At 40.2% G+C, this 115,682-nt stretch overlaps 2 protein-coding genes and 2 long non-coding RNA genes across 5 annotated transcripts in view; all 4 read right to left on the reverse strand.

Moving 5' to 3' along the window:
- Positions 1–17,135, reverse strand: part of LOC146555724 (uncharacterized) — a 21,219-nt gene extending 4,084 nt beyond the window's left edge. For both annotated transcript variants that reach the window (XR_014889186.1, XM_085251951.1), the window contains exons 1-17: positions 16,999–17,135; positions 15,853–16,055; positions 15,663–15,767; positions 14,383–14,478; positions 10,492–10,602; positions 9,678–9,801; positions 8,544–9,000; positions 6,752–6,819; positions 6,419–6,662; positions 6,147–6,313; positions 3,736–3,958; positions 3,498–3,646; positions 1,869–1,960; positions 1,567–1,724; positions 1,347–1,492; positions 159–411; positions 1–70 (exon numbers count right to left, since the gene is read on the reverse strand). The exon at positions 1–70 is cut by the window's left edge and continues 46 nt beyond it. Coding sequence is in view for 1 of the 2 variants with exons in the window: in XM_085251951.1 (XP_085108077.1) it covers positions 1–70; positions 159–411; positions 1,347–1,492; positions 1,567–1,724; positions 1,869–1,960; positions 3,498–3,646; positions 3,736–3,958; positions 6,147–6,313; positions 6,419–6,662; positions 6,752–6,819; positions 8,544–9,000; positions 9,678–9,801; positions 10,492–10,602; positions 14,383–14,478; positions 15,663–15,767; positions 15,853–16,055; positions 16,999–17,038 (2,706 nt within the window). In the remaining variant the exon portion in view is untranslated. The remainder of the gene's footprint in view (positions 71–158; positions 412–1,346; positions 1,493–1,566; positions 1,725–1,868; positions 1,961–3,497; positions 3,647–3,735; positions 3,959–6,146; positions 6,314–6,418; positions 6,663–6,751; positions 6,820–8,543; positions 9,001–9,677; positions 9,802–10,491; positions 10,603–14,382; positions 14,479–15,662; positions 15,768–15,852; positions 16,056–16,998) is intronic.
- Positions 17,136–22,818: 5,683 nt separating this feature from the next.
- LOC146555725 (uncharacterized) lies at positions 22,819–24,051 on the reverse strand. Its single transcript, XM_085250785.1, has 4 exons — positions 23,972–24,051; positions 23,520–23,597; positions 23,265–23,394; positions 22,819–23,118 (listed from the first exon to the last, which is right to left on the reverse strand). Exons 1-4 carry the CDS (start codon positions 24,032–24,034, stop codon positions 23,027–23,029), a joined length of 363 nt encoding a protein of 120 aa, XP_085106911.1. The 5' UTR covers positions 24,035–24,051; the 3' UTR covers positions 22,819–23,026.
- A 1,789-nt stretch (positions 24,052–25,840) lies between these two features.
- On the reverse strand, positions 25,841–27,865 carry LOC146555726 (uncharacterized). The gene is made up of 3 exons (XR_014889219.1): positions 27,432–27,865; positions 26,418–26,798; positions 25,841–26,221 (listed from the first exon to the last, which is right to left on the reverse strand). It is a non-coding gene; the product is annotated as an uncharacterized LOC146555726 (long non-coding RNA).
- Positions 27,866–42,995: 15,130 nt separating this feature from the next.
- Positions 42,996–102,548, reverse strand: LOC146555727 (uncharacterized). The gene is made up of 3 exons (XR_014889254.1): positions 102,373–102,548; positions 90,719–90,789; positions 42,996–48,371 (listed from the first exon to the last, which is right to left on the reverse strand). It is a non-coding gene; the product is annotated as an uncharacterized LOC146555727 (long non-coding RNA).
- Positions 102,549–115,682: the final 13,134 nt, after the last annotated feature.

Here is a 115,682-nt window from a genome sequence, read left to right on the forward strand (position 1 = left end):
AGAAACCGCTTCCTGTCCCAGTATTTGTTCCAGTTGGCTGTAGAACTTGTAATCAACTTTTCTTCCAGATCTAGCGGGAATGAAAACGGCAGTTACGGAGGCATCACTCAGAGAGAGCGATACAAAAACAGGTAAACCGATGGAAAGACTGAGCTCACTTCTTCCTTTCGTAGCACTGTCGAAAGTTGTTCCTCAGAGACTTCACCTTCCAGCGGCACTGCTCCGAGGATTTCGAAAAACCGAGGTCCTGCATTCTTTCGGAAATGTCTGCGTAAACGTGGCCGTTGTGGACGAAACCCCTCAGGGCCTTCTGGAGATCTTCTTCACCCCAGATATCGACAAGTACCAGGGTCTCCTCGTCTGTCCAAGAGCTGGTTGCTGGCTTTTCAGCTGACATGTTGATTTCTGGGTCTTGTGATTGAGACACAGAAATTTAACATGAGTATAAAACATCCAAAATGGGAAAAATGGGATTAGGAATACTTTTTTAACTGTGTTGAATTCATTTTTACTTTCACTTCACTTTAGTCTAAAGTCATCATAATCATCCGCACATACAGTACATGGCTTAAATTATGTAGTTACTGAAAGCATTTGGGGCTCACTATTTTTTGAGGCCAATTAGCATGGGTCTAGTATTACATAGGGACCTCTGGTGATTTGTTATACACTAATTGGATTGAAGAAGTTGTTATTGATCTTACCCCTGTGTGAATCCAGCAGTTTTGTTCTGTGTAAAATAAAAACTCCGACACAAACTGAACACAAAGGTTCTGTGATGATAGTGGCTGCATGCTAATCAGTATTTAAGTGATTTTTGCGCAATTTTTTTGTTGCTTATTTCATTCTCAAGAGTTATTTAGGCGTTTATGGAGATTTCTGGGCGCATATTCAGCAGGCTTATGTTCTATGCAGTCTGGAGAAAGACAAAGGAGAAAACAGGTGGAGAACAAGGAGCCTGCAGTGCAAAAACTGAGCCTGCAGTGCATGAGGTGTTTACGCTTTCCTTTACTTTCTCACATGCAGCATGCAGGAGTAGATACTCTGTGTCAGACAAGCTCTGGTTTCTGGAAATTTTATGTTTTGCTAAGGCGAGGGTGTCATCTGTGTGTGCAGGAGGTAGGAGACATGATTCACACTCACTTGCAGTGTATTGAAAAGGCATTCGCCTGCAAGATTCTCACATCACATGGACTTTGTACCAGGAACTTGGCAAATTAAAGCCCATTCATAATAGATATGAATAGGTCTTAAGAAGTTCAGAGCTGTGGTGCATGAAAAAGCATTAAAACAATCTTCCATTCTGAGTTAACATTAAGGGGGTGGGTAGAAGACAGAAATTTTACCTCTTTCTGTTACCGATTCACTGTTGGAGTCTTCTGATATTTCGATGGAGTCTGTTACCATGGTAGACGACGTTGATGGCTGCTTATCCAAAATTTGTTCCAGCAGATCATAGAATTTAAAGTCGACTCTGTCAGTCCCAGATGAGCTAGAGGCAGAAAGACAGGTGCGTTAAAACAAAGTCACTCCAACGGTGCGGGACTCCAGATGTGCAGTTTTTACCTCATGTTTTCCCGACACTGGCGATAGTTCCCCTTCAGACGTTTGATCCTCGTGTGGCACTGCTCGGGGCTGCGGGAGTAGCCGTTAGCGGCAAGCTTCTCTGAAATTTCAGTGAAAATGTGACCGTTGTGTGGGTAGCGTCTAAGGCACTGCTGGACCTGAAGGAAGGTAGAATTCCGTGTAAAAGTAGTAAAGTGAAGTAATACAGAATGAAGCAGCAATAAAGTGAGATTATCAGGAAATTTATGGACATTTCCGAAAGATTTTTTGGGGAGTGCATGGATTGTGACATTGTGCTTTACCTGTGGGTCTCCCCAGATCTCCAGAAGGATGATCGTCTCTTTGTCTGACCAAGGGACTTTCCTCCTGTCCTCCTGAATTTCCACAGCAGACTCTGAAGAGGCAGAAATAAAAGAGGAAACACATCAATACACAATCCCTTATTTCACTTTTTTTTTTTAGATAACTACAATACCGTACAAAAGTCTTGAGCTACCTCTCATTTCTTTACATTTTGCTCAGAAGATTGGAACAGCGATTTATTGAAATGTGAAAATATAAATTGAAATACACCATAGAAGCCACGAGCTTCTTTATTCTTCATGACTTTCAGATACTGTTCATCTGATGATAGTTTTTACATTCACCACTTCTTTTGTCCTTCACTTGTCCTCTTTCCTCATTTTTTAAAAAGAAAACACTGCAAACCATGCAAAGTTTTCAGCAAAAGGCTCTTTGAGAATCACCTTGTAGGTGCAAAAATACTACTTTATATCTGTCAAACTATCTTATGGCATTTTTGGCATTTTTCATAGAATCAACTAAAAAAAAAAAAAAAGGTAACAAATGATATCTTTTGCAACACACTGCTAGTAACAAAGTGCCCAAAGATATCCTTCATTTTTTATTATATTTATTCTTTTGCCAAGTTGTCTGTTATGTGTTAATACTGTACTGGTTCATCCTGCAAGAAGATAGATGTTGTCTTATGCTTGAATGATTCGTAGGTCTGAGTTAAGTATCTTTCATTTCTCTGAAAACAATAAGATACAAGAACTGCATTAAAAATGAGTGAAAAAGCTTCTATGCTCAAAGAAAAACTATGAAAGACCTTGAGAACTATAGCTTAAGAACACTTGGAATATAAGGAAATGATGAGTGGCTCAAGGCTTGGGCACAGCACTGTGCTTTACATCGATTCTGCTGCCATGTACTCTACTGATGGATTATGTGAAAGAAAAGGTTACATTATGTTATAGTGAGATGATTATGATCTGAAGGCAGATATCCATTCTGTATATCTCAGTCAGTTAGTTATAAACACAAAAGTTTATGCTGTTAAATATAATTTCTGGTTTTCAAATTGAACCACAAATAAAGAAAACAGTTATTAAATACAACAAACTGACAACAGAAATAATAATAAATATACACAAAGTCATGGAAGAAGTGTGGGTGCAAAATTTAGAAAAACAAGCATTCACTTCTAACTTTAGATATCTGTTACATGTCCACAGCGCCCCCCAGAGGGCAAAATCAGAAAGTACAAAAACAAATGGTGATTTTTATAATGTGGAGCTTTGCTCATGTATCTTGTACTTCCCTACATTTAACTGCCTCGACGTAGTACTTCATCTGGCTCATGATCACAATTGTAATGTGGGAAACAGAGAAAGAAAGTTCCAAGTTTTGCTGTCATTGCTTGGCAGTACTGCACAAACAAATGAGAAATCCAGGAGGCTCACAAACAGTGAAATCCACTACAAATGAATCAGCAGGAGCTCATTGGCTCTTTGCCCAAAAGGAGCAATGAGCTCAATAGATTCCTTGTCAGCTGATGTCTCGACCAAGCAATAGCCAATCAGTGCAAACAAATTGGGAAGCAGGCTGTTTATCTAAACGGTCCTCCTGAGCAGAGAAACTGAGCTTACCCATGTCTGGATGAGTGTAGGCAGGAAAGTTGCGTTCTTCGGGCTCTCCTGGTATTTCTTCCAGCTGTGGAACTGAAGGGAAGTCTTTCACTAGAATTCTTCCCAGCTCGTTGTAAAACTTGCACCGAACTTGCTCCTGTCCTTTCAGGCTACAGTGCAGGGACAACAAAAGAGCAGAGATATTAGGTTTACAAATCGAAAACTTTTCTTTTACTCTTTCCACTCCGAGCACACATACTTGTTTTGGTAGCACTGCCTGAAGTTCGATTTCAGCCTTTTTAACCTCGTCTGGCACTGCTCTGGCGTCCGGGAGAAACCCTGTGTGGCCATTTTGTTGGATATGATGGAAAAAATGTGCCCGGTTCTGTGCATTCCCCTCAGCTCCTGCTGCATCTTATCTTCACCCCATGTGTTGATCAGGGCCAAGGTCTCCAAGTCTGTCCAGGGAACGCTTCTCGTTCCTAAAATAACAAATCACAGAATTTTGTCAGAAGTATTAATTCCATTTTGAGCAAAACAATACTGTGTCCAAAAAAATGGACACATCTCTACGTATGATGTGGACAAAAAGTACTGGACCACCTCCACATTGCACCTGCAGGGGCTAACCATTTATGGAAACCCAAGCCATGAAGCTCCCATACACAGTTCCTGTGCTGATGTTAATGGACTATGCAGACATTAAGTTAGCAGAGTATGGGCGACTATTACGGACTCAGCACTCAACAACCCCACTCTGTTACCTCACATGCTCTGCCACTTTGTGGTTGATTTGCTACTGTTAATAAATGCTTTCACTTTGAAATAATACCACTAATAGCTGAGTGTGGAATATCTAGGAGGGAAGAAATTTCAACAAAGGCAACAGAGGCATCCTATTACACCATCACGCTCGAATTACGTAATATTAACCGACTCTGGTTATTTATGGAAACCCAAGCCGTCCCCTTCCTTACTCCCCATGCTGCTGCCATCCTTGTCCATAGTCTTATTGCGTCCTGTATCGATTACTTCCTAATTTGGTCTCCCTATAAGGTCCCTTCATAAACTCCAACTTCTTCAAAATTCTGCAGCTCGGGTCATAACTCGCACTCCGTCAAGAGCTCATATTACCCCAGTTCTTCAGCAGCTTCACTGGTTACCCATAGACATCAGGATAAATCTTACTTGTGTATCCATAAATCTCCTCCTTCCTATTTGTGTGACCTGCTTCAGATCACCACTGTTTCCCACCCTCTCAGATCCTCATCTGCTATTCATCTTACTGTCCCGTCTGCACGTCTTATCAACAAAGCTTACATACACAACACAGACATCACATGGGGAGACAGGTCGGAGACCGGTAGTATTACGGAAAAACACTGAAATGTACAACACAATGAGCAAGTCACAAAGAGCACACAAATGTCCACATCACAATATCACGAAGCACGTGACAAGCAGCAGGGGTGAGAAGTAAGCCGATGCAGACACAGCCATCCTGCCCTGCCGCTATTTTTCCAGCGCTGGGCCCAGACCCGCCGTCCGACTCGACCTTGGAGATAAGCGTACGAGGGCGTTTGGAATGAAGAGTCTAAACACAGTTTGTTATCAGGGGAGAAACTGTTTGTTACATTCAGCTCCAGCCTTGAGACCACAGCTGGCGCCGATATGGTAGCCGCATGAAATAATGGTGGAGTTCTTGCTTTAGTGCGAACCACTGCATGACAATTTTACAGTCGGTCTAATGTCCATTACCGGTTCCTCACTATTCCCGTTGGAGAGCCGTGAGCCTCTCCGCGATGTTGTCGGAGTACTCACAGCACCCGCAAGCTTCTCCAAGTTAAACTTAAGTACAAGCTCCAACATCGTTGCAATCAACATAGCGGGCAGCCTTGTGGGGATTTGAACAGCTGTTTCCGCTTTCTTTATTCTTCGATAAGCCAGGGCCAAGCCAGCGCCGATCAGCAAGAACCCTGTTGTCATGGTTCCAAAAAGGTAGATATCTTCAATGGGCTCTCCTGAATCCAGGCTTCTCGTCGAGAAGAGGTTGTCAATTCCATTCAGGGACCAGTTGATCAAATCCATAATTCCTCTTTTAGGTTTTAGAGAACAGACTGTGAGACTCTTCCAGGGTAGAGGGAGAGAAGCAGACAAGACTAGACAGAAACATGAGAAAGCCAAGCAGGAAAGATAAGGGAAGGGAGAGGGAGAAAGTCTGACCGCCTTCGTCAAGAGCCAGAGAAGTGAACTCATTTTATGTATTTTATGACTATTGCTCCATTTATTAATTTTGTTCTTTTGTAAGGTGACCTTGGGTTTCTTGAAGGCGCCCTTGAGTAAAATGTATTATTATTATTATTATTATTATTATTGAATTCTTTGAGCTCTTTAGATCAACCCACTCTTTCACAAATGTTTGCAATGGCAGCCTGCACGGCTTTGTGCATGATTTTATACGACTGTAGCAATGAGACTTAAACATCTGGATTCAAAGACTGGACGGACAAACAGCATTACGAGTCAGAGGGAAAATAGTAAATTCTGTAATCCTTAGCATTTCTTTCAGATGCAAAATTGTATGAAGCCTTAAAAGACAGAAAAGCTTTTAATGTCACTAACAATTGTGCTGCAAGAGTTAAACTTAAGTACAAATATGTGACCTCCTACCAATTTCCAGGTGGCCCGTTTGTCCGACAAACTGCAAGTCATCATCACCGTCTCGGGACTCGTCTTCATCGATAATTTCCTCAACGTCGTAGGTGATCTCAGGAACGGCCAAGGAAGCCGATGAGCCGAGGACCTGATCCAGCTGTGTGTAAAATTTATGCTCCAGCCTGGAGTTCCCTCCGGCGACAGATCAGGGAGAAAACAACAGGATCAGTGAACATATCTGACAAACGTCAGCGAGAGCTTCAAAATCTGTGTCGTTAAATGCCCACTTGTTCTGACGGAAGCACTTCTTCAGTCGTTTGATCCTCGTCTGGCACTGCTCCACTGTCCTCATGTAGCCCCTCTCTGCCATCTTTTGTGCAATTTGGGTGAATATGTGGCGGTTTTTCAAGCAGCCCTTCAGAGCTCGCTGCACGGAGTCCTTCCCCCAGATGTCGAGAAGATGGAGCGTCTCCTCATCCGACCAGGGAACTTTTGTGTCCGTTACAACTGGAAAAGAGCCCTCCTGAGAGTCTGAAATGAAACACGAAGACTCAGTTAAAGCAATGCTTAGAAATACAAAACCAAATATTAGATTGAGACCATGTATAAACTGCACACACCTGTATAATCTCCCCATATGGAGATGAGAGGAGATTCACCTGAATTCTCATCATCCACTGAGGACTCCCTGCAAAGGTTAAAAAACTACAATTGGAGTTGCTCGCTTACAAACCGTTTTCTCATCAAATGTAATTATTTATTTAACGCTGTTCTAACTGAAATACAGGAGTGTGTAAAAAATGAATTGCACTCTATGATCAACCACCATTACCAACAACACCGTGTGACTTTATCAATGTTTCACATTACTGTGGAGGAATTTTGGCCCATTTTTTTATAGCTTTGCTGCAATTCATTCATTTATGCACAGCTTTCTGTGAAAAGAAATGAAACAAAAAACATGCCTAAAACGTTTTCCACTAATAAATAATCTTCCTCACTTTAGATCGATGGCTTCAAATTGTTTGGAAATTGCTTTATTACCCTTTGCAGATTGACAGCTAGCTGCTATTCTTCTCTAAGATCACTGCTGATGATCAGTTATTTAAGTGCATTTGATGAGCAGCAACTGGATGCTACTGACCCAAGCAAGTGGTAAAGGTGTACAGTGCTCCCTCGCTATAACGCGGTTCACCTTTCACGGCCTCGCTGTTGCGTGGATTTTTTCTGTGCAAATTTTTTTTACGGCACATTGTGTTCCGCGTCCTGATCGGCTGTAGACCACTGTCTCCTAGAGGCACTGTCTCCTGTACAGTACAGAATGTGTTCAGGTTGTCAAATGTACATAAATCTTCGATCGCTAGCAGTGTGACTCTGAAGTGCTGTACTGTTTGTTTGTAAGTTTTCTCCCCAACAAGCACAACAATGTCGACGAAACGTTTTGCACCGTCAAAGGCACCTGCGGTTGCACCCAAAACGCAGAGGAAGATGCTAACCATCGCACAAAAAGTTGGACTTCTGGACATCCTAAAGGAAGGTAGAAGTTTTCGGACCATAAAGGCACACCAAATTATAAGGAGCATTAAGCGAAACAAAACAGTCAGATAAACTTTACTCAACTCATTCTTCTTGCTTCCTCTACTTCCGTAACATTGATCCATTAATGTTGAATTCTCTGGCAGCTGCTCTATTCCCATGTTCTGGCCCTGAAAACAGGGTTTGATCTTTGGTTTCATTTTATAATACTGAACTTATTTTTCCACGAAGGTTTGAACTTTGAGAGTGTTTAAACAAGAGAGAAAGAGAGAAAATGTTCATGCCTGTCTGAGAAAAGCGTATAAAGTGTGTAGTGAGGGGCTTTACAGCTTTAAAAGATCTATAATAATTGGAAAAAATAAAGTTGGCCCCTTCATGGACTTCACCTAACGCTGGTTATTTTTAGAACGCAACTACCGCGATAAACAAGGGATCACTGTACTTTTTTTACACACTGCTTATTCTTCTAGTTTGGCTCTTTTTTTTTGTTAAATAAATAATGACTCTGTGAAATATGTCACGCCTTGTTGTTCATCTGAGGTTGTATTTCCATAATTTTAAGTCCTGCTAAGGACCAGATGATTTTTATAAACAAACCTCGTGAATGAGAGAACCTGTACTTTCTATTTCGCATGACTCTATATTAGCATTCACGCTCTCTGCAGTGTAGACATCTGCTGAAAATTTAATAGGAAATCATTTACGTCCTGGGGAGAGATTTCAGTCTGAACCAAACATTAAAGGCGGACCAGTAGACCTACATCCTAGCACGACTTTGATCAAACAGATAAAGTTATGGACAGACGCAAACATGTGATGTCGACCGTTTGTTAGCAACAAATGAATAAAACATATATTAACATATGGAAACCTTACAAGAAAGCTGAAGTCTCCTGCTGCTTTGTGGGAATGTCCACACCTCCGCTCAGCTTCCTCTTCCTGAGAATGCGAGCTGCCCTCAAGCTTTGGTTGTTCTCACTGGCTTCTGAATCCGTGTCTGCAGTCTCGTTGGATGTAGTGAGGTCTATGGTTTCGTCGCATGGCAGTGTGCTAATTATGTTTTGTACTTTCCTCTCCTGAGAAATGTTTCCAGCTCTAGCCTGCAGCTGCCAACTGCCAGAGTCCCTCGTCTCCCTCGGTCCTTGCCTGATCGGCTCAGAGCTCCTCCTTGACTTCTCCGTGCTGCTTGCGTTGACGGGAGCGCTGAGGAGTCCTTTGTGGTCGGAGTCTTTGAGAGCAGGTGAGCAGGAGGCTGTTTCCATGACAGTTTTGGTCCCAGGAGGCAGTGACAGGGAGGTGAGGATGCAGTCATCCATGGGTAATAATCTGGGATCTACAATTGAGCGATTAGACTGTTATTAAAGCTCTGGTTCAACTTAAACACAAATAAAACAGCTGTCAGACATGTCCAAACTCCAACTGAAATAAACATAAACAGGCTGTCTAGGCATTTCTTTGTGATCTCTTTTTGCTCTACTTTTCTCTCCTGGCTTTCCCTCCCCAACAGCTGATGGCGACAGATGGCTGTCCTCTCAGGGCCTGGTTCTGCCGGAGGTTTCTTCCTGTTGAAGAGACGTTTTTTCTCTCCATTGTTGTCAAATGCTTGCTCACAAAGGGACTGGATGTCTGTCTATAATAGTGTAAAGCCTTTACCGCAGACTCTAAAGCGCCTTGAGAATAACTACGTCTTGCATAAATAAAACTGAATGACACAAACTCCAGTGAGCTTTTTTTTTTTATGACAAGGCTTTGGGATTCATAATTTAGGAAGTATGGGGAATTAAGTAGCAAAATTAATGGAGAGAAAAACATAGCACTCCTGTGACAACAACACAACAAGAGTTCAAAGTAAGCATGAATATTTTACCTGCAAATAACATTTTCAATTTATGAATCTCAGAACGCCCTCGCGCCACATTTCCAGTGCCGCTGAGCTACGAGCCTTTCTCTCGACACATTTCAGGACACGGTGAAGTGCAATTATCTCCCACCAGTGCGTGCCCGCAGTACCTTTCTCTTTAAAATGGCCGAGGTTTCTGTGGTGTTCAAGTACAGCCTTCATGTCCTCTGGGGGGAAAAGGGTTTGCAAACAGTCGTCTAGGAATGACGGAGTGTCTCTGAGCAAGGCGGCCAACTGAAAGAAAAATCAAGGTATTATTTTTGGTAATTCTGCAATTATTTATTATATTAGTTAAATTAATTGTTTATACAGCCAAAATGATCTATATCATAGAATTAAATAAAGAATTTAAATTCATTTGAAGAGACTTAATGCTAGAATATGTGATCCATGTAATTAAATATAGTTGATGTGAACACGTGTATTTCTAATACTCTGGACTGCTTCTAATTTAGCTTTGCTCTAGTGTTTCTCTCTAGTGGCTCAGTACTAAAAAGGGAATGAGCCTTTTGGGAGGCCCTGGTGAGCGTGCACCCTGTTAACCCTCCTTTCTCCACAGCGGTACAGACAGCTGAGCCCCAGCTGAGTCTTTGTGCTCCAGTCAGCCTTTGATGGCTGTTCAGTTTGGAAACGTGCCAGTGGAGACAGATAAGGTGCACTGTGTTAATATGATGCACAACTACAACAGGTTTTAAAAAAAAAAGAAGAAACAAGCAAAACTAATCAACAATAAATTCACATGTTCACGTGTTGCTGTCTCCACAGTAGCGCTAAATGTCTCTTAATGTAATTCCAATCTGGACATGTTAACATTTATACAGTTAAGCGGGACAGACAAAACAGAGCTGAAGTGTCATGTAACAATCATTATCAGGCAACAGGCTAGTGATGCCTGGCACGGACGAGCACAAAGATACACAGCACCTGTGTGAAGTCTGGGACGGGCAGCAGCTCCTCCAGTCTGGATATGAACTCCCACACCAGCATCTCTAGTGCTGCGTCGTACTTTGAGCCAAAATATACCGGGAAGATTTCCTGCAAGTGAGAAAGAAAGGCACAGAATGATTAAGAGCCTAAGTCACCAATAGACGGACCACAGAAAAAAGTGGATGGATAGACTACACATTTTCATTATTTTTTAATTGAAACTTCTCAAAAACTTTTTTTTGGTGTAATTTTTCAATGCAAACTCAATTGATTGATAATACTTTATTCATCCCGAGGGAAATTGGGTTAAGGCTGCCAGCCGTGCCAGCTCCATCTTACCCTTCCGACCATACATACATTACACAAACATCACATGGGGTAGACAGGCCAGAGAGATATAACAATGGAAAATGCACAACACGAGCAAAGACAAGGAGAAAAAAATAACTCCCCCCAGACTGAGCTCCAACGGGGAGATCAGTTTAAGAACAGAAAAAAACATCTCAGCACATGAATCAGCACATCTCACAACATAGAAGACATAAGCTTCGAAGGCGTTTGGAGGGGGGGGTGAGTGCAGGGTCCCTTCACCCAGTTAGGCAAAAGTCAACAGTCCTCGGTCGACGCGAGTGGCCTTGAATGAGGAGGGAGAAAGTCACAACACGGTCTTGTTATCTAAGGGAGAATTGTTATTCCTGTCAGTTTTTGCCTTGAGCATCCAGCTGGCGCCAGGGGGCCGCATGAGATGAAGATGGTAGCTGTTTTGGTTAGTGCAAACAAACTGCTTCCAATTTTACAGTTGTCTAACGTCCGTCACTGGTCACAGGTTTTCGTTGGAGAGCTGCGAGCCTCTCCACGATGTTATCCATCCATACCGAGATGTTATCCAGTTTGCTCATAGAGCATGAGCGTTTACGACAGCCGTGAGCCTCTCCGAGATGTTGTCAGATGTTGTCGGTCGGTCTCAGTACTCACAGCACCCGCAAGCGTCTCCAAGATGTCATCCGTGCTGCATCTGAGCCCATTCTGAGAAGCCACAGCTCGCTCCATCGTTCCAATCAACATAGCGGGCAGCCTTGTGGGGATTTGAACAGCCGTTTCAGCTTTCTTTATTCTTTGATAAGCCAGGGCCAAGCCAGCGCCGATCAGCAAGAACCCTGTTATCATGGTTCCGGAAAGGTGTCTTCAATGTCTTGTCACGGGCTCTCCCGAACTCAGGCTTCTCGTCGAGAGGAGGGTGTCAATTGCATTTAGGGACCAGTTGATCAAATCCATAATTCTTCTTTAGGTTTTTAGAGAACAAGTCTGGGAGACTCTCTTAGGGTTAGAGAATAAGCGAGACTATACAAAAGACATGAGAAGCCAAGCAGGAAAGATAAGGGAGAAAGTGTGACTGCCTCCGTCCAGAGCCAAGAAGCTCTTGCCACCAAATTGTAAACTATATACAGATACTGTTACAAATATTAGGTTACTTCAAAATATATTGCATTTAGTTATAATGAATTTATTCAACTTTGTTTGAGGAACTTTTCTCTAACTGGACTTCCTTAAATTTTAACTGAATGCCCTTGGTTAAGAGAGGTACAGCTATAAAGGGGTGCTGTCAGGAAACATTAGGACTGTTCGATATAAAGATATATATCGGATGACGATATAAAAACGTCTATGTTTCATTTTAGCTATTGTTTGTTTCGTGGTGTCACAAAATAAACTGTTTACGACAGTATTTTTTCATCGTCTTGATGGTCACTGTAGTGGCTATATTCATTTCTTAAAGTTCTCTCTTTCTCTTATATTTTATATAACCACACTATGGACGGACAAGCGCATGTTTTTATGAGTTGTGGTTAGCAACAATGACGGTAACAGCATCGCGTGTCCGCTTGTTCATGTTCCACATAAACCTTTCACAATAAAGCTCAAGATCCTGTTGAGACTTTTCAAAATAAACAGAATCACGTGAAAGATGCAGATTATTTACGGATCAGAAGTAAAAAAGAGCCGCCAGGTGCTAAAAAATAAACCTTAGACTCAAACGTTAGAACAGGCTTTTCCCTGCACCAAACTTAGAGCTGTCTTCTTATTTATCATCTGTGCCTTATGTTATAGAGACCCGTAATTAAAGCACCTCCTAATGCATATACAGCCTCATCTCTTTCGTGGATTTCACGTGCTGACATGTCTAACATCAGTCAACTTCACAGTTGTACCACATCCCAAAGGTGTCTGGGGAGGCCACTGAACTCACTGTGATGTCTCATAAAGCCACTTTAAGGCCACTTTTACTTGAAGTAGCCATTGGAAAATGTAAAGTTGTTGCCGCCTCCATCTCATGGTGATATTTAAACCATGATTAACCTTTTAAAACCCCAGGGACTTTCTGAGGCTCCTGCTTGAAAATTTCATGCCCAAAATGATTCGATTAGTTCTCTACAATTACAAAATCTGTGTAAACCATCTTGATATGAAAATAAAGCTTACACTTGTGAGAATTACTCTTAGGTGTAACCATCACAGCAAATGCCATTGTGTCAAAGGTACTGAGGATTGAACAAAGCAAAATATGAAGAAGTCTTTCCTGGACTCCTTTTTTGTGTCTCTTATAGCACATAACCCCTGTGAAAATCTGCTGCAGTAGACCAAAAACTAAAGAAAGCCATGAATCAGCATTTAGACAAAGATGGACGCTGCTGAAGTGACACAGAGCAAAGTCACTTCAGAGGTTTTATTGGAAGCATAGCTAAGCTTTTGGCAATTTGGCACCATCTACGAAAGCTTAAATTTCTTAGGTGTTGAATAGCAGAAATTAGGCTTTTATTATCAGAGGTCTTTTCTGCAAAACAAAGCAATAAAAACACGGACAGCCGCAAAGTACGCAGAGTGGTGTGTATTGCATCTGTGTGTAAATAAGTGAATAAGACAAAATAGCGATGGGAAGCTGCTCTTGAAGCACACTGGGAGATGGAAGTGTGCGGCAGGAGCGGTTTTATCGTGGTGGAATTTTTAGAAGCAAGGGAGCAAAGGTAATTGTGTGTTTAGTTTAGTGTGGTAAATTTTGTTTGGAGTGTGATGAAACTTGGAGTTTTGGAATCTGTGAGTTCTGCGCTTTCAGCAGAGACGTTGCTTGTCCGCGTACATGCTGGCAGGTGACTCGACACTTTGCGTTTACATCTTTTCGTGCTATCTTTGATTGTTTGTCGTTTGAGCTGTGTTTGGCAGTCATAGAAATAATTTTGGGAGCTTTTAGCTGAGATTCTGAAGTTTCTGTCGATACCACACATGTCTATATTTAAACAACAGACCAGGCGGCACAGCCTGTGAAACCAGATGTTCCGCCTGTGTCACCAGGAATTAGAGTTCAACAAGTTAAAGGACCAAAAATATCTGGGTGCTGGTGAGTAATCTAGAACCAGTACTATACATTTCTGATCAAGAAAGCCACAAAAGCCACAAACTGAGAGGCATCATAACAGCTTCATACCAGCAATGGTGTCCTAATGGTTCAAAAGAGGCAAAAATGTGCCAAGAAACCATCCCCATATGACTACACCGCTACCAGCAGCCTTTACAGTTGACACACTTTTGATGCCAAATTGTAACTCTACCATCTGTGTGCCTCAGCAGAAACCAAGACACATCAGACCAGGCTACACCCTCCCCCACCCCCAATCTTCAGCAGCTCAGTTTTGGTGAGCCCACTTCAGCCTCACGTTTCTGGTGTTGGCTGACAAAAGTGAATCCTCATTTAGTCTTTTGATACTGTACTCCATCTACCCTCAAGGTCGGGCATGATGTGAATTCTGAGATGACTCTGAGAGTGTTATCAGAGTTACTGAAGTCTTCCTGAAAGCTTGAATGTGTCTGGTTTGTCTCTGCAAGATGTCTCACCTGGAAAAAATATTTTCTTTCAGAGGGATCCTCCAGTAACGAATGCACCAGCTCCACAAAGTTCACCTCCGATTCCTCCACGTGGTTGATGGTGACCTGATATAAACACACACACGAAAAAAAAGAGGAATATATTCTTACAGCTCATGAAAATCAGAAGTCCAGTGTCTCAAATAGTTAAAATATTTCCTAAAATAAATCTCAAAACTATTTCCTGTGGATTTAAACACTAAGTAGGCTCCTAGTCGAGGTTCCTTTACCACATCAGTGGCACTGCTGAGGTGACACTGAAGCCCAGGTTGCTTTGAAAGTAGCCTTCAGTTCATCTTTGGGTGTTATTGGGTTGGGTGTTTCTCACCTTCCTCTTCCTCTAATAGATTAGCCAAGTTATCTGGCCAATCAAGTACAGGAATAACATAGTTTGCAAACCATGTAATAGTCACAGTAGGCAGTGGTAAGTCCTGCTGAAAAAGTAGATTGGCATGAGCTTCACAGCAGGTGAACGCAGACGTGCTGTAACATCACCAACCACCACCAACACCAGCAGATGAATTGGCACCCTGATATCCTCACAGGCAGCAGGAACTTCACACGGCACTTCAAACATTTTAGATTAGTGACTCCACTCTTTCCTCTAAGATCTTGATTTCCAGATGAAATGCCCGGAAATAATACTGAAACCAACCCCAGTCCGCTCCTTCCTCAAATTCTTTGAATCAACTTTTACTGACAATCCTCTCAAAGCTGCGCCCTGTTGTCCAAGCACAGTTTCCCACCGCACTATTCCCTTCCAGCAAACTTTCAGTTAATGTGCTTCGATACAGAACTCTGAGAACAGGCAGCCTTTTCAGCAGTGACCTTCTGTGGATTAACCTCCTTGTGAAGGGTGTCGATGATCATCATCTGGACAACTGTCAAGTCAGCAGGTTGAACTGGTATTTATACCATTTCAGTATCAATTTAATCAATTCTTTTAAAATGTGGCCATAATTATCTAAACAAACACAAAGAAAGGCCTTAATTATTTTACTACGTATAATGAATCTTGAATATATGAAAGTTCTTTTTTAAATTAAATAGCACCCCCCCCCAAATGTTTAAATGACACTATATATTTTTAAGATGTACTAGTATAATAACTCACTCTAGTTTTACTTAATGAGAACCCCCCCCCCAAACAAAACAAGGAGGACTTCTTCACTGCATAGCAGGTATGTGCTAAGTCAACCTAGCGCTCAGCTTTTACACAGCTGTGCATTTTCCTGCTAAAGTTCACTTACGTGGTGATCCTTGGCAGTACTGACAGGGGCTTTTATTCTGTCCAGATGTGGCTGAATGATCTGCATATCCACTGGATGCTCCCCTCGACACAGCTCCAGAACCAGCTGGTTATACACAAAAATCAGATATTTTTAAATGACTACAGCTTTAGCTTCCTCTCAGTATGACCAAAACGTAAACACTACTGACCCTGGCCCTGAGTCCCAGGATGAGCTGAGCCCTCTGACTGTAGCTCATCAGCTCTGGGACCAGCTCCGTCACCATGGTAACAAACTCTTCCAGCATCCCGTAGTGATCCACAAGTCCCTGCTGCACAACTTGCCACACTCCAGCTGATAAAAGCTGCAAGGGTGGGGCCAGGAGCCGAAGATAACGGAGGGGAAGGTCATTACCTGAAGAGTAGGAGAGAAGAAGCAAAACCACAACAGAGACAAATGTCTTATTGTTTTGTTACAGGCCTACAACACCGTGTGTCCTACAGCAGCAGCGATTTATATCAAGCTGGCTTCACACTTTGTGAGAACTTCTTAGGTAATCAGCAAGCAGGTCAAGCTTTACAGAAAATTTTAGAAAGGTTTTTCATTCATTTTCTTATCTGAATGTCCGCCTCGCAATGATGTTTCGCTCCTAACTTTCAAGAAAGTCACTAAATCACCTCTGTTATGTTGGATTTCTTTGTGATGTGAGCCTGTCTGCCTGAAAAGAGGATGTAATTTAAGTAAATACGCTAAGAAAGACAAAAAACAAAATCAAAACAAAAGGGAAACTACCTCAGAATAAGTGCAAACAAGCTGCGACAGCCTTTCTTTGAGGATCCTGAGTGAACAGCATCCACCTGACGGCTGACGCTTTATATGCTGGCACAGGATGCATAAGTTAATTTGACGTGTAGTGGCAAAGTGCTGCGTAAAATAATGACATGACAGCGCTGCTCCGAGGTGCACTGACAGCGGCATCCATCAAACTCCCCCACAAACTCACAACACGGATTACACGACTTATTGCTGACCTTTTTAATGCAGGATGCACAAGCTATTGGATTTCTGGCAGAGGTAATACGGCTAGTAAGTAGAAATAATGCTCTGATAGCACAGATGTTTAGCCCAAACCACTGACGGAGTGAAGGAAAACAACCATCACTTTCTAATGAGATCAACTGTGGATTAAGTGAGTCCTTCTCCAAATACTGCAGGAATATCAACAGAGAACAGAAGCAGGCAATCGCCGTTATCGTTGAGGTCACTGTAAAAATCATTGTTACCAACACAAAGATCGGGGATCATATAAGATAAGATACCGTGATTTTTTCCCCCCTGTTTATTCTGATACACGCACCTCGGTTGCTTCCACTTTCAGTTCCGCGTTTTATTTCCATTTCGCAGCTGACAGAAAAAAAATGGCCAGTTGTCCCCCTCGGGTTGTAGCTATCGGGAAAAAAATGTATGTATAAAGCCTAATGAATGAATTCTGCAAATGTTTGATTAATAAAATGACCATCTGCGATCGCCAAGCAGCAAAATACGAGCGCAGTGTTGTTGGAGGTATGAATGTTCTCTAGGTTTTACTCGGTACTGGGAGGAAAAGGCAGAACAAAGGTTTCTGGTCTCATCCGCCTCAGTCCAGATCACGGCAAGCCCTCTTTCCTGGTTGGTTGATGAAGACCGGATCGACCAGGAAATTTTGATTTCATAACACTAGATGGCGCCAGACCGCCATCAGGTCCGACCAGGTTTTCCTCTGGCTCAGTGTTGTGTTTGTTTCTATGGAGGGATGCTGTCAGGGCCGTAACCGGAGCGTAGACTTTACTGAGGCCCGCAATTTCTACTGCTGGATAGCATGTAAGCCTATTCGCCTATAACTGATCACATGGCTGATCACAGTTTCATGCTCATCTCTGCCTGTTTGAACAACTCTGCTCCACGTTTCCTTTCTCTGATTTCAGATCAGCTGCACTGACTTCTCATATTCTTCAAGCTGCTGGACGCCTTGCAGTTTGCTTACCAGGAGAAGGTGGGTGTGGAAGATGCCGTTCCTTTTGTGCTGCACATCTGGTGCTGTGAGGATCAGGTGTTTTCTATTTCAACAATATCCAACCACTCCTAGAGACAAACTAACTGAGATGGAGTGGACCCAGACCTCTTCTGAAACAGTGACCAGCACAGGACACAGTGTGCTCTCCTGCCTCTTTCACCTTGTACTCTTCAGACCTCAAATACAAATCACAGTCATGGAGAAGGTTCAGATGGGCAAAGAAATGTCATGGTCCATGGTTGATCACACCTCTTAGTATCTTTATCTTTAGTTTCTTTCAGTTAATGTTTTTATTCTGTTTAGTTTCTTGCTATTTCCTTAGTCTTTCCTCCGTGCCCATCTGTGTCAAGCTTGTATGTTTAGCTTTCAGTTTTACTTTCTCTGGTCTCATTTACCCTGTCTACTTTTATTGGCTCTGTGCATTGTTTCTCAGCTCTGATCACTTCCAGTTCAGTAGTTATTCTTTGTCAGTGTCAGTGTTTTTCTGCCAGTTAGTTTTCTGTCTGTTTTCCTGCTCTTTTGTTACCCTTCGGACAGTTTCTTCGTTTGGGGATCCTCTTTCACAACTCATGATAAGCATCCCTGGACCATCACGCTACAACCACCATGTTTGATTGTTGGTGTAATGTTCCTTTAACCTCCTAAGACCCGAACTCTTCCACTGCATGCATTTTTAATTTCTCTTTGATATTTGGTCACATTGGGGCCTGATGAATGTAAAAACAAAGAATTACCAGATTTTTTTTTAAAACTTATTTTTGTTTTTAAGAAAAATGAGAGCCACAAATGAGGATATTCGTTTAAAATTTTGATAGAACAGTAGCACTATAATGTCCTCGTAAGTGGATATCAGGCCCTTGTAGAGCAAAACTGAGTATTTAGGTCATTTATTATTTAGGTTATTTATTTAATCAGGTCCTAGGAGGTTATTGAAATGCTGTGTTAGTTTTATGTAACAGGACTCAAAAGTTCCAAAAAGTTCAACTTTTGTCTCGTCGTTCCACAGGTTATTTTCGCAAACGTCTTGGGGCTCATCAGGAAGTCTTTTAGCAAATATGAGATCAGCCTCTGTGTTCTTTTTGATCAGAAGTGTCTTCTCTTCAGCTACCTCTCCTCCTTCAGAATTACAGCATCCACTTCTGGCTGCTTTGTTTGAACATTAAGAGAATTGACACAAAGTCAAAACAAAGCTGGGAGCTAGCCAGAAGCTGTACACAAACAGTACCAGACCTGCAGTGCTGGAGCAAATCTGCCTCTTTTAATAATAAAGTTACTTATGTCCTTTATTCATATTAAATCTACATGTGACTTTTTCCATCACCAGGATCTCTTCAACCAGCAACCCAAGTCTATAGCTCAGTGTTTCAGTCCTTAGCAAGTTTTTAGTTACATTTTTCTTTGCCTCTGCCAGAGGATTCTTAAACAGGTCTTTTGGATGCACATGTCCTTGCACACGATCGTGAAATCGTATAACTAAATATTCCACTCTTGAACTTTATCTGTTTACTTTTAATTTGAGATCTTACAAAATACTCAACCTGGTTCTTTCAGCTAAATTGCATCAGTTTCAGTGATTGCAGTGCCTTGTTGCAGACAGGGCAATGTTGCATTGATATCATACTGCATCTCTTCTGGGATTTCTTCTTCCAGCCACCGTTCCCATTTTATTTGTTTACATATAAAGTCGAATATTCTCTAGAGTCTATCAAACTACAGTACATAGTAGACACAACTCTGGGAACTGCCTATGATAAGATAATGCACATGTCTTTATAATAGGATGTATTTTATCCTCATTTCTCTTGTATCTGTATCTGTAAATATCTAAAGAAATCCTGGTTTGTAAGATCATATGTGATTTTTATATCTTGAAAACTCTGCCTTTGACCCTTTTTAGTAAGTGTACACATGGCGGTAATACCTTTTCCCACAAACTGTTTAAAGCTGGCGTCAAACATCCCCGGTTTGAATTCATCTTCATGGGTGATCCATCTTAGAGGTCCAAGTCCTTATCCCAATTACAACTGCTTTAGAACTGAATACCATTTATCTAAAGTAAACATTATTATTAGAGGCTTTATAGTCTCGGGCCTCAGTCTCACCAGTACTGGCATGGATCTGTTTTTTTAAGGGCTTGAGTATCTTTCCTCAAAGCAACATCAGTAATATAACACTAATCAGAATCAGCATACTTTATTAATCCCTAGGGGAATTATATAGGTTACAGTTGCTCCTGTACCTTAATATTAACAAAAACAGACGAAACTATTTAACAATACAATATGTTAAGATATAAGGAACAGCACAATATATACAAATCACCAAATAATAAATATCCAGGTTTGACAGATGTGATTATAAATAAAAAAAATTGACAGCAGCATTACCGAGTAAGAAAGAGTGTGTGCAAAAAGGATGCAACTATTTCAGTGTTTACAGTGTTTAGATGGAGGAGTTTTTAGTAATCTCAGTCTCTCACTGAACGTGCTCCTGTAGCTAGCCAGCATGTCATGGAGTGTGTGGGAGGTATTATCCAACATTGTCTTTATCTTGGACAACATTCACTTCTCCGACACCACCTTAAGAGAGTCCAGCTCCATACCCAAAACATTACTGGCCTTGCGGATCAGTTTATCGTGTCTGTATAGACATACAGAGTCCTTATCCCAATTACTGTAGAGACATACAGACTCAGACTCAACATACAGACATGCATGATAGACAAGTTGTTGTAGTTGAGCTTGAAAATCCTCTTATATTTGGAAGTACCATCCATCATTTTCTTCCTATTATCCGGGGCGGGGTCATGGGGTTTGCAGCCTAAGCAGAGAAGCCCAAACCTCCCTATCCCCAGCCACCTCCTCTAGCCACCGTCGACCTCTGAGATGCTCCTCATGTAATCTCTCCAGAGTGTCTTTGGTCTGCCCCGAGGCCTCTTCCCGGTCAGACATGCCCAGAACATCTCACCCAGGCTCAGAAGTACCATTAGATCTTTATTTTTAGGTAGTTGTAGTATAGTGTGACAGATGGTCTCTTTCTATCCCATATACATCTAGAAATGAGCTTATCCCATCTATAGAAATTGAATTGGTGTTATATCTGCTGGCACTGATTAAAATAGACATAGTAATAAATAACTAGAAATAAATTAACAAACAAAGAAACAATAGTAGATGTGGCATATATCCAACTTTGTTACAGTTAATTCTAACATTTAATCCGAAAGGGTGGTTAAACCATCGTTCAAAGTCTTTTCTTATGTTGGTATCAATATAGTCATGATTGCTTTGGTATAGTTTTGACAGATTTCTTTTTTTTAGTTACATTCATTTATTTGAGAGCTTTATCTTCTTTTGATCTGTTAAAGGGCTGGGTACTTGCTAAATATATCTAATATTTGGATCAACTGAGTACAGGGGTAAAGAAATCATAACACTGTCTATGAACGAGCTAATGGTGTGTATTTGATTGTTATCTGTTATTCCAGTTATGAGTTTACTTTGCTGGATCATTTGGGCAAGTTGTTCAATATCCAGAGAAACAGCGAAGGACTGAGACAACAGGCCCATCTAATCCCCTCTCTACTACAAAGCTCTTTATAAAGGATCCTTTGACTTTTATGCTGGCTGTGGGTTTGTTACAGAGAGACCTAATGCACCGAATTGATTTTAATCTCGCCTGCTTTCAAGCATAGAGACACAGGAATATCGACTGAAGATGGTTCGCATCACATTGACACCTACCCCAGCCTTCCAGAAGCCACAGTTATTTCAGGCTGGAGAAATGATCCTCATGAGATGTAATGAATTGGTGAAGTGCAATTATTGTTGCAGAAAAGAAGAACAATAAAAACTCACTGGATGCTTGTTCCTGGACTTCAAGCAGAGCTTGGGTTTAAGACCTTCATAAAGAGGTGCCAGTGAGCAAGCGGCCACATACTACAGGGCTGGCCTTTTACTGCAAGCTCACCTCGCCTTCCTGTCTCTCTTTGCTTTCACTATTCAATGAAGGCAAAAATGCCCCCCAAAATAATATAAAAGATCATCATCGCACAGCATTTCCCACAAGGGAGCCTACGGTCAGTAATAAAGCTCAATCAAAGCGAATCTTCTGTCTTCATATAGTTTCTAAAACTGACTGCAGACAGAATCTTGGGACTGATAAAGCACTACATGTCTGACATAGACTGGACAAAAAGGACCTGTATTGTGCATAATCTATCATTTAGGATGACCGCCCAAATGAACGTGTTTTATAATGAAGAGTTGTGTATTTCTGAAATTTTAGAAAGTAATATTTTACTTGTGTTGAAACATCATGTTGTATTTAAAGAAATTGCCTTTTGGAAATAAAGTTCCATCACCCAATCCTCAGTGGAAACTTTCAAACTAAAGTCTTAAAAATACACAATTGTTCAGGATGAGAGTTGTATGGAGGTGCACCTGAATCCTTGTTTCAAACAAATGTGTTGATGAATAGTAGATAAGCTTCAGTTAATATCCTGGTCAAGCTATAAGAGCTGTTGTCGAGTACACTGTGAAGACTCACATCTGTAGGTGCCTGCTTGACCTTACTTGGTTAAGCAAGCACCCACAGATGCAGAGACCAGGCTTTGAACCTGCCCCAAATCCATTTTAAGCGTGTTTTCCCCTGGTCTGTGTCTCGGCTTACCAGCATTCTCTCCACTGTCCTATCAAAATAAAGACTAAAAAGCTCAAAACACATATTAACATATACATAGGCAAGTGATTTAGGTGTATCATGTTTAATATGCATTTAAAAACGCATTTCTGTAGTGATTTTTTAATTCTTTTGTTTTTCCATCTACTGCACCATCATCAGCATTAAATGATGCTCGCTGACTTGTTACAGTGGACCGGATGGAAACTTTTAATGCAGAAAACAACAGACTAGGCATCACAACAGAGGCTGGTAAAAACATTAGGAAACTAAGCTTTCTTTCATTCCATTAATTCCATAAAAATGCAAATATTACATCTTTCTAGTGCATTTATCAAGTGACGACCATTCTCACAGCACCAACAGCTCATATATAAGTGTTTGGGTGACAGGACAGTCTAACTCAAAATTCCTTATGTCCATGAATTAGGACATGGGCACCTTAATTTGGGTCATCCAGAACACCCGTTTACAGTAACGTGCAATATTAGCACACAAATTCAACACAGGACAGCACAGGAAAAATCCACATTTTAATGCACTATATGTCCAAATGCAAATTATTATTTTTAAGCATCAAAACTTGTCCTGACACTCAAATGAACCATATCTGTAGCAAACTGCGTCTCCAAAAGCTCCCACAGCCACTTTGCTAGATGTTCTTGTGGACTTTGAGATGTATTTTCAGGTTGGATTTCTGAGCAAACGTCTTGTGACATGTTACACAGCTGTGAGGCTTCTCTCCTGTGTGCATAAACATGTGTTTTTTCAGTCCTGTACAACTACTGAACATTTTGTCGCATTGTGAGTCAGGGTTTTTTTTAAATAACTGAACAGCATTTGCATTAAAGTACACCTCTTTTCTTCTTTTTCATTACCCCGCAGCATACCTGAGACACTTGGCACTGGGCACAACTCTTCCAGTCGATAGAAGAACTCCCAATGACTGATCTCGAAGTAGCATTTGAATGAGATCCACCAATGGTGACTTTGAAATCTCCACCTCTTCATCTTGTTACTCTCACAAAGCCAAAAGGTATATTTACATACAATAAACAGTAATATCAGCATCTAAATTTGACAGCAAAATCACTTTTATAGTGCAAAACATGTCAAACTAAGATGCTTAGTACACTGCATCTTACTTCTGCATCCGCGTGGTTTGTTGTATTCTGCTGGAAACTGTCACCATCATTCGTCTTCTTCACTATTTCAAGAATGAGCTGAAAGACATAAATTGGTACATTTATACTCGAGTCTTTACTTTACCCAATACTGGTGACTCACCGGCCTGCAGCTGAACTATAGTCAAAATTAAATACACACTGGCTTAAAGTGATTAACTAATTGCGCTTCCTGAAGTTACCAACAAGCTGCTGTAGGTTTGCCTTGAAGGATTAATTTAGAACTTTTCAAGGCTAAATAAATGAATTAAATGCATTTATTTGGTTTGGTCCTTCTTCATTCTGACCAAATGCTGTAAAATGTACCCAAAACAATTATAGATGCTCCTCAAAAATGTAATAGTACTTTTTTAAGATATAAAAAGAAAAGCCACAGATGCACACAATGAGTTCTGATAACCACAGTCACTCACCTGGGCCCTCAGTCCAAGGATCAGCTGAGTCTTACGTTTGTAGCCCAGGAGGTCTGGGATCATCTCTGACACCAGTGAGATGAATTTGGACAGTTTTCATACTCCCCTACTTTTCTCTCCTGAGCAACCTGCCACATACACTCTGACATCAGCCTGAAAGGCGGAACCAAGAGGTTCAGGGAGGACAGGGGAAGACGGAAATCTGACAAACACCACATTATCACCTTACAGCACTATACTGAGAGTTCTGCAATAATGAATACTGCGATTTATCACCTTTTTTTCCAACTGCAAATTATGCCCTCAAAACTTGGTCAATATGCATTTTATCCAATAAGATAATGTTTTCTTACTTTAATCATTACGCTGCAAAATGATAAGATAAGATAACCTTTATTAGTCCCACACGTGGGAAATTTGTTGGGTTAGGCTGCTGACCTTTGCCAGCGCCATCTTACCCTTCCGACCATACATACATACATTACTACATCACATGGGGAAGACAGGTCAGAGAAGTATAACAATGGAAAATGCACAACATGAGGAAAGACGAGGAGAAAATAATTACTCCCCCCCCCCAGACTGAGCTCCAACAGGGTGTAGGTCTGTGTCAGTGTACATGCATATTTGTGTTGGCAAAAGTCAACAGTCTTCGGTCGATGCGCGTGGCCTTGAATGAGGAGGGAGAAAGTCACAACACAGTCTTCTTATCTAAGGGAGAATTGTTATTCCCATCAGCTTTTGCCTTGAGCATCCAGCTGGCGCCAGAGGGCCGCATGAGATGAAGATGATAGCTGTTTTGGTTAGTGCGAACAAACTGCATCCAATTTTACTCTTGGTCTAATGTCCGTCACTGGTCACCAGGTCTCTCAATTCCTGTTGTTCTTCTTCAAGATGTTATCCATATAGCAGAGCCACGAGCTTCTCCATGATCTTATCCATGTTGCGTTCAAAAACACAGTCTGAGTACTCACAGCCCTGCCCATCGCCTATCATGTTGGCCAGCCTTGTGGGATTTTGAACAGCTGTAGCCGCTTCTTGTTCTTTGATAAGCCAGGTCCAAGCTCCAATCAGCCAGAACTCTGTTATCGTGGTTCCGAATTGGTAGATGTCGTTCAATGTCCTCCATCGAGAGTGTCGCCACTGACCATCGAGTATCCAGCAGCAAACGTCTCTGAGGGACAATCAGGGTGTCAGTTGCATTAAGGGGCCAGTTGATCAAATTCATAATTCTTCTTTAGGTTTTTAGAGAACAAGTCTGGGAGACTCTCTTAGAATCAGAATCAGAAGGGTTAGAGAATAAGCGAGACTATACAAAAGACATGAGATGCCAAGCAGGAAAGATAAGGGAGAGGGAGAAAGTGCGACGCCTCCATCAAGAGCCAAACATAACCAACACTGTCATAAATTCTTGACATCAGCAGTTAAATGGAATGAAATCGGCGACTCAGTATTGGGTGATTTTTCAGTTCCGACGATTTAATCCAAGTTTGCTCGGCTAACGCTATCCTAGGATATTGGTGCACTTGTGCTCTTTTCACTGTATTTCCACAGTATTCTAATTTATTTAATGAAATATTGATATCTGGTGTCCCTGTATTGATACAATATTGCAAATTAACACAATACGATGGCTGTATTGATATGCCACAAAAATTTCACCATGTAGTGGCACAGATTTGTAGAAGCTTCTTCCCACATGTTAAACCACACAGACGCAGCTATACAAACATGTTCCACTTATGGTGCAAGAGCTCAATTGTGACCACGCTTTTAAATGTTTATGGACACTGCAGTTGTTACTGTCAGCACAGTCTGTGTGTCAAAAGCTACATCAGAGTTGCCCTTGTTCATTGCACACAGGCCTCGAGGGAGAATTCAGCCGAGACAGAAATGGTAAGATAAATTCATGAAATAATAACAATACAAAATATATATTTATATCCTTATTTATCAAATTACATGAGCAGAACCAGCAATGTTGAAGCTCATTAATACTACAGTTCAAACAAATGCACCCCTTGGACCTTTGGCCTTCTTAATAATCTTCTTAATCTCCTGGAGATTGTTTTGAATAAAATCCTCAGTGGCTGTGGATGAGGATTTTTTCACGACAGTTGTTGATGCTGAGAAGGAGGGATTGAGTGGAGATGGCAACCCCTCTGTAGGCAATGCTGTTGAGCAGTGCGGTGAATCGCTGAGATCAACAGTTTTCTGGAGCAGGGTGACTGTATTGCTGCCTTCCTCTTCCTGCAACAAATAAGAGCTTGTTATAATTTCATGTACATTTGCACATCAGATGTAAAAGAAAATGTTCTTAAACCACCGATCTTTTCAGGTCAGCTATTCATTGAATGCTTGTTCAGCATCCTCATCAATAAGGGTCTCAGTGGAAGGGTGTATGTGTGTTTGCATATTGCTCAACGCTTTGGTACTAATACGGTACCTTCAAAGATAATTGACATTGCCTCTTCTGCAGACTTGGCATTTAACTCCCAGTGGCTCACAAAGTCGGAGAGCCAGCCCATCAAGGAATATATATGGGGAGCAGAAGCAAGGTTGCACAGTTTCTTCTCTTCAGCTGCAGCCTCTTCCTCATCTTCACGAATTTGTCTCTTAAAGATTTCCACTTTATCCAACAAACACTTTCACTCACTCCCAAATTCTTTGCAATTTCCCTCCACAAATTGCTGTCCTTTTCCACGTCTCTATTATGTGTTAAGGACCCATCGTAAAGACACGGGCAACGTTGCACCTCTTCACACAATCTCATAACGTCTATTTGAATTTTTGCAGGTTGGGTTAAAGACATCCTCTGAATTTCTGCCTATAATGAAGACAAAAGAAAGAAAAAGACATTAAACAAACAACCTAAAGGTTTCTCACATGACATCACATGCACTCAGGAGCTGTGTGCCATTTTGACACAACCACTCCATTCCCCGACTGCCTTTTTTGCTAGCGCACATCTTCTTCACAGGATCCACAGGAATCATTTTTTCAGTTGAACCATACATTGAATTTTAAAAGGTCATTTCTTTAGCTTTGGGCACAAATGACCAAATTCCTTTTTCTGTCCAGGTTCCTAGAAACAATGATTTTATTTTGGAAAGAATATTTATTATTCCAAAGAGGTCTATTAGGCAAAGTAGTGCAATCACTTGCAACACAATGCTTATTTCTGTGAGTTAAAAATGATAACAGAATTTTTATTTTTCGCAAATACACAACAATGGCTGTATAAATTACACGTTTCACATTAGTGGGTGGGTCGCTGTCAGAAGTCGCTGTGCACGTGCAGTTGCCAGTCACACGCGCTCCTTCTTCTTTAAATACAAGACGACGGAGGTGAGAAACACGACAAAAGCCCGTTTTTGTTTTTTCTTTGTGTTTTTTTTATGTAAACCTAAGTCCTTTAATAATATTATTAAAAACGTCAGTAAAGCTGCGTTCAATTTACCTCGAATGTCCGAGGTGGGAGTGTCATTGCTCAAGGTGAGCGCGTTCCAGTAGTAAAATCAGAAAAGCAAAGAAAATGAGTATTTCTTTTGCACCATAGCAAATTAGAACCATTCGTACATCGCTTGTAATACAGTACAGTGCTTTGTTTGTCGCACTTAAAAACAAAGCCCACCAGCCATGACAGCGACTCTAACAACAGTGATGTGTTCGAGGAACCGCATTCCGCCTTTTTCCTGGCTCGGATAAAACGGTTCCACAAGCTTGTTTGCGATTTCTCGCCACGATAACAAGCGTTAATCCGTTTGTTCTTGTAAAACTCATGATCGTACAGGTTGGGATAAAGGGCAACCTGCTCAGCCAACTACTTGTCAAAGCCATTGTGTGATGGTCCCGTTTGGGAATTTGTTATTACTCGTTCGTCGAGATTTTTCCTCTTTGGGATGAACTCTGGCAGTAGGTTTCTTTTCCGGTTTAACGCGGCGTCTTTTACCAATCAGCGTTCGACCTGGGCATAGCGTCATCCAAGTCGAGCGACTGTAGGGGAGGACGACAGGTAAGTATTAAAATTTTATTAACGTTTTTAATGTCTTTCTTCATTGTTACCGTCGTTCTCTCATTGTTTGTTGGGTTACTTAATTATTTATTCTTCTTCTTCTTCTTCTTCTTCTTCTTTTTTTTTAATTTTACGGCATTTTTCTCTTTCCCCTATATGTTTGTGTATTTGTACATATACATACCATAATTTATTTACATAGCACTTTAAAAAACAACACATGGCCGACCAAAGTGCTGTACAGCAGAAATACGAGAGAATACAAGAATTCTTGTATTATTACAAGCATAATAAATACAATAAATAAATAATAATACTTTTGTCTTAATTCAGGGGCGATTCTAGGTTTCAAACTTTGGGGGGGCTCAGCCCCCAGTCATAATGTCATGCATGTAGTAGTTGTATTTAATATTAATCAAATGTGCTGTCTGCAAATGGAATCATCCCTTTTCAAATTTGCAAACCTCTATTCCATTGGACTATTGAATACCTTCTGTCTAAGAATAATTCAGTGTGAATAATCAGAGATTTCAATACACCCGTTTTAGGGTGGAGCCTTTTATTGCCAAACCCAAGGCAAAGGCTCAGTCATTAAAGAAGTCCAAGAACTCCCCAAAAGTTGGGGATTTACTTACCTGGATGACTGAGCATCAAGAAGTTAAAGAACTATTTGTGGCAAAGCACATCATTTCAGTCTCAGTCTTCAGTTAACCACATAGAGGCAGTCCTCCAAATCATCATGCACTTAAAGTAGCATTATTCAGTATAAACACTGAAAAATCATAGACAAAGGAAACTAGTAATAGAGTTGTTTTATTATGTTTTTAAACTTAAAATACAAATCCTCCTTTTGTTATGTAGTCTCAGCACAGAACATCATGTACGATAATTTCAAGAGTGGAGAATAGATTTGTAGTCCATCACATTAATGTAGTGGCAGTTATCATTTTCAGCCATGTTTAGAATGATATGAATCCTGCAAAATGCTATTAGTATCAATATACTCTGTTTATGCTTTGTTTACCAGCATTTTTACAGTGTGCTACTGGAAAGACAGCAAAACATCCATGAAATACCATGGCTCAGTGTCTGAGTGTCTAAATGAGTCTCACAGTCCTCCCCAACCCCCCAGAAATGACCTCTGACAAGAAAACCCAATTCCTGCTATTCAACACTGAAGAAATGTCAACATTCACAAATTCTGCCAAATTGCAAAACACTAATAAAACCTCTGTAACTTTGTGAAAAACACAAAAGTCCAAAGAGTCGTGCTGACAAATTTGTTTCTTTGTCACAGCAGCTTTTTCTTTATCATGTAGACAAATAGATAAATATATAACTGCTTTACGCTTGAGATCAAAGTAGGCTGTATGTGGCTGTCGATGTAAAATGAGTTTGACACCCTTTCTTTACCCTGGAACAGTAGGGAATACTGACATTAATGTTCCCTTCCTCCCAGATGGAGTTAAAAAAATCATGTGTCTTTGGGAATGAACAATCTCCTCAGTCTGGAGCAGGAAAATGACATCAGCGTTTCTCTGAAGCTGCTCCTCTGTCTGGAGATGATGCTGTGGAGTGAGTGTAGTGGATTGACAGGAGTCTGCTTAGCACCCATCACGCTGCCACAATTGTCAGTCTATCCAGCTCCATACCAACAACAAAGCTTGCCTTCCTCTGCATTTTTCCAGATGTGAAACACTTCTTTATGCTTCCGCCCCCAGGCTCCACCCGGAGACCCTAAAGTCCACCATTAACTCCTTGGTTTTGCTGCTGTTAAGATGGAATTGTCTGGATTCACACCATTCAACAAAGCCTGCGATCAGTTTTCTGTACTCCTCGTCCTGTCCACTCCTGATACAGCCCACGACTGCAGTAGTGTCAGTGACCTTCTGCTTGTGACAGCACTCCGAGTTGTATATGAAGTCTGATTTGTACAGGGTGAGCAGGAACAGAGAAAGCACAGTCCCCTGCGGCACTCACACGTTACTGACCATAGTCACCCACCCATACTGAGGTCTGCCCACAGCGAAAAGCAAACAACAGTTTGAAAGCAAACAACTATTCGTAATCACTGATAAATTAGGTTTTTTGTGTCTGGCATTTATGTTTTGGGGTTTGGTATCCAAACTTTTCAGTACCACTGCTGAGGTTTAGCTAGGTTTTGCAGTTTATGCATTATTACAACTGGAAATATAAAAGTAAAGACTGACAGCAGACAAGATGAATCTGCACCATCAAACTCAGGTGTGGGACTGTGGGCTGTCACCTCTGACTTCCTCTACCAGAGAAGAAGCTGATGCAATTTAAAGTGCCAAGTCATCCAAATTATCAAAGCTGACTGGATACTGGAGGCTTCTTATATTTCCATTTTCCCCTGGGCAGCTCAAGACGATGGTTTGTTTGTAAGGCATCTTATATTGAGGAAAGTGGTAATAAAAATGTGGTATTGTTTCTTTTTTAATTTCGCAGGCAGGTAAGCAAGCGACCGGAGTTTATGCTAGCTGGTAAAGCAGCTTACACACTGGGCATATTGCCAGTCAGTTATGAGGATAATGCAGACAACTACACACTCAAACCCACACTTATGGCCTACTTAGAACCACCAACTGAAAACACACACACACACACACACACACACACACACACACACACACACACACACACACACACACACACACACACACACAGGCGGTGTTACCGAACTGAAATGACTGGTATTATTGAATGTGCAGGTCATCAGCCAGGTCCCCTGCACTGAAACGTCACACTAGTAATCCCTCTTTAAATAACACCAGTCTTTATGAAGCTTTCGGTCACTGATCAAATGGTAAATGGCCTGTATTTGTATAGCGCTTTACTAGTCCCTAAGGACCCCAAAGCGCTTTACACATCCAGTCATCCACCCATTCACATACTGGTTATGGCAAGCTACATGGTAGCCACAGCCACCCTGACAGAGGCGAGGCTGCCGAACACTGGCACCACCTGGCCCTCTGACCACCACCAGTAAGCAACGGGTGAAGTGGGGGTCGAACCAGCAGCCTTCCGATTACAAGGCAAACTCCCAACTCTTGAGTCAATGTGAAGCTAAACTGGTGAAATTGGACTAAATGAAATTTAAAGTGAGTTTTGGATCCATGTTGCAGATAGTGTGATGTCAGTATGATACTGAACACTTAAATATGTCCATGTATTGAAATGCAATACAATAGATAAAGCTGAGCCTTTGAATCTTTGTACTTTCTATACAACAGATCTGGAAATTTAAGTTTGAAATGATCAACATGAGTCTTGCTGGACTGAGTTAATATCAAATATCCACAGGTAACCTATCTTCTCTGTTTGATCCATACTTCTAATCATATTTTTTTGTTGTCATTTACTTTTTGTCCTTTCCAGTTTACAGAATGAATAATCTTATTTTGGGCAAATTACAAGTGAGTGGTCAGCAAATTAAATTACTCTTTCCAGTGTTTTTAAGATAAACCTCACAAATAGGGGCATATTCATATTCATATTCAACTGAATTAAAATGTAGGCTCTATTTTTCTATATGATGCTCCATTACAAACAGTTTATTCATTCATCAATTTTCATCCCTGCTTCTATCCAAAAACAACGATTGGACGTGAAGCCAAGCAGTCGTCGTTATTACTGTATCTTCCACTACAATCTCATGTGCACGTGTACAGCTTTTACCACCAGAGGGAGACACATACCTTTTTATATCACAACTAAATGCGGACAAAACACAGATAAAGGGGCCTGTAAGAAATTCACTTCCCTAATGGCATTCCTCCCAGGAAACAGAACTCAATCATTTTTAACAGGCACTCATAAATTTCAATGAGTTTTTAATTAGGAGGAGCTCAGAGTAATTGTCTCCCAGGCAGTTTTAACAGGAGGAAGATCATGCTGACAGATTGACAGAGTCTGTGTGGCAGATTGCTGCAAATCACCTAATTATGAGAAGAAGTCAAACTTTCAGCTTTTGATCATGATTATTTTGGCTTTATTGGATAATTTCACCATCAACAGAGAAAGGAAGGGCTGCCGAGTGTCTGCATCAGAGAATCATGTGTGACGAAAGTCTCAGACTCATCTTCAGGGCACTGTAAATTTGTTTTTCTTGCCTTTTGTTCAGTTGTTTGTTAAAAAAACGCACAGTCAGAAACTTATATATGTTTAAAACTCAAAGGTTTGTTGAGTATTATACTATTTTTTTGTTAATGTTGCTTGCATATGATCTAAAAACCTTCCCCCGGGCCATGATTAAAATCATAGAAACCCTTGCTGAATTTTTCCATAAATAAGCTGAATTTCCTGCTGAGAAGTCTTTGAAATGACATCTGCGAAAAATCCAAAATCTATGAATATGGAAATATTATCAAATGAAAAATTTGAATTCTTAAATACTTCACTGAAATAGCCCCATTCCCAGCACTTTGTAGTTTGGATTTTAGTTTCCCAAGTTGTCCACTTAAGCAGTATCGGTCCAAATTTAGTTGAGAAAAATGGTGCTTACAGGTAAATGCTCCGGTTTTGGGTGAGCTGGATTTGAAAACAAGGTGAACCAATGTTTTCTTTTGCAGAGTTACTCAGCCACGAGAAGTAACGTCACACATTTTTGAGTGGATTTGAACATTAATTAGAATTCATTATGCAGATGTTCTGCAGGCTCAAGCCCAATTTCTGTTTTACTTATAATTGGAAGAGCAGTTTTAGTTGTACCTCTAAGATTAAAAAAAAAAATCCCACAGGTTTCCAGCATCACCTGTGTTCATTATGTCTGTATGGTAGGTCACAGACATTATTATGCTTGCGGCCTACCCTGTATATCCTAGTGCTCAAATATATAGTGACCAGATTCTCTTTGGACTCAAGCATCAGAGCTGTTTTAAGATATTGTGTGTGTTCTGATTTCTTTGTGTTTGATTAGAATTATTTATTTTGCTTCGATGACTATACTCTCCTTTCAAGCCTGGTCACAAAGATTTGGCTTTAGGAGTTGACATTTGTTTGGACAATATCTGTGAACTTCTATATTTAGGATATTTTGTTGTTCACGTCTATAAGAGTGAAAGAAAAATAACAGGCTATATTTCCAGGATCGAAATAAGACGCTTTTAGAGTCACTGCAGCTAGAGAAAGCACAACAAAATTAGCTGTGTACAGTTAAAAATCACATTTCACACACTCAGACTTGCTAACAATGCACACAGATAGCAATTAGACATCCTCACATGCTTGTGGAATCATGCCAAATAATATGCATTTACACTCATTTGTAGAGGCAATATGCGAGTAATTGTGTCTACAAATCATCCACTCATTCACAGAGGGGTGAGTTCCAGCTTTCTGGATGCATCTGACTTCACGGGTGGAGTGTGTCCTGAAGATGTCCTCCAGTGTGAGTACATCCGATGATTTTTTATAAGTTGCTTATGACTTTCTGGACACTTTTCCTTTCAGCCTTTGTACTGTAGTGTATGGTTGTATGTTAGAACACTTTCATTAGTGCAGTGATAAAAGGTCTTGAACAGCTCTGTGGACACATTGGTCTTCCTAAGTGTCTTTAGTTAATAGAGCTGCTGTTGGGTCTTCTTTATCAGAGCAGTGGATTTGGCTGTCTGTGTGTGGTCCAAAAATGTAATAGCAGAAGATCCTCTCCTCTATCCCTGTCTTTGAAAATTAGTCAAGAGAGGAACCTCCTATCCATTTCTTTTTACAGATCTAGAGATGATCTTTTAATTCTTCAAAAAGAATTAGACTTCTGTATTTTTGTGGCAAAAACACTGACATGTAATTCTTCTTTAGCCAAGTGGTTTTAAGAGTCTGTCATTTTGATATGAATATAAATTAGATGAAAATCCTTAGTGAACTTTTGTATGACCATTATGAAGATTGAGTAAGAAGCCAGTTAGCTTATCTTAGATCGTATATGTGGAAAAGGCCGCCCTGTCTCTGTTCAAAGTATAGACTATATAAAAAAGATGGACAGAGCCTCCAGGTTTGCAATATGAAACCAATGCAGAAGTACTTTAAACCTGCATTTCTTCTAATGGACGTAAGGGGGAGTCTTCCCCGATTTCAAAAACAAGTGCAATAGTAAAAGACTCTATAAATGCTTTCCAAATGATTAAACAGCTCAAACCCCAGACATGCAGACGTGCAAACCAGTTGGCTACTGCCTGGTAACCACTGGTCGCTAGGGAAAAGTGAAAACTCAACCAGCTGTGAATGATTGCTGGAGGTTGTTTGCCGTTGCTAGGTAAAATTGGTTACAAAGAGGCCTGCAGTATATGGTGTATGGGGCTGCTGAAAACCTCCTTCCGAGAGCAGATTGCCTCATTTGCATGGAAGGTGTCTGTAAACAGAGTGAAAGGCAAAAATGAAAACAGAGAATGTTCACCTTCAAAGTAAAAGTCGGTCCTTTTTGAAATATGTTGGCTTCAGCAATAATTCAAACTTTTAATTTGAAGGAGAACATTCTCCACTTCCAGTTTGAGTTTCCCTTTCTGACCTTTCACTGCATTGCTGGCTTGTTAGTGAGTGTTGCAGACAAGCTTGCAACCAAAACAATCACAAGTAGGTTTTTGCAGCAGCACCCCCTTTAAATCTGATGCTGCATTCCAAACACCTCAGAAGTTAAAAATCACGTTGGAAAAACAGGAATTAGTTTTGGTTCTTAGCGAGGTAGAGCCATTAATGTATCGCTATCAATACAGCATAATTCTTAAAAGCACCGCTGCACCACATTCATGGACAGAGCTTGGTCAGTGCTCTGCATATGGCTTATTCAGTGAGTCACAAATACACAAATGTAACAGTACAGATGAACAGTCTTACAATTTTACTGCTGCCACCATGGCTTGTTAATTCAGGGTTGGTGGGGCTGTTCTGGTTCTCTGGGTAGCAAGTTAACATGGCCTTCCAAATTAAAATTCTGACTGGTACTTGAAAATGCTGACTTAATCTGGAGCGTAGCATGATTTCACCCAGCAACAGCCAGCAACCTCCAACACCCATTTGGGGAAGACACATTCTTCCTTAGCATTTAGAGGTTGCCAGGGGATTACTGACTGTGTGACTGAGACCTAAATTACAAAATTATGTTTTATATCAGGGTTTCTGTTTGGGTGTAGCCAACGACAAATGAGTTGTAGGAGATCACTGTAGGCTTGAGTGTTAGGACTAGCTTGTTCTTGTCTTTATGTTAGAAAATAAATGACTTCTGGATCCAGATGCATGCTGGCATCAACCCTTGGATGATAAACTAGGCCTTCAAGAATATTACTAAAACAAGATAACCTTGGACCGAAAAAAATATGGATAACAGGCTGCCAAGTACATTTGCTTGACTGAATTGCTGCTAATACAGCAGGGAGATGAATAACATTGAGGTGCACTAAAGCGGACAGTGTAATAACAGTAATCACTTTGTGGGGTTCAATTACAGCAGTAAAACAAAGGTCACTGACATCTCTTTTCAGGACTCATGGATATTAGGAAGTATTTACTGTTGGTAGATAATTTAGTGAGATAACCCTGAAGGACTGTAGCTGGTGGCTGTGCAGGGACATCCAGAGGTATTTTGTATGTGTGCGAGCACATGAGCTTTGACTTGGCAGGAGACACTGGACAGGTGGATGCTCAGCCAGCCAAAGTCCCATTACTTGCTCAGGGGGCAGCAAGTGTGTATGTCCCTGAGTGTGTGTGTGCGTGCATGCATGTGGTAATTACTTTTTCTCTCTATGTGTGTCTGTTTGTGTGTGTGTGCAGACAGAGTGATTAGAGATGGGTGGCGGGTGGAGGGCTTGTCAGAAGTTATCTTCCCATCTCATCTCATCATAGGCAGTCTGGCGGATTCCCTCGATGGCTCAACAGCCCGACGCCGCAGTGCTGCTGTCAATCGGGCCGTCAACGCCTGCAGAAATCGATGCCAATCTCCCTCGGTTTCTATTTTTAACCGAGGCTTAGCACCCAGGCCTTTGATAAGGATGCTGCCTTCTTTTGGCTCTCCTCCTCACCTCGGATGAGCAGCCCCACTTCCGACCTCGTTCTCGTCCCCTGCTGATGAGGGGTGATAAGAAACAGACAAGATAGAGCGAAATGCACACACCGACCTGACACTCTGAAAGAGCCTTTCATGATGGAGAAAATGATTATTGTTAGCACAGTTATTGATAATCAGGCTGTAATAATGCAATGTGTGGGAGAGGCATGATTGCATTTAAATTGTTACCTTTATCAACTAAAGTTAGCCACAGGTAGTACCGCTGCTACTGATGGATCTGCTACAACCTTAAAGAAAAAAACCTTTTCATCTTTTATTGGAAAATATACAGGACAGGAAAGAAACCTGATTAAAATTATACCTCATACAGAGATGAATCAGCCTAAGTGCAACAATAAAGAGCATGAATTAAATGAAAATTAAAGAGCTCCAGATTTTTTGATGAAGTGGTATTAGACATGTTTTAACTGTTTCAGAAAAAGGAAAGCTTAACATTTGCATTCATGAGTCTCTAGGCAGAATCCATTTGTATATATGGATAATGTAATATGATGGAAAGCTCCAGAACACACTGAATGGATCTTAAAAGGAGCCAGCTTTGCTAAATGTACTATAACAGTGTATTTTGAATATGCTGTCTCTTTATTGAGGAATTTGGTGATGCATTATGCTACATGAGTTCAGACTTCCTTGAGTTTTCAGGATCACGTCTTTGCTATTTGACAATGATGCTGCCCTCCTGGCTTTAAGTGGTACTTCCAGCTTTCACTGAGGCGTTTGGATCAGAGTGTGAAGCAGTGAGGATGTGAATTAGCACCTCCATGTCTGAAGCTACAATTCTCACCCGAAAAAGGGTGGCGTGCCAACTCTGGGTGCTTGACAGAAGAGGTGAAAAGAGAGCTGAGCGTAAAAGGGAAAAACTATTGATTTACCGGTCAATCAATGTTCCTACACTCACCTGCGCTCAAAGGCTGTTAGTATAGTGATAGAAAATAAATGTTGTGATTACACGAGATACATGGAACCTTAAGAGCTTCCGCTGATAAGTGTCGGCGCCCGGCCTTTTTTGCTAACTGTGAGGATCATTAAAAAAGAGCCAGCTATGACTGACTTGGATACCTCGTGAACGAGGTGCTTCAGGCATATCTTACTTGGTTGGACACCCCGGGGCAGAACCTGGACATGCTTGGGAGACTATGTCTCCTGGCTGGCATGGATGGTGGTTGGTGGTTGTTTACATATGTATTCGTAGAAATGACAAATAAAATGGAAGTTGTTTGTTTCAGGGTAACCATAACCTCATCCACTGATTTTAGGAAAGATTGCCTGATAGGCAAAACAACTGTCTCAGGGTCTCAGACTTTATACTGTAACACTCAGTGGAAATGTCTTGGAGAAGTGACCTAATTATAATATTAATATTTTAAATAAATGCCCTTACACAGTGCTTGGACATCAGAAAACCTAGGAAGAGCCTGTGATCCAGTAAATTAATGTAGCTGCTATCAGTATACTCTGTATTCAGTTGGAACTGGAGGTTTAAGAAGGACATTTTTGACCTCCAACAATATTATATTTTGTTTATAACCTTTATTATATATAAAAATTTTACTGTCTTTAATGTTTGATTCTGTTTGTCTTGCTTCTAGTGGTGGATGTCAGCCAGCTGAGGTTGCTCCTTATGCTCAAATGACCCACATCTATTCACTTCTTGCACTGCTGATATTGCTGTCTTTCACACGCTACTGTTAGTTCATTTTTCAGTTTTTCTTTCATTTCAAGTAATCTCATTCTAGAGAGCAAACACGTTTAGTTTAATCTTGGCTTCTTTTGGCACTCACAGCTTGGTTATGGTACTGGCAAATGTTTTGTGGGCCAGATGATGTCCAAATGTCACCACACCTGACATCTGGCCCATATAAGGTGGAACTGTGGCTGAGTCGAGGCAGCCAGACTCTCCCCAGGTTGCTGCCATCAGTCAAAGCCAAATGCTGTCAATAGAAAACTGCACATGTGGACTACACGCTGTATGGGCCAGATGCTCGGGGTTACTGTCTTTGAGCCAGTTTGTAATAAATCTGATGTAAACTTATATAATATTGAACTATTTGCCATAAATACGCACCATTAATTATTATACAACCTTCACGTCTCATGTTTTTGAATGGTCATAGCAGAAGAGGCACAACAAGGTTTTGTATCCCAGGCGTCCACTACCTCTATTAAAAAAGGAAAAACCCTGCTTGAAGTTTAAGTGCCTTGTGGAATCTATGCCAACAAGGACCAAGGATGTGGAGGTGTTTAATGCTGAGTATTTTCCCCCTTTACTACACTATATATCTATATATACACTGGAGTAGCATACCCTAGTGTCAGCAACTCAAAACTCTTATTAAGAACAGAACAAGACAGAATGTACCACCTGTCTACTGTTTCTCCTCCTCCTACACTGCTCAAACTTGTGTTGTGTGTGTTTTGTAGCCGGCTGGGGATCTCCTCCCCTCTGTGGACTTGGAGGTACTTTGTCACAGCTCATTGTAGGAACTCCTGGAAAATTAATTCCCCCCTCAAGAGTTTGACTTCAGATGTTGCACATTAATAATCACTATTGCCTCGCAAGAGTCTACGTCGACAGCAATCATGTGCTGACAAGAGGGAAGTTGTGCTGGGAGTTGTTGGAAATGTATCATGGATTAATCGTATCTGGCACAATGGTAATGCTGAGGAATGAAAAGTGTTTGCGGTTTTTAAATCAATATCTCGCATTAATTCAGAGGACTGGTTTCAGAAGCGGAGGATGTTGTTGCTTTGATGATATCCAGAGTTTCTCTACACTTCATCTTACTAATTTGGCCATAACTTATGATTATGTTGAGATCCCTTTCATGGTTTTAATTAGAACAAAAATACAACATGCACCTAATTAGTGCAAGTTGGGTTAGATGTTTTAAAAGCCTCTTTCTTTTTGATGCAAAAACAGCAGCAGCAGTGTGTAGGCAAGGCAGCTTGCTGGTTCGACAGAGCCTTATGTAACCGAGAGGTCACAGGTTTGACCCTCACCACAACAAGTGTGCGCTAACAGCTGTGCGCTTTTGCATTGTGCCCTTGAGCAAAGTAACCTCGCCTCTCCTGAAGTCATGTTAAAAAAGAATTATTGAAATGCAGTAAACAACGTTGTGTTTTAAATGTAAAACAGGAAGGAATTGAATTTAAAGCTTCAGTTATTCACTTTTTGTTGAAAATCTGTTGTAGAATTTCTTTTTGTGCATGCCCCATTTTGCTCTGAAGTTGTTGGCAAAACTCTATTCAAACATTTTCCCTCTAATTGGGTGTTTTTGTGGATGCAGGATTAATCAGCCGCGGGGTATTTAATGTTGTTTGGGCAGCTGAGAGGTAATACAGCCAAGCCATTAACATATCATTAAAGAGTCCTAAGCACTGTAATTGCAGCCAGAACGCTGACGCTACACTCTCATTAAGTGGACTCTAAGAGGAGACGTCTCGTTGTGATGGGTTTTAGTGAGATGTTGGGGAAAAAATCTGTGTAACTCAGCATGCTGCTGTCACAATGAGAAGTCCAGTGAGCAAAGATTGTTTCCAAAATGGCATGCAGGCTGATGAAAGGCACCCAACTTTCACCAATCGGCTGCTACAAACAGGTTTTTAGCCATTTTAGCTGCATGACTCCATGTATTGCAATGCTGGTCCTCTGGTCAGTCCATCGCTTGAGTCCAGGTGGAAACACCGCATAAAACTGTCAGTGTTTCAAACACGATGAAACCCACTGACTGATAATTCACTAGCTGAAATGAAAACACATCAAATCACCATAAAACCAAGTAGAATACTCAAAGGACTACAGCCAAGTCGGTGATCGACTCCAGCCTGACGAAAAAGAACAAATATTTCGTGTTCATGGACACAAATTGCAAAATTTTTTTTAATGTCAGTGAATTAGAAAGCGATGTATCTCAAAAGGAAGTATAGGCTATTTCTTGTGTAGAGAAAATGGAAAGGTGTGACCAAGGCAACCAAGAAACAGAGCTTTTAAAGCACCAACATCTACCATGAAAAGCGTCATTATACACAATTATACCGTCACCATTTGACCATACTTTCCTTTTTTTGTCTTTTATGTATATGTACATGAATTGGTATATACAAGAGCTGAAAGAACAGGAATTTATGTTCGGGACAGGAAACAATGTGTTAAAGGAACGTGAAAAGCAAGACTGTAAATTTCACCACAGTTTTGTAAACTAATCATTTCAGTCTGTACTAAACTGTGTACTATTTGTTTGTAAATGTACAATATCTCATGAACAAATCTAGGAGAATTAATAACTTTAACTAAGTACCAAATTTCCAGTTTATAAACTGAGCAATCCTTACCTTTGAAAATACTATCTTGCTGTTTTCTCCTGTCCTTTCTTTGCTCTTTCTTACATCTTGATCCATGTCTGACTGCATTTATCACGACTTAAGCATTTTTTAATCCCTGGATTTACAGCATCTGTGTCTTGGTCACTGGGTCTTGGTTGCAGGGTTTTGAGTTGTGTAGTTGCTTGAATCGTTTTGATTTTGAGTATATAACTTATACCAGCATTTCCTGGTTAGTTTCTTATATATTTATATTTTGAGGTTTTAGTTTTACATCTAGTTCTGTTCATGGTTATTTTCTGGGTCATAACAAGTTTTTGAGTTCCTGCGTAATTCTGCCTCCCTCGTGTTTCTGTGTCTTGTTACTTTTAATTTAGGTAATCTTTTGTCTCTTGTGTTTAGTTTTACTTCCTTTTGAGACATTATGTTAGCTGTGTTTCCACCCGTTTGCCATTTTTATCGATATCTGCTGTGTGTTTATATTATCAGAGTTTCCCTCTTTTCATTGTCGCATCATCCTCCATGGTTGTGTCCTTCATGAACGTGTTACAGCAATGTGAAAGACAAAAGTATGTATTGAGGGTATAAATGCGCTATTTTCTTAATGCTGGTCAAGTATCTCCATGCCTTCCAATGGAGTCGCATTAAATGCCTACCTAATGGCTACAGCAGAGGAAAAATTAACTCTTTGCAGTATTATCTATTAAACTGTCTATTAGATTTGGTTACTCATTAAGCGATGTGCTGGAATTCTATTCTGAATCATGCTCATAGCAAAATGAGCAAACAGTAGCTCTATTTGTCGGTGTGATTGCACTTATACACCCAAAACTACGGCGCTATGTGGTATAAGTATATAAAATTGAACAGTAGATGACTTTGTATCTGTAAAGGGATGCAAACATTTTTATTTAGAAGGCTCATTATATTCATGAGGATACCTCCTTGTAACACCATTACTACCATTAGTCTTGAAAGAATCATTTCTACTATGTTGGGAGTTTTTTTCTCATGTGGCCGTCACATTTTGAAAACTGTGGATACCTGCAGAAAGTGACAGACAGTGCAACACTTGCTCTTTTCATGAAACTCTTTAAAATCTGCTGAATTTGAGTCTCTTCAGATCTCCTCCCTCACTGAGTCCACCTGCTAAACCCAATGAGCTCATGTCAGTGAACATGAGGAGACATGTCGCTTGAGGATTTAAAGCCAATTAAACAAAAAGATTATGCAAAAGTTTATTAATTAAAAAAAATCTGATGGGTTTTATTCATAAGCTCATAGACTCAATACTTGAAATGTGCAATTCACTTGTATTTTTATTTTTATTCCTATTTATTCTATTTATCCCCTTCGTATATTTTATTTATATTGTCTCTGTATTTATATATATGTGTGTGTGTATAACTCTGTAACTTCTGTCGGTGCTGTGCTTTTTTGGAAATCGAATTTCCCAGAGGAACCCACCCGAGGGATTAATAAAGTTCTATCTTATCTTATCTTAAGCCATTTTATTCTCGGATCTAAACGCTATGACAAAATGTCATATTTTGCTCCTGTGCATAAAACTGTGGGATTCTAAAAACTTGTTCGATAATGTTGACACATCCTCAGTATCTATACTTTGCAGGACTCATCTGTGTCAATATTTGACAGACTTTCTGCTTTAATTACAGATTCCCTTTTGTGCACTCTCCCAAATTTCGGGGATTATCCAATTACTGCTTGCGTGCCGACAAACAAGGGGGCCTCTTTGCCTTTCACTAATTGGAATGAGGAGTGGTGCCAGTGCTCAAAGGGAAGGCCTATCACTGAGAATTATTGAATAGTGAAGGAGTAAAAGGGGTGGGGGTGGGGGGGGAAGAGAGAAGGATGTGTGGTCCGCCTTGGGCTGCTTGTGGATTTCCTCTGATTTCATCAGAAAAAAGATGGCTGAGGCGATTCCCCCAGACAACAGCCAGCTGGTGTGTGTAGGCGAGCTTTGCAGCCCAAAATCTCTGAGAAAAGAAAATGAAAGAATCACGCTGTGCCTCTGCAATTCATCCTCTGCATCAGAGTTACCCCTAAACAATCTTTCAGCTCGCCTGCTGTTAGACAACTTTGTGTGATAACATGGTGCAGCAAAAATGACATCTTTATTTTTTTTAAATGCGGTTGTGGTGTTATACATATATATGGCAATTTTGTGCCTTAAAGCAGCTTTAACATACTCTGTTAAACAACACAAGCAATTATGGCAGTGATATGCTGATTAAATGGCACTTACTGGCTCTTTATTGAGCATTTCCATACCTCATATCTATCATTAAACCAATTATTGAAGCATATGTACAGTTAAATGTGCTACTAATGTGCTCCTGATTACTACAGCTCATTGTTGGGCAATTGTGGACTTAAAGCAGTCTTGAGTCAAGCTTTTAGCGAATCCAGTAAGAAATTAGGAGTTAAATCATCCCATCTTAATAGAAAAGAGCTCTCCAGCAGCTTGACACACGAAGGATCTAATGCGTGTTTGTGTGTAGATTTGGGCTGAGATTGTGCACAATTTGCAAAACAACACAGAAAAACAAAAAGAGCACGACAGACAAATGAAACGAGAGATATGCGGCAGGTTGAACTGGCGTGATTCATAATTTATTGAGCAGCACTGAGGTTACAACAGGGAACAAATGAAGCACAGAACACAAAAGAGCATTATTTATTACAGGAAAATCAAAGTGTAGCCTGAGGGGGGTGTTGATAAAGTAGAACAACACTCGTACATAGCACCTACTGTACACAAACGCACTATATTATTGCAGCTGTCAGATGAAAACCCCATTATGCTGTTGTGGATGATTTTCATGTTTTTACCTGAAACTGGGGATTATGTGACCTTGTATAGGACATATGAAAGCGTTTGCATAATTTAAAGTAAAATGCACGGCTGTCACAATGAAAATTAGGCTGTGCCGTCTTATTTCTCTGATCATTTTGACATTTTTGGAAAGCTGGGGTCTGCACGGCAGCGCAGTCGTAACTGAGCATTGCAGGAAAAGACATACACACCCTTAGGCGAAACAAAGAATGGCAGCAATCTATTCAAACACAACTTCCCCTGCATGTGCCAGTGGTGTTTTAAATAATGCAGACTCTTTCCCATAGATGCCAGGATGGTTGATTCCCACCTTTACATTCCCATGGCCCCCCGCTGGTCTAGGATCAAATCCTCTCTCACCCCCCCAGTCTCCCCTCTACTATTCTCTCAAGCCTCCTCATGTCTCTCTAAAGTCAGAGAAAAAGCCAATGTAGGAGTGGGAACCTGAAAAATAAATTACACTGATAGAAACTTCCCAACCCACCCACTGAATATTAGATCACAACAACGTACAGTCTTAAATAAATCATTAAACCTCTGCAGACCTCCTCTATTACAATTTCATCTTGAATAATTATCGGCCCCTTTATTGGTGCTGGAGTAATGTCACACAGTTGCAAGCGTCTGCCAAAATCTTGTAATATCGTGGGATTAATAATTCATTATTTTTTGGGGTTCGCAGCAACAACCCATTTGGGTTTTATTCAGATTCTGTCCAGGGGGGAGACTGAATGAGAACAGCTCATTGCACAGCAAATACAAACAGAAGGTTGACATTTAAACCCAAGCCCCCACAGCACCCTACTGGACCCAGCAGCAGGATAATTTGAATTTCTTGCTTAATTGGTTGACACTGAGTTCAGCTCAGGCAGAAAGTTACCGCTGATAAATGCCATTATTAGCCATTTTGAGCTGGTGAAAATTTGGACCTAATTTGTGAGCAGACAAGGGGTTCACACTGAGCTGAGTCACTGTTTTCATGCTGGTGCTTAAGAGTTTAAAGGGGTTCGATTTAAAGAAATACACCCTCACAAAGAGAGGTGGGCTCTGATACAATGTATCAGAATGTGTTTGTTCGTGGTGAAAACTCCTTATCAAGTGCAGATCAAGTTTTCAAGCATGCTACCTATGTCAAACTACAGATGGTGATGTCATTGAGTCCAGACTTGAGTTTCATTCATGGTTTATGGTTCTCAGATGGAGAATCCTAACATTGGGAGTCTTATTACTTCTCCTCCGGTGCCGTAAATTACTTAACTTTTATGGTTTTTCGAAATATGCTTCAACTTCTACATGATGGATGGGAATTTTGGTGTAGACGTTTGAGACCCCCTCGAGCTGAACTGTAATTACTTTGGTGATCCTCTGATTTCTCATTTAGCTCCATTACTTAGTCAAGAGCAAACTTTTTTTTAAAAAATACTTTGGCTCTTGAGCTTCAAAACGAATGACATTCTCATCTCAGTACCATTTACCTGTTAATTACCAAATGTCAGGACGAGCTAAAATAAAGATGAACCAACTAAGAAAATGTTTTTTTTTTAATTAAAGGGAACTGGATTTATTAAAAACAAAAGAAACATACAAAAAAAAAAAGAGAAATTGTTTTACCCGTAATTGCCAATAATTTTAAAAGAGACAACTGCTATAAATTCTAAAATCTCAGTCTGTCACAACCTTCGGCAGATAGTTGTGACTAAGGGTTTGGGTTAACTTTTACACAAGCGGAAAATCCTTCTAAGGACATATAAAAGGATTTAAAACATCAGTCCAAAGAGGAAAGATAATAGCAAGTTATTTTCAAACCTTATGGCCTTGTTTCATTAGATCATATTATTTTTAAAAATGTGTTTTACTTGAGTTTTAAAGTAACCTATGAATCTATAGTCAAAAGTTCTTTATTAATCTAAGAAGAAGAAAACAAATGTAGAAAAATGTGTTTGATTGTGGAAGGATTATGTAGAATGAATCAAAAGTATTTTCATTTAACTCAAGTTTAACCTAGAGGATTAAATAATATAAAACTTTAAAAGTTAGGAATATTACATTTATTATATTTACTATAATCCCATCTATTTTAATTATATATAAGGCACCTTCATGACTGATGAGGGAGTTACAGCCCACACAGATGCAGTTTTAATTAGTACAGTAATAATATAATTGAACTTTTTTTTGCTTTGTTAGGTTCGGTTTTGGGTATTGACTTTTTGTGTATTTAAAGGTTATTTCACTTACGTCAATAAAAATCACTATAACAACTTTAAATGTTCTTTGCCAAAGTACAACTTCACAGCCTCACAGTTTTACTTGGATGGCAATAAACTATTTTAAACTGAAGCCTTTTTCAATTAGAAGTTAAATTAATTTACGTGTATATAGTGCCAACTCACACCTTCCTCTCATGGCACTTTATACCATTAAGTAAAATGCAAATCATGTTAGACCTGATGTAAAACGTATTTAGATACAGCAGCCTGTAACAGCTTTTCGTGTACAGCATTTATTTGCATTCAAAGGAGAAAACAGACTACATCACGTACGTTACCAAAGAATATTGATGACCTACCTCTGCACATTGTTTCACTTATTTTTCCATCCTCATCTCTATTTCGAGAACTCGGCACAATGACCCCAGGGCATAGGAATGCAGGAATGAGTTTGAAATTCAGGGCACATGTCAGCATGCAGGTGGGAAAAGTAGGTCTGTTCACAACCAAAGATTGACTCGTCAGCCCTTACTTGCTGAGCGTTCTGCTTAATTGTTTGCAATTAGCTGTTTAATTTTCGATTTTCCCCCCACTAAAACTTTTATCCAGAGTGGTAAACACTCTCGGCAGGGATCATCCTTGTTCTATTTATAATGTGTGTGTACATTCTTGATAATAGGCAGGACATTGATGTGAACATGGCAGCTGTCATATCCACAGGAAGCTCGCTGCATGTGTTGGCCAGCGTGTTGAGCACTCGCCGCGTGTTTAGTGGCTTCTACTCCTACATGAACCCATCTACCATCACGTAGGAATAAAAAGCCATAAGACACAACAGCAATCTCACAGGAGGAAGGAGAAAGAAGGAAGGAAGGAGGGAAGCGTATTAAAAAGGAACTTCACGTAGCCAAAAAAGGAGATAGGTTGTTCTCTCAGCTGGAAAGACGAGGAAAAGGAGGAAAAGTGATTTACAAGTGGATAAAACACAGGGAGGGTGGGCGAGGAGAAAGTTAATTTTGCAAAGGGATGATACAAGGAAAGCAACAAGGAGTCATTTAGAAGGCAGAGGTAATCCACAGTTGATAGGTATTCAGAAGGCCATGCTCTCTGTTTGTCTTTCTTTCTGTTTGATTATGTGCTTCTGTGTGCAGCAGATGACTATGTACTGCAGGCATTACTAGATTCAGAAATTCCTCTGTGTGTAAACTATATTTGATATGCTGGAAGCTGCTCTGATGAACCTAACCAAACTCCATCTGCTCTGCTTCCAAATGCACACATTTTTCTCCAGGCAGCCGCACATGGTTTAATGTGTATTTCAAATGAAAGCCTGTGTTTCTTTAGACGTTTCACAAATAGATATCTGCTTTTTAAAACTAGACATGCTCCTATTAATATCCACTTCACAGTCTCTGTTCGCAGCCCTCTTGCAGTAGAAAACCACTCTCCCTTGGTTGCAAAAGGGGTTACAGTACGAGTGTATGCATGCACAAGTCAGGCAGATAAATATGTATGACTCCACGGCGGTGGGTTTCCTGCTTTGTATGCTAATGATCTTATTCAAGTTTAATAATGCAACGTAGGTGCACTGAGGGTAGGGTGGTGGAGGAGGGCTGACGAACTGAGGAAGGACCTCGTGGATGATCCGCGAGGAGCGAGAAAACTGATTAAATTTTTTCTTAATAATCCGTAGAAAGACTTGGCTTTCTATGGAAACCACAAAGACTGCATTTGATAATCGAGACTACAATGTATGTGATTTGACATTTTTTTTAAAGGCCAGTAATGGTGCTGTTCAAATTAGTGAAAAAAATTCAATTGATTGCAAGGATTCATATGCAGGCTTCTATATGCTGGTTAGATGTTTTGCAACCAAAGGAATCAAAGTGTAAGTGAATTATCTATAGACTGTATATAAAAGATGGATGTGACTACTGTGACACTGCTTGTTTTTATATGAAATCCCATTTGGAAATATTGAGGCGAGTATTTTGTTCGTCAGGGCAGCGATAGCTAAGTAGGTAGAGCGGTGGCCCCATGATCAGAAGGTAAGGGGTTCTAATCCACTGAACGGCTACCTTGAGGTGCCCCTGAGCAAGGTACCGTCCCTACACACTGCTCCCCGGTTGCTAGATTGGTGGCTGCTCACTGCTTCACTGAGTGGGTTAAATGCAGAGATGAATTTCCCCACGGGGATCAATAAAGTATACATTCTTATTATCTTGGCTTTTTGAAACCAAAAGTTGAACTTAAAAACTTACCTTGCTTAATTTGATGTCTGTTTCACTTTGAACCACAATTTACAATGTGAACATCATGCTGAATGAAATAAGGGTTGAAGTTGGGGTTAAGCCACCAGGAAAACATTTACTGAGGTCATAGAGCTAGTGACAAGTAGGCTCATTTGTCTATGAGTTTTTTATCTTCTTATACAGTCTTTGACTAAAAGAGTGTTATCCAGGGAATTCAAGCTAAAATCTATTATTTATTTAATGTATTGAAGGTGAACTGACTGCCTTTCTTTTGTTCTAATTTATATTTTTACTTCATTTCATTTCATGTTATTCCCTTATCATTTAAAATATGGTGTTTCATCAAATTACCCCACTTTAAAAACTTTCTCATGCCAACCAGCAAAAACACTAAAATGCATCACTCACGTAACATGAAGTTGTTAATAGTTTCATAGGTATATTACAGGTTTATGTGGTTAATATTCTTTTATCTTCAATCGCAGTCTTGCAGCAGATGACAGCGATGGAAAAGATTTTCATTAGCAAAACAAAGGGAAGTATGACGAGCGTCTGTGTTGGTGTACGTGTGTGGAACCATATGTGATTCCCTGCGTCTTTCATCTACACTCAGATGAAGGTAGACGTCAGTGCTCATTCGCAGGTCTCTGCATGAAATCCTGAAGGACCCTGGCACAGAAACAGAAGAGAAAGAAGAAGAGTGGAGATGAGAGGTGCGCTCAAACAAGAACTCATCCTGAACAGTGAAATCCTTATTAATGCACTGCAGCTGCATTAATAAGTTTGGTCTTTTAATAAGTCAATTGTAAGGCTTTAATTATTAAATTAGAGATCATTATGAGTAGCTGCAATGAAAAATGTGCACCCTAGAAGAAGTTTTATGAGTTGTGCGTGTGTGCTTTCAGCTGCCAGTCTGAAAAAGCTGTAAATCTTTAAAAAGTGCTTCTCCCTGAGAAAGAGCTAAAACTGTGATTTTACAGACCCACCGACACAAACAGGCATTAACCACAAACCAATTATGCCAAGTAGGAACCTCTTGGTGATGACTTGTGCAGTTTACAGTGCCTAATGAAAAGTTAATAGCAAGCACACACACGTCGACGTTTCTGCACCTGCTAACACCTCCACTGAAGTAAAAAGTGGGAGATTTCAACAAGGCATAAAGCGTATCGATAAAACTTTATGTTTTGCTCAAAAGTTTCGAGCGCCTACATGTTTTGTTCATACATGTCTGCGAGGACTGACCATCCCGACGGCCAAAAATAAACGGCTTACTTTTAATTTATCATCTAAAAGGCGAGGAGAATTGTTTAGGATAACTCTTCACACAATGAGCTGTGACATCTTCATTGAAAAATGATTGATTGGTCTGCCAGGGAGAGGAGCTGTTTGAGAGACAGATCAGTCAAACAGTCAAGCTGTAAAAGCCCAATAATATGATGAATGGTCTATTTATCCAACAGATGAGGGGAGACTTGCATAAAGATTAAACGTGTGGTTTTTGAACGTGTCCTGGTCACAGAATAGATAAAAATTTGAATAATATGTCTGTGTTCTCTGTCAGGGAGCAAGTTGGAAATAAATTTAAGTTGCGAGTGATTTTCAGCTTTGAATAATGCAGCTTGGCTCATTCATCACTTCGGATTGTCTTGCAGCAAGAGAAAAATGGATTTATCGATTATGATGCATGCATTTCACACCTGTGTGGATTTCCACCTGCGCAAATCCCACAAACTCGATCCGCTGAGGATCTGAAAGTTGACGGAAAAAGTGTGGTTCTCTCTGATTAATTTCCCCTTCCTATTTCCCCGTGCGCAAAGAAAGTTTCAGCCACATTATCATTACGGCATAACCATTATTAGTCGTAACATTATTCTCCTTCGCCGGAGGCCATTGCATCTATATGCTCGTGTATCATAAATGGACCATTTAACATGCACAAACTGTATCTAAAGTCGAGCCACTAATCACTTAACTAAACAATGTCTCTGAGGATCGGGAGCAAGTGTTGATAGAGTGACCCAATTTTTTTTATACGTGGCATTTATAATTGATGTGCAATAGATGTAGCAGCCTCAGATCTGATAAGGGCTTGGCTCTGATGGATCTCCAGATAGGCTTTCGTGGGGGGAACAGATGTAGAGTCGTGCATCAGAGAGGGATGAGGGTTGCCTGTGATCGTTTCCACCCTGCAGCGAACAAAATAGCCCTCATATATCCCTGTAATCTACATTAGCGCCAGAGCACAAGCCAGGAGACAGCACAGAGGGGGATGAGTAATGGGGCTACCGCTGATTTGGCAGGGCTATATTACACCTCAAAACTGAGGCATGCCCAACTGGCAAGAATATGAAATGAGGATGTCATAAATGAACACCATCCCTCCATTGATTGATATTCTTCAATCCGTATTGTATGCTTTTAGTAGGCAACAGGCAGGTATTGACTTTTTTTGGTGAAATCTACAAGACTTTGAGTGTTGTTATTTTATTTTACTGCCTTATTTCTATTGATTGACATGTTTCATCACGTATTCTGTTTCTGTCCAGAAACCAGTAGGTTGTGAGATGACTAATGACCTCACAATGCTTTGGCAACTTCTGCCGGTATGAAAATTGCAAAACTTGAGCCACAAGTAACTCTCTAACTGGCGAGGGTATGAGCACGAGCCCAGAGCCAGAGGAAGAAATGAATGTTCCTGTCCAGCAGCCACAGTGGAGTGTACATGGTGAAAAAAAAAATCATCCAAAATAGTGTATTGCACTCCACACCCAGAGGGGGAAGGCAATTAGTTACATCTACTTTGTGTCTCTCATTTTACTGCTTATTCTGAAGCAGCCTTTAGAGAAGAGAATTAAGCAGTGAAGTTATTTCCAACTGAATATTTTTAATCATGGGAGTAAATTTTGCAAGACAAGAAAGCCTAGCTGTAACCCAAATAGCAGAAATCTTTTCATCGCATCTCAAACAGAGCTAAAACCTAACAAGTGAGGATATAAAATGAGAGCATAACAAACACCATCCCCAACACAGCGCCTGGCATTAAAGCCTTGTAATGGCTTGTAACAGGATATGCTCACTTGGTATCTGAAATTAAAGCGTAGATATTACATCCCTTGAGGCCAATCAAGTAATTCTGTGTATATTCTGCTGGGAAGCTAATGCACTACGAACTGTTTGTTTGTGGGCTCAGTCTTAGTTGGTTCTCTGCGAATGAATTTAGTTTAATTTCCTCTTATAATTTATGCTTTCTTGCATTGATAAAGTCTGGTGCATTCCTTTTTCTATTTACAATTAAAATATCTCATAAGCAAAACACACAGCTCAAGGAAAAGAGCTCAGCATCTACAGTCTGCTAATGTTGTTATTTTTGCTTCACTTTGAACAGAAATTTGATTAGCAGGAGGAGACAGATAGCGCGCCGCAACATGACAAATGATGCGAAAACTTTACTTCTTCATCAGATAAAGCCGAATCATTTAATCAACACTGGTGCAGGGAAACATCAGCATATGGTGGTATTAAATTTACATCTTGGTTGATGTGTGGTGCAGCCGCCACACATCAACCCATCAGCCTCTACAGGATATGCACGCAAGCTTCTGCTGCGTGGCTTTTCATTATGCGAACGACAAAGCAGCAAAAAAAAAAAAAAAAACTCCAAAAAAATGGAATCTGTGAAAAGATGAGAATAAGACGAAAAATGCAAGCAATAAAAGCTAAAGTTGTCCCTGAGATAATGAGCAATTGTGTTCGTTTAATCCTTTCTTGCGCCTTTTATATTTTGTGATGACGACTTTCATTAGAGAGCTTGCTTTCACAACAGGCGAGCCTTTTTCGGCTTTATATAAACCAACTAAAGGTCCAGATCAGGTCATTAGGAGAGCGGGACTTTCATTAGATTATCGTTAAAGTGTGCATGTGTGAAATTCCCTCGTTAGTGACCTTTATACTACAGCTAATAGCCTCTAAGTTTCTGCTGGAGCTGTTTTTTTCCACTGCAGGGGCATTAGAAGATTGCTTTTTCCATTTCACATGTTTCTACGATAAAAAGTGCTTGTGGAAGCATTTTGGAAGCGAGTAGAAGATTAGCTTTTTGCTCCCTGCAACATCCGGCTGACCTGAGAAGTTGAAAGGTGTTGGTGTTTTCTGTTGATATGTGTTGCACTGCTTTGGAGGATGCCGATTAATGAGAGTATATAGGAAAAAATGAAATGAATAAAGACCCCCAGGATAAAAGATAAGGTTAGAATGCAGTGTGTTGTGCTTTTATTACTCAAAAATAAAACGTAGCGCGGACACTAAGCTTCAGGGAAAAGTCGACTAATCTGATTTTCACCAATTTATTCCGGCTATAAGAACATGCTAATATTTTAGGCTATTAGTGTAATTGTTTTAACTTTGGTTTGATACATCAAAATGCTATACTAAGCACAAGCTTTTGAGATAGCTGTTACATTGTAGCATTGGTAAAATGCTTTTGTCAAAGCCGAGGCAGGATTCACCTGGGTCCTATCTTAAAGGATGACCTAGCACATCAGTGTGTGAAGGGGGTAAAAAATAACACTGCTTAACCAAACAGATACTTCTAAAACTTCAATATATTGGGGAAGACGTGCAGAATATTTTGTAAAATTTTATGGTAAGTAAACTTTAGATCTGTCTTAAAGCATGACCAACTACTGAGCTCAGCCATATTTAGCCCGGAAGATTTAATGAATAAGCTCATTTTTCTTAATCAGCATCACAGCATTTGATTTTTTGTTCTCCATATTTCTCTGTTTGGTTTTTGGAATTTTTGTATTATTTAGTTTTTAGTATTTCTGCTATGTTGCTTAGTTGTTTAAACATTTTATGTAATTTAATAGGTTTTTATAGCTGGAAGCCCTTCGAACCTCTATATGTGATATTTGGCTGTACAAATAAACTGAACTGAATGAATTTTGAAAGGAGAAAATTTCTATTCTGGTCAACAGTAAGCTCCTGGCAACCAATTGTTTAGTCCTTTTCACAGACAGAAAATAGAAAACCCTGCAGAAAACATTTAAAACTGAGTCAATTTTAAATAGGAAAAGTTAAACAGTGGTTAAAAAAATATTTCCCATGCAACCGCTAATCAAATGTTGCTGAGTTCTGCAGCACTTTGTACCGTGCACAATGTTGCAAACACTGACATTAGTTTGCAGAGTTTGGCTAACTTTAGCAGTGCTAGCAGCAGTAGCCGTTTCCATGTCCTGGTGAACTATGGTTACTCCTGGCCTCTGTCTCTTGGTTCTTGCCATTTTACTCTGACAAAGCCGGAATACAGCTGCTCCATTTTTACCCCCTTCTTCTTTTTTTATACTAATGCACTGGAAAAACAGCAGTGGCTAGCATGGCTGTCATCCGTTTCCTTTCCACCTATTCATAAATGGTGGGAGACCCATTTTTCAGGGCTACACCCTGGGCAGCAGCATTGCATCATTTGTGAACAGAAAGAAGTCATTGTGCATTATTAAAATAAGAGTAATATGTTCAACCAACTAGTGTTTCTGATGCTAACTGCTTGAGAATTTTTTGTGGTGTGGTAGCTTTAGTTTAAAATCCATTAATGTGCATGCACCCCAGGTAGCAGGCTTCAAGTGGAATTCAAGGAGGTGTAACAGTAAGGACTGCTCCGGCATCGTTTCTCCATATTTGCAAGTATAATCAATGCTTAACATTTAAAGTGACAGTGACACTCATCAGTGCACAGCCATTCTAAAAAAAAAAAAATCTGAATCTTATTCTAAAAGTAATTTGTTAATGACAAGTTATTAAGACGTGATGAATGATCTTCTGATTTGTTAGATTTGTTAACGTTGACACTACAATCCAGTGCCTACCCCAAAACGTTGTGGGATTGGCTCACAAAACCCTGCAATACATATCTTATGCACAAATGGGTTCATTTGAACTTTGATTTGGTCTACTTCTACTTCTTATTTATTTATTGTCTACTACATGCTATGTTCTCTAATCCTTTTAATAGCTAATTATTATGTTTAATGACCACATTCAATCTTTTTTAGCGAACATTTTCCAATGGTTATGATTTCATTTTAAAATTTTAGCTGCTAGAAATACTTTTAGCTAACTTTAACTGTTCATTAGTAACTTAGTAAGCTATTTTAAAAGCATGTTTAGCTAACAGTTTCATTAGTTTACTGTTAACTTACAAAATCAAAAGTTAAATGTATTCTTTTACAATTTTTCATACTATCAGTTAACTGTGAACTATTCCTCATACTCTTGAGCTATTTTAATGTTTTTTTTAAAAAACTTTCTTATTATTAATTTCTTTTTAAATTATTTATTTTGACCGCTCATTATGCATCATTTTAACTTAATGGTTAACTTTTCTTCTCAAAAATGCACAGCTCTACTAAAGTCTTGAGTTAAATTATAAGATTAGTCAAGCTAATTTTTCTATGTACACCCTAGGTGTTGCAAAATTACCCCCCAGTCTACACCAGTGATTGGAAATCACCACTGTAGTCTACCTCACATCCGTCAGTGCTGCATTACATGGAGCCACACGTGTTTAAACTCTGTTTAGCTCACTTTAAAAAATACATTTGTGCAGTTTTTTTTGCAAATCATGCACACACAGTATACTGTATACTTGATGTTTATGTGGAGCGACTAAATGAAGAAATTATTAATAGCCTAAAAATCAAAACCGTCCTCCCAAATATGCAACAAATCACCCTTATCTACTCTGTCGCTCCTCTTTCTTTCTCTGCTCCCTCCCCGTTTTCATTACTCACTGAAGGTTTTCTCCCTCCCGTTGACTCTGAAGTGAGAACATTTTCATGAAGGCAATAAAACGCTCATCAGCAAAGGCCTGAAATGATTTTTTAATATGACGACATTTTAATGAGGACTGAAGGAGATGGCTGGTTTGGCTGATGGCAGCACCTCTTTATCAATGAGTGGCAGGGAAGAACTAATGGCACTAAAACAGGCAAGCTGCCTCGCCTCCCTCTCTCTCTCTCTCTCTTTGTGTCTTTATGTCTCTCTCTCACACACAACACATACTTTATATTCTTTATTTGCAGGAGCTAAATTAAATTTCAAGCAGTAGAAAGATACGAAACCATTTTTTCCTCCAGCAGGATAGTTATTACTTTCCCGGGGATGCTGTATAAAACCATATTTGACCTTTTTTAGACAGTTACACACAGACTCTCCACTCTCCATCTCACTTTTCGCCCAAGTAAGTGTTTACGTGTTAGGCCATTGATTGAAACTTAATCTGAGGACTGCACAGTTTAGCTGCTTGAGAAAACCTGTCAGATGTGAGCGCCGAGATTGATTGTGCTGACAAAAGGTCGTGTTATTGGACTGGAGAGGTTATGATGAAATTACAGATACAGCCCCAGACAGGGTTCAGCATTTGAAGTACACAAGTCCCAGGAAGTCCACATCTATCAGCTGAAGGAAAAAAAAAAATGCTGTCTGTACAGTCTCACATGCACTGAGATTCAGAGTTTATAAAACTGCTTTCATGCTTTCATGTTCAATGGAAATTACACAGCCTTTGTAAAAATGACCCAAACCTCAACACCACAATACCGCTGAGACGTGTTGTAAATTAATGTCACAAAAGGTGGAACCACATATATCACTGCCAAGATGTGCTAAATTACTGTCAGAATGCATTTTGAGTATGACTTTTACTTGAAGCCTTAAACCTAATAAGTTGTCGCGCGAGGATAGAAGTCGGTGCTTTGAAACTATAGTAAAGCTATGATAAGCAGCAAATTAATGTCAGAACAGTGTCACTCACAAAGATGCTTTGCTCATTACATGCTGCTTTATAACAGTATGCGATGTAAAGTGCTTACCAGCGTACATTACACCACTACACCACTTCATATTTTTTTAATGAGACTTCCACTTTATGATCTTACTCCAGCTAGTGGCCAGACTTGGCTGACTTTACCATCCAAGGTCAGGACGAGAGCGCTTTGTGGAGGAGAGCCCCCTGCCCACCAGACGCTAAACAAAACCGCTTTCCCTGCCTCCTTCCTCTTATGCCACACAAGGTCGTCTCATGCTGGCTACGCCTCCGCAATTAGCATGCAGCCTGTGGCGTGGCCTGTCTGGTGGCGAACACGCAAGCATGGCGCTCTGCTCTCCTAATGAGATGCCAGTCAGTGAGGGTGCCTGCGGGACTGTGAAAGTAAAATACTTATATGTGTAAAAAGAATAAAAAAAAATAAGTTAGAAAACCCTCCTGGGGTGTTAGTGCACCATCTCGTGGGTGGTAGAGGAGGCACAGTGGCCTGGACAGGCAAGTAATTTTACATAACACATATTATTTAGTGGAGGCTGCGCCTTAAATTGCAGAACTCTATTCATGAAGGCAATTGTAGTCACCTTGGGTAACTCCCAAAAAAGGTTTTGTTGTACCAACCTTTGCTTTGCTAAAGCTTTTGTAACACAGGATTATTGGAGGAGTAAACCAGTTTCAGGTACAAATGCCAAACTGAAGTCCCACTAAATACTTTTCTTTATGTGAAATCTTAACAATAACAAAGCCTGATCTCTTGATTTATATATTATATATTAAGATACAGGTTTGAGCTTTGGCATTGACAATCAGACAATAAGATTTATACACAATCCAAAACTAAAGTGATTCAGTTTCACTAAATCTGTAAATATAGACCAGAGTCAAACACACCCTGGTCTACAGCCAATTTCCCCCTTTTATAACAGGTTCTTCCACTCACCAGTTTAAATTTTAGTGAGACAAGAAGTCATGGATATTTAGGAGCAGAGATGCATTTGACTGCCAGCTGCCAGCTATACCGAGTCACTACTGAACTGGACCTCTCAGCCACAATTGTGATGTTGGTGCTTTCTGGTTCACTTTTAATACAATTATCTGACAGTTAACCTCAGTTGCGATTATCTCTGCAACTATCTAGTACTGCTGTTTTATTTATGTGCTATGTGTCACTAATTTCCAGATGTGTTCATCTATGCATTCATGTCTTCATCTCTTCTGAATATGGCCCCCTCCAACAAAGACCAAGCTGGCGAAGCGCAGTATAGTCTGTCTCTATAATAAAATCAAGACTTTTACTTGGATGTTTGTAGATGGATTAACAAAACAATTGGGATGCCCAAATCATGTTTTGTGTTGCTGCTGGTCCTTTAATAAAGTCCTTTAATATGGAGAATCTACCCTTGTTTTATATAGTGCCCTAATGGATCTTCTGTAATATCAGTGGATTAGAGTGTGAGTGTAAATCCGCTGTGGAAGGAGGCTTTGGGGGCTTTTCACATGTCTGTGAGGCTTATTTTCTCATGAGCTGCCCACACATATGGTGTTTTTTAAAAGAGGAAAACCACCAGGAGACTTTTGTTTCAACAAGCCGTGTGTGCAGCATGACAAATGTGGTGTGCATGCAGACACAAACTAGTTGAAAAAACTGCTTTTGCCTTCACTTTGACTGTGCGGGAAAGCATAAATCAAAGAGCACGTAAAGGGAATGTTTCTCTGTTTTGGGTTGTATTCTCTTTAACTTTCTGTTTACAATGGACACAATCCCAAAATGTGTCAGGTATATCAAATACATGCTTTCACCTCTAGCTGATGAAAAATCTGCTTAATTACCCAATTTGTTGTCTCCTATTCTGTAAATAGCAGCTACTAATTGCTTCAGTTATCAAGAACAATCCAGTTAAATATAACAGAATAAAAATACTGAGAAGGTGACAAATAAAACCATGAGTGAAACCATGAAAATTTTGGTCTAAATCAAGGTATTAACAGACTTCTGTGTCAGATTTTTTAAAAACGTATGACTGGTAACGTGACCTTGGGGTATAAATGTGCTTTTATTAAATTCCTAGTGCCTGTGTAGAGTTTTGATATGATGACATCTGGGTGCTATCTGACCAGTCTTTCACCACACAACACAAAGAAGAATAAAGAGGAAACGGCAGTGCACCTAAAAAAATATGTTATCGCTGCCGTTTTGCTTCAGTTATCTTTTAAATGCCTATTAATAGCGTGCAGATCTAACTTCTTACATACAGCATGTACTGTTCCTAAACACTGCACGAAGCATTAAAAAAAATAAATAAAAAAAATCACAAAGCACATTTTCCTACAGTGAGGAAGTCATTATTATGCCGCTCCAGTCTCTAGCACTGCCTTCAGCAAAGAGAAGCTTTTACGATGGGTGTGCATCTCTTTAAAAATCTTGTGGCAAGAAAATCTGCTCAAAACACACTATTAGGTGATATTAAACCCTGCATATGGGTAGAATTTTTTGCACCTCTGCATGAAAGAACAGTGTGAAACTATGCTTTTATTAAAAGCAAACAGGACGGTTTTGCTCCTAACTCAGTACCCAGTTCTGGGTCTCATCCTCTGAGGCACTGTGGCTACACAGTGTGCCATGTTTTGACCCAAATTGCTTTATTTTGCAGACGGGTCTGTTGTAACTAGGCCTTCAGAGAGATGTGCACCAGATGTTTTACCTTGTTACATGAAATTTTATTTAAGTGGTGCATGTTTCATTAATGCCTTATCTATGGATCTATGTATGTATGTCTGGCTCTCTGTAAGGTTTGTCTTAAAAACGCACGGGGGGCTAAAGGCATGAACAGACGACACGCCTCACAAAGCCTTGGTGCCTGCTAATGGCCCCCTGTTTGTAATGGCATCCGTATAGCACCGCTTGACGAGCTGCCAAAGCGGGTGTTCTGTTATTGCGGAGCCAATCACCCACTAAGTATTTGCTGGCTCCTATTTCCTTTCTGCTAATGTGCGAGCCTCCCCAATGCCGCAGCTAAATCGACTCTTTACGCCTGACTTGTCACCCTGCAGCGACGCGCAGAGAATCCCAAAGATGCATCGGCGGAGGGCAGCGCAATGTCTCTGTTGCCATGGATACGTTTATGGGCAGGGATGTGGCTGGGTGGGTTATGATGCTTTTACTGCAACCCTAAATCATGGAAAGTGATGGCTTTCGGTGATTAGGATGATGACGCTGACGTGACCTTTGCAAGGGTGTTGTTTGGCGGTGATTGCTCACTTTAATGTGTCTTTGAATCTTCTGTGTCAGACGCTGCGTGTGGGCAGAGGATGTGTATGCGTTAACTGCTTCCATAAGGGCCAGATTCTCTGGATGTTTAAGTGGAAAATGAGAAAAAAATATGTATGTTAGTCAGATACTGTTACGGATAAAAAGGAAACGACTAGACACAATTGTTACAATTACTGATAAATTGTTTGATTAATAATTTTCCCAGACAAAAAAAAAAAAAGGAGTTTAGGTTGAAGATTTTTAGGTTTTCTTTGTCTTAAATTGTTATCAAATTAGTCAACCTAAGTGGCAGGTTAATAAATAAGGATATTTGAACTACTATAAGTAAGGAACTATGACAGTATAACTTTAACTTTGTTACTAAGGCTTAACTATCAAAGATGTCAAAGAGAATTCTGGTCAAATTCTGATCAAATACCCCAAAATATAAATACTAATGGTTGGGCTACATAAGCTACATCTTATTTAACATTTGCCTATCATTTGTTGCCCTCAAATATATAACTAGAATTACGTTAACCACTTAGCATGGCCACGTCAGATGTCTCCTCAAATACTAGTGAGATTAAAGTGCAGCTTGCTAATTGTGTACGCTTTAAAAATTAATCTTAAAGTAATCTTTTAATGGCTTGCTTCACTGTAATGCAGCACCGTGTTTATTATGCTACTTATACCAGCCTCAGCCCCAAAATTCAAACTGATTGAAGCTGAACGTCCCACCTGAAATTGATATATCCATCCATAGGAAATGTAATTTATAACATAAATCTTATACGGCCTGAATTCCTGGTTATAGAATCTTTGGCCAAGGGCAGCCCCTGGTGTGGGCATTCAATTTTTGCAGTTGGGTAACAGTGCCAGACCTGAAAGTCCATCGGCAAAGTAAACAGAGAGGTGACCTGCCGATACGAGCTTTAAAAAGCAAAGCTATGAAAGTGAGAAGCAAATAAACTCAGAAAGATGTAAGTCCTCAAGAGGTCTGTGTGGGAATGAGTATGTGAAAGCCACGTGACGGCAAGAAAGCCCAGACATTCTTTGCCCCCTGTTATCGGCCTGCACAGATGTGCCTCAGCCTTCTCTGCAGCGCTCCCATTCGCCACATCCATCACAGAAGTGCACCTTGGGAGATTGAGAGGATGGTGCATGCGCCAAACCCACCATCTGCCGTCGTTTAGAAATAAATGACAGGCCCAAACCTAGTGGGAGCCCGTCTCATTCCACTGCCAGCGTCAGCGCGGTGACGGGTCCGCCCAACCTTCCCTTCTCCCTGAAATCGATGTGTGAGACCCCCGCCAGTCATGCTGGAGTGTGCCTGCGAGAGACTTGGAGTGGATTTGGTCGGTGAAGCACAGTCCTTTACTCAGGGGAGCGGGCAGGTGGAACAGCGTGGTGAAGCCAGCTGTCTCCCCACTGATTACAGCAGCCAACACGCGGAGTTGGAGAACTCGTGGATTCGAGGTGGATCAGACTGGAAAGCAGCTCAAGCTCCACTTTATTTGATTAGCGGTTTATTGATGGTCTACAGATAAAGAAACTATCAGTTACAACAACCTGGGACTTTTAGAGGTTTTCTTGTATTCGAACGTGTTCCTGCTAATTCATATTTCACACACAAGCAATGTTTGCAAATGTCTGCTCCCACAAAAGTATGCTATTTCGCAGTTTTCCCAAGGTAGAGATTAGAGAAAATTAAGTACTTAACTAAACCAAATGGACAACTCAGCCCCTGTGCAAACGACAAATGAAGCCACAGGAATCATAAAACTAACACACAGTCATAACCCTCGTCAGGGTGAAAAACTGCAGCCCAGATATCGTTTGCCTAAAACACAAAAGTGCTTTTCTCTTGTTCTCTTGTTCTCTTTAATCTCCTAAAAGGATGATTTCCTATAGCTCCTCCTTGCCAGCTGCATGAATAGGCAATGTGCGGCTACACCGAGTTCTTTTATTTGACAGCAGTTATAAGTTTGGCCCCAGTATTGAGTTGGGAGGTAGACTTTATTAATTTCATGGATTTGGAAATGAGCCGCAGTGATAAGGCTATCACTCTCTTATCTGGGGATGGTGGGGGCGTAATTAAGCCGATAGCCGGCGATGATGAGGAAGTAGTGTGAAAAAAAAGCAGCCTTGGGGATATGAGGGCGGAATCTTCAGGGCTCGTTTACCAGAGGGATGATTAGATTGGCATTTAATTGCCACCTTTTCTATTTTTAGGGCGAGAAGCGCCTCCATTTCCCCCCCTTTTCTTTGTGGTCAAGGTCAGATTAAAGAATGTTCGATTGTCAGATACGCTGAGGTTAAGTCAAAGTGTTATGTGGCAGGTTAGACTGAGGAGGGTGAATGTGCCCAGCTCCCCTGCCTGCATGGATATATATGGGAGATTGGGGTCAGGAGTAGGTGGACTGCAGTGTAATAGCACAAGACAGAGCGTTTGCTTGAAATGGCTAAGTTTCATTTCTTGAACTTTACCAAGAGCCTGAAACTCTGGTAATTGTTTTGCAGCCACAATCCAGGCTTACCAATCAGTTTTTATTGATTCCTCATGTCACTGTCTCGCTGCGACAAAAAATCCCAACTCCAAACCTGGACATCTCGTGGATCTTCTGAATCCTATTTCATGGCCAATAAGTGTCAGAAGACTATTCCTTAGGCAGGCGACTGGGATTTAAATACACAAAAACCTAATGAAATGCACTTAATAATAGTTGGAATCAGAGCTTGAAGAATGAATATGTAAAACTGCTGGCTAATCATAAGGGTAATCGTCAGAGAGACAGACGAAGAGCCCAGAGGCTAGCAAAAGTGGTTGCAATGGATGGATCTGATGCCAAGTCTGAAATCACAACTGGAAGCTGGGGGTCTTCACTAGACTGGTGATCTGCCAGGCAGACACTTGGTTAAATTAGACAACACATGCTTGAGCTCAAAAGAGCAGTCAAATGTTGGTATTTGCATTTCTGCTAATTCCATATTTCCAGCTGTTTTTCAACTGGATTGATCCATGAAAAGAACTTAAATGTCTATCTCGTGGTAGATCACTGTAACTCTGAATTAATTTTGCCTGTCCAAGACATTATGAAGACGGTTCTGATGGTAGGTGGGCATACAGCATGTCAGGCTTTCATGTAGATGGCTTGAGTTTGGTCTTGCTACATTTACACTCTTTTATTAACTGTATATGCATCGTTTTCAAGTCATTCATTTGAGTAACGTACACATAACCACAATCGATAACATAAAGTAAGAATTTTAGAATCGTTGGATGAATTATTATAATTTTTTCCCCAGGATTTATTCCTAACAGAAAAGAAATGTCTTACAGTAAGCTTGAGTTTCACTGTTTTTGTGGTAAGCTTTCTATTATTTTTCCTTCCCACTGCAATTGAGGACTATTTTCAGCTGTGGATTGACACAGACTCTGGAGCAGAAGTACTGAAAGCAGCAGGATGTTGTGCGAACTAAGTAAACTGAAATTACAGTGCCCTTGCTCCTTATAATAAAGGAACATGTCATCCAGTGCAATGATGCGACTTATGGTTGGAGTTTTAAGAGTTTATTTTTAATAGGATAATAACTGAGCTCTACGGTATGGAAGATTAGGCTCTCTCTGACTACGCTTAATTAGCGGGATAAATTTATTGTTGGTCTTTCCATGGGATTTGTTGACAATAAGAAAAAAACCCAGACATTTTAAATGTCGTGAACCAACATTGCTGGAGCATGATTTGTGCTTTGGTTGTGATGCAGCTCTGCAAGAGGACAAAACAAACTCCTTCAGGTAATTTCTCCAGGAATGTCCTGGGAGTAAACTTTGATAGGGTGACTTTAAATAACCTGTCCACTAGGATATGATTGCACAATGTGAAGCAAAGCTAAAAACTAATGAAGACCTTTGTGTAAGACAGATGTAAGACTATTTCTTTGGTGCCCCGTGACACCCATGATACCTTCCAGTGTAAACATCCCAGCCTGCTGAAAGGGGCCGCATATCGGCAGAGCCTGCCTGTAAACCCATAATCCCCGCTCCTCCGACAGACGCGGGAGAATAGAGTGTTATCACCCTGGTTGACACACTCCTGTGTTTTCTCCCAGCATTCTCCGGGGTTTATCACTCCTGCATTTCATTCCATTATCCCAAGTACACCGAGGCTGTCCTCGGAGCGCAGGGAACGAGACAACTTGTCAGGGTCGCGGAACAAAGAGGGAGCATGTCGAGCGGCGGATTAGACTCGGAGAAGTAGCGAGGGGCTTCAGGGGGAGGAAATCAAGGAAAAAAAGGGGATGCAGGAAGAGAGGAAAGGGAGTGGAGGGAGAGAAGGGAAACAGAAAGGTAGAACTCTTTCTTCCAAAGCTGTAACATTGATTTCCCCCTCTGGTACCTGTTTCCTTTATTTACCTGATGCAAGTTTTGCTGTGAATTAACGAAACCTCCTTTGTTCTTATTCCAAGACACTTTATTATAGAAAACCCTGTGAGGAAAAGTGGCATTTCTTTTTCTTCTGTTGTTTGTAGTGAATACTGCCAGTTCTTTTTATGACATTGTAAAAGAGAAACAGTGATTGAGTTGTTTTTTTTTTTTACTTTAGTTGGAGCTCATTAATCTTTGGTTTTTTACAAGGCAAACAAAGTCCAATTAATGAACTGTTGATTGACTAGCAATTTTTGTTTAGCTCTATATTTTCTTTAATGGTACAAATTCATAAAGTCGGGCCTTTTCAGCTCTTACAAAGACTATAACAACAGCGTGTTTGAGATTTCTTTTAATGTTGAGCCTGTGATTTGACTTTAAAGAATAAGATTTGGGTTCTTGCTTCTATTTTGTTTCCTTTTCATGTGCTTTTTCATAAACTGTTACAAATATAATCATTGTTTTCTATCTCTGTCTTTGTATGTCTAATGACGTGTTTGATGAATTCAAAAATCGAGAGCTTTCACAGCAGGTTAAACTTTACCATCTGCATGTAATACACACAGGTGACACATCAGCCCACAATACATCCAAAAAGCTATAAGGCGCAAACAAGTGCGCACGGCAACCCCCAGATCCCACACTTCATTACGCGTCCAGCCATCCCTGACTGGAGTAAATCGATGCAGGATAATAGCCACCACCCTCACCCCTCCATCACTTCATCTCCCCCTCTTTCTCCCCCTCCACTATGCCTCCACCCTTCCACCCTTTCCTCCCACCTTGCCGTTTCTCCATGTTCTCCTTCTATTTTTCTCCCATCTTTTCACCCTTTCAATAGTCCAACTCGATACCCTCACTCCATCCCCATCCTCCACCAGCCTCTCGCTAACTACAGCTCTGCCGCTCTTTTCCCTCCAGCCATCCATCCCCTCTTTTCTCCCCATCTAACCCGTCTGTTTTCATCACTGTCGTGCATCATTCCTCTTATCAGCCGTGGTGCCTGTAATACCGCTGTCGTATATAACATGTCTGTTGTGATCACTGACAGCTTGGCCATGCAGCATCAACAGTAACGGGGATAATAAGCTCATTTTGCATGCGTTTCTGTGTCACTTCTGTCTGTCTGGGCTGCTTCCCATAATTTAGGTGTGCTGCATCTCTGGGGAAGGAGGCGTTATTAGTCTGCTGAGGATTGTCTGGGGTGTTTAAAAATTCCATTTCGTTAAGGGTGTCGGTTATCATGCAAGTAGAGAACCTGCCGCTGTTACACTTCGTAATGGCTGCGTTACTTTCATTTAACTAGCCAAATTGATAATGGCTGCCGGCGGAGAGGCATGAAAGCCAAAGTTTTTGCAATTCTTCAAACTAGCTTTGGAAAATATTTATTGTGGTTAATGGCCCACTGCAGGCTTGTTGCATACAATTAAAGGTGCAATCCATTATTGCTAAAAAACAATAAAATGGCCTGTCACGCTTCCTTTATTCACATTCATGAGGCCGGGAAACATTTGAAGTTTGCCCCTGTTGTCGAAATACAATCTGCAAACTGTAAATACTCAGGAGGGAAGAAATTATGTTGAATTTAAAAAAAAAACAAACATGCCTAGCAACTTTGCAGCAGATGTGGTGATGCTACATTTAATAACTTGTGAACTAAAATCTTAAGCTTTCTTTTAATGTGACAGCAGCGTTACATATGCATCATACACGAAACAGAGAGCGCTTGCTTCATGCCATCCACAGCAGGAAAAGCAACAATTTCACTTTTCTCTGTCAGTCATACCGCACACTCAAAAACACTGAATAATTGATAATTAGGCTTTAAACAAGGACACGAGATGTGATTTTCAAGATATTCTGGTTGCAAAACAATGAGAGTGGATTGAAAAAGGAAAAGAAAAAGACATAAAATATTCAGGGGAACTGTGATAAAGTGAGGCTGGAGCAACAGGAGGAAGACAGCTCTCTGAGAAAAATCGGAGATCAAAGACCCCGAACCTCCCCTGCAATATTTCACACGATCGGGCTGCAAACACATTCCTGTGGCCTGAATCAAAAATCACTGCTGACTGAATATAGCACAATACGGAATAGATAATTCCGCACAACAAGCGCACGTTTGCAAATGTTGGCGAACCTGAAAGCAAATGTCAGTGTTGCATTATTAACGACTTTTGCTTTGTGATAATTATGTGGGTGGAATTTAGATTATTGAATGAGCGAGCGAACATATGTGTGCCCAAGAGGTGTTTCTCCAGTTTCATGTAGTTGTACTGTTGGCATCATTTTGACTTTGTAAAAAAAGATTTTAATAAAGCTGAAAATGATATTTTAAACATAGATGACGCACAAAGAATAGCTTGGTTAATTACTCAGAGAAAGACTAGGAGGCCAGGAGATGAGAAAAAGCCCTCGGGCAGGATCAACTTTAGGCTGGAAACACAGACATTTTGACTTGTCATACTATGGAACAGCACAGGTGTTGCTGACAATAATGATGGCTCAATTCTATTTGAGCTTTCTAGTAACTCACAACAGTGTGTGACAATGAGGGAGCACCCACATCTTTATCATGACTCACAGCAGACATTTTTAGCAGTTTATGGAAAAAGCGCAGGGGTAATAGATAAAATGTATTTTGCCTAGTAGACTGCATTGCTCACTTAAAGCAGTGAGTTATTCTAAACTTGTTTCACCTGTACTTTCTTGCTGCTGCTGAGGACAAAATGTATGCCAAGTAAAGTCTGATAACAGAAAAATGAAATCTAAAGTAACTAAAATATTAAGTCACAAAAACCAAAATCACACTGCTCAAGAAATTGGTTTTCTTCTTTGTCGGTTTTGACAAATTGCCAACATTTGGAGGCGTTGGTGGATATGTTTAATGAATATCTAATATTGTATCACACGCTGGCAGTTTCGCCATCAAGAGAACTGTGCGCTCGTCTGGACACCTGCTGCAGCCATAAAGTAGATCTCACCGTAAGATGCCGAATCTGAAGCTAACGAGGTATCCTCTACAGGTGAGACGTGAGACGAAGTTCACCTGTGGGAATTCCTGCTACAGCTGCTCTGTGAGTTCCCCTCACTGCAGCCTGTGCATCCTCAGGCTAAACAAAGAGAGCGATAAATCTAAAATGGAAGGCTCAGCTCAGCTTGCCAGGCTTTGGGGGATCCACCCAGTTATAAACTATTGTTTGCTCCTTTTAATTAATTAATAAAGAAGACATCCACAAGAAGACATCAAATCTGAAGTTAATGAAGATTCCCCTGTAGGTGAGATGTGCCACTTCCTCAGCCAGCCAGCCAACTTACCTGTGGGAGTTTCTCCACAAGCCCCATTACCACAGCTGCTATATCCGCTGGCCAAACAAGGAGATTTTAAAATAGCTCAGGTAGCCAGGCCATTGGAGCGTCCAGCAATAAAACCTGCCAAACTGAGGCACTTTCTCAGCCAGCAGGCTTTGGGGCAGCAGAGTCTCCCCATACATTTGTTCCTTTCTTTTTTTTTTTTTTCATTAATATACTTTTAGATTTCAGTGCTCTTGCAAAATTTTGATTTACCGCCACATTTCTAACTCCTCAAACTTTGGTGATAGGCTCCAGGCGTCAGACCGCACCTTTAGGAAAGCAGATATTAATGACTGATACTTTAAGCAGCAAAAATGCATTGCTTGCAACTTCAATCTAATTTCAAGTCATGCAAAACATTATAGCCTGTAGACTCTTAACCTTCCACATAAGGAAATAATAAGTAAAATTTATGCACAACGGCCCTGAGACTGCCACTCTTACTTGGTCTCTGCGTCTCTACCTCTAGTTTTACCTCTCTAAAGCTCGCCTCATTCCCTCTAATGAAGGCGTCTTCTCCATCTACATCACTGCCTTGCCTCAACTTTTGTGCAGCCACTTCTTTGGCTTGCTCTGAGTTGAAGCAGCTCTCCGCTGTGGCTGAGAACAAAACACTGGGATGTGATATGAAAGGCAGAAGAGTCCTCAGTGTCCACAGAGGAAGAAGCAGACTCAAACACATTCACTTTCTGATTTATTTCTGCAGATTCCTTTTAAAATTGTTCCCACACCTTATTTAAAGCAAAACCTGCATTTTTTTTTATCAACTCATATTTCGACTTATCTAAAAACTTTCACCATGTGCCTCGTTTTGTGCAATCTCATCCATTATAGCAAACTAGAAAGAACACAGAGGGCAGGGGAACAAGAGAATAGTGTTCCAGCACTCACCAGTGCATTGAAAAAGACAAAGTTTTTCCTCTGTGCTTTCCTCACTATCTAAATACTGAATCTTGGCAACCAACCTAAAACCACACACAAGTGTTCCTGAGCAAACTTCGGCTCAGAAGCTTCAACTCCATGCACTGAACTCAAGTTCCTGACTCTCGACATCTTCAACTTTCTACTGTTAAACAGAAAAAGCTCTCTGTTTAATCCAGTCTCCCGGCAAAACTATCTATTGTTCATGTTTGCAGACATGAATAGCGCTGTTTTTTCCTTTTCTTTTCTTTGTGTATGTGTGTGTCAGTCAGCATGTTTCTGTAACTGATAGGAAGTATGCATTTCGTTGTTTCTGCAGAGATATGCTCTGCAAGTTAACAAGTATTCCATAACCAAACCAGTCTTTTGACACAAAAGAAAACAAATGAAAAAAGCTATTCAGGCATTTTTAAAGCCTAAAAGTGTAACTGAGTACTTTCTAATGACAAGCATCTTGCAATAACACAAATGGAATGTATGTAGCGCTCTAACTGTGGTCTCTTGTGTGAGCAGCACACTGCGTTGCCAACATCCTGCAGACTTTTTTGCCCCTTAAAAGTGGAATATATGTATTTTGTTTACATGGACACCACAGAATGGAAAATTTGTATCCACAAATATAAATCAGTGGATTAAAAGTTGTGACTATTTTACAAACTGCTGTGCCACTTTGTTGAATTGAACTGAACAGCTAGCAGATCACTAGACCTCACTCAACAAGAATGAAAAATATTTGATTTTATTGATGTAAGGTTAAAACCTGAAGGTCATGAAGGTCAGTAGATGTGCTACTAAATGGCCTATGTGGACAGCAGGTTTTAATGACTGATGACCAAGGAATGGCATGTGGTGTGAATATGGCACAGACAAAAATGCATAAGAGTCCATGGGAAGGTGGAATATAAATAGCCCTGCAGAACCCTTGTCCGGTGTTCTCTTTTATAGCTAAACCTCCTCAGCTCCACCCATTAAATCCCGCAGCAGGTGGACATGCACCACCACTGCATACCAGATTATTTATTTTACTTCTGTCTTTGGTGTTTTCCAGCTCCTGAGGGAAATACTGACTCCTTTGAAGCTGTGATCCACAGCAAGGCTGTGTCTGTGTTTTGGTGCTTAGAAAGGTGGAGCGCATTTGGATTTTAGAATTTTTTGTTGTTGTTGAGAAAAACAGTTGAAAGTGGTGAGAAAGAATAAATAGCTGGGCAGCTACACAAGCTGACAAAGAGCCAAAGAGAGCTCCGTTTTCACAGGAGACTCTTAAGTACAGTCATTGCTGTTATAACATTCTGTATCCACATGTTCATTAATACACTGTCAATCATAACAATGTTCTTCTTACTGGATTTTATTGAGACAGATCTGCCAATGATGATGACAAATGTCTGGTGCATGTTGTAAAGATATTTCTTATATCTCTGTGAATGAAAGCATATATAAATTTTATGCATTTTCTACAGAATTCCTTGTATGTATATGCTATAAGCTACAACTGGAGCACTGTGTAACATTCAACAGGTTAAAATAAAATTTTAATGGATTCTGTTTGGAAAAAACAAGATAAGAAACATGAGACTTCATTGTCATTGTGTCACTGCTCAAAGCATCTCAATGAAATGAATGCTGAAGAAAAAAAGCTGCTAAATAATTCAATTCAATACAATTTTTCTTTATATGGCACAAAATCACAACCACAATCGTCTCAAGGCACTTTATATTGTAAGGTAAAGACCATCCGATAATACAGAGAAAACCCCAACAAACAGACAACCCCCGACTGAACAAGCACTTGGCGACAGTGGGAAAGAAAAACTTTCTTTTAACAGGAAGAAACCTGGAGGGAGATGGAGATATATATAATATAAATACAAATACTATATTCTTAAATACTGTGATTTATCAAACAAGTTAAGAAAAATACACACATTCAGTTTACTTTCACTTGTTTCAGACTATCAGTAAATGTCCTTCCTTTACCCTTTGTGCATTTTCATGTGTCTGCTTTTATCCAAGCAATTTAACTTGGAACATGCATGTATTAGTTGTTTTATTGTGTAGCTTGAGTGTATGTTGATTTCCAATCCTGTGCTGCAGTTTCACTTTCTAAATCGAAATCTAATTCCACAAATTTAGCTTATCGTGTTAACTGACTTGAACATGGTATACACGACTTATAATTTACGATGCCCTTTCTCAAACGGCCCTTTGCATCATATTTTTAGTAGGTGTTTTATGGCGGTATAGTGAGCGAAATATGTTGATGTGATTTTACAAAACTTCTCAGCTGGATATCTTTAAAAGATGCTTTCCACTGAGAGTGAATTCATGCCTCAGCTCTTCAAAGGACATGAAAGCATCAGTGTTTGGATGAAACAGATCTTGAATCGTTTAAGCTCTTTAGAGGCCCAAGGATTAAATGTAGCATCTGTTCTTTCTGGTTAAAATAAAAAAAAGGTTACTCATTACTGGAGAAAGAGATTTTAACCATACCTGTCTTCTGGTTTAAACACATAGGAAGAAGTAAAATAGAGCCAAGTAAATCCTAATGCCACTATAGACACTTGTTTTCTTGTCAAAATAGGCCTCCCCAATAACGACTGATTTGATTATGATCCTTGTGCTAAGCCACACTTACTTAAAATGAAAATTCAGCTATTTTAAGTACCAGCAGTTGCATATTTACCTCATTCCCTTAGGAAATGTGTGCATGATCTTAAACCTGAGAAACAGCTCAGGAGGATCTCTGTGTGCTTTTGCTTATTCTACGCAACAAGCCAAGCCATGCACATGTGTCAGATCAGCAGTATGGTTTCTGGCAGTCTGAAAAGTCCATTAATTTTCTGCAATCAAGATCATGGATCTTTTCATTGCTTATCAAGAGCAGACATCTTCTTGGATGGAAAAAGTTGTCCCCGTTGGTGGATTATTGAGCAACATTTCCCATCAGCTCATCATGTGATGAGCAGCGCACATGTATTACCTCATTTATTGCCTGGAGTCTGCAGCAACAATGCCTTATACAACTACCAGTTATCAGCTACCTCAAATCAGCCAGCGCATTGTACCAAATGTGAGCACTATTAGCCGTCTGCAGGAGAAGGTTACAGCGGATGTTGGTACAGAACAGCAGCCAGATAAAGTCGAGCAAATCTGGACAAATTGAACCCACAGCAACCTGAAGATAAAATTGTAAATTTTCGAAAATGACAGCATAATGAAGCTTTAAAATGCCCACCCAAAAGAAAGATCATATATATATATATATGGCCTTCTTGTTAACTCTGAATGAAAAAACAAAAACTATCTAGGACTCTTCAGAAGTGTAACAGCCTTTAGGGCAGCAAAAATAATACAACTATAAATGTCAATAAAAATCCAGTCCTTAAAGCACAAACTCATCCCAGAACTTAAAATGAACTTCAAACTTTTGTGGAGTGTGCCTGCAGTGTACTGAAAATCAAATATTCATTATCTCACCATAAGAGAAACCTATGGATCAGTCACACTGATGCTAACAAGGGGGATATGAAGTAGATGTAACAGACGGATGGCGAAGCACAGTAAACACTGCGGCAGCAGCTGCTCTCTGCAGTACAACCATTAAGAGGAGGCGACACTCCTAGGAGGAGGCACGTAATGAATGTGCATTGGTGGCGCGCCTCAACATCTGTGCACCCCAAAGCCCCGCCATGCCTTCATCTACTCGTCTCTGACTCCATTTCGTTGTTTTAAACCACACCCTGCTTGTCTGTTTGTTTTCATCTTTATTCTGTTTGCTCTTAACTGCATTTTCCTGTGCGAAAGTGGCAGCGACAAGGGAAAGGTGGATGTGTTAAAAGGTAAGAGACATAGTGACACAGAGAGAGAGAGAGACCGGGGAATGGAAGGAGAGAGAGGAAACAGGAAGAGCATCCCCATCCCCCCAAAGCCCTCCACCCCTCCTTACAACTTTTCTTTGGGGGCTTCTTATAAACCAACCATCTATCTCCATTATGCCCCCGAAATTGCTATTTGTCGCTTTGCGGGGAAGAAATAATCAATATGTCTTGTGGGGGCAGCGAGCGCATTAGAGGAAGCAAATTGATGTCTCTCGCCCCAGCGCTCCTCACCCAGCACACTGCACCACAGCTAATGGGAAGCCTCGCTGGCTGGCAGACAGGGAGCCACTGTGTGTGTGTGTGTGTGTGTGTGTGTGTGTGTGTGTGTGTGTGTGTCAGTGCACATGAGTGAATGAATGAGCGAGTGGTCAGGCAATGGGGAATTTGTTCATGCAAAGTGAATGCCAGTGTTGTGGCTGTGTGTTTGTGCATCTGTGTGCGTGTGTGTGCGTGGGCAAGTATGGCTGCATCCTGTCTCTGTGTGCATGTGTGTGTGTCCTCTCTGTTTGTGTGTGTCCACTGCCGACAGAGCCTTATCTCTCCCAGCCATCCGGTTTTAGGTCTTTGGGCTGTCAGAGGCAGATAGCCCTGTCACTACCGCAGCATCCCCTTTCCCCGAGAGCCTTGAAGGCTTCCTATACCGACTGACACTTCCAGAAAATCCCCACCTGATAAGTGCATTGCAGACGGACGTGACTTGCCCAGTAGTCTATCTCCTCTGCCTGGCTTTTATTTCATTACACTTCTCTATCGTTCTCGATCACAGGCCAAAGAAAGTAAATGTCCTTTTCTCGATTTCAAAAAGACACCCCACCCCCCTCTCCCAAGGTTTCAGCTAAAAGTGCAAATTGTTCAATGTGCTCCGTTAATCTTGCCCATCATTAATATGATCTAATTTAGAAGTTTTGTGCAATGCAGAAGCTTCATTTTTTGCTTTATGTCATATTGTTGCATTATGCTTGAATACCTAGAGTTTTATTTGATCAGATGGCTGTATCACCTTATTTGAGTTTTGTTTCATTTGAATTTTCCTCTTTAGAGAAGGTATAAAGACAAGGTCACTGTTAGACTGAGGGATTTCCCTGGGATCTGCAGAAACCCCTACAGAAACTCGCTCTCATGCTAAAATAGTTTTATTTTTATTAGTGTTATATTTAAAACAAAAACAAATGAATGCATGTTTTTTTTCCCTTCCAGTCTTTAATATTCTGCACCTCAACAATGGATTAAAAAGAAAAAGAAATCCAGAAACAAGGAAAAGAAAAAGAAAATGAAAGATCAGATCAATAAGATTTAGAGCAACAACATGATTAATGCACAGAATCTAACCGCTAGTAATGTAATCTGTATATAAAGTTAATAAAGATTTCCAGTTTGTTGCTGGGCACTGTAAACTGTTTGACTACGATCTGCGTTGCAAGTCTCTCTAGTTTATTGACTCAGTCTATCTAACCATACGATCTTTCCAGTAGTAGTTTTTGGAGCATTCTATCATATTATGCAGTCTTCTTTGGCCAGGCTGGAATTGCACATCTGCAAATTTCCAATTTACCAAGAACCACAAGGGCAATAATACCAACTAGCACTCATTAGCTCCAAGTCCGATCCTGGAGAAGTTTTTCCTTCTCATCGTATCGGTTTGTGTCTGAGCGGGTAAGAGATAACACTGCGAGAGGTCTAAGCTTGACACGTGTCCCTGCCTGTTCATCAGAGGTCTGCAGTAAATGCAAAGCCGACAACATGGAGGCAGCAACAGAATAACATTGCTGTCACTGCATTATAATATGAGGAATGAATATGTAAATAGTATGACTGACACTACAAAACTAGAATAAATTCATCTTTCTGTCACTCTCACGAACACACATGCAAAATCAATCTCTGGCTGTGTCACTGGAGTGCTCAGATGTCTGTGCGTCTCATCTCAGGCGCAGGACGGGGGGCGTCACAACAGGATTCTCGATTATCCATTCATTCGCTGCAGAGGGCATTAGGGGCCTGTCAGTCCTCATTTAGCCAAGGCTGCACTTGCACAGTGCTGGAACCGTGAAACATATTTGGCATTGCTACTTTTAGCACAAAACCCATGTGTCACTTTCATAAACCAGAGTATTTTGACTTTGACATGGACTGGATAGATAGAGCCAGATAATGCATTAAAAGTACAAATGCATCAACATTGTGAGTGTGTGCATGTCTCTCAAGACTTTTTCTGTTATATTTGTGTTTGTAATCCTTAGTTCTTCTCACTTCTGCTATTTTTCCCTCCAATTTTCTGCACCTAATTAGTTAATCACTCCACCCAGTCCTCTGCTGTATCCTTCTGTCACTTACCAGGGCTTGTGGTAACTCGTGTTCTAATTTCTTGTTTGCATTTGTTGTGTTTTCTTTTCTTTCTTTCTTTTCTTTTGCCGAGCCCCTTTGCTGGTTTGTTGGCATCGTTGACTGCCTACCCGTGCATGACCTCGGCCTGGATTAAAGATTTGAATTTTAAACGTTTACATCCGCCTTCTGTGTCCTGCTTTTGGATTTGCTTTCCTTCTTCACCAGCGCTACTTGCAACACTATTGCACTCAGCCCTAAGTGTAAATCTTTTAAAACAACTACAAAAAAACCTGGGAAAAAACCTTTAAACACAAGGAAATATAGCATTTGTTGGACTATTTTCAGTCTCACACACATTACACTACAGTATTTACAGCCTCAGAACTGACTTTAAATAAAACATGTTCATTATAATGAAGGAACATGTCTCCAAGTGTCACAACAGTGTGATTTATTAATGGTGTTTTATTAGTGTGTACACTACAGTGAAACTCTTTGGCACAGTGGAGTAAGATAGGGCTGTTTAGTTTAGTTCATTTGGTGCCACATTTTAACAAGCAAATATGAAATTACTTTTGCTGCCATTAGTCGAAATGATTGACTGGAGTGTATTTTTTGCCACCATTAGCTCAGTGACATCTAGCATCTTTCTTTGTTGCAACATTTTGGTTCTAACCGAATGCTTTTTGTGCTGTGTGCTCAGTGCACTTCCCAGACATCACCTGTCAGTCACACAGTGCCTCCACTACTGCGGTGTTTTCCTTTGGATTTTCCTTTGATGAACTTTCGGGTGTGAAATGTGTTGCTCTCCTCGCTTTGCTCCAGGTGCTCCAGTTTTCTCCTCACAGTCCAAACACATGCGGGTTGGCTTAATTACACACTCTAAAGCCTGCGAGTGTGAAAAGGCTTTTTTTCTTCCTCTTTTCCACAGGGGTTGCACAGGTGTTTCTAATAATATTAAAGGTGGTTTCATTCTTTTTAACTTTGTCATGACAGTACATCCAGGTACACAGTAACAGATCCCCGATTTTAAAGCAATATATATATATTATATATATACCTGCTTTCAACTGTGCATTTGCTTTATGCATGAATAGATGCATCATGGTTCCAGGGTCAACGGGCACATGAACAGTGACAAATGTTTTAAAGTCTGCAGTTTTCTCATGTGTGTGAGCACAACAACAGCAGCGCTGTTATAAAAAACCTCCAGTTATAAAAGGGTAACACGTCCGCTTATTGCTCGGTAACAATGTGGTAATAGTGGGGTAACAAGGCAGAAAGAGGAAGATAATAATATGGACATATTAAGTTATTACTACTTAATTCCAAAATAGTCAAATAATAACATTCTGTGGTTGAGCTAATTTTTTAAGCTAGAAGAAAGACACTATTGCCAAGAAATAAAACATATTAAATACAAACATTGCTTAAATACATTGAGTTAAAGCTTCACTCTTGGTTATATATCCTAATAATTTCACAATATTATTTTCTTATTTCAAGATGAATTGCCCTCCCACTAACAGTTAAGCAAAGATGTCATTAATAGGCTGATTAGAGTAGTGTTGAAAACCAACGATTATCATTAATGTGAAATCGGACTCATTTTCGGGGAACGTTTTCTTTATTAGCCAAAGGCAGCTACTGTAAACTTAAGTACCATGTGGTCAGGAGACACCTTATTTGTGCAAAAACACAATTTTATGCCTGCCAAACTGTATTATGAAAGAGCTAGAGAACTCTTCCCCAAGACCACTTTAAAAAAAGTTGGAAGAAAGTTTGGTCTTAGAAGCAAAAATACAAAGAAAAGACTGGGAGCTCAGGACTTTTGCACAATACTGTATTCTCCTGATATGTTAAGCTAGTATTTCTTTATTATCATGAAACTACCAGTGCTTTAGAGTCAATACGTAAAAATTTTAAATCACCAGATGTTACCATTTTAGTGCTTACAGATTATCATACTGTTACCTGTATATTACTATGCTATTACTAATTGGTTTTGTTTCATAGGCAAAAAATAATCAGGACATATAATCAAGTCTGAAATAAAGTTTTACTGAAGTGAATTAACCACATTTGAGCTTCAGTATGCTTCATTTTTTCTAGCTTACAAAATAAACTCACAAAATATTAGCTGGTTATTACTTGTATATTTGTTACCTTCTCGTTTCCACCTTATTACATCACCATTTCTGCATTAATATCGAGCTGTAACAGAAAGTGCGACCAAAAAAAATGGACAGAGTCTGAGACAGTTTTGTTTGTGCTTGGTGGAAGATGTTGGAAACAGTGGGAACGGTGCCAATGGTGTGTTTTGCTTCACTAGTCATTGGATGCATCTGTTTTGTCAATCACAAGTCTACTGTTGCCAGTCTAAAGCCAATCCCCAATCCCAGTCCACGAGGGCCGGTGTCCCTGCAGGTTTTAGATCTCACCTTGGGTCAACACACCTAAATCACATGACTAGTTCATTACCAGGCCTCTGGAGTACTTCAAGACATGTTGAGAAGGTAATTTATCCATTTAAATCAGCTGTGATGGATCAAGGACACATCTAAAACCTGCAGGGACACTGGCCCTCGTGGACTGGGATTGGGGACCCCTGGTCTAAAGAGTTGCCATTTTGCTGTTTATATCTAGAAGTTTTGTATGGTGTTTTTTTTTTTTTTTTGGAATAAGCTCTTTAATGGAGTCTTCTAGGAGTACATGTTGTACACTGGTAAGTATGTGATCAATTCTGTTCACAACAGAGCCACTTGTCTATGAAGAAGCATGGTTAAAAAGCAAGTATATGTCCTTCCTAATGGCCTTTAGTGGAAACCGCATCGACTTGTTTGTGTACACATGTCTGTCCTATGAGAGACTGATAAGTTATCTAATACTATATATTTTTTGCCCTGTGAGAGCCCTGTGAGAGCCCTGTGTGTTCCCGCGCAACAGTACAACGTTGAGATAATTTAATGATACTGTAGACGAAGCTTTGATAATTTTGCGTGGGTGGATTTGAGTGTGTTTGTGTGGAACTTGTTTCTTGTTTCTTCCATTTAGGGCATGTTTTATTGGATGCTGTTTCCATATCTCTCTCCCCTAATTTCCTGTCATCTCTCCGCTGACTGCCATTTAATAAGGGCACATAATACAGCCGCGAAAAACACAAAATCTAAATTACTTAGGAGTCATCACTCATTTTTCAATGCAACATTGCGCTGCAACTAGTGGGCACAAACTCTTTCAATCACTTATGCATTTTTTATTTTTTGGGGAGGTGGAGATGGAAAAACCAAGGGTTTAAAAAATGTTGCCTGCATAATGTGTCAAGTCAGGTGCAAATGTACAAGAGGAAAAACATGAACGCCACCATTGTGTTGTAGGTCATGCATCCCTGGATCTGGATGCTTAATGCATGCTTCAAGAGACTATTTTCTGTGCTTGCTTTTAGTAAACTTTTGAAATTGATTTATGCAAAAATAACTCTTGGGATTGATGCAGTAAACTCCTGTTATTTATCCAAATATAGTGCTCTGTGTGACTCATCTCTGCAACAGGTGACAAGGGCAAAGAGAGCGTGACCTGTAAAATAATTATAGCTATATTAATTGTGAAATAAACTTCAATTATGCTTTAAGTGTGTCATCGTGTTTCGTTTTACCAGTTTGCAATGAAACCTTTCAGCTATTCTGTGCACAGGTGAAGAAAAACCTGCCTATTGTTCCGAATTTCTCCATCTCGCTGTAAAACTCTCAGCAGTGCCTCCCACAATGTAACACTACTGTGTCAGAAAAATAATTCCACTTCCAGCTGCATGTGACGAACAGAACAATTGCGCGGCGCCGCAGGTTAATTCACCGCTTTGATGGATGCTGAATCAAGGCTGTCGCTGCGAGCACAGAAGAAACCATGGCAATTAGGAAAGCCCTGTGTGTGAGAGTTGGCTGCTGCATGCACCGCTGGGCATAAATGAGTCTAGCAGCCCGGGCAACGTAGGCAGGGCTTTAACACAACACCACAGACACGCCTAAGACTCCCATTGTGCCTCTCGCTAATCCATTTCCACCCTAACAAGCTGCTGCCTTCGAACCCAGCCATCCAACCGCAAGCCTGTCCACCGTCTGCTGGGCTTGGTTCAGTGCCAGTATTCTGACTTTCAGCAGCCATTTTAAGCTCTCTTTGGCAACACTCGCCCTCCTCTGTGTTGAGACAAAGCTGCTTTTGCATTGAAGTGCTGTTACTGTACACGTTTGAATGTATGTGAGAAAAGGGGCTGTTGTTACCGTGTGTGTGTGTGTGTATTAATCTGTTTTTAACCTTTGCATGAAAATTGAAATCCTGGCTTCTGAAAGACGAAATCAGATTTACCCTCATGAAATGTACATCTTGAGATCGGCTGCTGTTGGAGAGACTAGAACTGGAAAGACAGCAAGGAGACACTATTATCTACTGACAATACACAGCTGTCCTCTGAATCACCCTGAAGTTTTATTATTTGGGGTGCATGTTGATTGCTTCTGCAACCAGGAGGCATTCGCAGTGTGAACGGAGCTCAAGAGACAGTTTCTTTTTTTTTTCACTGACAGAGGAATAAACAGAAGGGAAAAATGTGCCTTTAGTTCTTTGCTAATAAAGCAGCTTAGACACTGCCGAGAAATCAACAGTGCATTTTCTCTATTGAGCTGAAAATTGTAGAGGCACTTGAACAGCACTATTTATCGTCCCCGCAGCCGACATGGTTTCCTCAGGTGAAAGAGCTGAGTAGCCGACAAACAAACGAAATTAATAAGAGCATCCAAGCCCTTCCTTCGTCTGGCTTTAAATAACGCAAATCTCTGAAGAAATGAAAAACAAGTTTCCCCTCTCCCCCTCTCTCTCAGTTTAGCAGCATTAGCAACTTTCTGAACAAAATCTGCTTTTGCCTGAACGCACCTCTTATCCCACCTGTTTTCAAAGTGACAAACGTCCCTGTGAACATGATTACCGACACACACCCACACCGAGACAGTGGGTGTGATGAGATAAAATGATATAGGAGATAATACGGGGTGATTTCACAGGCGTGCAGGGGCGGGCAGCTTCCTGTGAGTCAGCTCCATGAGGTATAAATCCAAAGTCTTAGAAGCAAAAAGTTTTGTTGGTGTGTTTTTCTTTCTCGGGGCTGTTTCCCAGAGATGTTGTGTGCCTTACTAGGCATCTAATAAACTAAATTTAAACAAGATAAGAACTCCTTGTGGTGCGGTAATACACATTCTCTTGCATTATAACAGCAAGAGGATGGGTAAAGATTTAAAAGCACAATATAGCTATTATGTGTATGCTACACCCAAAAATATGAACGTGAAGATTTCCCAGTAGTCATGACAATGATATGTTAGCTCCTTTTAAAAATGCTTGTAAAGTCTAGAGATGGTCCTAAAACAGCAAGATGTTAGCATGTTACATAAACAGGGGTAAGTGCAATCTTTGGGGACTATATTGATGAGCATATTTGGTGCTTAAGTGGATATGATGACCAGAAGGATGGTATTATTTAAAGCAGTTATCACAAAGGGTGAACCTTCACACTTTGTCATTATAAAAATGTTCATTTAAAATTTTGTCATTAAGTTTGAAATGTATATAAAACATCAGCTCATCCATTTTCTTATATGCTTATGTAACTTAATGGGAGAATGGAGCCTATCAGAGCTGTAGGGTGAAAGGTGGGCAGATTAAATATTTACATGTTTAAAAACTGATCAGAGGTAATTAAACAAAGCTTGGGATATTAATTACATATTATTCTTTGCTAACTCGATCTATTTTTGATCCAGAGCACATCTTACATTTTGTCACTGATGGGGAAAGTCAAAAATGAGCTGTGCCTGTCAGCTGGCAAGAAGAAGCTGTTAATAAGGAATCAACCAAAGCAAGTAAAACATGGGAGGAGATCAGAAAATTTTCCATTTCAAAATGATTGGCAATACTTTTGTTGTACACATGACTATAGAAGTATTTAATATAAAGAGTAATAAATGTCAGTATAAAAGTCAATGATATAAAGTTGCAAATGTTATCTCCTCCCCCTCCAGTGGCAGGCATCAGTTCAAACTGATGGGTGAGTGTGTAATTTTCAGTGTAATAGTAAAAAAGCCACCAGTGGCTTCAGATTTTTTACACTGAATGCCTTTCCCGACACAACCCCCCAAGGGAATTGTCCCTTTCTTGGAATTTTCACTTATTAAACAAACGTATGGCCCACTATGCTATGAAGCCACAAATTTCAGTGTAACAATATGTAGTGTAAATGTCTGTATATCTGCTTAGGTACAGATGGCTGTTGTAGTGTTTTAGCTAGAATAACTACACAATTACATTCTATCTGTGTTTAATAATTTCAAATACATTGTTTGCTTCTGCACCACTGTATCAATATAAGCACAAAAGCCTCGAGGCTGAAAATTAAGGGCCATTTGATTGCATTTTGGGTTGCACTTCATCAAAATGTGACTTTGCTGTAAGTAAAAATATAATAAATGAAAAATTAGCTGATAAAAAGGAAGCAGGGTGGGGGTTTAAATTGCATTTTTTTTTTGGTTGTACTCATTTCTTAGTGCAGTTGTATCCAAATTAACTCAAAACTATAACTTCCAGAAAATGGAACATGAATAAATTCATTAAGGATTCACTGAGTAGGCACACAGCTGATCAGTGTAAGCTGCTGGGAAGCCGTTAGGTGTTTGCTGGTTTAAAGTCCCCTTTATCATGATTGGGTGTAATGTTCGTTTTCTAGCTGAAAATTCCCCTTTAATTTTGTTCTGTTCCACAAAATAAAGCATTAATATGTATTTGTGTCCTGAAACAATTGCATGAACTAATAAAAATGCTATCAGAGGATTAATGTGATTTCTGCAGCATATTTGTTGCCTGAAATTCCACAGCTGCCTGTGTGTCTCTGAGCCCCTCGGTGTCAGCCTGCTTAAAGTAACTGCTTCTTGGCACAAAGGCAGACACAGTGAATATGAACAGAATAAACTCCAGACAATAATAAGGCAGCACATCAATAACTACTAGGCTGGGCTTAGCAGGGGGGCTTATTGGTTTAATTCTCAAAATACACCAAGATGGGAGAGTATGTAAGAACAAACAACTGAAGGGGTTTTTTATGTGTGTGAGGGTGTGCTCGAAATCCAATCCACCATATTTTTCAACACGTACAGCCGGCCTAGTGCAAATATTAGCACCACATCTATTGGGAAGCAATCTGGCTGTCACCATATTGTTGGGTGGGTGTTTTTTTTCTGTGCAGAAGAGTTTGCAAACAGCTGAACAGACACGAAATATTGCCTCAGTTGTTTTGCAGCTCCAGGAGAGGTTGTACTGGTAATGAGCAGTAAGTTCAATGGCTTCCATCCTTACCGCCGCAGTGCCTCAGCTGGCTTGTGCAGTGTACTGGAACAATAGCATTGCTTGTGTGCTGTTTCACTTGACTGTCATTTTGTTTACAATGTTATAACATGAGCAGAACAGAGTATGGGATGGCATGGCAGAGTTATCCCATTACTTCTGTGTGGCAGCTAGTTGCCTTTTGTGTTGGATTTTTAATTATAATTTAAATTGGACTATTATCGCTTCAACATGGTTTACGTTGAGCAAACAAATAGTATTATTCAGAACACTTGCGTTCAGTGTTAGCTTAGCTTCAAAACTTGGAAATGTTTACTGGTAGAAATGAAAAGGAAAAACTGAGGTTGTTCTTTGCAATTATGTTGCTAATGGAAAAAAAATTACAGTTTAGATTGTCTCATCTTGCATTATTATTGCCTGCAATTAAGTATTACATTATAATATTACTATGCACGTAACGGTGGACGCTATAAAACCGACTGGAAATACAAAGTTATTGAGCAGACATCAATATAAAGACAGTTTAATAAATTAAACCTGTGTTCACGTAACCATCAACCATTCATTTCAGTTTAATTCTGTTTATATAGCGCCATATCACAACAACAGTTGGCTCAAGGAGCTTTAGTTTAAACCATCAGTTTCTTTGATACTGATAATTGGTCCCCAGTGGATGTTCCATGCTCTGGTTGCCTAGGTAATCCTCTGATGTATTTACTATCCTGCCATATGTCAGTCATTAGTATCATGCACCGACATTGATAATCACTTCAAAATGAGACAAGTTTATCTCGTGATCTTCCCACTTTAGAGTTGCCAATGGTCTTTTCACTAGTAGTTGCTTGAAAATAGCAAATGGTTCAAGCCATTTGCTAAGAAGCTTAAGAAAGAAAATTGTGAAATTTCCCACTTTAGCTAGGTTGGTGGTCATTTTTTGTGTTGGTCTGAATGAGCTTGGATTTATGGTCTTAAAGCAAAAAGGACCTAGGTTCTAAACCAGGCTGGGGTTTTGAACCTCCCAGTGTTCATCCTAAAATGCATGGGTTAGGCTAGGTGATCCCAGTTTGGCTAGGATTTGGAGAGGATCAGTTAACTTGTTCACTTCTTAAATTTTATATCTGTTGCTACTGGTGACTGTCATGAATAGGGATGGGTATCGTTTAGGTTTTATCCGATACCGGTGCCAAATCGGTACTTTTGAAACGGTGCTGGTGCTCAAACCGGTGCGTAAAGAATGGAGAACACAAAATTGGTCCAAAAACCTCTCATGTTCAGCTGGTTTTTTGTAAAAAGATAACAATGTTAGCCTTTTCTGCAGCTATGGGGCATATATGGTATCACTCTTGGCTGGAAGCAGTGCTTAATCAATGGAAAAAACACAAACTTTGTCCAAAACCTCTCATGTTTAGCTGTTTTCCACTTTTTCTTTGCTCATTTTAGCCTTTTTGGCCAGGGTGAAGGGAGTATCTGCCATCAAACAAGAAGACAGCTGCATGTAGCTATGATGATGTTTGCTAGTTCACCTTACATGCATTAATGTAATAACGTGGTTAGCCTACTCAACGTAAATTACACACAAACAACATTAAGCTACTCACGCAGAGAAGAATGGCTGCTGCTGCATCATCATCCTCATCATTTCTGCTACACTGGCAGGGCTAGGGGCCAGGACTCTCCTCTTCGGGGTTTTTGGGGGATATTGCTAACTCCGGGTCAGATAACAGGCAACCCACGCACAGTAGATGCGCTCGGTGTGAGGTCTCGCAGCAAGCTATCATACGGCGCATTTCTGGGCTTTAAAAAAACAAAACGCTATGCGTCGCCAGGTGTTTCATCAGATTTGAGGTGTTACCTCCTTTAACAGTATCACAGTATCATCTTAAAGCACTTGTTGCAGGCTGCTGAGTTTGCATATTTTGCTGTGAAGTACAGCCAGACTTTTGACCGCTTCGCCTTGGGCATTTTTAATCTGTAGCTCTGCTCTAAAAGAACGTACGTACCTGGCCCCGCCTACTATCCTCGGAAACGTAAAATTATTGGCTAGAAGTGTATCACAGCTCAGGAAAAAAAAGCACCGAAATAAAGCACCGAAATGTGCGCTGCTTTTCGGTCTGGTTACTACCGTTTATGTCAGAACCGGTGCCATCATGGCACCGGACACGGTACCCATCCCTAGTCATGAAAGGGAAAGGTTTTGTTCCTAAGAGTCCAAAAAAACAACAACTTTTGGTCGAAATGCATTTAAGTTTTTTAGAATAATCATGACCACTCCATACTTGAAAACTGACAGAAAGTAAGTGAATAAATTAAAATAAAACAGAGTTATTTGATGATTTAGTCTATGTAGTTGAATTGCTGAATGTTAAGGCTGTTATTTGTCCTCTAATTAGCTGTGCTTTGGCATCCAACAACTACATGGCTCTTTATCAACATTAGTGAATGTCCATCAGCTAGTCGCAAACTGATTGCTAGTTACTTCTAAATATGTAGTGTTAAAACCAAAACAGCAGTGAAGCCAGAAAACCAAAAGTGCACAGGTGAAAAGCTGGGTAATAACCAGTTGACGATACATGATGCCTTGAATCGCCCAATGATCTATTGTTGCATTGTATTGTTATATTGTATACAAACATAAACTATTTCCGCTCTTAAGATAAGGTATCTGTGCACACGCTGATGTCTTCATGCATTGAAGCATTAGCATGTCACACACACATACAAACACATGCAGAAACATCTAAGAAGCTGTCTCTGTATTGTTGCCCTCTTGAACGGATGACTTTCCTTCTGTGATAATGTGAAGGCTCTATCTTAGGCGGGAGCGCTGACGACTATTAGATCTATAAATCATGTTAGCTGAGGGGTTGGGGGGGATGAGTGTGAGAGGGGTGCGCAGTGAGAGCTCAGGGTCGTAAATCTCATTACCTGAGACTGCTGCCGACCCCCCCGCCGCCTCACCCTGTCCTCAATCTCTCCCATTATCAGCTGACCTTGACCGCCAACGCAGACACTTTCACTCAATCAGAGCTGCAGAGAGAGAAAGAGCGAGAATGTGTGTGTGTGTTTACCTGACATATTTCTGCCTGGTGTTTGGAGCTCCACCCAACTCAAATGAGGTGCTGGGATTTTTCAAATTAAAATATCACTTTATTCTTGCGCCTGTCATCTTGCCATCGGCTTGTTTTTATCTAGACTGTCTGTCAGTGCTTCTTAAAGGTGAACGCCCACATTTCACTTTACAATGCCTGCATGTTATTGACAACACCTTTAAAACCAAAGAAAATTATTATTTTTTAAATGCAGAAACAACGTACATGTTGAACTTGAGCTGATGAATTTACTCATTGGTCAAATAGCTTCAATATCTCAGGAGAATAGGAGTGAACCTTACATTATAAATCAGATCTGTTTTATTTCTATAGTGATTAAACAGATTGCTTTGGTCCTTACTTCTGGTTAGCTGAGTCACTTTTGAAGCTGCTGTAAAACGGCCAATAAATGCACACCTGTAAGCACATCATGGCTCATTTGAAATCTACGAATCTAATGTTGGAACACAGACCTGTGGCTATGTAACACTCGCGCTTTAACGACTACCCATCTGTCAGATATGTGGAGCAGATTATGAGAGGTTTCTTGGAACACAAACATCTCAGGTGATTGGATTTTTATGTGTTGCCAACTGCTGTTAGAGAGGAAAAACAATTCTTATTGAATTACCTGTGTGATTCTACAGATAGCACTCTGGCTCAATCTGCTATTTTGGTTTAGTCTGAATACTATTAAAATTTAATTGTTCACCATAATGGCTCCCTCATGACTCTGTCAGTCCTTGGATTTGTTCTCTTAACACAGCAATAAAGTTGTCATTTGTATAGTTTTTTTGCTTTGTTTGTTTGACAAACATATCTCTACACTAATTGGACAGACAACTTGTTAAATACATTGCAAAAAAACTGCAATAACCTATGCTGCTGGCATCAGGAAGGGCAGGGTGGTTAGCACCCTCATTACAAAGCAATGGTTCAAATCCACTGACTGGCCTTCCTTTTAAAGTTTGAATATTCTCTTGAGGTGATTGGTGATTCTAAAATGTCCATAGATGTGACTGTGTGTGAGTCTGTCTCTCTGTGTTATGGGTCCATTATATTTGCCGGATTGGACGTGTTGCGAGCAAACACTGGTCCAAATCAGCGCCGGTATAGGAAGAGAAGAAGTCAAAGCTGAAGGCAAAGAAATTGCTTTTCAAACTGTTGCAACATCTCCCTCTGTATAATCTGATATAAACTGGCAGTAAGAACTGACACAGTCACATACTCATGCCTTTAACCTGGTGGAGGTTTGACCTGCACGAAGGGCCAAAACGACACAAAAGCACAGCTCGCATCACGTGTTTGCTGACGTCATATTTGCTGTTCATGACAGTGAGACGAGACCGCTCCTGGCTCTCATCCTAAGACAGCCCACAAGGGCCAATATGAATTGGCTAAATGGAATTAAATGGATGGACGTTTGCAGCCAAATACCTGAAAAATCAAAGATATTCTTATAATCTTTAACTCTGCTTTGTGCTAAAGTGTTAAGACTGCCTGTCAAATACTCTATTAGCATGCCAGCACTGTTCTTGTAAGTATATTAGCTGATGCAAGCCAAAGACTCTTAGTCATGTTGCATTTATTTATGGCATTAAAGTTTATTTATCAAGATAAAAACAGTGATATCAACAGGTCAGTTCTACCAGTTGTCAGCTTTATTCTTATGCATTCTTCTTGTGTAATGCACTTCCATAATGCTCCAGGCTCCAAAATAATTTGATTTTTAAGTGAAGAAAGGGAATGAGAGAGGAAACCACATTCACAGAAATGATATAATTACATGATTTGTGCTTTGCGAGCTGCGTGGTGCTGTTGTGTCTCGGTTTATTACTGTTGTTTATAAAGGCAATCACTGGGTTGAACTATTTTCTGCTCTGCGCAATGCCAAGTAACTCTTGACTCCTCTATAACGACAGACCTCAGTGTCTTTTTGCAGCTTAAGTAAAGTTCAAACTTCATGTACTTGTTGACAGAAGTTGGAGCTGCAATCAACACAGATGCAGCAAGAATAGATGGATGCAGCGGGGGCACAGCGGCCAACATTCACAGCTCATTCTAGCGGAGTTTCCTTTTGGCAGCTGCAACTACATAAACTTGGCAAAACTTTGAGAAACAATGTTAAAGTCCTGTCCAGGTCACATAGGGTGAAATGTCTTTTTGTTGTGTAAATCAAGCCTCTGGCAGTGCCCTTGGTTCCTCTGCTGGCTGGCTGCGATCTCCTACTAAGCTCTGACTAACAGCACCAGTGAAACAGACATAATGAATGTTAGACTTCCAAACAGAGTCTGGTGCTGCATGCAGTCTCCATATTTCTCTGAATTTGTCTTTTCTATTGCTTTCCGTCTTTTCTTAATGTTTTTCTTTCTTTCTCTCTCTCTCTCAAAAGTAAAAATGCATATTGCAGCCATTAAAAAAAATCATTCCACATAATTACATCTGTCACTTCAAGAACGTGGCAGTATGCCATTATGTAATCAACATTGGTCTTGGAAAAAAAAACAAAACCCAGAAATGATTTGACTGCTGACAGAAAAATCGTTTAATTAGAATTAATGATATTAAAGGCAGCCTTGTGTAGAAGTGGTAATAATTCTGTCTGCTGCCTCCTCCTTACATCATTTCTTCAACTTTTCTGCAATGCATCTTAATGGGTTTTCGTGCCTGGAGCGGAATCAAGGCCAGAGCGGGAATGTGCTGCATTGTGGTATGTCTGGCTGGTTCAATAATAACTCATATGACAACACTCTCAGCTATCACACAACCCCCAAACTGTCACCGTTCCACCATTGCGCCTTTGGGTAGACGAGTTCACCCTGAATAATTTCACCACAGAAGCAGTGAGCGAGTTCACCCAGAGGAAGCTCCTGAAAAGTACATCATGTTTACCCCAAGGCACGATTCATGGGATGCTGACAGCTTCAGTCATGTTTGATAGCTGACGACGTGCACAGCACTAATCACTTGTAAATCCAGATATGTCACTCTATAATAGAGGACATGACCTGGGGCATCGGAGTCTAACACTAATAAGGAAGTGGATCCTGAAGTCATCACTCTCCTGCGACAGGACAGTTTGAGTACAGCTGACGGACATATACAGGTTTTATTTTTGACAATATGTTCTCACATTAGGGTGGAACTACAACTCCCACAAACAGATGCAAACGTCTTTGTGGCTCTATAGTGTTATGGATAACTGGGACTGACATTTTCCAAAATTTCAACCAGGCTGCTTACCATAAACTGTATATAAAAGATTGACATGGCTATTCTTAGCCCTTTTTTTTTAAAGTTTTTTTTAATCCTGAATTGATTGTATTTGCCTTGAAGCAGGACCAGGACATAATAGAGAGATTATATCTGGCTTGGGAACACCTTGGTGTGCCCCTAGATGAGCTGCAGGAGGTGGCTGGGGAGAGGTGGGGCGCCTCTGCTTAAGCTGCAGAAAGGATGAAACTGACCCTTTATGGACATGTGCTAGAAAGGCTAATCTAGCAAATGAAATTTACACATGTAACGGCTCTTGAGTGCTAAGTAATACAAACAAATACAAATCTTTTTTTTTTTAATTTTCAAAAGATTAAATTTTCAAAAAATTGCAACACAATTCGCTGCCGTGCAGCCTAGCGGACTATGTTGTCACCCATCTTTTTCCTCCTCAGCTGCTCCCAATATTTCAGAACTCTATGCCTCAATATTTTTTGATTGAGGGCCTTTAACAAAAAATTCCCCCCACATAAAGTTGTTGTGTCATCATGACCATACATGGTTGTAAACATGATCATGGACTACTCAAGTTGTGCCTTTTAATATAGGAGTCATTGGGGATTGACCTACTCTTGGGAGTCAGCCTCAAGTGGCCAGTTGATGAACTGCAGTTTTTGGCTGCCCCTTGGCTAATTTTTCAGACTAATTTTCCTGCTTGGTCAGGTTTAATAAAACCGAAAATTACAACCTCCAAAAATTTGCAGATGTACTTTTGCTTGTTTGTCACTCTCTTTGCTTCCATAGCAACTAAATCCTGCCATTACACTCCTTGCAGTTCATAGCTACGTTTGTAGTTGCTTCTTTTACACTTTAAACCACCGTGTGTGGGATTTAAATTCTGCTTTCTGTAGCTTGCTTTATGAAATGTGAAATTTTTGAGAACATTAGTAAACTGTAGTTGTTCAGCACAGTGAATCGAATGCACAAAATCATTACAGATCTAATCAATGGCTTTTGAAAGTTGCTGTCAGCTCAGCTGTGATTCAGAGCATTTCGAACAATCACCAAGCCGATGACTCATTTGTAAGTGCTATTTTATGTACAGAGCTTGTAAGTACTGAGGTACCCCTGAATGTGATTTGCAATTTTAGAGTGATGCAATGGTTATGAGGAGGTGGGGGCTGGTTTACTATCTGTTACTTTCTCTGCACATATAGCAAACTCTGCTGTGATGGACTCTTAGGGGCACCTGAGGGTATTACATTGCAGCTTTGTTTTTCCTGTATCTGCTTCATCAGAGAATAGCGGGGCTCATTAGCGTGTGGCCCCTGTAGGGTCCTGAGGCCCCAGAACCCACCCAGCCAACCTCCAGCAGCCCCTTGGGCCCTGAGCCACAAACACAACAAATCATTGAAACAAAAACGCGTGCTAGCATCCCTAATGCCCGAATCTTTACACTTCAAAAACACAATTATGCTAATGCCAGGAATCATTTGCCATTCCAACTCTGATTTAATGCGGCCTTTTAGTACGGGAAGCTAATTAGAGGCTTTAATTAACATGTGCGACACAAACTGGAGAGAAGTGTGAAGGAGCCTGTCGATCACGGAGGAGCACAGCGAGAGCGATGAAACAGGGAGAGTGAGGAAGGGAAGTCTGAAAGCTATGCAAATGAGGCGAGGACGCACCGCAGGGAGGCGCGGATCTCTGCCGCTACAACGGTTTCTGTAAATATCACCGTGACCCGTAGACGGAGTGGAGTCATCTCATTAACACAGATTGGAAGGTGTTACCAGAGCTCAGCCCACGAGGGTCAGCGCTGATACGTCGCAACCTGAGCTTAGTGAGGGCACGATCATTAAAAATGTGACAAAACACAGCATTTAAGGCTGTGTCGGTAATGCGGATATTTTGCTCCACTTGCATCATCCTTTCCCGCGTAACTACCTCAGGGAGGATGAGCTCGCCGCACAGCTGGACATTCAGACATTCACTAGTGGCATACTCAGCGTCGAAAGCTGCATATATTCTATAATGCACACAATGACTGCACTGACCATCTTCATACCGGCAGCATGCAGGTTTCTGCAAATTAAACAGCAGCATATGGGTGCAGGAGTCATCTCATTAACACAGACTGGAAGGTGAACTCTGCATAACGCAGTGTTTTTGTTGCATCTTAAGCTCCAGATATCATCATCATCATCATCATCATTATTGGGAGATACAAACAGATACCGAAAGTAATCACCTCGGCTTTCTACACCGGTGCAGCTCCCCCCTGAAAATAGAAGATTGAATCTGAAAATAGAAAAAGTCAAGGAAATGTAGCTATTAACGTGTGTGCTTTCCACTTAGATTCACACCCTCACAAAGTTCTGCTGCACAGCCAGTGCACTTTAGAAAGCAATATAAAGATATTTCAGGACTTATTTCATTTCTCATTTTACTGCTTAAACTACCCTTTAAAGTTTAAAGTGGTTCTTTCTTAGAGTTTCATTAAAACACATTAGGCTGTCTTTTCATGCTTTCTAAAAGCGACAATAGTTCTTGCTAACTCTGTTTTCTCCTGATAAGTAGTTTATTGCTTGGCAAAGACTTCAGCACCATTGCCTTTGCAATACTTTCAATACCTTATAATAGTGTTTCATTATGCAGGGCAGCCACTGAGTCATTTCATTTACTTAATTTGATCATGTAACTTCTCATTTATTTATTTATGCCAGAGTTGGTTTGGTATGGGCACCTATGCATGGATTGTTTTATATATTCCGAGAAAATGTGCACTTTGCAAAAGGTATATGTCGTAGGAAGTAATCATTATTCTTACAGACTTTGTGTCTCTGCAGGCTGAATTCACTTTGTTCTCAGGGATAGACCTGATAATGGCTTCAGTGTTTTCCTTATGGAAGTGACTGCTGCAGGCGAAGGATATGGATAAATGGCGCAGCTTCTCTGATGGTTACACGTGTTTAACTTTAAAATTCATAGAAAGAAGAGTCCAGCTAACTCAAAGACAAGAATAGTTCGAGTATTGATCTCTGAGACTCGTCTTTTTCACTTATTTGATGTGTTTTTGCCCTGACGCCATGCAGACGTCTGTAAATGGCAAATGCATGATTGATTTTTAAATTTTAATCATGTTTCTGTTCCAGTAGATTACATGGAGGTGAATCAATGTAATAAAAATGTCAGATCCCTTCTGGTATAAAACACTATAAATATTCTGAGGGATTACTTGACTTATCATCCAGGCATTGCTCACACTTCACAATGTCTGATGTTAACTTCGTACTACCATCCATCATTTCAAGGATCCTTGTTATTAGGAGACAGCAAGAACAGTGAGACTCACCTGTGTGTTCAGGACGATCAGTCTTTTCAGGTTCAGTCACAAACTCTCTTAGTACATCGTGTACGCTTGACCTGCAAAAAAAATTGCAAGAAAATTCAACACCAAGCACACACTATTCTCATTCTCGTCAAACTAAATTATTATTTTTTTTGGGGTAGAAGCTTTTAGCCCGGAGGTTGAAATCTTTGCAAGGCTGGTGTTTCTGTTTAATAATTTTTAGGAAACAGTCTTCAGAGTTTAAGCAAACATGACAGGAAATCTTTAGGTAGACAGTGAGTTAGGCTTTTGCTACGTTTCTTCTGCGCCTATACAGTGTATGCAGTTCATCTTGGCTAATGAGGTGATTATATGCTTTGAACTAAAATATGAACTACACATAAACATCTTCTGGCAAAGAATGGCAAATTGCACAAATTCAAATAGTGTAACATTTTAACAAAAGCAGCTCTAAAGAGTGTTTTTATGACAACAAAGAATCAAATCATCCTATCTTGGTTTGCATTTTGGTTGAAGCAGGTAGCCGTTTGCATTGAACAGCTCCACTAAACCTGGTGTGCATTATTTACAGCAAGAAAACACAAAAGATTAACCTGCATGTACACTCTATATTTAGTTTCTTGGGAAACTAGTTTTGTATTACTCACAGTGCAAAATAATCCTTCTTTATCTTATCTTGGTTCTCCGATGAAGGCGCACATTAAAGATTAAAAGTCAAAGTCTGAAAGGCCACATTTGCAACATTTTTGCCGTGTTCTGTTAACAAAATCAACAGATCACCTTACTCGCAGGTCCTAGAAAATGCATGAATAATTACTGATGTTTCCTTGCTTGCTTGTCATTTGATGCCACGCTGAAGCACTTGGACACACATCTGGAATGTGTCAAACAAGGTGCTCTTGTTGAAACGGCGTCTGAATTACCAATGCAGCAGGGAAACATTCATATGCACTTCGCTTTCAAGGTCAGTGACTGTTAAGTGGTTCTACAATATGTTCTTTACTAATTTAATACAGCAGAAACTTATTTCCTCCGAGGACATCAAGAGGAGGCACAAGTGCTGAAAGTGCTTAAGAAGAGTTCAAACTGAGTGTGCGCAAAAAAAAAAAAAAAATTATCAAGCATAATCACAGAATTACAATTACTATAAATGCAATTTTGGAGTAATTTCACATTATAAATCATCTGAGAGTGTTTAAAAAGCTTTTCCAGGATTAGGATTTTCTCTTTTATTAAGATTGATCTGTTGGGCACTTTTTCAACTCCATATTTTTTATTCTTGAACTCTACTAGAGTGGACTTACATGGAGGGTAGTTCCAAATTTTTTAACTGTGCCTTGGCACAGTTCCTGAACAAGGCTGCTTTGGCTCCTTTCCCTTTGTGGCCTCCCCCTCATTTAACCAAATTTCTTCTAATTGTCTGACTGGTTTGAACAGCAGGTGGGTGGGGCAGTGAAAGCTACGTGCCTGAGATGACCATATAAGGCAGGGGTGGGGAACACCAGGCCTCAACGCCCAGTGTCCTGCAGGTTTTAGATATCACCCTGGGTCAACACACATGAATCAGATGATTAGTTCGTTACCAGGACTCTGGAGATCTTCAAGACATGTCGAGGAGTTCATTTAGCCATTTAAATCAGCTATGTTGGATCTTTGATATCCACAGGTAAAAAACATCTATAAACTTGAACATTAAGATCAGCTTTTGGCTCAAATGGACTACTAGTGCATGCGGTGATTTCATAATTTAAAACATTTGCCCTGTTTAATGAGAGCATCCACCACTGAACCGGTGTATATGTGACAGATAATAAAGAAAAGTATGATAGATCCCCTTTAAAAACACATTAACTCATAAAATTCCACAATTATAGCACATTTAAAGTGTTTACATCTTTAATGATTCCACCAAGAAATTCCAAGAGTGATCTCCTCTGTAAACCTCTGTTTTAGGCCTGTTATCTGTTTTTTAAACAGTTATTTTTAGGCCATCCCGACCACATACAGCAATAAAATGGATACAGTTGCAGTTCTTTCAGTATCTCTTTAATTAACAGAGTCAAACATTTGCTGGTTTATTTATGGAAAATCTTTTCCACAGAATATTTTTAGGCTTCAGTAAATTTCAGTAGACTCAAATTTATTCTGCGCTTATAGACATTTTTAGAAAAGGTGATGAAAATAAGTGCTGCAGACCTTTAAAACTATTTCAAATTTGAAACCATCCAACAGCGCAACACCATTTGCATCTGTCCAGAAAGAGCAATAAACTCTGCAAATTCTCTTTCTGAGGTAAACAGCATTTCATATTGCTCATAAAGAAATCAATGGATGGAGCTGGGAAAAAACCCCAAAATGGTAGTGTTGCTCAGGTTGGCATCAGAGGGGCTTTTATAGTGAACTTGATTAAAAGAAAATTGCTTTCAAGTGCTCTCAGCAGGCTGGAGGTTGAGTGGGTGTGCTCTTGTGTGCAGCGACGGTGGTGTTTCACAAACTAGGCTCGCAGGGGGAGGAAACAAGATGAAGAAACACTCTGAAACTGCCCGAGGACAAAGAATATGGAAGCACTGGTGACATGGTGGCGCAATATTACTTCTATTATCAGTTTCAGTGCGTTGTCATTTACATGACTCGTCCATGGCCATCGAGATTGAATTCATTTTTCTGTAATGTGGGGACTGTTGTGTTGATGTGCTTTTCTTCAGACACTTAAAACTCATTTTAAATTGCACTTTTGATTACGCTTTAGCATCTGCTACCATAAATCAAATACGCATTTAAATTGGTGCAAGCTTTTGTCAAATAACCAAAGTGTGGAAAAAAAAAATCACCTAATTGTAGATTTTATCTGGATAAGTGACAGGAGATCTGACAGGGAGAGGTGGAGGAATGGGCTTTTTAATTTTGGAATTTGTGTAATTTATTCCCTCTTGAATTCAAAATGACATCAGGAGATCAAATGCTGTCCCCGATTTCCATGAAACCTTCACCTAATTGGCTTTCAAAGAGTGAAAAGAGCGCTGGTGAATATTTTAACTACTTGGTTTTAAAGTAGTTTGACTTTGGTGAGAATACTATCGGAGATCCGTTGGTATACAATGTTATTTTTTAGGAGCACTGTTCATAAATTGAATTTGCATTTGATTGAACTTTGAAATTTTTCACCACAGCATTCATTGAAACATAATGTCATTCTCACCATGTACGAACTCCAGCAGGGGACATACCAAGAAAATAAAGATGTAGCCACAGCACAGAATCAATGAAGTCAGGGTGTTGCATCACCATGTCATTTTGTTTTAAGGCTTTCTTAGAGCATCATGAGCTTTGTTTACTTGCTTTACAGGTCAAATGGATCACAGAATCTGCACATAATGAGAATTATTCACGGTTTCACCCCTCTGCATCGGGTTCACTTTGATACACACTGTCTCAGCATAACATTCATTGGCGCCTGAACATCATCTGATATGCATTAACATATGCACTGTAGCATAGTAAACAGTGAATCCACAGGGGCTTTTTACTACAAATAGTTGTCTTAGTGAATAATTAATAGGTTTGCTTCTACAAACATGCTGTAAGTGCGTTCTTTCTTTTGACATTTGCATATTCATTAATTTTGTTGGTGTTTTCATTATTATATAGTTTAGAAACAGATTTAATGTAGAGAGTTTTTATGGTATCCTTGTTTTAAGTATCAAGTTTTAGTTTAGCAAAGCCGATGGTTATCTCTTATGTAAGCTACACATCAGTAGGAACCATCACCAAGGAACATTTGATGAAACTTAACTGTCATAAAAAACTCACAAAAACACTTTCTTTCAATTCTAAGGCCATATCAAGACATAATAAAACTCATCCAGTTCTCACCAGGTTTTATATTCAGTAAATACAAAATGATATAGTACACAATGTCAATATTTATTTACCAAAAACTTAGGGAAAATTCAGAAGCCGTTTAGGAAATATTAGGTATATCCTATGATTCAAAAGCTGGTAGAATCACCTTTAGCAGCAATAACTTATACTACAGAGCACTATCATTCCCAGTGCTTAACATACCAACAATTTGTCACGCCCCTAGGTGTCTCATAGTAAGGCAAAAAGTACCCTTCTACGTCCTTATGAAACGCTCTGGGTTATCAATTGAAACCAATAGAAAGCCACTCGTGGCATTAAGACACGCTCAGAGCAGAGGCTCCAGCCCTAACCCTAACCTTAACTCTATCAAATAGTGTTTTCCAAAGCGATTCAAGATCCGAAAGTGAACTTATTTTAACGTACATAATGCTTTGTTAGGTTGATTTTCATGTCACACATAAAACACATTTATAGCTCTCATGCCTCCGAGCATGTAACATACTGACGATTTGTCACATTCGTCAGTTTGTTACACGTTGGGATGAGAATGTATACTAACAGTAGTCTAACAGTATTTTGTGTTCTGTATAACCCTCTCACATCACTGGGCAGGACTTTTGTTGCTTCAGTTCACTGAGGTTAGCGGGCTATCATTAATGCACGGCTCTCTGGACCTTGACTGGGTCATTGCAGCACCTTGATTATTTACTTTTTCAGCGATTCTCTTGTAGATTTATTGCTGTCTTGTTGTATGAGCCAATTCAGACCAAGCTTTAGCTGTTGGCTAGATGGCGTCACATTTGAATCTTTAATAATTTACTTTGGAGACTTAAAATTGTTTGGAAATGGTCTTTTAACCCTTCCAATATTGGTTGCTTCTTGCAGATACATTGCTGATGTCTTTACCTCCGTGGTGTTGTGTTACACAGACCTGAATGCTCTCAGATCTTCTGCTTTTATAGAGCTGCTCACACAGTGATGATGTTGTTGAAGATTGATTAGTGGCACCTGGCTGATACTTAGCTTCCTAAGGTAAGAGTGAACTTAATTTTTCAGATACTATTTCAGATACCTATTTTGTAGTACATCTAAGGTTGTATTTACATAGTTTTAAGACCAAAAACCAGTAATAATTTTTGATCATGTGCTGATGAATAATTCCTGACAATTGAAACGTGTTGTGTATGTTCTTTTTTTTTCACCAGGTTTTACATTATCCACACAAAATGAATTAACAAAGTACATTAAAACTTAAAGCTAGGATGAATGTAAACTCCTCAGAGATCTTAAAATTGAGCAATAAATGAAGATTAAAACTTTAACATTAAAAGGTATATTAACAGTTAAAAAATGTTTTTTAAATGAGTTTTGTTGAATTTATCCTAAAAATATCAGGCTATAGCATGAAACTGTTTAGCTTAGCTGAGTTTAGTATAAAGTCTAACACAGTAGGCAGCAACATTTTTTATCTTGTAGTAACAAAAGCTGTTTAATAGCACCTCTAAAGGTCATTAAACAACATGATGCCAATTGTTTGTCCAATACAGTCTTGAAATTATTTCCTGAAATCTTGACCAGATGCCTGAAAAATAGTCCCAGCCCAAAGATTTCGGGATACCCATTTCATTTGAGTATCAATTTAAAAAAATCGTTGTTTTAAATAGCATTTTAATAATTTTTTTTCTTTAATTTGAATATTTAAAACAACAAAAAATAGTAATACATTAAATCTAAATTATTGCTTTGGGAGGAAAATGGAGAAATAAATAAATATTAAATACATACATAAAACGCTGTCATTGTAGCTTGTTTGCCAATCGTTGACTGAAAATATCCAGAGCTTCTTAAATTGGTGAGGTTATAGCTGGCTGCCGGCAGAGCCGGCCAGTGCAACCCCCTCTGGCTTCTGCTCCATGGCTGCTGGGTGACCCCTCGTCTGGGGCTCTCCTCAGCTCTTCCCAGGAGGGTGGCACGGATGCCCCTCCGGTGGGCCTCCTTGGGCTCTCGCACTCTGGGGCCTCTGGATGTCTGGGGCCTGGATCTCCTCCATGCCTGCTTCATGCCCTGGGGCACAGGGCTATGGCTCCCTACACCCTCTAGCAGACCGTTACATGGGGAAAACTTTTGAATACAAGCGCGCTGATCCACACAGGTGTGCACACGGGTGTTCACTGTCCATAGACATAAACTACACCTTTCTTGGCTGCTACCTCAAAGCACATTGTGTGCTGTCGGTCCTGCGTGCTGCACCACAACATTCAATATTTAGCATTTACTGCTGCTACACTTAGCTAGATTAATGTGATGGTGTTGTGTTTATTATGTTGCTCTCTTTTTTTTTTTGCTTGTTTTCTCTTCTTTTTCTCTCAACAGGTGATCCAGGAGGTTTTTTTTCTTTCTCTTTCTCTTTTTAAGTGCCCTTTCTCACTGTCCCTCTTCCCCTCTGTTTTTCTTTTCCTTCATCTTTCTTTCTCCCTTTCCTTTCCCCTAGTCATGTCTGTCCCGTCTGTAACAACTGAAAATAAAATAAAATAAATAATAACAACAAAGGTCGATCGAATGGACCAATACGGCAAGGCCGTGATGATCCACTTGGTAAAGTAAATCCATTGGGTATCCTTGTTGGCCTTCAGACAACAATTCTGACGGCTAAAGAACCAAATGGGACAGGCAAAAAAAACCCCTTTTTTAAAAACTGGTGGGGTTAAAAGCAGAATTGCTTTGCCCAGACATAACAATCAGACAGCAGACTAAAGGATAAGATTAAACATAGAGGTACTGGTAAAACCAAACAATATCAAAAATATCTGCAAAATGCATGAAAGCAATCAAAAAAAAAACCAAGATGATTAGTAAAGTACATGTTAAGTGTTAAAGTGCTAAGACTATCAAGGACCACCATTAAACCTCTTAAATATGTAAATTAGCAGCAGAGGAAGGTTCTTCTCTCTATAAAATCTCCCTTAACCACTAACATCAATGGTCAAAATGTCTAAAAGCAGTTTTTGCCACATACCTTTTACATAAGTACTGGTACTAGGCGTGGTATTGCACATAGTAAAGCTTTCCTAAGATATGAACCTCATAAGAAGACGTAACGTTTATAAGTTTTAGAGGTGCCTGAAAACATTCAGGCTAGCTACTGCTAGTTTCCAGTGTGTACTATATGCTAAGGAATGCTAATTGACTAACTGCAACCCGAATGTGCAAAATGTATCTACAAATTCAATCAATAATCTTTAACCAGAAAGTGTTTGTGTAGCTGGATTTGTAGTGAGCTTGGGGTGGTGGTGTGGTTAGTACTGTTGGCTTGCAGCTCGGGCCTTTGTGTCCTCCTACAGCAATGAAACGCTTGTTAGGTTAACTGGTGATTCAGTGGTCGGTAGGTGTGTATGTGAGAGTGTTTGCTCCTTCTGCCTCTGTTGGCCTTGTGATGGACTGGCGCTCTGTCCAAGGCGTACCCTGCCTCCTTCCCTATTACAGCTGGGATTGGCTCCAGTGACCCTAAGTTAAATAAACAGTTAACAGATGATCTGAAATTGACCAGTAAACAGTTTGGCAGACAGCTGTGACGTGGCAATCATAAACAGTAACTGAATTATTTTTGTAAGCCCTCACCCTAAGCGGGCAATAATTTTTAAAAATATAATGTTATTCTAACTTATTGTTACACATCACATTAGCCTTCTGTAATATTAAATACACATAAATGGGTAAACACTAAAAACAAATAAAGAAGTTAAAAAAGAAATAAACAGCAAAGCTTTTGTACTTTTTTATCTGATTTCTGTCCACTTATTGCCATTAATGTATGCTATCTAATGCCAATGTAATTTTCCTATTTATTTATTCCTTCACTCCAAGCACTGTCTCCAGTGCTGCAAATCTACTCTTGCTTTGCTTGTTTGTTTGTTTGTTGGTTTTCTTTGCAGCCTAACATGATTTCTATCGAGGCTTGCTGCTGCTGGTGGTGATAAGAGTTGCTTTCCAGCCGTTTTAGCCACCGTTAGCAGTTCAGATAATGGGAATAACTGTCCTTCGCATATCTGCCTTTTCATCGGCATTTCTTATTCTGTTCTCTTGTTGGAGTGGACATCACACGGACATTACATCATCATGTTATTACACAAAAGTCTGCTCCATACAAAACCATTGTGCATAATACATTAATGTTTTTGACATAACATCATAGCAAATGTTTCTTATGCAATCTGCTGAAAGCAATAGGTATATCTGGAAGGCTGCAAACCATTTTAGTGGTTAAATTAGAACTCTTAACACTACTTGTTCTTGCTTTAAACTATTTTTTATTGTATATAAGTTTGGGGCTATTTGAGTCTGAAAGCAGATCAAATAGTTTGCACCTAGCAGTCTATTGAAGTTTTAACAGACTGAGGAAAATATCTTTAAAAGGTCCAGTCTATAAAGCATTCTAATTTTATCACCCAAAACATCTGTAGTCCTTCTTTTTACTTTGCAGCTCACATTTTGGACCAAAACTGTGCGAGATTCAGCTGACAGGAGCTCGTAACGACTTGGCATTCGACAGAACATGTAGCCCACAGACAGACAGAGACAAGACAGAACACTTCAGTGACCACGCTCAGATGGGTGAAATCCCCCGGTCCGACAAACTCATCCCACACGATCGATAGCTGCTGTGACAACAGCCCTTCCCGTCACAGGCTGGAGAACAAGCTGTTGTGAAGGTCTGAGAATGGGAGATAGGCCCCGGAGGGGAGAGTTGATTTACGACCCCAAGTCAAGATGGAAGCACAGTCGCCCACATACTGTAGACGGCCTTCCTGCTACATCACTCTCCCGCTCCCTGCCTGACTGCCTGCCTGCCTGCCTCTTTACTTGTCCTCCTTCCAGTGTCTATTTGCCCGCCTGCTGACAGCAGGAATGGTCTGAAGTGACATACCGGCAAGAAAAACATTTCATTGTGTTCTTTACCTTCACCTGGATTTAGTGGATTAGAAAATCCTAAATGTCACCTTTGGCTTGTTTTAGTTATTTATTTTTTATAAACTTAGCCAGAGAGGGGGCAGGGGAAGATGTTCAGAAGGAGAATGCTGGAGAAGGACCTAATTTTAAAATGCCATGTAGCCATCGATCAGCAGGAGAAACAAAGGAATGACACTCAGGAGGTGCTGCTAGACAAATAACCACCCTGCAGTAAGAAACATGGAGGGAACATGTCACCTGCAGGCAGTGGTACACTGCACAACACAGTGGCATGTGTTGAAGCAACAGCTTTGCACAGGCAGAATGCTTTGGTCCACCACTCCAGCTACTTAGAGATGGATTTTTCATGTTATCTCAAGTAAAGAAAGCCAAAGGAGACTTTTTGGATTCGGTTTTAGATTATATATCTCGCTTGAGTTTTAAATATATATAACATCACTGATTTTTCTGGTGATATATTAGCAGTTCTTAGATTTGGTTGTTTCTATCGTGGGAGTTGTTGTAGGAGTTTAATGTTCTGCTCATTGAAATTCAAGTTAAAGTATTGATGGCTTTAGCAACACGAGCGTTTTACCCATTCTAGGGGAGGTTTGTCGTCAACCTCTTCAGCAGTCGTCCACCTATTCTAGCATGGTTTAAACCCCAAAGCATTTCCAATGTACATTTGGACCCCCCACTCGCTCCCCCACCCTCTTCTTGTTTTGTTTTTTTTTTCTTTTAAAAAAAAAAACCACTTTTCTGGATGCTGTTGAGCAAGGGAAGATACCCTGCCTCCCTCTCTCTCCCTCCTGAGCGGTATCAATATTCATGGGTCTGCCGGGTGCGTTTGTGCGATGGCTTTCTCATTAGCCTTTGATCCCCTTGCGCGAGGCCTGCCGGAGCGTTGCGGCGCCAACAACAGAGCAGCGTTTGAAGTGTAGAGAGAACAGCTGCTTGCATTGATCTCCATATACTTTCTTTGCCATCCACAAGCACGTCCACACATATGCAGATGCTGCCCACGGGCACATGAATACATGCATCTACTGTAGGACTACACTTGCAAGAGCGCGGATAGATGGAGCTGACAGCAATCGATAAGAAAATCAATCGTGAAAGTTGATAAGCCTTTTAAGCTCAGCGTCTTTGAGTTTTAACAGTCAACACAAACCGAGTTATCACCTTGGGTTGTGGAAACTTTAATGCCCATTTTTCAATATTTTATTTCCCACTGTTTAGACCAAAAGATTAATAGATTAAGTCAGAAAGAAATTACCAAGTTATAAACATGAGCAAATTAAAATTTTATTTATTTAGTGGGAAACGCTCCTATTTAAGGCTTATCAACAGGTATTATGCAATGCACACTCTATCTTCTCATAGAGGACAAAAGTGTTATTTTAAAACTGAGCTGACATGACGCAGAGAACATTATGATGCTCATTGAAAATTAATAATGAGGTACTTCTTCTAACAAAATAGGGATTCTAAGCCGCTAAATTATACAGCAAGCTGGAGCAAAGCAGCACAAAGCTTGGGGAATAGCTCTTATTTGCTACTGCGAGGCTGGGTAAATTATGATGATTACAGAATTATTTGCTAAAGCCAGGAATGCTTTGTTGGGAAAAAAGAAATGTACACACACAAATAATCAACTGGGGCTCTATTTTAAAGCATAATCCACCTTCTGGCTGTGAAATAGCATCAGCATTTTGCAGCCGAAAATAAATGACATCATCCCACATTAAGCCCTTTAGCACAATTTCTGCCATATCACAATGTCAAAAACACAGGCTCATGTCACAGGCTGTGTGGTCCATGATGAATCTTCAAACTACCACCCACCCCTCTTTTTTTGTTGTTTGACTTCTTTTTTGTTCCCTTTTGTTCATTAATGTGAAAACATGTTCTCCTGTACAGCCAGGAAGGACAAGGTCCAGCTACTATGACATCATAACATCTGCACAAAGACAATCCCTGCGCTATTGCACTCAATAACTCTCCCCTCTCCTCTGGTATCCGCTGCATAAAAAGCACAGTAAAAGATTAAGACTGGGAGCTCGTCTGGGCTATTGCTCCACTGGGAACGGGTCAGCAGATCAATACAGCCAATGTGTCTGATAACATTAGACCACCCTTAATGGCACTAATGAAGAGAGAGTTAGGTCAGGGAAAGAGTTACAGCAAAGATGGGTTCATTAGATACGATGTAGTTTTGCCACTTTGGGGTTTTTTTTTTTGCACTTTGAATTTTGTTGTTACTTTTTAGCACAAATCAAACATGGCATTATATTAATTAAGTGTGAAAAATGATCAGCGTGACTCTTTTAAACCAATAAAGATTAACGCCTATCAAAAGAATAGCATTTAAAGCAAGCTTCACAAGAAATAGAGCCAACAAGCCTTTCCCCCCAGTTTTTGCTCAGTTGTGTGCCAGTAGAAAGAAGAAAAGATGAAAGCATACGCACCATCAGAGTCAAGTTTCTAAACTAACCAACTCTTGTCGGTGTCCTTTGTGACAATAGGTCACAGTGTGCCGAGAAGGACTCTGATTGAAGGGAGTGTTATCAGTGTTCAAATGTCAAGAGAAACTACATCTCAGCAGACTCGCCTCTGACATTATAATAAATCACACCCCATTGTGCTCCATGTAGTCTCACTCACACACAGGCACACACATAGACACATATAAAGAGAGAGAGAGCAACCTGCTGCTGAAAAAGCCTTGTACTTGGCAGGATCTCTGCACACACACACACACACACACTACTTAACATCACCAGTGCCAGTTTTGATAAAGATGAAAGGAGGTGATGCACAAAAGGAGGCAGTGAGAGGCAACGTACCTCACAACGGATGTCTCGGTTTTAACTTCAGGAGCTGCAGGAGACGCGCCGGTGAGGCGGGACTGTCGACTTCTCTCTGTCTTCTCCCTCTCTGTCTTCTCTGGGATGGAGGCTCAGGAGGAGAGCTGCTCCTTCGCTGCCTCCTCCCTGCCTCTGGCTCACTCTGCTACTGTCTCAACCCCTCTCACTATCATACCTCCCCTCCCTCCCGCCCATGCGGCTGCCCCCACCCCATCCTTTTCCCCCTCCTCTTTCAACTCCTCCCCTTTTCTAACCTGCTCCTTTCTGTCTTTCCTTTCTCCTACACCACCCTCAAACTCAAGGGTGACAAAAGAAATCAAGGCTTTTATCATTACTTTCAGCTTTGCTGCAAAGTATGTTGCCTTGGAACTGAAATTGCATCCAAAACTCATCGGCTAAGGTGAGTTTTCTGTACTCCAAGGTTAAGAAAATCCAATTTCTGAAACTCATGAGGCTGATTTTAACAATCTGATTATTTAAGAACGGACTAATGCTTAAAACTAACTAATAAAAATGTTTTTAAAAAAGGCACTATGGTTCCCCTGAATCAAACTTTACACAATTTTAAAAAACTATCCAGTCAATCAAATATATTTAATTTGCAGTATTCACCAAAGAAAGGATAGATTTCAGGAACAACATTTTTCATTCATTTTCTGCCCATCAACATATCTTTTAATCAATTCAACTCCATATTTTATTGATGCTCCAGTGTAACATTGGTGAATGACTTTATCATTTATTGATCGGTATCTTTTTAATAAGGGAAATCAATCCCAGAAGAGACAGGGGAGGATTAAAAATTGGTTGAGGGGATATTTAAGGATTCGAGAATATCTGACTGTGAAGAGAAACTGCTAAAGTAGTGGACTGAAATAAGAAAGGTTGGTACTTATTGCACAAAGAATTAAAAAAATCCAACAAAGATTTGCATCTGGATTTTCCACATCAAAAATACAAAGAATCATTTGCTCCCTGCTTTTTATTTGAATATCTGCATCTGAAGACCACTCCTGGATTCCTCAGCACCGACCAGTTCTTAGTCTTTTTTGTCTCCTTTTCCCCTCTCTCACATCGACAGCCCTTCGCTGCCTCGGCCCCTGTTTCCATAGTGACACTTTCCCCGACTCTGGCTCGACATAATCAAGTGAACGGGATGGGGGTGGAGGTGGGGGCTGGGGGTGAGAGAGGGAACTGTGAGCAGGGTGCGGGCGTGAGAGGTTGAAGTAATGGCCAAGATGAAAAAGATTGGAAAAAAGAACATCCCCAAAAAACTGGCAAATAGCGAGAGAGATAAAGGAGCAAATAATGAATTAAGAGAATGTCAATAAAGAGAGTTTGTCAATGGCAAACAGTGTCTTTGCCTCGAGTCCATCTCCGCCTGATGTTGGGTTCTGATCAGGTGCTTTGCAAAGCCTTGGCATATGGCTAAAATAATTATCATGCTCATCAAACATCTAGATGGCCACTTGTTCTCTGTCACAATGCTCCCACCAGAGCAGAAATGAATTATGGGAGGGTTGATCCATCTGAATTTTAATGGGAGAGGTGCTCAGCAGGGGTTTACCGCATGATGCCAGGGAGAGATAGTGTGAACCCACTTGAATGTCAGAATAAAATTATGTACACCATGCAGACTAAATGTGAGAAAACTAAACTAGAGTTTTAGCCATGCTATCGATGTAGTATAGCAGGGCTAACTCGTGGCACATCAATATTTTTGCTGGCTTTTTTGGACATTTGTGTCGCTGTAACGACAAATCTGGTTTGGTTATCCACTAACTTTTCCCGTTGCTCAAAAATGAAGTTAACATTTCTGGTTTGCAGTGAAATGTTTCAGCAAGATGGACTGCCATGAAATGTTGTGCAGACTGGACGAAAATATCCAAGTTTCTACTGGATCACAGACTTAATATAAATATAGATGCTGAGTCACTACTTTCTGTGACTGTGCAAAAGTTAAGGGAGAATTTTGTAGAAACAGGTCATACTTTTCTCGGTCATTTGCAACTGGAGCATTGGTGAAGTAAGCCCATTAGGGCTGCCATGATGACTGGTGTTTTTAGGCCTCTAGTCAAAAATGCTGCCCCTTGTCACCTCTGAATTTTTCAACTGGGCATGACAAGCCTCTGATTGAGGAGACTGTATGCTCATACGGGGACCAGGCCCTAAAGTGTACCCTGATGCTATTGACTTTTTTCTCTAAATGGGACCATTATTTACAAAATAGACTTAACTCTGTTTAAAATAAATTTCTGGCTCTCACTGGGTGAAATCAGGTGCTGTAGGCCTGGCTGGGGCTTTCTCAGTCCTTTTCCCAGTCACCGTCATCAAACTAGCGACCACTCACAACTGGTCAGGGAATATATATTCATCCTCATGGTTGTGATAGTTGTGGGCTCATCTCTAGGCCTTATTCACTTAATCCTATATTGTCACCATGGTTGTCACACATCCACAATGGGGGACAAGTTAACATTACATAGTTAGTCTGCAAAACCTCAGCAGACATCTACATCATTCCAATCAGAGCTTTTTAGGCGAACCAGGAATCACCCCCTGCTGGCCAATACAAAGAATGCACATTTAAGTCACTTGCACATTGCCTGCAAATTTCTGGAGACTGGATGGTGTAGAAAGGTGTACGTTAATGTTTAACTGTGCTTTATGTTTTAGATTGTAAAACAAATGCAGCCACTGTCACTTTGCGTTTTGAAGCCTTAATGTTCGTGTTTCTAGTGCCTCCCATTTTGGTTTTGTGGAGCCAGAAGTGACCTTACATGGAAAAAAGAGTGGCAGGATAATTTATCAGCTAGCGCTAACAGGCATGGTCAGCAAGCTGCATTCATGAACTCCATGAGGACCAAAGCCAGAGACACATATATGCTAATTAGTCCTCGGTAACAGACCAGTAAAATACAAGAAAGAGAAAAAAAATCAGACTGCTTAGATGGGCTGTACCACTCAGGTGTTACTTTCAGAAGGACCAGCACCTCAAACGCTGAGGAGTTTAATGACTCCAGCTGCCTGTTTCAGGACACCTGTCAATCAGAGGGCCACACTCTTAACTATATTATCCAAATGGATGAGTTAATTAAAAAAAAAAGAATTTGTAATTAAAGTTGTTTTTTGTTTTTTTACCATGCTGTAAACACATTTTTTTTTATAAGTAATGTTAAAACTGTTAAAACTGGACTTCACTGGAATAACAGTGCTTTTAGATTCAGCTTTAAGTGGCCACTGTAAGATCCGCAATTTTTGCCAGTTCCACATCATTTTTTACCCTGGATGTTGCAGCTTGGCCCCAACTGCTAATATAAAAGGGGAGTAGTTTATTACCTATCAGTAATAAAACAGAGACGCATCCTTATTAAAACACACAGCTTCCACTGTCTTCTTTACTGTGATTCTGCTCATTGCAGGGACAAATGCTTAACAAATCTGTGCAAATAGCACAAATACACAAGTATATGTGTGCTATAATTACTATTGTTTACTTTACAAACATCAGTGAATGTCCCCAAGAGGGATAAGAGAAGATTGTGTCGCTGCAGATTGTCATTTTGCAGGATTAATAACAATTGAAAGGGATTACTGTCAACTGCCATCCTTCCTGTGTGATCAAGGAGCAGAAGCAATATGGCTTGTGAATCTTCTAATTCTCTATCGATCCCCGAGCTGCTGTGTTAATGCCTGCCTCCCCCCACGACGAAGGTCAGGTGGCAGGGTCAGCCACTCATGGACCCAGAACAGATTTAGAGCTGTGATTAAAAGGACACTTCTGCTGGCAGGATGCTAAGGGTCACGGAGATCAAAGGTGAAACTTTATAGCTTACATGATGCTTTTTTTTTTACAGCACAGTTTTTCTGCTGCTGTTTTCCTCAAGGGAAACCAGCACTTTGAACACAAAAAGAAAATAAATTACACTTTATTACTGGTTTGAAAAGCAGAGCTGGTTATTATGCTACCACTTTGGAGCATATCGTCCTTTAACAAACAGCCAACCAGAAATTTAAAAAAAAGAAGAGAAAACCCCCTTTTTTTCTCACCCTTTTGTAAAAATAAATTACATGTTTATCCACACTTTCATTTAGAAAGCATAACTGTGAGTGTGTCGGCAGAAAAAACAAAAGGGAAAATATCTGGGGTATGTTGGTAATATCTTGCTTGTTGACAATTACCTCATAGGGTATAGATAATATTAGCTAATGTTAAGCCAGATACCTGAATTCACAACCATTTATAACAAGTCTTTGTTTCATTACTGTTTGGATTATTATCAAGAATCTTTATGACGATATAATGAAAACAATACGTTTTTCCTTTAAAACAAACTCTTTGTTATTAAGCATATTCAAAGTTCCCTTGAGAGTAGAGGGCTTAAGCATTTGTTGATAGCATATTTATTTTAAGAATAAGTAGTTTATGATCTGAGGGTGCTATATACGTTCACTGACCACTTAATCAGGTATGCCTGTTAACTGCTTGTTAACACAAATATCTAATTAGCCAATCATATGGCAGCAGCTCGGTGGAAATACATATGTAGACATGTTCCACATGGCGATTGTGGCTCAAGAGTTGGGAGTTCGCCTTGTAATCAGAAGGTTGCCGGTTTGAGCCCCAGCTTGGACAGTCTCGGTCGTTGTGTCCTTGGGTAAGACACTTCACCTGTTGCCTACTGGTGGTGGCGCCAGTGTCCGGCAGCCTCGCCTCTGTCAGTGCGCCCCAGGGTGGCTGTGGCTACAATGTAGCTTGCCATCACCAGTGTGTGAATGTGTGTGTGAATGGGTGGATGACTGGATATGTAAAGCGCTTTGGGGTCCTTAGGGACTAGTAAAGCGCTATACAAATACAGGCCATTTACCAGGCCATTTTACTGAAGTTCTAAAGCATCCGAATGGGGAAGATAGGTGATTCAAGTCACTTTGAATGTTCTGTTCCACTCCTTTATAACGAAGAACAGGAAACTGAGGCAACATCAAAATTTGGAAAAATGTTGCTTTATTTGGATGGTAAGGTCAGAATTTGGCATGAACAACATAAAAGCATGACTCCATCTTGCTTTGTATCAGTTGTTCAATGGTAGTAGTGAGTGGCTCCCCCTTCTGTCCATGAAGCCAGGTAACACACACCAATTAGTTAAACTGCAGGAATGTCTTAAAGACATAAAGACCTGGATGGCCGCTAACTTTCTGCTTCTTAATTCAGATAAAACTGAGGTTATTGTACTCGGCCCTGAAAATCTTAGAAATATGGTATCTAACCAGATTCTTACTCTAGATGGCATTACCTTGGCCTCCAGTAACGCTGTGAGGAACCTTGGAGTCATTTTTGACCAGGACATGTCCTTCAATGCACATATTAAACAAGTATGTGAGACTGCTTTCTTCCATTTGCGCAACATCTCTAAAATTAGAAATATCCTGTCTCAGAGTGACGCTGAAAAACTAGATCATGCATTTATTACTTCTAGGCTGGACGACTGTAATTCATTGTTATCAGGAAGTCCTAAAAACTCCCTGAAAAGCCTTCAGCTAATCCAAAATGCTGCAGCAAGAGTACTAACAGGGACTAGAATGAGAGAGCATATTTCTCCCGTTTTGGCTTCCCTTCATTGGCTTCCTGTTAAATCTATAATTGAATTCAAAATCCTGCTCCTCACATACAAGGTCTTAAATAATCAGGCCCCATCTTATCTTAATGACCTTGTAGTACCATATCACCCTATTAGAGCACTTTGCTCTCGCACTGCAGGCCTACTTGTTGTTCCTAGAGTATTTAAAAGTAGAATGGGAGGGAGAGCCTTCAGTTTTCAGGCCCCTCCTCTGTGGAACCAGCTTCCAGTTTGGATTCAGGAGACAGACACTCTCTCTACTTTCAAGATTAGGCTTAAAACTTTCCTCTTTGGTAAAGCATATATTTAGGGCTGGACCAGGTGACCCTGAATCCTCCCTTAGTTATGCTGCAATAGACGTTGGCTGCCGGAGGATTTCCATGATGCATTGAGTTTTTCCTTTCCAGTCACCTTTCTCACTCACTATGTGTTAATAGACCTCTCTGCATTGAATCATATCTGTTATTAACCTCTGTCTCTCTTCCACAGCATGTTTTTATCCTGTTTTCCTTCTCTCACCCCAACCGGTCGTAGCAGATGGCCCCGCCCCTCCCTGAGTCTGGTTCTGCCAGAGGTTTTCTTCCTGTTAAAAGGGAGTTTTTCCTTCCCACTGTCGCCAAAGTGCTTGCTCATACGGGGTCATATGATTGTTGGGTTTTTCTCTGTATCTATTATTGTACGATCTACTGTACAATATAAAGCACCTTGTGGCGACTGCTGTTGTGATGTGGCGCTATATAAATAAAACTGAATTGAATTGGCGCACTAGTCTGGGGGAGATTTTCTTGGTACAGTGGAGCCATTAGTACCAAATGAGCATGCCATAGCCCACCTGGGTATTGGCCATCCCTTTATAACCACAGGGTACCCATATTCTGATGGCTGTTTCCAGAAGAATAACTCACCATGTCAAAAAGCTCAGATCATTTCACACTGGTGTCTTGAACATGGCAGTGAGTTCGCTGTACTCAAATTGCTTCCAGTCGAGATCTCAATCCAACAGAGCACCTTTGGGAGGCGGTGGGACAGGAAATTCACATTATAGTTGCTGCCACCAAATCTGCATCAAGTGTTTGATGCTGTCATGTCAATATGGACCAAAATCTCAGAGGAATGTTTCCAACACCTTGTTAAATCTATGACATGAAGAATTAAGGCAGCTCTCAAGGTACTAGGGGTCCAGCCTGTTAGTAACAAGGTGTAAATAAGAATGTGGCTACTGAATGTATCAGATATGTTTGGTTTCTTTTAAATCAGGACACTTTTTATTTTAATGGCTGGTGGAGAAAGTTCAAAAACATGTAACACAAACTTAGAGTTTGATTTCTATTAATTGGCAGCAACGTTTTAATAATGTATTTGGTATATATATATATATATATATATATATATATATATGTGTGTGTGTGTGTGTGCTCTATACCAAAAAGGCTGAGACGGAGCTGAAAATGAAGTGTTTATGTAAATGTTTAGGCCTCCCTATTGGAGCTAAATGCCCATTCAGTCTTACTTCGGCTGTCTTGTTGTTGTCACCTTTACATATTTGTAAAAAGAAAATTGCAAACCCACTTACTGTGAAAAAAAAATTATCTGTTGGGCTTTCCCCTAACGACCATGTTGGCAACATCCGTATCATCTAATTTGGTGATACCTCTGCCTCTAAGAGTGCTACCTGGCCAAGCACAAAGTTGTCGGAAAGATTTAAGTCTCTCTAACTCTAAATTCCAATCTCAGCCTGTTAGTTATCCCCGGCTTTAGTTTAGTTGGCAGAATGATTGACAGCCGGCTGATTGGGGAGCTGCGGATTTCTGTGCCCTCAAGTCAGATTCTGGGGGGATTCAACCAATTACCGCTCAAGGGCATCAAGACAAGGTGCAGAGGGTTGACGCCAGTGCAGGTTCTACTCTAACCTCTAATGGCGTTTGTGCACGCCAGAGGGTACAGTAGGATGCAGAGAAATGTAGCAGCAGATATTACGGTAACACAATGAGACCTGGCAGGTTATGTTTCTTGTAATTGGAAGAAAGAAATTGTTTCAAGGTTTCTTTCCCAGGCTTTAGAAACAAAGAGGCAAGAGGTGAACGATGAGCATGTGTCATTGTTGTTTAATATACAGTGTGCACTGTATCTGCTGGAAGCAAGCAATGAGCAAATGCATGCAAATTTGCAAATTCTTAATCATTTCCTTGTAATTTCAGTGTAAATTGTCCAGGGGGTACCCCGCCTTTCTTCCTCATCCAACCTTGAATTGGATAAGCAGAGAAAGATGGATGGATGGTTGGAATATGGGCATAGAGCTGTTTTCAGTTGCTTTTTGGTTGGATTTAGGTTTAATGTGGTTTGGTTTAGCAAAATCTCTTGGTTTAAACTGAAATGCATCCTTTCCCACCAACAACTTTAAACATGCAAAAAGCTTCACCTTCTTTTTCTTTATCACCAGGGTGACACTCCATTATACCCACCCACTCCAACCAACTCATCCTAATATATGCTCCTGAAAAGGAGGCACCAGTTTTATATGCCATTTTTTGCACAACTGCAAGAGATCACCAGTATCACTATTGCACATACACTGTGCAATGACTTAAAGACTCTTAATATGCAAGCAATTAATTGGAGGTTAGGTAGCTGAGTAGTCACTGTCCCCAACATCCAAGTAAAGTTCTTTGAAGGAAACTTGATTGGGAAAGTTCAAAAGAATCTCAGATATTGCATTACTAATATGTCAGTATGGGAATTTTATAGCAAAATATAAAGACTGTCCTCACTCAGCTAAAATGTTAAATCCCATCTTGAGGAAATTTATGAATCTGTTATAAAAAGCTACAGCAAAACAGTATAAATATAGAGCATCTATATTATATTAACACCTCTGGAGCAACTATTTAATGGCAGTGTGGACTTCTATGTTCTATTAAAAGGTGTAACGCAGGTTATGCCAACTTGAGTTATTAGAGCATCTGTCTTTACACCCAGTTAGTACATTTGGCTTTCATGCTGGAGATTTACAATTAAGAATTAACTGCAACAGAAAAGTAAAAAAAACCAAACATAAATAAAATCAATAAAAATAGTTTTACGAAGGATTCACGTTGATTTAAAGCGACCACAGTAACAAAATGTCACTGAATATGTGACAGAGACTGAAAATGTTCATTCTTTGATATCATCGCGTATTAGAGATGCCGTGGTCTGCTGCTGCATAGGGTGTGTGCACACATGTGTGTGAAAAATGGAGCACAGAGGGAGAGCAGACACCAACTTGTAAATGATGTCTTTCATCTCTTGACTTCAGATGTGGCTGTCATCCACTTCCATTATACGGCAGGATGAAGTGGGACACACACGACAGACTGTAAGACTGGAGTGTGAGAACAAAGGAAGCTGAGACGTGTGTGCATATGTACACACACACACACCTTCTTGGTTTGGTTATGCGCGTCATAATCACAGATACTGGAAGGAATTCTTCTTCTTACTTGAACTTGCAATAGAAGATTTCAGAGCAGATAATCTCAGGGATGTCTAGGTGTGGAAAATGAATGAGCAATACTCTCAACACCCTCGGCAAACACCACTGTGGTGCCCTTGAGGAAGCCACTTAAACCCCAAATCGCTCCAGTGGAGCTGCTCTTTGGCCAGCAGCAGCAGACTGTGGCTGCACTGAGTGAATGTCTGCATGAAGTTGAAGAAGGCTGAAAAGGAGCCAGCAAAAACCCTCCTAGGATATATATATATATATATATATATATATATATATATATATATATATATATATATATATATATATATATATATATATATATATTATAAGGAATCTCAATTGGGGCATTACTCAGAAATGGCAATTCATTCAAGGCAAAGCCACAAGGTGTAAAATAAAAGTCCCTCTGGGAAATTAAAGTCTGATAAAACAGGACATTCCCATATTACAGTAATACAGCCATCTGTGTTCACCTTAGGTATCCCGGATCTCTGGGAAATTCCTTTCACTCTGTGCTATCTGAATATTTTCAGCGGTGGCTTGGACAGCTGTCAGCAGGAACCACCTGGAAACTAGTGTCTTGAAAATCCAATTTACGAGAAAATTTCCATTTGACTGAGTAAATGGCTGCTCTACAGGTGGAAAAATACAGCACAGTATATCCAAATACAACATTTAACATTGAGTTTTTCCTTTCCAGTCACCTTTCTCACTCACTATGTGTTAATAGACCTCTCTGCATTTAATCATATCTGTTATTAATCTCTGTCTCTCTTCCACAGCATGTCTTTATCCTGTCTTCCTTCTCTCACCACAACCGGTCGCAGCAGATGGCCCCCCCCCCCCCCTCCCTGAGCCTGGTTCCGCTGGAGGTTTCTTCCTGTTAAAAGGAAGTTTTTCCTTCTCACTGTCACCAAAGTGCTTGCTCATAGGGGGTCATATAATCGTTGGGTTTTTCTCTGTATCTATTATTGTACGATCTACTATACAATATAAAGCACCTTGAGGCGACTGCTGTTGTGATTTGGTGCTATATAAATACAATTGAATTGAATTGAATTGAATTGAACAAATGTAATAAGTGCTCAGAGCGCATGCTGGCAATGTCTTTGATACTTTACCAAGCGTGTGAACTCCTATAATAACAGTCTGACATTTCTCTTCTGATATGTCAGGTCATTGTAGAGATATGTTCCCAAAGACACACATATAATACCTAAAATCAGCACACACAAAAAAAACAAAAGTGCAAGAATGACATTGAAAAGCTGACATATTTCCATAATTTTGAAATATGCTTTTCGATTAGAAATGATTCAAATTAAGTAAAGAATTAAAAATGTATCCACATAAGAGAGATTACTTATATAAATAAAAAGAACAGGAAGGAACTTCAGTTAGTTATTAATAATTTCAAATACTTATATTAGCAAAACATTATATTCAAATTCGTAAATTAAAGAATTAGTGACATTAGAGCTCACCTATAGTACCTGGGTCAAAGTCCAGCAAATCTGTCATGGATAGTATTGGTTAATAATAATACTAAGCTTCATGAAGCTTATAATAATAAGCTTCATGATATACTACCCTACCTCTTGGTTAACACATTGTCATGGCATAAAAAGTTTCTGGTTTGATTAACATGCTTTGGATGGTTCATGGGTGTAGAAACTACTAGTTGTCTCAAAATAACCAAGATATAACAGATCTGGGTTTATAAGTACTTTAGAAATGCCTTAAAGCCCCTTAATCCAATAATTCAATGGATAATAAGTTGATAGATTCATCTCTTTTACTCTTTTTCTTTAGGAACAGATGAGCGTCCGGTGATCTAATGTGACATTCCGACTAGTTATTTTTTTAAATGGATGAGAAGTTTTGGTAGGGGGGGGTGGGGGGGGCTTTTTCTGGGTGTTTGTTCAGCTTTGTTTGATAAAAGAAAAATCCTATTTCCTAAGGCAGTCTCTTATTCTGATTTAATCTGAGCTGAAAACACAATTAGATAAACCAAAATACTTACAATTTACAGAGCATCAGGGCGACAGTGTTAAATAAGTTTCGTAGACATGAGCTTGAGGAAAGAGACAGAGGAGAAGGGGGGCTGCAAAACTGATCTTAATGAGAGCTGCAGAAGAGGATAAGCAGCACTCTTCACCTTACATACCAAGACCCTGGCTGCTGAGACGGCTTCATTAAGCCCACCAGACTATGGACTGTCACTCTTGAAAACGGCCAAGGCGGCTAAAGGAATGGGAAACAACAACACAGTAATAACGTTGACATTTACAATAGGCGTTGGATATCATATCCAATTTCTCCCTGCACACCCTTAATTCCTTTTTAATTGCTTTTCCGTGTTGGTTCCGGGATAAGGCTGTCTCTCTTCATTTGTGAAAGTTGAGAGATGGGGACAGTGGTGTGTATATGAACAGCTGATGATGGTGTGGTGGCGTGCATGTGTGTGCAGTAGTGGGTGAGGGGCTGGGGTATCAGATGCTAAAGCGGGGCTGTTGCAGAGAAAGCTGAGATAATTGCGAGCGGTTTCAAACAAATCAAATACTGTTTAAAAGAGTTTTGATTTAACGCTCCAAATCTAACTCTGTAAAAACGTAAGAATTAAACGATTATCATACAGTCTGCATGATTAATTATCAGGCAGCATGCTACTGAACACTCATCCTTAAAGGATGAATTATGGTGCTAAGGAGAACCAAGAGCCAAATACTTCTTATATTCATAGTATACTCCCAGAACAGAGCCCACAGGACCGTTAATAACCTGCATAAATCAATATAATTTGACCAGAAAGTAAGTCTGGATCTAGCAGTGAATTTAACGTGGTTGAACCCTGCACTTCAAGGAATAGTTCAACATTTTGGGAAACGTACATTTTCGATTCATACAGCAGGCTCCATGCCACTTTCGTGTTTGTACATTATGAAGCTGGAAGCAGTGGACAGTTAGCTCATATCCACAAACACTGGAGGGAGACAGCTAGCCTGGCTCTGCCCGAGCCAAGTGGAGCAAAGTGTTTGTCAACCAGCAGCTCCACGACTCAACAATAAAACCAGCTTATTTTATGTGTCAAAAATAAATAAATACATAAAGCAAACCAACAAATTAAAAAAAATAAATAAAAATGATGTAGTTTTTTGTGTGATTATCATTTGAAAGTGCGTCTGGCTTTGTCTAGTATGTAAATCTAAACAAGGTGTTATTTACGGTGCTTATGGGAGAGGTTTAAATCTTCTGTTTCAGCAACAAATGCATTTCCCCCCAAAACCTATAATAATAATAATAATAATAATGTTTTTTTTTTTTTAAAAATCATTCTAATAATTTGGCGGACATAGTAGTACATAACAAAGTTCCATAAAACCACAACTTGTTTTTGACAAGAGAAACACAGGTTAACTGTTAGCAGTGAACTTCTTCTTGTACATCCTCACATTTTCTGCACACATATCCGATTTTTCCACCAAAGTTAGGTACCCAATTCCACCAAAAAGTGCCTGCAAAGCTCCAGCAAAGGATTGAAACCATCAAAATTTGGAAGTGCATTTTCCCTTGGACAAAACCTAACAGGAAGCATAGTATGAACAAAGCGTCCGTTTTACTTTATGTTCTTTTAAACACTGAACAGTAAACAACATCAATCAAGCATCAGGTCCATCACGCTGCTGAGTGACTGACGGCACAGCCCACTGCACCACATAACTTGGCAACCCTGGAGTTACTTTTATCCAGCAGAGTGTGTGGTGGTTAATCAAAGCCCATAATTTCCATAATTCATGGATGCCCATCTGTTTGCCACCTACTCCCATGCCCAGTGCAGAATAAACAAATTCAGGAGCGGGGCCAGGGGGCTATTTAATGACAGCATCAGCCGTGGCTTGTGCAAATATCCACACATACACACACGGCAGGGAACGCGCGCTCGCCACGCGCACACGCAGCATAGCCTAATCAATCTTCCGGCATGAACTATAATTTATTCTCAACACAACTGTTCAATCTATCTAAGGTGTGATATCTGCATTGTAATTTACAAAGTGAGGTTAAATAATTAGGCTTCACCAGACTACCACTCATCCCATTCACACTGTGCCTTTACAACGTTCTCTCGCAACCGATCTCCGCCCAGACGATTTCTCACAGAAGTCTTGACATAGTTCGTCACTGTG

The sequence above is a fragment of the Mchenga conophoros genome, linkage group LG17, assembly GCF_057382185.1.
Source record: "Mchenga conophoros isolate Kocher_MC1m ecotype Shallow Benthic linkage group LG17, M_conophoros_male_GT1.1, whole genome shotgun sequence".
NCBI classification, from domain to species: Eukaryota; Metazoa; Chordata; class Actinopteri; order Cichliformes; family Cichlidae; genus Mchenga; species Mchenga conophoros.

What these genes read in the sequence shown, in the direction of transcription:
- LOC146555725 (XM_085250785.1), bottom strand. Translation starts at nt 24,034, where the DNA reads ATGATCCCAGACCTCCTGGGCTACAAACGTAAGACTCAGCTGATCCTT. An exon ending in TCCTTGGACTGAGGGCCCAG is followed by an intron (nt 23,598 to 23,971) that starts GTGAGTGACTGT and finishes TATGTCTTTCAG; the next exon opens with CTCATTCTTGAAATAGTGAA. An exon ending in CAAACCACGCGGATGCAGAA is followed by an intron (nt 23,395 to 23,519) that starts GTAAGATGCAGT and finishes TGGCTTTGTGAG; the next exon opens with AGTAACAAGATGAAGAGGTG.